Here is a 144,179-nt window from a genome sequence, read left to right as displayed (position 1 = left end):
GCCAAAATTAGGGGACATGCCTACTAAAGGGGCATGCATATTAAAAGGGAAATGCCTATATAAAAGGACATGCCTATATAAAGGGACATGCCTATATAAAAGGACATGCCTATATAAAGGGACATGCCTGTTTTAAGGGACATTATGTCAGAAGAACAAGCAAACACCTTCACATACTGTATCCATCCATCCACAGACTTCTCATTGTTGACTTCTCATAGTTGACTTCTCATAGTTGACTTCACATTGTTGACTTCTCATAGTTGACTTCTCATTGTTGATTTCTCATTGTTGACTTCTCATAGTTGACTTCTCATAGTTGACTTCTCATAGTTGACTTCTCATAGTTGACTTCTCATAACTGACTTCTCATAGTTGACTTCTCATAGTTGACTTCTCATAGTTGACTTCTCATTGTTGACTTCTCATAGTTGACTTCACATTGTTGACTTCTTATTGTTGACTTCTCATAGTTGACTTCACATTGTTGACTTCACATTGTTGAAATCTCATAGTTGACTTATCATAGTTGACTTATCATAGTTGACTTCTCATAGTTGACTTCTCATTGTTGACTTCACATAGTTGACTTCTCATAGTTGACTTCTCATAGTTGACTTCTCATAGTTGACTTCTCATAGTTAACTTCACATAGTTGACTTCACATAGTTGACTTCTCACAGTTGACTTCACATAGTTGACTTCTCATAGTTGACTTCTCATAGTTGTTTTCACATTGTTGACTTCACATAGTTGACTTCTCATAGTTGACTTCACATTGTTGACTTCTCATAGTTGACTTCTCATAGTTAACTTCTCATAGTTGACTTCACATTGTTGACTTCTCATAGTTGACTTATCATAGTTGACTTCTCATAGTTGACTTCTCATTGTTGACTTCACATAGTTGACTTCTCATAGTTGACTTCACATAGTTGACTTCACATTGTTGACTTCTCATAGTTGACTTCACATAGTTGACTTCTCATAGTTGACTTCACATTGTTGACTTCTCATTGTTGACTTCCCATAGTTGACTTCTCATTGTTGACTTCTCATAGTTGACTTCTCATAGTTGACTTCACATAGTTGACTTCTCATAGTTGACTTCTCATAGTTGACTTCACATAGTTGACTTCTCATAGTTGACTTCTCATAGTTGTCTTCACATTGTTGACTTCACATAGTTGACTTCTCATTGTTGACTTCACATAGTTGACTTCTCATTGTTGACTTCACATAGTTGACTTCTCATAGTTGTCTTCTCATTGTTGACTTCTCATAGTTGACTTCTCATCGTTGACTTCTCATAGTTGACTTCTCATAGTCGACTTCACATTGTTGACTTCACATTGTTGACTTCTCATAGTTGACTTCTCATAGTTGACTTCTCATAGTTGACTTCTCATTGTTGACTTCTCATTGTTGACTTCTCATAGTTGACTTCACATTGTTGACTTCTCATAGTTGACTTCTCATAGTTGACTTCTCATAGTTGACTTCTCATTGTTGACTTCACATAGTTGACTTCACATAGTTGTCAGTGGAAAGAAAGTAGAAAACAACCCAAACACAGTTCAGCCCAGTGTGAACACAAAAGAAAGTGATTCAGGTGCTAAAGGCTGAGTAGGGATACGGACTGTTTTCTGGATGAAGGGGTCAATATGTATTTTCTTTCCCAGAGAGAGAGAGAGAAAGCAACACAGCAGGTAGTTGTCTCTAGAGCATGGCCATGTACGGCTCTGGTTGTCTCTTTTACTCAGTCACATCCAAGGGCGGCTTTTGGAAGCTGTTTGAGGTGACTTTATCAGACAGGTTTCCCACATGACCCACTTCAACATACACAATGGAAAGTAATGTGATACGTTTGAATCAGGGGATGTTATTATTACTATGTAAACAAAGGAATCCGTAGTCTTCACATGTAGGTTATTCCAAGATGGCGTAGCAGTCAGGGGTCTTTGTCTTCGTCTTGTCGTGTGCCGTGTATATATATTTTTTCGTCGCATTTTCTTCACATATATATTTCAAATATATTTTTATGCCTTGAATCTATTCGTCTGTGCCCAGAAACCTGCTCCTTTTACTCTCTGTTCCGAACGCACTAGACAACCAGTTCTTATATCCTTTAGCCGTTCCCTTATCCTACTCCTCCTCTGTTCCTCTGGTGATGTAGAGGTTAATCCAGGCCCTGCAGTGCCTATCTCACTACAATTCCCCAGTCGCTCTCATTAGTTGACTTCTGTAAACGTAAAAGCCTTGGTTTCATGCATGTTATCATTAGAAGCCTCCTCCCCAAGTTTGTTTTATTCACTGCTTTAGCACACTCTGCCAACCCGGATGTCCTAGCCGTGTCTGAATACTGGCTTTGGAAGGACACCAAAACCGTGAAATTTCCGACAAGATAGAACTGGCAAAGGGGAAGGAGTTGCAATCTACTGCAGAGATACTGTCATACTGTCCAGGTCTGTGCCAAAACAATTTGAGCTTCTACTTTAAAAAATTCACCTTTCCAGAAACAAGTCTCCCACCGTTGCCGCTTGCTACAGACCACATTCTGCCCCCAGCTGTGCCCTGGACACCATATTTGAATTGATTGCCCCATCTATCATCAGAACTCGTACTGTTTGGTGACCTAAACGGGACACCCGTCCTACAATCTAAGATAGATGCCCTCAATCTCACACAAATTATCAATGAACCTACCAGGTACATTCCCAAATCCGTAAACATGGGCACCCTCATAGATATCATCCTAACCAACCTGCCCTCCAAATACACCTCTGCTGTCTTCAACAAGGATCTCTGCGATCACTGCCTCATTGCCTGCATCCGTAATGGGTCTGCGGTCAATCGACCACCCCTCATCACTGTCAAACGTTCCCTAAAACACTCAGCTAGCAGGCCTTCCTAGTCGACCTGGCCCAGGTATCCTGGAGGATATTGACTTCATCCCGTCAGTAGAGGATGCCTGGTTATTCTTTAAATGTGCTTTCCTCACCATCTTAAATAAGCATACTCAATAAAAAAAATGTAGAACCAGAAACAGATATAGCCCTTGGTTCGCTCCAGACCTGACTGCCCTTGACCGGCACAAAAACATCCTGTGGCTTACTGCATTAGCATCGAATAGTCCCCGCGATATGCAACTTTTCAAGGAAGTTAGGAACCAATATACACAGGCAGTTAGGAAAGCAAAGGCTACCTTTTTCAAACAGAAATTTGCATCCTGTAGCACAAATTCCAAAAAGTTCTGGGACACTGTAAAGTCCATAGAGAATAAGAGCACCTCCTCCCAGCTGCCCACTGCACTGAAGCTAGGAAACACTGTCACCACCGATAAATCCACGATAATTGAGAATTTCAATAAGCATTTTTCTACGGCTGGCCATGCCTTCCACCTGGCTACCCCTACCCCAGTCAACACCCCTGCACCCCCCTCAGTAACTTGCCAAAGCCTCCCCCATTTCTCCTTCACCCAAATCCAGATAGCCAATGCTCTGAAAGAGCTGCAAAATCTGGACCCCTACAAATCAGCAAGACAATCTTGACACTCTTTTTCTAAACATTTCTGACGTATTTTCTTGACACTCTTTTTTTTCTAAACATTTCTGCCGTATTTTCGTTTTTGGCTAAAAAACGTACCCATTTGAAACTGCCTATTTCTCAGCCCCCGAAACTAGAATATGCATATAATTGTCAGATTAGGATAGAAAACACTCTGAAGTTTCCAAAACTGTCAAAATTTTGTCTGTGAGTTAAACAGAACTGATATTGCAGGCTAAAACCTGAGGAAAATCCAATCAGGAAGTGCCCCTGTTTTTGAAACCTCTCTGTTCCTATGCATCCCTATTGCCCATTTAAAGGGATATCAACCAGACTCCTTTTTCTATGGCTTCCCTAAGGTTTCAACAGCCTTTAGACATAGTTTCAGGCTTTTATTTTGAAGAATGAGCTTGAACGACCACATTGCGTAAGTGGATAGGTGAGGGCTCTCAGAGTGAGTTGTGCGCAAAAGAGAAAGGCAGCCATTGTTACTCCCGGTCCTAGTGAGAAGCCAACTGTCCCGGTTGATATATTATCGAATAGGTATTTGAAAAACACCCTGAGGATGGATTATAAAAAACGTTTGTCATGTTTCTGTGGACATTATGGATATAATTTGGAATTTTTGTCTGCGTTGTCGTGACCGCTCTTTCCGGTGGATTCCTGGGCATAACGCACCAAACTAACGGAAGTATTTGGATATAAAAAATATCTTTATGGAACAAAAGGAACATTTGTTGTCTAACTGGGAGTCTCGTGAGTGAAAACATCCGAAGATCATCAAAGGTAAACTATTAATTTGATTGGTTTTCTGATTTTCGTGAGCAAGTTACCTGATGCTAAGTGTACTTATTGTTTTGTCGAGCGATCGATAAACTTACACAAACGCTTGTATTGCTTTCGCTGTAGGTGGATTAACAAAAGGCTAAGCTGTGTTTTGCAATATTGCACTTGTGATTTCATGAATATGAATATTTTCTAGTAATATTAATTACCTGTGGCGCTATGCTACGCTATGCTATTCAGCGTTGCTGATGACAATTATCCCGGATCCGGGATGGGTGGTTCAGGAAGGTTAATAGCTTGTTCAACCTCTCTTTCGTATCGTCTGAGATCCCCAAAGCCTTGAATCTGCCGCGGTCATCCCCCTCTTCAAAGCGGGAGACACTCTTGACCCAAACTGCTACAGACCTATATCTATCCTATCCTGCCTTTCTAAGGTCTTCGAAAGCCAAGTTAACAAACAGATCACCGACCATTTTGAATCCCACAGTACCTTCTCCGCTATGTAATCTGGTTTCCGAGCTGGTCACGGGTGCACCTCAGCCACGCTCAAGGTCCTAAACGATATCATAACCGCCATCGATAAGAGACAATACTGTGCAGCCGTATTCATAGACCTGGTCAAGGCTTTCGACTCTGTCAATCACCACATTCTTATCGGCAGACTTAACAGCCTTGGTTTCTCAAATGACTGCCTCGCCTGGTTCACCAACTACTTCTCAGACACAGTTCAGTGTATCAAATCGGAGGGCCTGTTGTCCAGACCTCTGGCAGTCTCTATGGGGGTGCCACAGGGTTCAATTCTCGGGCCGACTCTTTTCTCTGTATACATCAATGATGTCGCTCTTGCTGCTAGTGATTCTCTGATCCACCTCTACGCAGACTTCACCATTCTGTATACTTCTGTCCCTTCTTTGGACACTGTGTTAAGTAACCTCCAGACGAGCTTATATGCCATACAATTCTCCTTTCGTGGCCTCTAACTGCTCTTAAATGCAAGTACAACTAAATGCTTGCTCTTCAACCGATTGCTGCCCGCACCCACCCGCCCATCCAACATCACTACTCTGGACGGTTCTGACTTAGAGTATGTGGATAACTACAAATACCTAGGTGTCTGGTTAGATTGTAAACTCTCCTTCCAGACTCACATTAAGCATCTCCAATCCAAAATTAAATCTAGAATCGGCTTCCTATTTCGCAACAAAGTATCCTTCACTCATTTTGCCAAACATACCCTCGTAAAACTGACTATCCTACCGATCCTTGACTTCGGTGATGTCATTTACAAAATAGCCTCCAACACTCTACTCAGCAACCTGGATGCAGTCTATCACAGTGCCATCCGTTTTGTCACCAAAGCCCCATATACCACCGACCACTGCGACCTGTATGCTGTCGTTGGCTGGCCCTCGCTTCAAATGCGTCGGCAAACCCACTGGCTCCTGGTCATCTATATGTCTTTGCTAGGTAATCTCAGCTCACTTGTCACCATAGCAGCACCCACCCGTAGCATACGCTCCAGCAGGTATATTTCACTGATCACCCCAAAAGCCAATTCCTCATGTGGCCGCCTTTCCTTCCAGTTCTCTGCTGTCAATGACTGGTACGAATTGCAACAAAAAAAATCACTGAAGCTGGAGACTCATATCTCCCTCTCTAACTTTAGGCACCAACTTTCAGAGCAGCTCACAGATCACTGCACCTGTACATAGCCCATTTGTAAATAGCCCATCCAACTACCGCTTCCCCAAACTGTTATTTATTATTTTTGCTCCTTTGCACCCCAGTATCTTTACTTGCACATTCATCTTCTGCACATCTACCACTCCAGTGTTTAATTGCTAAATTGTAATTATTTCGCCACCATGACCTATTTATTGCCTACCTCCCTTATCTTACCTCATTTGCAGATATTGTATATAGATTTTAATTTTGTGTTACTGACATTATGTTTGTTTATTCCTGTCACGTTCCTGACCTGTTTTCTGTTGTTTTTGTATGTGTTAGTTGGTCAGGACGTGAGTTTGGGTGGGCAGTCTATGTTTTCTGTTTCTATGTTGGTGAATGGGTACCTGATATGGTTCTCAATTAGAGGCAGGTGGTTTCCATCTCCTCTGATTGAGAATCATATTAAGGTAGGTGGTGTCACAGTGTTTGTTGGTGGGTGGTTGTCTCCTGTGTCTGTGTTTGTTTGCACCATACGGGACTCGTTCGTTCGTTCGTTCGTTCGTTCGTTCGTTCGTTCGTCGTTTTTGTTTGTAGTAAGTACTTGTTCATTCGTTCTTCGTGTTTCATGTAAGTTCGTGGTCCAAGTCTGTCTACATCGTTTGTTGTTTTGTTTAGTTGTCAAGTATAGTTTGTTTTGTCTTGTTAAATAAATTCATTATGTCAAATCACAAAGCTGCATTTTGGTTCGATCCCTGCTCCACCTCTTCGGATGAAGAGGATGAACGCCGTTACAATTCCATGTGTAACTCTGTGTTGTTGTTTGTGTCGCACTGCTATGCTTTATCTTGGCCAGGTCGCAGTTGTAAATGAGAACTTGTTCTCAACTGGTCTACCTGGTTAAATAAGGTGAAATAAAAAGAAATACAAATTAAAAGGTAGAAAGATATTACACTGAGTGACAAAACATTGGGAACACCCGCTTGTTCCATGACAGACCGACCAGGTGAATCCAGGTGAAAGCTATGGCCCCTTATTTATGTTGCCTGTTAAATCCACTTCAATCAGTGTAGTTGAAGGGGAGGAGACACGTTAAATAAGGATCTTTAAAACAGGCAACAATTGAGACATAGATTGTGCATATGTGCCAATAAGAGGATGAATTGACAATACAAAAAGACTTCAGTGCCTTTGAAGTAGGTGCCAGGCACACCGGGTTGAGTGTATCAAGAACTGCAACGCTGTCAACAGTTTCCCGTGTGTAACACGAATGGTCCACCACCCTAAGGACATCCAGCCAACTTGATCCAACTGTGGGAAGAATTGGCGTCAACATGATCCAGTATCCCTGTGGAATGTTTTCAACACCTTGTAGAGTCCATGTCCAGACGAATTGAGGCTGTTCTGAGGGAAGAAGGGGATGCAACTCAGAAATAATATTCCTAATGTTTTGTACCCTCAGTGTATATTGGTAGAAAAGACATTGCAGGTGTCCGTCTACAGACTTCACATCACATGTACTTGTCTACATCTGGGTTAGTATTCTCCTATGTGTTCCTCAGTCGACGGCAGCAGCGAGATACATCAAGATGAGTTAGTGGGATGTCAACGGCAGCAGAGAGATATTTGAAGTTGAGGTAGTGGGATGTCGATGACAGCAGAGACAGATTTCAAGGTGAGGTAGTGGGAATGCCAGACTAACTACCATTCAGTGAAAGGATAGAGAGAAAAGAGACAAAGCAGCTCCTGAGCGTCTGTCCAAGTAAAGCCCTGGTTCAGCAACGCCTCTGTACCTACAGTATCTGGATTCCTCAGGGCAGTGCTCCGTACCTCTCTACCTACAGTATCTGGATTCCTCAGGGCAGTGCTCCGTACCACTCTACAAACAGTATCTGGATTCCTCAGGGCAGTGCTCCGTACCTCTCTACCTACAGTATCTGGATTCCTCAGGGCAGTGCTCCGTACCTCTCTACCTACAGTATCTGGATTCCTCAGGGCAGTGCTCCGTACCTCTCTACCTACAGTATCTGGATTCCTCAGGGCAGTGCTCCGTACCTCTCTACCTACAGTATCTGGATTCCTCAGGGCAGTGCTCCGTACCTCTCTACCTACAGTATCTGGATTCCTCAGGGCAGTGCTCCGTACCTCTCTACCTACAGTATCTGGATTCCTCAGGGCAGCGCTCCGTACCTCTCTACCTACAGTATCTGGATTCCTCAGGGCAGTGCTCCGTACCTCTCTACCTACAGTATCTGGATTCCTCAGGGCAGTGCTCCGTACCTCTCTACCTACAGTATCTGGATTCCTCAGGGCAGTGCTCCGTACCTCTCTACCTACAGTATCTGGATTCCTCAGGGCAGTGCTCCGTACCTCTCTACCTACAGTATCTGGATTCCTCAGGGCAGTGCTCCGTACCTCTCTACCTACAGTATCTGGATTCCTCAGGGCAGTGCTCCGTACCTCTCTACCTACAGTATCTGGATTCCTCAGGGCAGTGCTCCGTACCTCTCTACCTACAGTATCTGGATTCCTCAGGGCAGTGCTCCGTACCTCTCTACCTACAGTATCTGGATTCCTCAGGGCAGTGCTCCGTACCTCTCTACCTACAGCATCTGGATTCCTCAGGGCAGTGCTCCGTACCTCTCTACCTACAGTATCTGGATTCCTCAGGGCAGTGCTCCGTACCTCTGTACCTAGAGTATCTGGATTCCTCAGGGCAGTGCTCCGTACCTCTCTACCTACAGTATCTGGATTCCTCAGGGCAGTGCTCCGTACCTCTGTACCTAGAGTATCTGGATTCCTCAGGGCAGTGCTCCGTACCTCTGTACCTAGAGTATCTGGATTCCTCAGGGCAGTGCTCCGTACCTCTGTACCTAGAGTATCTGGATTCCTCAGGGCAGTGCTCCGTACCTCTGTACCTAGAGTATCTGGATTCCTCAGGGCAGTGCTCCGTACCTCTCTACCTACAGTATCTGGATTCCTCAGGGCAGTGCTCCGTACCTCTGTACCTACAGTATCTGGATTCCTCAGGGCAGTGCTCCGTACCTCTCTACCTACAGTATCTGGATTCCTCAGGGCAGTGCTCCGTACCTCTCTACCTACAGTATCTGGATTCCTCAGGGCAGTGCTCCGTACCTCTGTACCTACAGAATCTGGATTCCTCAGGGCAGTGCTCCGTACCTCTCTACCTACAGTATCTGGATTCCTCAGGGCAGTGCTCCGTTCCTCTCTACCTACAGTATCTGGATTCCTCAGGGCAGTGCTCCGTACCTCTCTACCTACAGTATCTGGATTCCTCAGGGCAGTGCTCCGTACCTCTCTACCTACAGTATCTGGATTCCTCAGGGCAGTGCTCCGTACCTCTGTACCTACAGTATCTGGATTCCTCAGGGCAGTGCTCCGTACCTCTCTACCTACAGTATCTGGATTCCTCAGGGCAGTGCTTCGTACCTCTCTACCTACAGTATCTGGATTCCTCAGGGCAGTGCTCCGTACCTCTCTACCTACAGTATCTGGATTCCTCAGGGCAGTGCTCCGTACCTCTCTACCTACAGTATCTGGATTCCTCAGGGCAGTGCTCCGTACCTCTCTACCTACAGTATCTGGATTTGTCAAACATGCTTATAGCTGTGTTTCATCTTGGCTTTAGAGATGAGTGCTGCTGACGTGTGTGTGTGTGTGTGTGTGTGTGTGTCAGCCAAGTTGACTTCATCCGTTTTGTTTTATTCTGTTGTCCTCTCCACTCTAGAGAGCAGTGAGTAATACCCTTTTTGACATGACACATAACAGCCAGAGGCTGTTTTCTATTGGTCTCTCCTGACACACTGAATTACACAGAGAAAGTGTGTGTTGATACTACTTATTAACTTCGTATCGAGCGTTAGCGTTACATTCTTCACTGGATAAACAAATAGTGGGTTGTCAAACTTAAAGCTACATTCTGTAATCTAAAATCAACAAAGTGGCAGCTGGCTTTACATCATTAATTAAAATGTCCCAACATTGATGTACCAATCGCAGACTGTATTTTTTTTTTTTTTTAAGTGACAAATTTTCTGTACAGTAAATACAAAACTAGCCTGGTTTCAGGAATCAGTCAACCATCAGATGTAAGTATTTACCAATAGTGTTATTCCAAAATGGTTCTGTAAGTAGACCCAAAACATTTATGTTTCATTTATGAAGTAGTTGTGATGAGACATTTAGTATTTTATTAAGATCCACATTAGCTGTTGTAAAAGCAGCAGCTACTCTTCCTGGGGTCCACATGAAACATTAAACATGAAACAGAACATTAATAGATACGAACAGCTCCAGGACAGAACCACATAGGTAAACGTGTTCCGGCCAAAACCCAATGGTGTCATTCATTGTCAACTCGATACATAAAACCTCTCCCAGCTCTCATTATGTCTAAGCACCAAATGGCACCTTATTCCCTATATAGTGCACTACTTTTGACCATTGCCCATAGGGAAACCCATAGAGCTCAAGTCAAAAGTAGTGCACTATTATAGCTGTCCATTTGGGACTTAGCCAATGTCAGCTTGGTCAGAATGTCACTGAATCTCTACTATAGTTGCCTTTGTTGCAGACAGCAGAGTAATCTCCTGTGAGTGATAGGCAATTGAACCAGTCCTTTTCTGAATCTTTACTCCTTAAATCTAAAAAAGGCTGAAAACTTTTCAGTGTTGAGCTCTCACTCGGATTTAACAATTCATTCTGTCTCTCTGTGCCTGCCTGCCGGCCTGCCTGAGCAAGTGTGTCCTTGTGTGCGTGCCTGCCAGTCTTGCCTGTCTGTGTGTGTGTGTCTGTATGTGTGTGTGTGTGTGTGTGTGTGTGTGTGTGTACTTGCACTAGTGTGAATGATTGACACCAGCTGATTACTCTACCCAGTGAAACAACACTGCCTCATACTTTAGCGCTACAGTAGCAACACCATTAAACATTAAAATTGACAGCCAGCACACACACACACACAAACACAGAGAGGTTACTGAGAGGCTAGTGAATTCACTCTCCCTCTGAGTCCCAAATGGCACCATATTGTATAGTGCACTACTTGTTGGGCTATGGGCCCTGGTCAAAAGTAGTACACTATGTAGGAACGAGGCTGCCGTTTGGGATGTAGACACCAACTTTTTTTTTTTCATCTGATAGTTGAAAGGCTGATATCTGTCACTGGGGGATGGCTGACAGGATGTTTCTCAGTACAGAGAGGAGGAGGAAGGGATTGTACATACCTGGTGGTCCCTTATTAGGAAGGGATTGTACATACCTGGTGGTCCCCTATTAGGAAGGGATTGTACATACCTGGTGGTCCCTTATTAGGAAGGAGTACTGGATCTTACCTGGTGGTCCCCTATTAGGAAGAAGTACTGGATCTTACCTGGTGGTCCCCTATTAGGAAGGAGTACTGGATCTTACCTGGTGGTCCCCTATTAGGAAGGAGTACTGGATCATACCTGGTGGTCCCCTATTAGGAAGGAGTACTGGATCTTACCTGGTGGTCCCCTATTAGGAAGGAGTACTGTAGGTTACCTGGTGGTCCCCTATTAGGAAGGAGTACTGGATCTTACCTGGTGGTCCCATATTAGGAAGGAGTACTGGATCTTACCTGGTGTTCCCTTATTAGGAAGGGGTACTGGATCTTACCTGGTGGTCCCCTATTAGGAAGGAGTACTGGATCTTACCTGGTAGTCCCCTATTAGGAAGGAGTACTGGATCATACCTGGTGTTCCCCTATTAGGAAGGAGTACTGGATCTTACCTGGTGGTCCCCTATTAGGAAGGAGTACTGTAGGTTACCTGGTGGTCCCCTATTAGGACGGAGTACTGGATCTTACCTGGTGGTCCACTATTAGGAAGGAGTACTGGATCATACCTGGTAGTCCCCTATTAGGAAGGAGTACTGGATCTTACCTGGTGGTCCCCTATTAGGAAGGAGTACTGTAGGTTACCTGGTGGTCCCCTATTAGGAAGGAGTACTGGATCTTACCTGGTGGTCCACTATTAGGAAGGAGTACTGGATCTTACCTGGTGGTCCCCTATTAGGAAGGAGTACTGCATCATACCTGGTAGTCCCCTATTAGGAAGTAGTACTGGATCATACCGGGTAGTCCCCTATTAGGAAGGGGTACTGGATCTTACCTGGTGTTCCCTTATTAGGAAGGAGTACTGGATCTTACCTGGTGGTCCCCTATTAGGAAGTAGTACTGGATCATACCTGGTAGTCCCCTATTAGGAAGGAGTACTGGATCATACCTGGTGTTCCCCTATTAGGAAGGAGTACTGGATCTTACCTGGTGGTCCCCTATTAGGAAGGAGTACTGTAGGTTACCTAGTGGTCCCCTATTAGGAAGGGGTACTGGATCATACCTGGTGTTCCCCTATTAGGAAGGAGTACTGGATCTTACCTGGTGGTCCCCTATTAGGAAGGAGTACTGGATCATACCTGGTGTTCCCCTATTAGGAAGGAGTACTGGATCATACCTGGTGGTCCCCTATTAGGAAGGAGTACTGGATCTTACCTGGTGGTCCCCTATTAGGAAGGAGTACTGGATCTTACCTGGTGGTCCCCTATTAGGAAGGAGTACTGGATCATACCTGGTGTTCCCCTATTAGGAAGGAGTACTGGATCATACCTGGTGTTCCCCTATTAGGAAGGAGTACTGGATCTTACCTGGTGGTCCCCTATTAGGAAGGAGTACTGGATCATACCTGGTGTTCCCCTATTAGGAAGGAGTACTGGATCATACCTGGTGTTCCCCTATTAGGAAGGGGTACTGGATCATACCTGGTGTTCCCCTATTAGGAAGGAGTACTGGATCTTACCTGGTAGTCCCCTATTAGGAAAGAGTACTGGATCATACCTGGTGTTCCCCTATTAGGAAGGAGTACTGGATCTTACCTGGTGGTCCCCTATTAGGAAGTAGTACTGGATCATACCTGGTAGTCCCCTATTAGGAAGGAGTACTGGATCATACCTGGTGTTCCCCTGTTAGGAAGGAGTACTGGATCTTACCTGGTGGTCCCCTATTAGGAAGGAGTACTGTAGGTTACCTAGTGGTCCCCTATTAGGAAGGGGTACTGGATCATACCTGGTGTTCCCCTATTAGGAAGGAGTACTGGATCTTACCTGGTGGTCCCCTATTAGGAAGGAGTACTGGATCATACCTGGTGTTCCCCTATTAGGAAGGAGTACTGGATCATACCTGGTGGTCCCCTATTAGGAAGGAGTACTGGATCTTACCTGGTGGTCCCCTATTAGGAAGGAGTACTGGATCTTACCTGGTGGTCCCCTATTAGGAAGGAGTACTGGATCATACCTGGTGTTCCCCTATTAGGAAGGAGTACTGGATCATACCTGGTGTTCCCCTATTAGGAAGGAGTACTGGATCTTACCTGGTGGTCCCCTATTAGGAAGGAGTACTGGATCATACCTGGTGTTCCCCTATTAGGAAGGAGTACTGGATCATACCTGGTGTTCCCCTATTAGGAAGGGGTACTGGATCATACCTGGTGTTCCCCTATTAGGAAGGAGTACTGGATCTTACCTGGTAGTCCCCTATTAGGAAAGAGTACTGGATCATACCTGGTGTTCCCCTATTAGGAAGGAGTACTGGATCTTACCTGGTGGTCCCCTATTAGGAAGGAGTACTGTAGGTTACCTGGTGGTCCCCTATTAGGAAGGAGTACTGGATCTTACCTGGTGGTCCACTATTAGGAAGGAGTACTGGATCATACCTGGTAGTCCCCTATTAGGAAGGAGTACTGGATCTTACCTGGTGGTCCCCTATTAGGAAGGAGTACTGTAGGTTACCTGGTGGTCCCCTATTAGGAAGGAGTACTGGATCTTACCTGGTGGTCCACTATTAGGAAGGAGTACTGCATCATACCTGGTAGTCCCCTATTAGGAAGTAGTACTGGATCATACCTGGTAGTCCCCTATTAGGAAGGGGTACTGGATCTTACCTGGTGTTCCCTTATTAGGAAGGAGTACTGGATCTTACCTGGTGTTCCCTTATTAGGAAGGGGTACTGGATCTTACCTGGTGGTCCCCTATTAGGAAGGAGTACTGGATCTTACCTGGTGGTCCCCTATTAGGAAGGAGTACTGGATCTTACCTGGTGGTCCCCTATTAGGAAGGAGTACTGGATCTTACCTGGTGGTCCCCTATTAGGAAGGAGTACTTGATCTTACCTGGTGGTCCCCTATTAGGAAGGAGTACTGGATCTTACCTGGTGGTCCCCTATTAGGAAGGAGTACTGGATCTTACCTGGTGTTCCCTTATTAGGAAGGAGTACTGGATCTTACCTGGTGTTCCCTTATTAGGAAGGGGTACTCGATCGTACCTGGTGGTCCCCTATTAGGAAGGGGTACTGGATCATACCTGGTGGTCCCCTATTAGGAAGGAGTACTGGATCTTACCTGGTGGTCCCCTATTAGGAAGGAGTACTGGATCTTACCTGGTGGTCCCCTATTAGGAAGGAGTACTGGATCTTACCTGGTGGTCCCCTATTAGGAAGGAGTACTGGATCTTACCTGGTTGTCCCCTATTAGGAAGGAGTACTGGATCTTACCTGGTGGTCCCCTATTAGGAAGGAGTACTGGATCTTACCTGGTGGTCCCCTATTAGGAAGGAGTACTGGATCTTACCTGGTGGTCCCCTATTAGGAAGGAGTACTCGATCGTACCTGGTGGTCCCCTATTAGGAAGGAGTACTGGATCTTACCTGGTGGTCCCCTATTAGGAAGGAGTACTGTAGGTTACCTGGTGGTCCCCTATTAGGAAGGAGTACTGGATCTTACCTGGTGGTCCCCTATTAGGAAGGAGTACTGGATCTTACCTGGTGGTCCCCTATTAGGAAGGAGTACTGGATCTTACCTGGTGGTCCCCTATTAGGAAGGAGTACTGGATCTTACCTGGTGGTCCCCTTTTAGGAAGGAGTACTGGATCTTACCTGGTGGTCCCCTATTAGGAAGGAGTACTGGATCTTACCTGGTGGTCCCCTATTAGGAAGGAGTACTGGATCTTACCTGGTGGTCCCCTATTAGGAAGGAGTACTGTAGGTTACCTGGTGGTCCCCTATTAGGAAGGAGTACTGGATCTTACCTGGTGGTCCCCTATTAGGAAGGAGTACTGGATCTTACCTGGTGGTCCCCTATTAGGAAGGAGTACTGGATCTTACCTGGTGGTCCCCTATTAGGAAGGAGTACTGGATCATACCTGGTGGTCCCCTATTAGGAAGGAGTACTGGATCTTACCTGGTGGTCCCCTATTAGGAAGGAGTACTGGATCTTACCTGGTGGTCCCCTATTAGGAAGGAGTACTGGATCTTACCTGGTGGTCCCCTATTAGGAAGGAGTACTGCATCATACCTGGTAGTCCCCTATTAGGAAGGAGTACTGGATCTTACCTGGTGGTCCCCTATTAGGAAGGAGTACTGGATCTTACCTGGTAGTCCCCTATTAGGAAGGAGTACTGCATCATACCTGGTGGTCCCCTATTAGGAAGGAGTACTGGATCATACCTGGTGGTCCCCTATTAGGAAGGAGTACTGGATCTTACCTGGTGGTCCCCTATTAGGAAGGAGTACTGGATCTTACCTGGTGGTCCCCTATTAGGAAGGAGTACTGTAGGTTACCTGGTGGTCCCCTATTAGGAAGGAGTACTGTAGGTTACCTGGTGGTCCCCTATTAGGAAGGAGTACTGTAGGTTACCTGTTGGTCCCCTATTAGGAAGGAGTACTGTAGGTTACCTGGTGGTCCCCTATTAGGAAGGAGTACTGTAGGTTACCTGGTGGTCCCCTATTAGGAAGGAGTACTGTAGGTTACCTGGTGGTCCCCTATTAGGAAGGAGTACTGGATCTTACCTGGTGGTCCCCTATTAGGAAGGAGTACTGTAGGTTACCTGGTGGTCCCCTACTAGGAAGGAGTACTGGATCTTACCTGGTGGTCCCCTGTTAGGAAGGAGTACTGTAGGTTACCTGGTGGTCCCCTACTAGGAAGGAGTACTGGATCTTACCTGGTGGTCCCCTATTAGGAAGGAGTACTGTAGGTTACCTGGTAGTCCCCTATTAGGAAGGAGTACTGTAGGTTACCTGGTGGTCCCCTATTAGGAAGGAGTACTGGATCATACCTGGTGTTCCCCTATAGGAAGGAGTACTGGATCATACCTGGTGGTCCCTTATTAGGAAGGAGTACTGGATCTTACCTGGTGGTCCCCTGTTAGGAAGGAGTACTGGATCTTACCTGGTGGTCCCCTATTAGGAAGGAGTACTGGATCTTACCTGGTGGTCCCGTATTAGGAAGGAGTACTCGATCGTACCTGGTGGTCCCCTATTAGGAAGGAGTACTGGATCTTACCTGGTGGTCCCCTATTAGGAAGGAGTACTGTAGGTTACCTGGTGGTCCCCTATTAGGAAGGAGTACTGGATCTTACCTGGTGGTCCCCTATTAGGAAGGAGTACTGGATCTTACCTGGTGGTCCCCTATTAGGAAGGAGTACTGGATCTTACCTGGTGGTCCCCTATTAGGAAGGAGTACTGGATCTTACCTGGTGGTCCCCTATTAGGAAGGAGTACTGGATCTTACCTGGTGGTCCCCTATTAGGAAGGAGTACTGGATCTTACCTGGTGGTCCCCTATTAGGAAGGAGTACTGGATCTTACCTGGTGGTCCCCTATTAGGAAGGAGTACTGTAGGTTACCTGGTGGTCCCCTATTAGGAAGGAGTACTGGATCTTACCTGGTGGTCCCCTATTAGGAAGGAGTACTGGATCTTACCTGGTGGTCCCCTATTAGGAAGGATTACTGGATCTTACCTGGTGGTCCCCTATTATGAAGGAGTACTGGATCATACCTGGTGGTCCCCTATTAGGAAGGAGTACTGGATCTTACCTGGTGGTCCCCTATTAGGAAGGAGTACTGGATCTTACCTGGTGGTCCCCTATTAGGAAGGAGTACTGGATCTTACCTGGTGGTCCCCTATTAGGAAGGAGTACTGGATCTTACCTGGTGGTCCCCTATTAGGAAGGAGTACTGGATCTTACCTGGTGGTCCCCTATTAGGAAGGAGTACTGGATCTTACCTGGTGGTCCCCTATTAGGAAGGAGTACTGTAGGTTACCTGGTGGTCCCCTATTAGGAAGGAGTACTGTAGGTTACCTGGTGGTCCCCTATTAGGAAGGAGTACTGGATCATACCTGGTGGTCCCCTATTAGGAAGGAGTACTGGATCTTACCTGGTGGTCCCCTATTAGGAAGGAGTACTGGATCTTACCTGGTGGTCCCCTATTAGGAAGGAGTACTGTAGGTTACCTGGTGGTCCCCTATTAGGAAGGAGTACTGTAGGTTACCTGGTGGTCCCCTATTAGGAAGGAGTACTGTAGGTTACCTGTTGGTCCCCTATTAGGAAGGAGTACTGGATCTTACCTGGTGGTCCCCTATTAGGAAGGAGTACTGTAGGTTACCTGGTGGTCCCCTACTAGGAAGGAGTACTGGATCTTACCTGGTGGTCCCCTATTAGGAAGGAGTACTGTAGGTTACCTGGTGGTCCCCTACTAGGAAGGAGTACTGGATCTTACCTGGTGGTCCCCTATTAGGAAGGAGTACTGTAGGTTACCTGGTAGTCCCCTATTAGGAAGGAGTACTGTAGGTTACCTGGTGGTCCCCTATTAGGAAGGAGTACTGGATCATACCTGGTGTTCCCCTACTAGGAAGGAGTACTGGATCATACCTGGTGGTCCCTTATTAGGAAGGAGTACTGGATCTTACCTGGTGGTCCCCTGTTAGGAAGGAGTACTGGATCTTACCTGGTGGTCCCCTATTAGGAAGGAGTACTGGATCTTACCTGGTGGTCCCGTATTAGGAAGGAGTACTCGATCGTACCTGGTGGTCCCCTATTAGGAAGGAGTACTGGATCTTACCTGGTGGTCCCCTATTAGGAAGGAGTACTGTAGGTTACCTGGTGGTCCCCTATTAGGAAGGAGTACTGGATCTTACCTGGTGGTCCCCTATTAGGAAGGAGTACTGGATCTTACCTGGTGGTCCCCTATTAGGAAGGAGTACTGGATCTTACCTGGTGGTCCCCTATTAGGAAGGAGTACTGGATCTTACCTGGTGGTCCCCTATTAGGAAGGAGTACTGGATCTTACCTGGTGGTCCCCTATTAGGAAGGAGTACTGGATCTTACCTGGTGGTCCCCTATTAGGAAGGAGTACTGGATCTTACCTGGTGGTCCCCTATTAGGAAGGAGTACTGTAGGTTACCTGGTGGTCCCCTATTAGGAAGGAGTACTGGATCTTACCTGGTGGTCCCCTATTAGGAAGGAGTACTGGATCTTACCTGGTGGTCCCCTATTAGGAAGGATTACTGGATCTTACCTGGTGGTCCCCTATTATGAAGGAGTACTGGATCATACCTGGTGGTCCCCTATTAGGAAGGAGTACTGGATCTTACCTGGTGGTCCCCTATTAGGAAGGAGTACTGGATCTTACCTGGTGGTCCCCTATTAGGAAGGAGTACTGGATCTTACCTGGTGGTCCCCTATTAGGAAGGAGTACTGGATCTTACCTGGTGGTCCCCTATTAGGAAGGAGTACTGGATCTTACCTGGTGGTCCCCTATTAGGAAGGAGTACTGGATCTTACCTGGTGGTCCCCTATTAGGAAGGAGTACTGTAGGTTACCTGGTGGTCCCCTATTAGGAAGGAGTACTGTAGGTTACCTGGTGGTCCCCTATTAGGAAGGAGTACTGGATCATACCTGGTGGTCCCCTATTAGGAAGGAGTACTGGATCTTACCTGGTGGTCCCCTATTAGGAAGGAGTACTGGATCTTACCTGGTGGTCCCCTATTAGGAAGGAGTACTGTAGGTTACCTGGTGGTCCCCTATTAGGAAGGAGTACTGTAGGTTACCTGGTGGTCCCCTATTAGGAAGGAGTACTGTAGGTTACCTGTTGGTCCCCTATTAGGAAGGAGTACTGGATCTTACCTGGTGGTCCCCTATTAGGAAGGAGTACTGTAGGTTACCTGGTGGTCCCCTACTAGGAAGGAGTACTGGATCTTACCTGGTGGTCCCCTATTAGGAAGGAGTACTGTAGGTTACCTGGTGGTCCCCTACTAGGAAGGAGTACTGGATCTTACCTGGTGGTCCCCTATTAGGAAGGAGTACTGTAGGTTACCTGGTAGTCCCCTATTAGGAAGGAGTACTGTAGGTTACCTGGTGGTCCCCTATTAGGAAGGAGTACTGGATCATACCTGGTGTTCCCCTACTAGGAAGGAGTACTGGATCATACCTGGTGGTCCCTTATTAGGAAGGAGTACTGGATCTTACCTGGTGGTCCCCTGTTAGGAAGGAGTACTGGATCTTACCTGGTGGTCCCCTATTAGGAAGGAGTACTGGATCTTACCTGGTGGTCCCCTATTAGGAAGGAGTACTCGATCGTACCTGGTGGTCCCTTATTAGGAAGGAGTACTGGATCTTACCTGGTGGTCCCCTATTAGGAAGGAGTACTGTAGGTTACCTGGTGGTCCCCTATTAGGAAGGAGTACTGGATCTTACCTGGTGGTCCCCTATTAGGAAGGAGTACTGGATCTTACCTGGTGGTCCCCTATTAGGAAGGAGTACTGGATCTTACCTGGTGGTCCCCTATTAGGAAGGAGTACTGGATCTTACCTGGTGGTCCCCTATTAGGAAGGAGTACTGGATCTTACCTGGTGGTCCCCTATTAGGAAGGAGTACTGGATCTTACCTGGTGGTCCCCTATTAGGAAGGAGTACTGGATCTTACCTGGTGGTCCCCTATTAGGAAGGAGTACTGTAGGTTACCTGGTGGTCCCCTATTAGGAAGGAGTACTGGATCTTACCTGGTGGTCCCCTATTAGGAAGGAGTACTGGATCTTACCTGGTGGTCCCCTATTAGGAAGGAATACTGGATCTTACCTGGTGGTCCCCTATTATGAAGGAGTACTGGATCATACCTGGTGGTCCCCTATTAGGAAGGAGTACTGGATCTTACCTGGTGGTCCCCTATTAGGAAGGAGTACTGGATCTTACCTGGTGGTCCCCTATTAGGAAGGAGTACTGGATCTTACCTGGTGGTCCCCTATTAGGAAGGAGTACTGGATCTTACCTGGTGGTCCCCTATTAGGAAGGAGTACTGCATCATACCTGGTAGTCCCCTATTAGGAAGGAGTACTGGATCTTACCTGGTGGTCCCCTATTAGGAAGGAGTACTGGATCTTACCTGGTAGTCCCCTATTAGGAAGGAGTACTGCATCATACCTGGTAGTCCCCTATTAGGAAGGAGTACTGGATCTTACCTGGTGGTCCCCTATTAGGAAGGAGGACTGGATCATACCTGGTAGTCCCCTATTAGGAAGGAGTACTGCATCATACCTGGTGGTCCCCTATTAGGAAGGAGTACTGGATCTTACCTGGTGGTCCCCTATTAGGAAGGAGTACTGGATCTTACCTGGTGGTCCCCTATTAGGAAGGAGTACTGTAGGTTACCTGGTGGTCCCCTATTAGGAAGGAGTACTGTAGGTTACCTGGTGGTCCCCTATTAGGAAGGAGTACTGGATCATACCTGGTGGTCCCCTATTAGGAAGGAGTACTGGATCTTACCTGGTGGTCCCCTATTAGGAAGGAGTACTGGATCTTACCTGGTGGTCCCCTATTAGGAAGGAGTACTGTAGGTTACCTGGTGGTCCCCTATTAGGAAGGAGTACTGTAGGTTACCTGGTGGTCCCCTATTAGGAAGGAGTACTGTAGGTTACCTGTTGGTCCCCTATTAGGAAGGAGTACTGTAGGTTACCTGGTGGTCCCCTATTAGGAAGGAGTACTGTAGGTTACCTGGTGGTCCCCTATTAGGAAGGAGTACTGGATCATACCTGGTGGTCCCCTATTAGGAAGGGGTACTGGATCTTACCTGGTGGTCCCCTATTAGGAAGGAGTACTGGATCTTACCTGGTGGTCCCCTATTAGGAAGGAGTACTGGATCTTACCTGGTGGTCTCCTATTAGGAAGGAGTACTGTAGGTTACCTGGTGGTCCCCTATTAGGAAGGAGTACTGGATCTTACCTGGTGGTCCCCTATTAGGAAGGAGTACTGGATCTTACCTGGTGTTCCCTTATTAGGACACTTTTGTTTTGTTCAGTATATTTATTGATTTTATTTCTCCTGGCAAGTCAGTTAAGAACAAATTCTTATTTCCAATGACGGCCTAGGAACAGTGGGTTAACTGTCTTGTTCAGGGGCAGAACAACATATTTTTACCTTGTCAGCTCATGGATTTGATATAGCAACCTTTCAGTTACTGGCCCAATGCTCTAACCACTAGGCTACCTGGACTCTGACGTTGCTCCTCCTAATATTTACATATTTCTTAGTTCCATTCGTTTACATTTTGATGTGTGTGTATTGTTGTGACTTGTTAGATATTACTGCACTGCCGGAGCTAGGAACACAAGCATTTCGCTACACCCGCAATAACATCTGATAAATATTAGCATATGACCAATAACATCTGATAAATAAGTGTGATACCAATAACATCTGTTAAATATGTGTATGTGACCAATAACATCTGATAAATACGTGAATGTGACCAATAACATCTGATAAATACGTGTATGTGACCAATAACATCTGATAAATATGTGTATGTGACCAATAACATCTGATAAATAAGTGTATGTGACCAATAACATCTGATAAATACGTGAATGTGACCAATAACATCTGATAAATACGTGTATGTGACCAATAACATCTGTTAAATACGTGTATGTGACCAATAACATCTGATAAATATGTGTATGGACCAATAACATCTGATAAATAAGTGAATGTGACCAATAACATCTGATAAATAAGTGTATGTGACCAATAACATCTGATAAATACGTGTATGTGACCAATAACATCTGATAAATAAGTGAATGTGACCAATAACATCTGATAATTAAGTGTATGGACCAATAACATCTGATAAATAAGTGAATGTGACCAATAACATCTGATAAATAAGTGTATGGACCAATAACATCTGTTAAATAAGTGAATGTGACCAATAACATCTGTTAAATAAGTGTATGTGACCAATAACATCTGATAAATATGTGTATGTGACCAATAACATCTGTTAAATAAGTGTATGTGACCAATAACATCTGATAAATAAGTGAATGTGACCAATAACATCTGTTAAATAAGTGTATGTGACCAATAACATCTGATAAATATGTGTATGTGACCAATAACATCTGATAAATATGTGTATGTGACCAATAACATCTGATAAATAAGTGTATGGACCAATAACATCTGATAAATATGTGTATGTGACCAATAACATCTGATAAATAAGTGTATGTGACCAATAACATCTGATAAATAAGTGTATGTGACCAATAACATCTGATAAATAAGTGTATGGACCAATAACATCTGATAAATAAGTGTATGGACCAATAACATCTGATAAATATGTGTATGGACCAATAACATCTGATAAATATGTGTATGGACCAATAAGATCTGATAAATATGTGTATGGACCAATAACATCTGATAAAGATGTGTATGGACCAATAACATCTGATAAATATGTGTATGGGACCAATAACATCTGATAAATATGTGTATGGACCAATAAGATCTGATAAATATGTGTATGGACCAATAACATCTGATAAAGATGTGTATGGACCAATAACATCTGATAAATATGTGTATGGACCAATAACATCTGATAAATATGTGTATGGACCAATAAGATCTGATAAATATGTGTATGGACCAATAACATCTGATAAAGATGTGTATGGACCAATAACATCTGATAAATATGTGTATGGACCAATAACATCTGATAAATATGTGTATGGACCAATAACACTTCATTTGATTTGTACCTTACTGGTCCCTGGTGGTCGTCTATGAGGAAGGAGCACTGTAGCTTACCGGTTCCCTGGCACAATTTATTTTTATTTTGAAACACTAAAAAGGGATTAAACGGACAGTTGGTCCGAGTTGTGCTCAGAAAATTAAGGAGTACTATTCGTGGGTTGATGTGCAGAGAAGCTTTAACACGACCGAGTGAATCTGCTACTGTAACTGTCAAAATCCAGAAGGATAAACACCCACAGTGCTTTTAGATTCCACGTTCCATAGATGTGAGGAGAGGGTGTCATCTGTTCGTTTGGTCTGCGACGATACAATACGCATCACCGTGCATTAGTGACGTGCAGTCAGGGAAGGCTGGGTAGGCAGTGCCTTACCCTGTGACAATCTAATAAAATAAATAAAAATACTTGTTAAGAAAAGCCAATCATCTAATGTTACCTAATGTCTTTTTCTCAATGATTCTGGGTTTTTTTATGCCTCAAATAAAAACATTTGATAAAACTGCATGAAAACCTCAGCTCCTGCCTTTTATCTCCTGTTCAAATGGTTGACGTGCGCAGTTGTTGCTGACGGCGTGCTCTGTTAACAGACAGGGGCAGCGTAGGCACGGCGTGCTCTGTTAACAGACAGGGGCAGCGTAGGCACGGCGTGCTCTGTTAACAGGCAGGGGCAGCGTAGGCACTGCGTGCTCTGTTAACAGACAGGGGCAGCGTAGGCACGGCGTGCTCTGTTAACAGACAGGGGCAGCGTAGGCACGGCGTGCTCTGTTAACAGACAGGGGCAGCGTAGGCACTGCGTGCTTTGTTAACAGACAGGGGCAGCGTAGGCACGGCGTGCTCTGTTAACAGACAGGGGCAGCGTAGGCACTGCGTGCTCTGTTAACAGACAGGGGCAGCGTAGGCACTGCGTGCTCTGTTAACAGACAGGGGCAGCGTAGGCACTGCGTGCTCTGTTAACAGACAGGGGCAGCGTAGGCACGGCGTGCTCTGTTAACAGACAGGGGCAACGTAGGCACTGCGTGCTCTGTTAACAGACAGGGGCAGCGTAGGCACTGCGTGCTCTGTTAACAGACAGGGGCAGCGTAGGCACTGCGTGCTCTGTTAACAGACAGGGGCAGCGTAGGCACTGCGTGCTCTGTTAACAGACAGGGGCAGCGTAGGCACTGCGTGCTCTGTTAACAGACAGGGGCAGCGTAGGCACTGCGTGCTCTGTTAACAGACAGGGGCAGCGTAGGCACGGCGTGCTCTGTTAACAAACAGGGGCAGCGTAGGCACGGCGTGCTCTGTTAACAGACAGGGGCAGCGTAGGCACTGCGTGCTCTGTTAACAGACAGGGGCAGCGTAGGCACGGCGTGCTCTGTTAACAGACAGGGGCAGCGTAGGCACTGCGTGCTCTGTTAACAGACAGGGGCAGCGTAGGCACGGCGTGCTCTGTTAACAGACAGGGGCAGCGTAGGCACTGCGTGCTCTGTTAACAGACAGGGGCAGCGTAGGCACTGCGTGCTCTGTTAACAGACAGGGGCAGCGTAGGCACTGCGTGCTCTGTTAACAGACAGGGGCAGCGTAGGCACTGCGTGCTCTGTTAACAGACAGGGGCAGCGTAGGCACTGCGTGCTCTGTTAACAGACAGGGGCAGCGTAGGCACTGCGTGCTCTGTTAACAGACAGGGGCAGCGTAGGCACTGCGTGCTCTGTTAACAGACAGGGGCAGCGTAGGCACGGCGTGCTCTGTTAACAGACAGGGGCAGCGTAGGCACGGCGTGCTCTGTTAACAGACAGGGGCAGCGTAGGCACTGCGTGCTCTGTTAACAGACAGGGGCAGCGTAGGCACTGCGTGCTCTGTTAACAGACAGGGGCAGCGTAGGCACGGCGTGCTCTGTTAACAGACAGGGGCAGCGTAGGCACGGCGTGCTCTGTTAACAGACAGGGGCAGCGTAGGCACGGCGTGCTCTGTTAACAGACAGGGGCAGCGTAGGCACGGCGTGCTCTGTTAACAGACAGGGGCAGCGTAGGCACGGCGTGCTCTGTTAACAGACAGGGGCAGCGTAGGCACTGCGTGCTCTGTTAACAGACAGGGGCAGCGTAGGCACTGCGTGCTCTGTTAACAGACAGGGGCAGCGTAGGCACGGCGTGCTCTGTTAACAGACAGGGGCAGCGTAGGCACGGCGTGCTCTGTTAACAGACAGGGGCAGCGTAGGCACGGCGTGCTCTGTTAACAGACAGGGGCAGCGTAGGCACGGCGTGCTCTGTTAACAGACAGGGGCAGCGTAGGCACGGCGTGCTCTGTTAACAGACAGGGGCAGCGTAGGCACGGCGTGCTCTGTTAACAGACAGGGGCAGCGTAGGCACTGCGTGCTCTGTTAACAGACAGGGGCAGCGTAGGCACGGCGTGCTCTGTTAACAGACAGGGGCAGCGTAGGCACGGCGTGCTCTGTTAACAGACAGGGGCAGCGTAGGCACGGCGTGCTCTGTTAACAGACAGGGGCAGCGTAGGCACGGCGTGCTCTGTTAACAGACAGGGGCAGCGTAGGCACTGCGTGCTCTGTTAACAGACAGGGGCAGCGTAGGCACGGCGTGCTCTGTTAACAGACAGGGGCAGCGTAGGCACTGCGTGCTCTGTTAACAGACAGGGGCAGCGTAGGCACGGCGTGCTCTGTTAACAGACAGGGGCAGCGTAGGCACTGCGTGCTCTGTTAACAGACAGGGGCAGCGTAGGCACGGCGTGCCCTGTTTACAGACAGGGGCAGCGTAGGCACTGCGTGCTCTGTTAACGGACAGGGGCAGCGTAGGCACTGTATGCTCTGTTAACAGACAGGGGCAGCATTGGCACTGCGTGCTCTGTTAACAGACAGGGGCAGCGTAGGCACTGCGTGCTCTGTTAACAGACAGGGGCAGCGTTAGGCACTGCTTCATTCGCTGCATTGAGACGATTTCATATTTAATATACATTTATAAAATAATATATAAATATCTTCCGTTTTTACTGTATTTTGTAACGTCTACTTCAAACTCACACTCTCAAACACATAGATCCCCTGAACGCAGCTCACTCTCCAGATCCCAATCACCTGAATTCTGAACACCTGTTCACACACCTGTATGTCATTATCACACACTATTTAGTTAAGTTATTTACACCCGTCATTGTGAGGTATTGTTTGTTTTGATACACATTCTATTCAGAGCGCTGTTTATTTCCATATTAGTTCTCCTGTGTATCGTAGTTTTTGGCCATCCTCACAAACAGAGCTTTTTTCTGTCTATTCCCTGCCTGTACTTTAGCCTATCAGATTTCCTGTCATCAACCTCATGCCTGATCTCCCAGACTACGTTACTAGCCTTTTCCCAGCCTGTACTGTTACGTTTTTGGACCCCTTGTGTATGACCTTCTGCCTGTCCCTGTACCCAGCTACCTGCCTCCTCCTGTGTATGACCTTCTGCCTGCCCCTGGACCCAGCTACCTGCCTCCTCCTGTGTATGACCTTCTGCCTGTCCCTGGACCCAGCTACCTGCCTCCTCCTGTGTATGACCTTTTGCCTGCCCCTGGACCCAGCTACCTGCCTACTCCTGTGTATGACCTTCTGCCTGTCCCTGTACCCAGCTACCTGCCTCCTCCTGTGTATTACCTTCTGCCTGTCCCTGTACCCAGCTACCTGCCTCCTCCTGTGTATGACTTTCTGCCTGTCCCTGTACCCAGCTACCTGCCTCCTCCTGTGTATGACCTTCTGCCTGTCCCTGGACCCAGCTACCTGCCTCCTCCTGTGTATGACCTTCTGCCTGTCCCTGGACCCAGCTACCTGCCTCCTCCTGTGTATGACCTTCTGCCTGCCCCTGGACCCAGCTACCTGCCTCCTCCTGTGTATGACCTTCTGCCTGCCCCTGGACCCAGCTACCTGCCTCCTCCTGTGTATGACCTTCTGCCTGCCCCTGGACCCAGCTACCTGCCTCCTCCTGTGTATGACCTTCTGCCTGCCCCTGAACCCAGCTACCTGCCTCCTCCTGTGTATGACCTTCTGCCTGCCCCTGGACCCAGCTACCTGCCTCCTCCTGTGTATGACCTTCTGCCTGCCCCTGGACCCAGCTACCTGCCTCCTCCTGTGTATGACCTTCTGCCTGCCCCTGGACCCAGCTACCTGCCTCCTCCTGTGTATGACCTTCTGCCTGCCCCTGGACCCAGCTACCTGCCTCCTCCTGTGTATGACCTTCTGCCTGCCCCTGGACCCAGCTACCTGCCTCCTCCTGTGTATGACCTTCTGCCTGCCCCTGGACCCAGCTACCTGCCTCCTCCTGTGTATGACCTTCTGCCTGCCCCTGGACCCAGCTACCTGCCTCCTCCTGTGTATGACCTTCTGCCTGCCCCTGGACCCAGCTACCTGCCTCCTCCTGTGTATGACCTTCTGCCTGCCCCTGGACCCAGCTACCTGCCTCCTCCTGTGTATGACCTTCTGCCTGCCCCTGGACCCAGCTACCTGCCTCCTCCTGTGTATGACCTTCTGCCTGCCCCTGGACCCAGCTACCTGCCTCCTCCTGTGGTCCTTTACTAATAAACACCTGCTGCGCCCTGCGCTTTAAACCAGCACTCTGTCTCCCATCGTACTCATTACAGCGTTACAAGCACCATGCTATACCAACTGAATGGACCACATTATTATATGTGTGTGTGTGTGTGTGTGTCGTGTATTGTAAGAGTTATAAATCCATTGTGAAAGGCTATGTAGTTTGCATTGCTAATTTTTCAGATGAAATGTGTCCATATATTGGTCAACCTATCAGTTGTAAATGGGGATGCTACATCGGTATATGGCTGAGTTGAGCAGTGTGTCATTTTGTCGGATGATATGAAATATGCCACCTTCTGAGGCTATTGCTTGTGTATCTTGACTACATTGGTATTTACATTTGGTGAAAATTGTTTGTCAATTTTGGTAAATAGCCTATGTCACAGCTATCCATGGTATGGTGAACTAGGCCTTCGTGAAGGTTTAGTTGAAAGCAAATCTGGCTTTGATAAAACCCCGTGCTTACCCAGCCACAGACCTCGCCGCACGTCACAACACTAAACACAACACAGTGAATCTGCTATACTGTAGCTGTCGTCCTAAAACCTGTCGTAGCATCCTCAGAGACTTTTAGCACTCGTAGATAGGACACATCATCTACCATATACCATGTCCACTCCTCTCCTGACTAGGTCATGATAGTGTGTGAGGTCTCTAAGGTCAATGCTATGTAAACTGTCAGATGTGTGATGAAGGGACTGAGGTAGCCACCTACAGGCTAACATAATTAAGCAATAAGGCCCAAGGGGGTTTGGTATATGGCCAACCTGGATTGGCCTGGATATAGTCCTTAGCCGTGGTATATTGGCCATACACCACAAACCCCAGAGGTGCCTTATTGCTATTATAAACTGGTTACCAACGTAATTAGAGCAGTAAAAATGTATGTTTTGTCACACCTGTGTATTATACGACCTGATATACCACAGCTGTCAGCCAATCAGCATTCAGGGCTCGAACCACCCAGTTTATAATAGACAATATAGACTGGGGCCCTGGTGAAAAGTAGTTAACTGCATAGGAAATAGGACAACGTTGGAGACGCAAACATTTCTGTCCCCAGGTTCCGGTGGTGGGGGGGCGTGTCATAATGAGAGAGCTCCAAATAACACACTGGGGTCGTCCACAGGTCAACCACCCCACACATCTTTCTGCTGAGGGAGCAGTAAATGAAAAGAAAACTGAGTCTCAAATAGCTACCTGTCCCATTTAATAGCCGGGCCAACGACACACATTTCAGCAAATTAAGTGCCTGTTTCAAATAAACGTTTACGAGGTTACCATGAATTGTTTACAAAGTTTAAGGTGGAGTCGTGCTTCAACGGCTCAGACACGAGACGTATGTGGCAGGGTCTACAGGAAATCGCGGACTTCAAAAAAGAAATCCAACCACGTTACGGACGCCGACGTCACACTTCCAGACAAACTCAGTGTTAACCCTGGCAAGGCTGCTGGCACAGACGGCATCCCTAGCCACACACTCAGAGCATGCGCAGACCAGCTGGCTGGTGTGTTTACGGACATATTCAAATCGCTCCCTATCAGAGTATATCATGCTTCAAGATGGTTACCATTGCTCCTGTACCAAAGAAGGAAAAGACAACTGAACTAAATGACTACTGCCCGTAGCACTCACTTCTGTCATCATGAAGTGCTTTGAGAGACTAGTCAAGGATCATATCACCTCCATCTTACCGGCCACCCCAAACCCACTTCAGTTTGCATACCACCCAAACAGGTCCACAGACGACGCAATCACCATCACACCGCACACTGCCCTATCCCATCTGGACAAGAGGAATACCTATCTAGGAATACTGTTCGTTGACTATAGCTCAGCATTCAACACCAGAGTACCCTCCAAGCTCATCATCAAGCTGGAGGCCCTGGGTCTGAACCCCGCCTTGTGCAACTACGTCCTGGACTTCCTGACAGGCCGCCCCCAGGTGGTGAAGGTAGGAAACAACATCTCCACTTCGCTGACCCTCAACACTGAGGCCCCACAAGGGTGCATGCTCAGCCACCTCCTGTACTCCCTGTTCACCCACGACTGTGTGGCCATGCACGCCTCCAACTCAATCATCAGACGACACAACAGTAATGGGCTTGATTACCATCAATGATGAGAAAAACCTACAGGGAGGAGGTGAGAGCACTCAGAGTGTGGTGGTAGGAAAACAACCTCTCCCTCAACGTCAACAAAACAAAGGAGATGAAAGTGCCGGGAAAGCGTTCCCAAAGTAAACTACTCAGGCCCAGAAGCTAGGATATGGATATAATTGGTAGATTTGGATAGAAAACACTCTAACGTTTCCAAAACTGTCAAAATAATGTATGTGAGTATAGCAGAACTGATATAGCAGAAGAAAACCTGAGGAAAATCCATCCAGGAAGTGCCATTATTTTGAAATGGGTGTTTTTCCATTGAAAGCCTATCCAGCATTTAAAGGGATAAGACCCCGATTCTGTTCCCTATGGCTTCCACTAGTTGTGAACAGTCTTTAGACATTGTTTCAGGCTTTTATTCTGAAAAATTTGGCAGAATTACCACTTTGAGTGAGTGGAGAGTCGCCAGAGCTGTTTTCTGCGCACGACCTAGAGCGCACCTTTCTTGTTTTTCTTTTATATTGACGACGCTATTGTCCGTTTGAAATATTATTGATTATTTAGACTGAAAACAACCTGATGATTGATTATAAACATCGTTTGACATGTTTCTACAAACTTTACTGGTACGATTTGGTTTTTCGTCTGCCTGTTGTGACCGCATTTGAGCCAATGGATTACTGAACAAAATGCGGCAACATAAACTGAGGTTTTTGGACATAAAGAGGGACTTTATCGAACAAAACAAACATTTATTGTGTAACATGGAGTCTTGTGAGTGCAACCATATGAAGATCATCAAAGGTAAGTGATTAATTTTATTGCTATTTCTGACTTTTGTGACTAATCTACATGGCTGGAAAATGTTTGTATGGTTTTGTGTGCTGGGCGCTGTCCTTGGATAATCGTATGGTTTGCCTTCGCCGTAAAGCCTTTTTTAAATCTGACACGGCGGCTGGATTAACTTCTCTGGGTAGGGGGCAGCATTCGGGATTTTGGATGAAATGCATGCCCAAATTAAACTGCCTGCTTCTCGGGCCCAGAAGATATGATATGCATATAACTGGTAGATTTGGATAGACAACACTCTAAAGTTTCCAAAACTGTTAAAATAGTGTCTGTGAGTATAACATAACTGATTTGGCAGGCGAAAACCTGAGAAAAATCCGTTCAGGAAGTAATTTTTGGGGGGTTTTGTAGGTTTCTATTCAACAACAACTTAACAACAAGTTAAGCTGTATTTTGATGTATTACACTTGTGATTTCATGAAAGTTAAATATTTATAGTAATTTAATTTGAATTTGGCGCTCTGCAATGTGATGCTGTCGAGGTGTCCCACTAGCGGCACGCCTTTTAAGCTCGAATCCCATTAGCAGGATAGATTTGACAACATCCAGTGAAATTGCAGAGCGCCAAATTCAAACTACAGAAGAAAAAAAAAATATCAACATTCACGAAAAAGAAAAGACAAAGAATAACACTACTTCTTCATTTCTGAAAAGAAAAACATCAAACAATGTCTAAAGACTGTTGACATCTAGTGGAAGCCATAGGAACTGCAATCTGGGCTCTAATAAATCAGATTTCCCATAGAAATGCATTGAAAAACACAATGACCTCAAAAAACATTTGCACGGTATGGTTGGTGCTCGGGGTTTCGCCTGCCAAATCAGTTCTGTTATACTCACAGACATTATTGTAACAGTTTTAGAAACTTCAGAGTGTTTTCTATCCAAATCTACTAAATATATGCACATCGTGGGCCTGAGTAACAGGCAGGTTACTTTGGGCACGCTGTTCATCCGACGTGAAAATACTGCCCCCTAACCCTAAGAAGTTTTAAACACTGATTCCCATGCTTGTTCAATGAACCATAAACAATTAACTTATTATGGCTGCAATCCCGATACCGGGATGATATGACAACAGCCAGTGACAGTGCAGGGCGCCAAATTCAAACAACAGAAATCTCATAATTAAAATTCCTCAGACATTCATGTGTCTTATATCATTTTAAAGGTAAACTTGTTGTTAACCTCTAATTCCTCCCAAACCCGGATCCGGGAGCACCCCCCACAGTAAAAAAGCTGACTAGCATAGCCTAGCATAGCGTCACAAGTAAATACTAGCATCTAAATATCATTAAATCCCAAGTCCAAGACACCAGATGAAAGATACACATCTTGTGAATCCAGCCATCATTTCTGATTTTTAAAATGTTTTACAGGGAAGACACAATATGTAAATCTATTAGCTAACCACGTTAGCAAAAGACACCACTTTTTTTACTCCACCAGTTTTTTACTCCATCAGTAGCCATCACTAATTCGACCAAAATAAAGATATAAATAGCCACTAACCAAGAAACAACTTCATAAGATGACAGTCTGATAACATATTTATTGTATAGCATATGTTTTTTTAGAAAAATTTGCATATTTCAGGTATAAATCACAGTTCTACATTGCAGCTGCAATCTGAAATAGTGCCGAAGCTGCCAGAATAATTACAGAGACCAACGTCAAATACCTAATTACTCATCTTAAAACATTTCTGAAAAATACACAGCGTACAGCAAATGAAAGCCCAACATCTTGTGAATCCAGCCAATATGTCAGATTTTTTAAGTGTTTTACAGCGAAAACACAATATAGCATTATATTAGCTTAGCACAATAGCCAGAAACATAAGCAATTTACCAGCAGCACAGGTTAGCGATCGTAACAATACAGCAAAAGATATATAATTTTTGACTAACCTTGATATACTTTGTCAGATGACAGTCCTGTAACATCATATTACACAATGCATATAGGTTTTGTTCGAAAATGTGCATATTTAGCAGCACAAATCGTGGTTATACAATGTGATGAGTGGCAACAGGTCATGCATTCTGTTCGGCGCCATCTTGGAAAGGCACCTAAGTTTACGATTATTTATCAATTAGATTGACAAAAAAATACAGGTTGGACAGCAAATGAAAGATGCATTAGTTATTAATGCAACCGCTGAGTTAGATTTTTAAAATTAACGTTACTAGACATACAGTGTGCGTTACAGCCAGTCTAGTGCCGCAATAATGGCGGACAAATGCGTTTACATTTTTCCACATAAATACGGAATAACAGCATAAATAGCTCTTACTTTTGGATGAGCTTCCATCAGAATCTTGGGCAAGGTGTCCTTTGTCCAAAAGAATCGTTGATTGGTTGTAAAACGTCGTCTTCAACTTCGGAATTAGCAGCTAACAATAGCTATGTGGCCACAACATGCCCAAATCCCCAAAACGCAATACTAAGGAAATTCCGAAAATAGCAATATACTCGCATAAACTGATATAACTCGGTTTAAAATAACTTCGTTATGATGTTTCTAACACCTATATCGAATTAAATTACAGACGGATATAGCTAATGCCGATAACTGAGCGTTTCAAAATGCCATCTTGAGGTCTTGCTTTGCGCAATGATGAACGACGAAAAGAAAGCTCACTTCGTTCCTTGGCCTTTTATAAGCTCTGAGAACTACGTAGACACTCCATTCCACTTCTCATTGGTTACTGACATCCAGGGGAAGGCGGGTGCAGTTCATGTCGACCCATAGGATACATACAGAGCTTTAAACTGATCTGAGAACAGAGCCTCGTTTTCAGACCTTCGCAGTTCCTGTCATGGATTTCGCTGCAGAAAGACTTCTGGTTCACCCACAGACATAATTCAAACAGTTTTAGAAACTAGAGATTGTTTTCTATCCAATAGTAATAATAATATGCATATTGTACGAGCAAGAATTGAGTACGAGGCAGTTTAATTTGGGAACGATAAATGTCCAAGTTGAAACAGCACCCCCTGTAGTGTCAAGAGGTTTTAATCCCACCAAAATGTACGATTTCAAATATGCTTTTCAGCGAAAGCACTACAAACGATTATGTTAGGTCACCACAAAACCACAATAAGCACAGACATTTTTCCAGCGAAAGATAGCTTCACAAAAAGCAGAAATAGAGATAAAATGAATCACTAACCTTGAATTATCTTCATCAGATGACACTCATAGGACTTCATGTTACACAATACATGCATGTTTTGTTTGATAAAGTTTATATTTATATCAAAAAATCTGAGTTTACATTGGCGCGTTACATTCACTAGTTCCAAAAACATCAAGTGATTTTGCATAGCCACATCGTTTCAACAGAAATACTCATCATAAATGTAGATGATAATACAAGTTATACACATGGAATTAAAGATATATCTCTCCTTAATGCAACCGCTGTGTCAGATTTCAAAAAAACTTTTTGGAAAAATAAACCATGCAATAATCTGAGACGGAGCTCAGAACAATAGCCAGATTAGCCGCCATGTTGGACTCAACAGAAACCAGAAAATACATGATAAATGTTTCCTTACCTTTGATGAACTTCGTCAGAATGCAGTCCTAGGAATCCCAGGTCCACAATAAATGCTTGATTTGTTCGATAATGTCCGTTATTTATGTCTAATTAGCAACTTTGGAATTTTTTACCAAACGCACTAACCAAAGTCACAAAGCGCGTCCACTATAACGTGACGAAATGTCCAAAAGTTCCGTAACAGTCAGTAGAAACATGTCAAACGATGTACTGAATCGATCTTTAGTATATTGTTAACATACATCTTGAATAACGTTCCAACCGGAGAATTACATTGACTTCAGTTGACCGATGGAACGGAGCTCCCTCTCACGTGAACGCGCCAGTTCAATGCGTGGTCACCTCATGGCAGTGATTACTCATTCCTGTCTCCTTCGGCCCCCCTTCACATTAGAGTTATCAGACAAAGTTCTATTGACTGTTGACATCTAGAGGAAGCCGTGGGAAGTGAAAACGCATCCATATCTCGCTGTACTTTCAATGAGAGCTTGGTTGAAAATCTGCCACCCCCAGAAAAAATCCAAACAGAAAGTGGAACTTCTCAGGTTTTTGCCTGCCATATGAGTTCTGTTATACTCACAGACATACTTCAAACAGTTTTAGAAACTTCATAGTGTTTTCTATCCAATACTAATAATAATATGCATATATTAGCAACTATGACATAGGAGCAGGCCGTTTACTCTGGGCACCTCTGTGCACCTTTCATCCATGCTACTCAATACTGCCCCCAGCCATAAGAAGTTGACCAGAACATTTCACCAACATTTATGATGAGTATTTCTGTAAATTGATGCTCTCTGCAAAATCACCGGATGTTTTTGGAACTACTGAACATAACGAGTCAATGTATACTGAGATTTTTTTATATAAATATGAACTTTATCGAACAAAACATACATTTATTGTGTTACATGAAGTCCTATGAGTGTCATCTGATGAAGATCATCAAAGGTTTGTGATTAATTCTATCTCTATTTCTGATTTTTGTGACTCCTCTCTTTGGCTGGAAAAAATGGCTGTGTTTTTCTGTGACTTGGCACTCACCAAACATAATAGTTTGTGGTGCTTTCATCGTAAAGCCTATTTGAAATCGGACACTGTGGTGGGATTAACAAGAAGTGTATCTTTAAAATGGAAATGGTGTGAAATACTTGTATGTTTGAAGAATTTTAATTATGGGATTTCTGTTGATTTGAATTTGGCGCCCTGCACTTTCACTGGCTGTTGTCATATCGATCCCGTTAACGGGATCTCAGCCCTAAGAAGCTTGAACCTGCTGTTATAGTGGACAAGCTATCCAATACTATTTTTACATTAGGCGCAGGCATTAGGTCTTTGTCTCAGGCTAGGCTAGATTTACGCAATTAACTGGTTTTATTCAAACTTTTATTCAATGCCTTTACTTCTGACTATGCACACCTTGTGGAAGAAATTACGCACGCAGGGATGAGACGCTGTACACCTCGTCCAATTCTCCCTTGTGCCCACAGGGTGAACTGGCGATAAACTGCCAGCCTGTAAGCTCTGCAAACAAAATCATAAGATAAAGTTAGTCTGATACCGAAACTAAATCCCCATGTATTTATATGTCCTTTTATTGGTTAGAATGAGATGTCATCACGATACCGTCTGCCATTACAACGCCGGTCGTCTAATCGAAAGGTAAATGTGTTATCAACGCGCCAAACAGAGCTGATGATGAACATTGTTATATGATACTGATTATATTATATATTGAGCACCGACCTACTACTGATATTAACTTTAAACAATTTATAATTTCACCAATTATTTAACTGGCATATTGGCTGCTGACTGGTCGAGTAACCTCTTCTGCAGGAAGTCGTTCATAAGGATGAGTTACACATACACATATATACAGTCACCATCCAGACAGACTGACAGGAACCTCTGACGATGTAATACAGTCACCATCCAGACAGACTGACAGGAACCTCTGACTGGATGTAATACAGTCACCATCCAGACAGACTGACAGGAACCTCTGACCTGGATGTAATACATCACCATCCAGACAGACTGACAGGAACCTCTGACTGGATGTAATACATCACCATCCAGACAGACTGACAGGAACCTCTGACCTGGATGTAATACATCACCATCCAGACAGACTGACAGGAACCTCTGACCTGGATGTAATACATCACCATCCAGACAGACTGACAGGAACCTCTGACCTGGATGTAATACATCACCATCCAGACAGACTGACAGGAACCTCTGACCTGGATGTAATACATCACCATCCAGACAGACTGACAGGAACCTCTGACCTGGATGTAATACATCACCATCCAGACAGACTGACAGGAACCTCTGACCTGGATGTAATACATCACCATCCAGACAGACTGACAGGAACCTCTGACTGGATGTAATACATCACCATCCAGACAGACTGACAGGAACCTCTGACTGGATGTAATACATCACCATCCAGACAGACTGACAGGAACCTCTGACCTGGATGTAATACATCACCATCCAGACAGACTGACAGGAACCTCTGACCTGGATGTAATACATCACCATCCAGACAGACTGACAGGAACCTCTGACTGGATGTAATACATCACCATCCAGACAGACTGACAGGAACCTCTGACCTGGATGTAATACAGCCACCATCCAGACAGACTGACAGGAACCTCTGACCTGGATGTAATACATCACCATCCAGACAGACTGACAGGAACCTCTGACCTGGATGTAATACATCACCATCCAGACAGACTGACAGGAACCTCTGACCTGGATGTAATACAGTCACCATCCAGACAGACTGACAGGAACCTCTGACTGGATGTAATACATCACCATCCAGACAGACTGACAGGAACCTCTGACTGGATGTAATACATCACCATCCAGACAGACTGACAGGAACCTCTGACCTGGATGTAATACATCACCATCCAGACAGACTGACAGGAACCTCTGACTGGATGTAATACATCACCATCCAGACAGACTGACAGGAACCTCTGACTGGATGTAATACATCACCATCCAGACAGACTGACAGGAACCTCTGACCTGGATGTAATACATCACCATCCAGACAGACTGACAGGAACCTCTGACCTGGATGTAATACAGCCACCATCCAGACAGACTGACAGGAACCTCTGACCTGGATGTAATACATCACCATCCAGACAGACTGACAGGAACCTCTGACCTGGATGTAATACATCACCATCCAGACAGACTGACAGGAACCTCTGACCTGGATGTAATACATCACCATCCAGACAGACTGACAGGAACCTCTGACTGGATGTAATACATCACCATCCAGACAGACTGACAGGAACCTCTGACCTGGATGTAATACATCACCATCCAGACAGACTGACAGGAACCTCTGACCTGGATGTAATACATCACCATCCAGACAGACTGACAGGAACCTCTGACTGGATGTAATACATCACCATCCAGACAGACTGACAGGAACCTCTGACCTGGATGTAATACATCACCATCCAGACAGACTGACAGGAACCTCTGACCTGGATGTAATACATCACCATCCAGACAGACTGACAGGAACCTCTGACTGGATGTAATACATCACCATCCAGACAGACTGACAGGAACCTCTGACCTGGATGTAATACATCACCATCCAGACAGACTGACAGGAACCTCTGACCTGGATGTAATACATCACCATCCAGACAGACTGACAGGAACCTCTGACCTGGATGTAATACAGTCACCATCCAGACAGACTGACAGGAACCTCTGACCTGGATGTAATACATCACCATCCAGACAGACTGACAGGAACCTCTGACCTGGATGTAATACATCACCATCCAGACAGACTGACAGGAACCTCTGACCTGGATGTAATACATCACCATCCAGACAGACTGACAGGAACCTCTGACTGGATGTAATACATCACCATCCAGACAGACTGACAGGAACCTCTGACCTGGATGTAATACATCACCATCCAGACAGACTGACAGGAACCTCTGACCTGGATGTAATACATCACCATCCAGACAGACTGACAGGAACCTCTGGATGTAATACATCACCATCCAGACAGACTGACAGGAACCTCTGACCTGGATGTAATACATCACCATCCAGACAGACTGACAGGAACCTCTGACCTGGATGTAATACATCACCATCCAGACAGACTGACAGGAACCTCTGACTGGATGTAATACATCACCATCCAGACAGACTGACAGGAACCTCTGACCTGGATGTAATACATCACCATCCAGACAGACTGACAGGAACCTCTGACTGGATGTAATACATCACCATCCAGACAGACTGACAGGAACCTCTGACCTGGATGTAATACATCACCATCCAGACAGACTGACAGGAACCTCTGACCTGGATGTAATACATCACCATCCAGACAGACTGACAGGAACCTCTGACCTGGATGTAATACATCACCATCCAGACAGACTGACAGGAACCTCTGACCTGGATGTAATACATCACCATCCAGACAGACTGACAGGAACCTCTGACCTGGATGTAATACATCACCATCCAGACAGACTGACAGGAACCTCTGACTGGATGTAATACATCACCATCCAGACAGACTGACAGGAACCTCTGACCTGGATGTAATACATCACCATCCAGACAGACTGACAGGAACCTCTGACCTGGATGTAATACATCACCATCCAGACAGACTGACAGGAACCTCTGACTGGATGTAATACATCACCATCCAGACAGACTGACAGGAACCTCTGACCTGGATGTAATACATCACCATCCAGACAGACTGACAGGAACCTCTGACCTGGATGTAATACATCACCATCCAGACAGACTGACAGGAACCTCTGACCTGGATGTAATACATCACCATCCAGACAGACTGACAGGAACCTCTGACTGGATGTAATACATCACCATCCAGACAGACTGACAGGAACCTCTGACCTGGATGTAATACAGTCACCATCCAGACAGACTGACAGGAACCTCTGACCTGGATGTAATACATCACCATCCAGACAGACTGACAGGAACCTCTGACTGGATGTAATACATCACCATCCAGACAGACTGACAGGAACCTCTGACCTGGATGTAATACATCACCATCCAGACAGACTGACAGGAACCTCTGACCTGGATGTAATACATCACCATCCAGACAGACTGACAGGAACCTCTGACTGGATGTAATACATCACCATCCAGACAGACTGACAGGAACCTCTGACCTGGATGTAATACATCACCATCCAGACAGACTGACAGGAACCTCTGACTGGATGTAATACATCACCATCCAGACAGACTGACAGGAACCTCTGACCTGGATGTAATACATCACCATCCAGACAGACTGACAGGAACCTCTGACCTGGATGTAATACATCACCATCCAGACAGACTGACAGGAACCTCTGACCTGGATGTAATACATCACCATCCAGACAGACTGACAGGAACCTCTGACTGGATGTAATACATCACCATCCAGACAGACTGACAGGAACCTCTGACCTGGATGTAATACATCACCATCCAGACAGACTGACAGGAACCTCTGGATGTAATACATCACCATCCAGACAGACTGACAGGAACCTCTGACTGGATGTAATACATCACCATCCAGACAGACTGACAGGAACCTCTGACCTGGATGTAATACATCACCATCCAGACAGACTGACAGGAACCTCTGACCTGGATGTAATACATCACCATCCAGACAGACTGACAGGAACCTCTGACCTGGATGTAATACATCACCATCCAGACAGACTGACAGGAACCTCTGACTGGATGTAATACATCACCATCCAGACAGACTGACAGGAACCTCTGACCTGGATGTAATACAGTCACCATCCAGACAGACTGACAGGAACCTCTGACCTGGATGTAATACATCACCATCCAGACAGACTGACAGGAACCTCTGACTGGATGTAATACATCACCATCCAGACAGACTGACAGGAACCTCTGACCTGGATGTAATACATCACCATCCAGACAGACTGACAGGAACCTCTGACCTGGATGTAATACATCACCATCCAGACAGACTGACAGGAACCTCTGACCTGGATGTAATACATCACCATCCAGACAGACTGACAGGAACCTCTGACTGGATGTAATACATCACCATCCAGACAGACTGACAGGAACCTCTGACTGGATGTAATACATCACCATCCAGACAGACTGACAGGAACCTCTGACCTGGATGTAATACATCACCATCCAGACAGACTGACAGGAACCTCTGACTGGATGTAATACATCACCATCCAGACAGACTGACAGGAACCTCTGACCTGGATGTAATACATCACCATCCAGACAGACTGACAGGAACCTCTGACCTGGATGTAATACATCACCATCCAGACAGACTGACAGGAACCTCTGACCTGGATGTAATACATCACCATCCAGACAGACTGACAGGAACCTCTGACCTGGATGTAATACATCACCATCCAGACAGACTGACAGGAACCTCTGACTGGATGTAATACATCACCATCCAGACAGACTGACAGGAACCTCTGACCTGGATGTAATACAGTCACCATCCAGACAGACTGACAGGAACCTCTGACCTGGATGTAATACATCACCATCCAGACAGACTGACAGGAACCTCTGACTGGATGTAATACATCACCATCCAGACAGACTGACAGGAACCTCTGACCTGGATGTAATACAGTCACCATCCAGACAGACTGACAGGAACCTCTGACTGGATGTAATACATCACCATCCAGACAGACTGACAGGAACCTCTGACCTGGATGTAATACATCACCATCCAGACAGACTGACAGGAACCTCTGACCTGGATGTAATACATCACCATCCAGACAGACTGACAGGAACCTCTGACTGGATGTAATACATCACCATCCAGACAGACTGACAGGAACCTCTGACCTGGATGTAATACATCACCATCCAGACAGACTGACAGGAACCTCTGACCTGGATGTAATACATCACCATCCAGACAGACTGACAGGAACCTCTGACCTGGATGTAATACATCACCATCCAGACAGACTGACAGGAACCTCTGACCTGGATGTAATACAGTCACCATCCAGACAGACTGACAGGAACCTCTGACCTGGATGTAATACATCACCATCCAGACAGACTGACAGGAACCTCTGACTGGATGTAATACATCACCATCCAGACAGACTGACAGGAACCTCTGACCTGGATGTAATACATCACCATCCAGACAGACTGACAGGAACCTCTGACTGGATGTAATACATCACCATCCAGACAGACTGACAGGAACCTCTGACCTGGATGTAATACATCACCATCCAGACAGACTGACAGGAACCTCTGACCTGGATGTAATACATCACCATCCAGACAGACTGACAGGAACCTCTGACTGGATGTAATACATCACCATCCAGACAGACTGACAGGAACCTCTGACCTGGATGTAATACATCACCATCCAGACAGACTGACAGGAACCTCTGACCTGGATGTAATACATCACCATCCAGACAGACTGACAGGAACCTCTGACTGGATGTAATACATCACCATCCAGACAGACTGACAGGAACCTCTGACCTGGATGTAATACATCACCATCCAGACAGACTGACAGGAACCTCTGACCTGGATGTAATACATCACCATCCAGACAGACTGACAGGAACCTCTGACCTGGATGTAATACATCACCATCCAGACAGACTGACAGGAACCTCTGACTGGATGTAATACATCACCATCCAGACAGACTGACAGGAACCTCTGACCTGGATGTAATACATCACCATCCAGACAGACTGACAGGAACCTCTGACTGGATGTAATACATCACCATCCAGACAGACTGACAGGAACCTCTGACCTGGATGTAATACATCACCATCCAGACAGACTGACAGGAACCTCTGACCTGGATGTAATACATCACCATCCAGACAGACTGACAGGAACCTCTGACTGGATGTAATACATCACCATCCAGACAGACTGACAGGAACCTCTGACCTGGATGTAATACATCACCATCCAGACAGACTGACAGGAACCTCTGACCTGGATGTAATACATCACCATCCAGACAGACTGACAGGAACCTCTGACTGGATGTAATACATCACCATCCAGACAGACTGACAGGAACCTCTGACCTGGATGTAATACATCACCATCCAGACAGACTGACAGGAACCTCTGACCTGGATGTAATACATCACCATCCAGACAGACTGACAGGAACCTCTGACCTGGATGTAATACATCACCATCCAGACAGACTGACAGGAACCTCTGACTGGATGTAATACATCACCATCCAGACAGACTGACAGGAACCTCTGACCTGGATGTAATACATCACCATCCAGACAGACTGACAGGAACCTCTGACTGGATGTAATACATCACCATCCAGACAGACTGACAGGAACCTCTGACCTGGATGTAATACATCACCATCCAGACAGACTGACAGGAACCTCTGACCTGGATGTAATACATCACCATCCAGACAGACTGACAGGAACCTCTGACTGGATGTAATACATCACCATCCAGACAGACTGACAGGAACCTCTGACCTGGATGTAATACATCACCATCCAGACAGACTGACAGGAACCTCTGACCTGGATGTAATACATCACCATCCAGACAGACTGACAGGAACCTCTGACTGGATGTAATACAGTCACCATCCAGACAGACTGACAGGAACCTCTGACCTGGATGTAATACATCACCATCCAGACAGACTGACAGGAACCTCTGACTGGATGTAATACATCACCATCCAGACAGACTGACAGGAACCTCTGACCTGGATGTAATACAGTCACCATCCAGACAGACTGACAGGAACCTCTGACCTGGATGTAATACATCACCATCCAGACAGACTGACAGGAACCTCTGACCTGGATGTAATACAGTCACCATCCAGACAGACTGACAGGAACCTCTGACCTGGATGTAATACATCACCATCCAGACAGACTGACAGGAACCTCTGACCTGGATGTAATACATCACCATCCAGACAGACTGACAGGAACCTCTGACCTGGATGTAATACATCACCATCCAGACAGACTGACAGGAACCTCTGACCTGGATGTAATACATCACCATCCAGACAGACTGACAGGAACCTCTGACCTGGATGTAATACATCACCATCCAGACAGACTGACAGGAACCTCTGACCTGGATGTAATACATCACCATCCAGACAGACTGACAGGAACCTCTGGATGTAATACATCACCATCCAGACAGACTGACAGGAACCTCTGACCTGGATGTAATACATCACCATCCAGACAGACTGACAGGAACCTCTGACCTGGATGTAATACATCACCATCCAGACAGACTGACAGGAACCTGGATGTAATACATCACCATCCAGACAGACTGACAGGAACCTCTGACCTGGATGTAATACATCACCATCCAGACAGACTGACAGGAACCTCTGACCTGGATGTAATACATCACCATCCAGACAGACTGACAGGAACCTCTGACCTGGATGTAATACATCACCATCCAGACAGACTGACAGGAACCTCTGACCTGGATGTAATACATCACCATCCAGACAGACTGACAGGAACCTCTGACCTGGATGTAATACATCACCATCCAGACAGACTGACAGGAACCTCTGACCTGGATGTAATACATCACCATCCAGACAGACTGACAGGAACCTCTGACCTGGATGTAATACATCACCATCCAGACAGACTGACAGGAACCTCTGACCTGGATGTAATACATCACCATCCAGACAGACTGACAGGAACCTCTGACCGGATGTAATACATCACCATCCAGACAGACTGACAGGAACCTCTGACCTGGATGTAATACATCACCATCCAGACAGACTGACAGGAACCTCTGACCTGGATGTAATACATCACCATCCAGACAGACTGACAGGAACCTCTGACTGGATGTAATACATCACCATCCAGACAGACTGACAGGAACCTCTGACCTGGATGTAATACATCACCATCCAGACAGACTGACAGGAACCTCTGACCTGGATGTAATACATCACCATCCAGACAGACTGACAGGAACCTCTGACCTGGATGTAATACATCACCATCCAGACAGACTGACAGGAACCTCTGACCTGGATGTAATACATCACCATCCAGACAGACTGACAGGAACCTCTGACCTGGATGTAATACATCACCATCCAGACAGACTGACAGGAACCTCTGACCTGGATGTAATACATCACCATCCAGACAGACTGACAGGAACCTCTGACCTGGATGTAATACATCACCATCCAGACAGACTGACAGGAACCTCTGACTGGATGTAATACATCACCATCCAGACAGACTGACAGGAACCTCGCTGGATGTAATACATCACCATCCAGACAGACTGACAGGAACCTCTGACCTGGATGTAATACATCACCATCCAGACAGACTGACAGGAACCTCTGACCTGGATGTAATACATCACCATCCAGACAGACTGACAGGAACCTCTGACCTGGATGTAATACATCACCATCCAGACAGACTGACAGGAACCTCTGACCTGGATGTAATACATCACCATCCAGACAGACTGACAGGAACCTCTGACTGGATGTAATACATCACCATCCAGACAGACTGACAGGAACCTCTGACCTGGATGTAATACAGTCACCATCCAGACAGACTGACAGGAACCTCTGACCTGGATGTAATACATCACCATCCAGACAGACTGACAGGAACCTCTGACTGGATGTAATACATCACCATCCAGACAGACTGACAGGAACCTCTGACCTGGATGTAATACATCACCATCCAGACAGACTGACAGGAACCTCTGACCTGGATGTAATACATCACCATCCAGACAGACTGACAGGAACCTCTGACCTGGATGTAATACATCACCATCCAGACAGACTGACAGGAACCTCTGACTGGATGTAATACATCACCATCCAGACAGACTGACAGGAACCTCTGACCTGGATGTAATACATCACCATCCAGACAGACTGACAGGAACCTCTGACCTGGATGTAATACATCACCATCCAGACAGACTGACAGGAACCTCTGACTGGATGTAATACATCACCATCCAGACAGACTGACAGGAACCTCTGACTGGATGTAATACATCACCATCCAGACAGACTGACAGGAACCTCTGACCTGGATGTAATACATCACCATCCAGACAGACTGACAGGAACCTCTGACTGGATGTAATACATCACCATCCAGACAGACTGACAGGAACCTCTGACCTGGATGTAATACATCACCATCCAGACAGACTGACAGGAACCTCTGACTGGATGTAATACATCACCATCCAGACAGACTGACAGGAACCTCTGACCTGGATGTAATACATCACCATCCAGACAGACTGACAGGAACCTCTGACCTGGATGTAATACATCACCATCCAGACAGACTGACAGGAACCTCTGACCTGGATGTAATACATCACCATCCAGACAGACTGACAGGAACCTCTGACCTGGATGTAATACATCACCATCCAGACAGACTGACAGGAACCTCTGACTGGATGTAATACATCACCATCCAGACAGACTGACAGGAACCTCTGACCTGGATGTAATACATCACCATCCAGACAGACTGACAGGAACCTCTGACCTGGATGTAATACATCACCATCCAGACAGACTGACAGGAACCTCTGACCTGGATGTAATACATCACCATCCAGACAGACTGACAGGAACCTCTGACCTGGATGTAATACATCACCATCCAGACAGACTGACAGGAACCTCTGACCTGGATGTAATACATCACCATCCAGACAGACTGACAGGAACCTCTGACTGGATGTAATACATCACCATCCAGACAGACTGACAGGAACCTCTGACCTGGATGTAATACAGTCACCATCCAGACAGACTGACAGGAACCTCTGACCTGGATGTAATACATCACCATCCAGACAGACTGACAGGAACCTCTGACTGGATGTAATACATCACCATCCAGACAGACTGACAGGAACCTCTGACCTGGATGTAATACATCACCATCCAGACAGACTGACAGGAACCTCTGACCTGGATGTAATACATCACCATCCAGACAGACTGACAGGAACCTCTGACCTGGATGTAATACATCACCATCCAGACAGACTGACAGGAACCTCTGACCTGGATGTAATACATCACCATCCAGACAGACTGACAGGAACCTCTGACTGGATGTAATACATCACCACCCAGACAAACTGACAGGAACCTCTGACCTGGATGTAATACATCACCATCCAGACAGACTGACAGGAACCTCTGACCTGGATGTAATACATCACCATCCAGACAGACTGACAGGAACCTCTGACTGGATGTAATACAGCCACCATCCAGACAGACTGACAGGAACCTCTGACCTGGATGTAATACAGTCACCATCCAGACAGACTGACAGGAACCTCTGACCTGGATGTAATACATCACCATCCAGACAGACTGACAGGAACCTCTGACTGGATGTAATACATCACCATCCAGACAGACTGACAGGAACCTCTGGATGTAATACATCACCATCCAGACAGACTGACAGGAACCTCTGACCTGGATGTAATACAGTCACCATCCAGACAGACTGACAGGAACCTCTGACCTGGATGTAATACAGTCACCATCCAGACAGACTGACAGGAACCTCTGACCTGGATGTAATACATCACCATCCAGACAGACTGACAGGAACCTCTGACCTGGATGTAATACAGTCACCATCCAGACAGACTGACAGGAACCTCTGACCTGGATGTAATACATCACCATCCAGACAGACTGACAGGAACCTCTGACCTGGATGTAATACATCACCATCCAGACAGACTGACAGAACCTCTGACCTGGATGTAATACATCACCATCCAGACAGACTGACAGGAACCTCTGACCTGGATGTAATACATCACCATCCAGACAGACTGACAGGAACCTCTGACCTGGATGTAATACATCACCATCCAGACAGACTGACAGGAACCTCTGACCTGGATGTAATACATCACCATCCAGACAGACTGACAGGAACCTCTGACCTGGATGTAATACATCACCATCCAGACAGACTGACAGGAACCTCTGACCTGGATGTAATACAGTCACCATCCAGACAGACTGACAGGAACCTCTGACCTGGATGTAATACATCACCATCCAGACAGACTGACAGGAACCTCTGACTGGATGTAATACATCACCATCCAGACAGACTGACAGGAACCTCTGACCTGGATGTAATACATCACCATCCAGACAGACTGACAGGAACCTCTGACCTGGATGTAATACATCACCATCCAGACAGACTGACAGGAACCTCTGACTGGATGTAATACAGTCACCATCCAGACAGACTGACAGGAACCTCTGACCTGGATGTAATACATCACCATCCAGACAGACTGACAGGAACCTCTGACTGGATGTAATACATCACCATCCAGACAGACTGACAGGAACCTCTGACCTGGATGTAATACATCACCATCCAGACAGACTGACAGGAACCTCTGACCTGGATGTAATACATCACCATCCAGACAGACTGACAGGAACCTCTGACTGGATGTAATACATCACCATCCAGACAGACTGACAGGAACCTCTGACCTGGATGTAATACATCACCATCCAGACAGACTGACAGGAACCTCTGACCTGGATGTAATACATCACCATCCAGACAGACTGACAGGAACCTCTGACCTGGATGTAATACAGTCACCATCCAGACAGACTGACAGGAACCTCTGACCTGGATGTAATACATCACCATCCAGACAGACTGACAGGAACCTCTGACCTGGATGTAATACATCACCATCCAGACAGACTGACAGGAACCTCTGACTGGATGTAATACATCACCATCCAGACAGACTGACAGGAACCTCTGACCTGGATGTAATACATCACCATCCAGACAGACTGACAGGAACCTCTGACCTGGATGTAATACATCACCATCCAGACAGACTGACAGGAACCTCTGGATGTAATACATCACCATCCAGACAGACTGACAGGAACCTCTGACCTGGATGTAATACATCACCATCCAGACAGACTGACAGGAACCTCTGACCTGGATGTAATACATCACCATCCAGACAGACTGACAGGAACCTCTGACTGGATGTAATACATCACCATCCAGACAGACTGACAGGAACCTCTGACCTGGATGTAATACATCACCATCCAGACAGACTGACAGGAACCTCTGACCTGGATGTAATACATCACCATCCAGACAGACTGACAGGAACCTCTGACCTGGATGTAATACATCACCATCCAGACAGACTGACAGGAACCTCTGACTGGATGTAATACATCACCATCCAGACAGACTGACAGGAACCTCTGACCTGGATGTAATACATCACCATCCAGACAGACTGACAGGAACCTCTGACCTGGATGTAATACATCACCATCCAGACAGACTGACAGGAACCTCTGACCTGGATGTAATACATCACCATCCAGACAGACTGACAGGAACCTCTGACCTGGATGTAATACATCACCATCCAGACAGACTGACAGGAACCTCTGACTGGATGTAATACATCACCATCCAGACAGACTGACAGGAACCTCTGACCTGGATGTAATACATCACCATCCAGACAGACTGACAGGAACCTCTGACTGGATGTAATACATCACCATCCAGACAGACTGACAGGAACCTCTGACCTGGATGTAATACAGTCACCATCCAGACAGACTGACAGGAACCTCTGACCTGGATGTAATACATCACCATCCAGACAGACTGACAGGAACCTCTGACCTGGATGTAATACATCACCATCCAGACAGACTGACAGGAACCTCTGACCTGGATGTAATACAGTCACCATCCAGACAGACTGACAGGAACCTCTGACTGGATGTAATACATCACCATCCAGACAGACTGACAGGAACCTCTGACCTGGATGTAATACATCACCATCCAGACAGACTGACAGGAACCTCTGACCTGGATGTAATACATCACCATCCAGACAGACTGACAGGAACCTCTGACCTGGATGTAATACAGTCACCATCCAGACAGACTGACAGGAACCTCTGACCTGGATGTAATACATCACCATCCAGACAGACTGACAGGAACCTCTGACCTGGATGTAATACATCACCATCCAGACAGACTGACAGGAACCTCTGACTGGATGTAATACATCACCATCCAGACAGACTGACAGGAACCTCTGACCTGGATGTAATACATCACCATCCAGACAGACTGACAGGAACCTCTGACCTGGATGTAATACATCACCATCCAGACAGACTGACAGGAACCTCTGGATGTAATACATCACCATCCAGACAGACTGACAGGAACCTCTGACCTGGATGTAATACATCACCATCCAGACAGACTGACAGGAACCTCTGACCTGGATGTAATACATCACCATCCAGACAGACTGACAGGAACCTCTGACTGGATGTAATACATCACCATCCAGACAGACTGACAGGAACCTCTGACCTGGATGTAATACATCACCATCCAGACAGACTGACAGGAACCTCTGACCTGGATGTAATACATCACCATCCAGACAGACTGACAGGAACCTCTGACCTGGATGTAATACATCACCATCCAGACAGACTGACAGGAACCTCTGACCTGGATGTAATACAGTCACCATCCAGACAGACTGACAGGAACCTCTGACCTGGATGTAATACATCACCATCCAGACAGACTGACAGGAACCTCTGACCTGGATGTAATACATCACCATCCAGACAGACTGACAGGAACCTCTGACCTGGATGTAATACATCACCATCCAGACAGACTGACAGGAACCTCTGACCTGGATGTAATACATCACCATCCAGACAGACTGACAGGAACCTCTGACCTGGATGTAATACATCACCATCCAGACAGACTGACAGGAACCTCTGACCTGGATGTAATACAGTCACCATCCAGACAGACTGACAGGAACCTCTGACCTGGATGTAATACATCACCATCCAGACAGACTGACAGGAACCTCTGACCTGGATGTAATACAGTCACCATCCAGACAGACTGACAGGAACCTCTGACCTGGATGTAATACATCACCATCCAGACAGACTGACAGGAACCTCTGACCTGGATGTAATACATCACCATCCAGACAGACTGACAGGAACCTCTGACCTGGATGTAATACATCACCATCCAGACAGACTGACAGGAACCTCTGACTGGATGTAATACATCACCATCCAGACAGACTGACAGGAACCTCTGACCTGGATGTAATACATCACCATCCAGACAGACTGACAGGAACCTCTGACTGGATGTAATACATCACCATCCAGACAGACTGACAGGAACCTCTGACCTGGATGTAATACATCACCATCCAGACAGACTGACAGGAACCTCTGACCTGGATGTAATACATCACCATCCAGACAGACTGACAGGAACCTCTGACCTGGATGTAATACATCACCATCCAGACAGACTGACAGGAACCTCTGACCTGGATGTAATACATCACCATCCAGACAGACTGACAGGAACCTCTGACCTGGATGTAATACATCACCATCCAGACAGACTGACAGGAACCTCTGACCTGGATGTAATACAGTCACCATCCAGACAGACTGACAGGAACCTCTGACTGGATGTAATACATCACCATCCAGACAGACTGACAGGAACCTCTGACCTGGATGTAATACATCACCATCCAGACAGACTGACAGGAACCTCTGACTGGATGTAATACATCACCATCCAGACAGACTGACAGGAACCTCTGACCTGGATGTAATACATCACCATCCAGACAGACTGACAGGAACCTCTGACCTGGATGTAATACATCACCATCCAGACAGACTGACAGGAACCTCTGACCTGGATGTAATACATCACCATCCAGACAGACTGACAGGAACCTCTGACTGGATGTAATACATCACCATCCAGACAGACTGACAGGAACCTCTGACCTGGATGTAATACATCACCATCCAGACAGACTGACAGGAACCTCTGACTGGATGTAATACATCACCATCCAGACAGACTGACAGGAACCTCTGACCTGGATGTAATACATCACCATCCAGACAGACTGACAGGAACCTCTGACCTGGATGTAATACATCACCATCCAGACAGACTGACAGGAACCTCTGACCTGGATGTAATACATCACCATCCAGACAGACTGACAGGAACCTCTGACCTGGATGTAATACATCACCATCCAGACAGACTGACAGGAACCTCTGACCTGGATGTAATACATCACCATCCAGACAGACTGACAGGAACCTCTGACTGGATGTAATACATCACCATCCAGACAGACTGACAGGAACCTCTGACCTGGATGTAATACATCACCATCCAGACAGACTGACAGGAACCTCTGACTGGATGTAATACATCACCATCCAGACAGACTGACAGGAACCTCTGGATGTAATACATCACCATCCAGACAGACTGACAGGAACCTCTGACTGGATGTAATACATCACCATCCAGACAGACTGACAGGAACCTCTGACCTGGATGTAATACATCACCATCCAGACAGACTGACAGGAACCTCTGACTGGATGTAATACATCACCATCCAGACAGACTGACAGGAACCTCTGACCTGGATGTAATACATCACCATCCAGACAGACTGACAGGAACCTCTGACCTGGATGTAATACATCACCATCCAGACAGACTGACAGGAACCTCTGACTGGATGTAATACATCACCATCCAGACAGACTGACAGGAACCTCTGACCTGGATGTAATACATCACCATCCAGACAGACTGACAGGAACCTCTGACCTGGATGTAATACATCACCATCCAGACAGACTGACAGGAACCTCTGACCTGGATGTAATACATCACCATCCAGACAGACTGACAGGAACCTCTGACCTGGATGTAATACATCACCATCCAGACAGACTGACAGGAACCTCTGACCTGGATGTAATACATCACCATCCAGACAGACTGACAGGAACCTCTGACTGGATGTAATACATCACCATCCAGACAGACTGACAGGAACCTCTGACCTGGATGTAATACATCACCATCCAGACAGACTGACAGGAACCTCTGACCTGGATGTAATACATCACCATCCAGACAGACTGACAGGAACCTCTGGATGTAATACATCACCATCCAGACAGACTGACAGGAACCTCTGACCTGGATGTAATACAGTCACCATCCAGACAGACTGACAGGAACCTCTGACCTGGATGTAATACATCACCATCCAGACAGACTGACAGGAACCTCTGACCTGGATGTAGTACAGTCACCAGACAGACTGACAGGAACCTCTGACCTGGATGTAATACATCACCATCCAGACAGACTGACAGGAACCTCTGACCTGGATGTAATACATCACCATCCAGACAGACTGACAGGAACCTCTGACCTGGATGTAATACATCACCATCCAGACAGACTGACAGGAACCTCTGACTGGATGTAATACATCACCATCCAGACAGACTGACAGGAACCTCTGACCTGGATGTAATACATCACCATCCAGACAGACTGACAGGAACCTCTGACTGGATGTAATACATCACCATCCAGACAGACTGACAGGAACCTCTGACCTGGATGTAATACATCACCATCCAGACAGACTGACAGGAACCTCTGACCTGGATGTAATACATCACCATCCAGACAGACTGACAGGAACCTCTGACCTGGATGTAAGACATCACCATCCAGACAGACTGACAGGAACCTCTGACCTGGATGTAATACATCACCATCCAGACAGACTGACAGGAACCTCTGACCTGGATGTAATACATCACCATCCAGACAGACTGACAGGAACCTCTGACCTGGATGTAATACATCACCATCCAGACAGACTGACAGGAACCTCTGACCTGGATGTAATACAGTCACCATCCAGACAGACTGACAGGAACCTCTGACTGGATGTAATACATCACCATCCAGACAGACTGACAGGAACCTCTGACCTGGATGTAATACATCACCATCCAGACAGACTGACAGGAACCTCTGACCTGGATGTAATACATCACCATCCAGACAGACTGACAGGAACCTCTGACTGGATGTAATACATCACCATCCAGACAGACTGACAGGAACCTCTGACCTGGATGTAATACATCACCATCCAGACAGACTGACAGGAACCTCTGACCTGGATGTAATACATCACCATCCAGACAGACTGACAGGAACCTCTGACCTGGATGTAATACATCACCATCCAGACAGACTGACAGGAACCTCTGACCTGGATGTAATACATCACCATCCAGACAGACTGACAGGAACCTCTGACCTGGATGTAATACATCACCATCCAGACAGACTGACAGGAACCTCTGACCTGGATGTAATACATCACCATCCAGACAGACTGACAGGAACCTCTGACCTGGATGTAATACATCACCATCCAGACAGACTGACAGGAACCTCTGACTGGATGTAATACATCACCATCCAGACAGACTGACAGGAACCTCTGACCTGGATGTAATACATCACCATCCAGACAGACTGACAGGAACCTCTGACTGGATGTAATACATCACCATCCAGACAGACTGACAGGAACCTCTGACCTGGATGTAATACATCACCATCCAGACAGACTGACAGGAACCTCTGACCTGGATGTAATACATCACCATCCAGACAGACTGACAGGAACCTCTGGATGTAATACATCACCATCCAGACAGACTGACAGGAACCTCTGACCTGGATGTAATACAGTCACCATCCAGACAGACTGACAGGAACCTCTGACCTGGATGTAATACATCACCATCCAGACAGACTGACAGGAACCTCTGACCTGGATGTAATACAGTCACCATCCAGACAGACTGACAGGAACCTCTGACCTGGATGTAATACATCACCATCCAGACAGACTGACAGGAACCTCTGACTGGATGTAATACATCACCATCCAGACAGACTGACAGGAACCTCTGACCTGGATGTAATACATCACCATCCAGACAGACTGACAGGAACCTCTGACCTGGATGTAATACATCACCATCCAGACAGACTGACAGGAACCTCTGACTGGATGTAATACATCACCATCCAGACAGACTGACAGGAACCTCTGACCTGGATGTAATACATCACCATCCAGACAGACTGACAGGAACCTCTGACCTGGATGTAATACATCACCATCCAGACAGACTGACAGGAACCTCTGACCTGGATGTAATACATCACCATCCAGACAGACTGACAGGAACCTCTGACCTGGATGTAATACATCACCATCCAGACAGACTGACAGGAACCTCTGACCTGGATGTAATACATCACCATCCAGACAGACTGACAGGAACCTCTGACCTGGATGTAATACATCACCATCCAGACAGACTGACAGGAACCTCTGACTGGATGTAATACATCACCATCCAGACAGACTGACAGGAACCTCTGACCTGGATGTAATACATCACCATCCAGACAGACTGACAGGAACCTCTGACTGGATGTAATACATCACCATCCAGACAGACTGACAGGAACCTCTGACCTGGATGTAATACATCACCATCCAGACAGACTGACAGGAACCTCTGACCTGGATGTAATACATCACCATCCAGACAGACTGACAGGAACCTCTGACCTGGATGTAATACATCACCATCCAGACAGACTGACAGGAACCTCTGACCTGGATGTAATACAGCCACCATCCAGACAGACTGACAGGAACCTCTGACCTGGATGTAATACATCACCATCCAGACAGACTGACAGGAACCTCTGACCTGGATGTAATACAGTCACCATCCAGACAGACTGACAGGAACCTCTGACCTGGATGTAATACATCACCATCCAGACAGACTGACAGGAACCTCTGACTGGATGTAATACATCACCATCCAGACAGACTGACAGGAACCTCTGACCTGGATGTAATACATCACCATCCAGACAGACTGACAGGAACCTCTGACCTGGATGTAATACATCACCATCCAGACAGACTGACAGGAACCTCTGGATGTAATACATCACCATCCAGACAGACTGACAGGAACCTCTGACCTGGATGTAATACATCACCATCCAGACAGACTGACAGGAACCTCTGACCTGGATGTAATACATCACCATCCAGACAGACTGACAGGAACCTCTGACTGGATGTAATACATCACCATCCAGACAGACTGACAGGAACCTCTGACCTGGATGTAATACATCACCATCCAGACAGACTGACAGGAACCTCTGACCTGGATGTAATACATCACCATCCAGACAGACTGACAGGAACCTCTGACCTGGATGTAATACATCACCATCCAGACAGACTGACAGGAACCTCTGACCTGGATGTAATACATCACCATCCAGACAGACTGACAGGAACCTCTGACCTGGATGTAATACATCACCATCCAGACAGACTGACAGGAACCTCTGACTGGATGTAATACATCACCATCCAGACAGACTGACAGGAACCTCTGACCTGGATGTAATACATCACCATCCAGACAGACTGACAGGAACCTCTGACCTGGATGTAATACATCACCATCCAGACAGACTGACAGGAACCTCTGGATGTAATACATCACCATCCAGACAGACTGACAGGAACCTCTGACTGGATGTAATACAGTCACCATCCAGACAGACTGACAGGAACCTCTGACCTGGATGTAATACATCACCATCCAGACAGACTGACAGGAACCTCTGACTGGATGTAATACATCACCATCCAGACAGACTGACAGGAACCTCTGACCTGGATGTAATACATCACCATCCAGACAGACTGACAGGAACCTCTGACCTGGATGTAATACATCACCATCCAGACAGACTGACAGGAACCTCTGACTGGATGTAATACAGCCACCATCCAGACAGACTGACAGGAACCTCTGACCTGGATGTAATACATCACCATCCAGACAGACTGACAGGAACCTCTGACCTGGATGTAATACATCACCATCCAGACAGACTGACAGGAACCTCTGACCTGGATGTAATACAGTCACCATCCAGACAGACTGACAGGAACCTCTGGCTGGATGTAATACATCACCATCCAGACAGACTGACAGGAACCTCTGACCTGGATGTAATACATCACCATCCAGACAGACTGACAGGAACCTCTGACCTGGATGTAATACATCACCATCCAGACAGACTGACAGGAACCTCTGACCTGGATGTAATACATCACCATCCAGACAGACTGACAGGAACCTCTGACCTGGATGTAATACAGTCACCATCCAGACAGACTGACAGGAACCTCTGACCTGGATGTAATACATCACCATCCAGACAGACTGACAGGAACCTCTGACCTGGATGTAATACATCACCATCCAGACAGACTGACAGGAACCTCTGACCTGGATGTAATACATCACCATCCAGACAGACTGACAGGAACCTCTGACCTGGATGTAATACATCACCATCCAGACAGACTGACAGGAACCTCTGACCTGGATGTAATACATCACCATCCAGACAGACTGACAGGAACCTCTGACTGGATGTAATACATCACCATCCAGACAGACTGACAGGAACCTCTGACCTGGATGTAATACATCACCATCCAGACAGACTGACAGGAACCTCTGACCTGGATGTAATACATCACCATCCAGACAGACTGACAGGAACCTCTGACTGGATGTAATACATCACCATCCAGACAGACTGACAGGAACCTCTGACCTGGATGTAATACATCACCATCCAGACAGACTGACAGGAACCTCTGACCTGGATGTAATACATCACCATCCAGACAGACTGACAGGAACCTCTGACCTGGATGTAATACATCACCATCCAGACAGACTGACAGGAACCTCTGACTGGATGTAATACATCACCATCCAGACAGACTGACAGGAACCTCTGACCTGGATGTAATACATCACCATCCAGACAGACTGACAGGAACCTCTGACTGGATGTAATACATCACCATCCAGACAGACTGACAGGAACCTCTGACCTGGATGTAATACATCACCATCCAGACAGACTGACAGGAACCTCTGACCTGGATGTAATACATCACCATCCAGACAGACTGACAGGAACCTCTGACTGGATGTAATACATCACCATCCAGACAGACTGACAGGAACCTCTGACCTGGATGTAATACATCACCATCCAGACAGACTGACAGGAACCTCTGACCTGGATGTAATACATCACCATCCAGACAGACTGACAGGAACCTCTGGATGTAATACATCACCATCCAGACAGACCGACAGGAACCTCTGACTGGATGTAATACATCACCATCCAGACAGACTGACAGGAACCTCTGACCTGGATGTAATACATCACCTTCCAGACAGACTGACAGGAACCTCTGACCTGGATGTAATACATCACCATCCAGACAGACTGACAGGAACCTCTGGATGTAATACATCACCATCCAGACAGACTGACAGGAACCTCTGACCTGGATGTAGTACAGTCACCATCCAGACAGACTGACAGGAACCTCTGACTGGATGTAATACATCACCATCCAGACAGACTGACAGGAACCTCTGACTGGATGTAATACATCACCATCCAGACAGACTGACAGGAACCTCTGACCTGGATGTAATACATCACCATCCAGACAGACTGACAGGAACCTCTGGATGTAATACATCACCATCCAGACAGACCGACAGGAACCTCTGACTGGATGTAATACATCACCATCCAGACAGACTGACAGGAACCTCTGACCTGGATGTAATACATCACCATCCAGACAGACTGACAGGAACCTCTGACCTGGATGTAATACATCACCATCCAGACAGACTGACAGGAACCTCTGACTGGATGTAATACATCACCATCCAGACAGACTGACAGGAACCTCTGACCTGGATGTAATACATCACCATCCAGACAGACTGACAGGAACCTCTGACCTGGATGTAATACATCACCATCCAGACAGACTGACAGGAACCTCTGACCTGGATGTAATACATCACCATCCAGACAGACTGACAGGAACCTCTGACCTGGATGTAATACATCACCATCCAGACAGACTGACAGGAACCTCTGACCTGGATGTAATACATCACCATCCAGACAGACTGACAGGAACCTCTGACTGGATGTCATACATCACCATCCAGACAGACTGACAGGAACCTCTGACCTGGATGTAATACATCACCATCCAGACAGACTGACAGGAACCTCTGACCTGGATGTAATACACCACCATCCAGACAGACTGACAGGAACCTCTGACCTGGATGTAGTACAGTCACCATCCAGACAGACTGACAGGAACCTCTGACTGGATGTAATACATCACCATCCAGACAGACTGACAGGAACCTCTGACCTGGATGTAATACATCACCATCCAGACAGACTGACAGGAACCTCTGACCTGGATGTAATACATCACCATCCAGACAGACTGACAGGAACCTCTGACCTGGATGTAATACATCACCATCCAGACAGACTGACAGGAACCTCTGACTGGATGTAATACATCACCATCCAGACAGACTGACAGGAACCTCTGACCTGGATGTAATACATCACCATCCAGACAGACTGACAGGAACCTCTGACCTGGATGTAATACATCACCATCCAGACAGACTGACAGGAACCTCTGACTGGATGTAATACATCACCATCCAGACAGACTGACAGGAACCTCTGACCTGGATGTAATACATCACCATCCAGACAGACTGACAGGAACATCTGACCTGGATGTAATATATCACCATCCAGACAGACTGACAGGAACCTCTGACCTGGATGTAATACATCACCATCCAGACAGACTGACAGGAACCTCTGACTGGATGTAATACATCACCATCCAGACAGACTGACAGGAACCTCTGACCTGGATGTAATACATCACCATCCAGACAGACTGACAGGAACCTCTGACTGGATGTAATACATCACCATCCAGACAGACTGACAGGAACCTCTGACCTGGATGTAATACATCACCTTCCAGACAGACTGACAGGAACCTCTGACCTGGATGTAATACATCACCATCCAGACAGACTGACAGGAACCTCTGACCTGGATGTAATACATCACCATCCAGACAGACTGACAGGAACCTCTGACTGGATGTAATACAGCCACCATCCAGACAGACTGACAGGAACCTCTGACCTGGATGTAATACATCACCATCCAGACAGACTGACAGGAACCTCTGACCTGGATGTAGTACAGTCACCATCCAGACAGACTGACAGGAACCTCTGACTGGATGTAATACAGCCACCATACGCTGAATTGTTGTGCTGTATCGCTACCATCTCTTTACAACACACATACTCATACTCTAGCCATTACCTGGCAGCATCACACCAGTTTGTGTTTGCCTACGCCGACCCTCTAGCTGAGGTGTTTCAGGCAGCAAATCTGTGTTGTTACTGCTACGAGCACAAACTCTTTGATCTGGGCTCAAACACGAACGGCTTCAGTAGGTTTATTGGCTCACTAACTAACATCATTTCATTCTCTGTAATAAACTCATTCTCAGACTCAGAGGTACTCGGTAAATTCAGACATTTTGGGGAATTCCAAAATGTTACAAACTCCTGCCATTGATGCAACGTTGCCAATATGGCGATTTACAGTTACAGTTAGCTGGCGTTCTAAATCATAGTGTTTCCAATGCCCTTTACGCTTCAGCCCCACCCATCTTCTTTCGCTCTCGATGCACACACTTTACGCTCTGGCCAACGATTTGTTTTCCTCTGGATAACATGAAAACAGCCTAACCAGCTCTGCTGGCAACAATTTCATTACGCTTTTTTTGCAGATGTTTACTGACACCGACCATATTCAATGGGTGTTGTACACACATCACATAATGTTAGCTAATGAGCCTGCCAGCCAACTTTAGCTAGTTAAACAACAACGAACAGTGTCAACAATGCTGGGAGCTAACCAAACGTTTGCAATGTTAGCTAGCTAATATTAGGCTCAAACTAGAACAGCAAACGGCTCTGGAATACGAATAGTAACGTCAGCTAGGGAGCCAGCCAGCTAACATTAGCTAGCTAGCTAACAGTACACTTTAGCTTAAGACATATAGCTAGCTAGCTAACAGTACACTTTAACTTGAAATGAAACCACTTTCTGTCAAAATAAGAAAACGTGTAATATCTGAAAATGTAACTAGCTAACATGCTGACCAATAACAAAATATGTAAAATAAATTTAAACATACAGGTTATTCAATTATTGCACCCACACAGCTCGCGCACGCCAACGAGCGTCTGCGTTGCCAACCGCTAAAATAAAAGTCAGTTCTATTTGTGACGCTGAACGCAGTGGAAGTCCTGCCTATCCCATCTCCTCCTTGGTTTATAGGAGCAGATACCCACGTGCCGTCTCCTCATTGATTATACCCACAGGGTGATTGAAAGATGAACTGAGTTTAGCCGGTCGTCATGGTAACTAGGAAAGTTAGATGCCAATCGCCATATAAAGTCCAAAGAAGAAAAAGCCTTGAAGGAAGAGAGATGGCTAGAAATGATTCGGTTGACCGTTTTATGTGTGGATACATTTTTGGAGTAGAGGACTTTGTGCATTTCAGGTAAAATAACATCCCAATGTTTATATCCCAGGACAAATTAGCTAGCAACAGCAAGCTAGCTAGATATGACAAATTAGCTAGCAACTGCAAGCTAGCTAGACAAATTGCCATGAATAAATTGCCAAAACCCTCCTATTGATTTAAAATAAAGCATTCCTCTGTGGAAATGGGAGAAACTTCTAGAAGAACTACCATCTCTGCAGCACTCCACCAAGCAGACCTTTATGGTAGAGTGGCCAGACGGCAGCCACTCCTCAGTAAAAATGCACATGACAGCCCTCTTGGAGTTGGCCAAAAGTCACCTAAAGACTCTCAGACCATGGAGAAACAAGATTCTCTAATAATAATTAGGGTGAATCTTACATTTGTTTTGTTTCACACATGTACAAGTGTGTATTATTTGTGAAATGTGGAAATGTGTTTTTTTTATGAAAGAAATAAAAGCTGAAATAAACATGTATTTATATATATATAGAAATGCAATAAATCATTACAGTAATATAATATCTGTATGTAAAATATTTACATTTTAGTAATTTAGCAGATGCTCTTATCCAGAGCGACTTACCATCTTATTGTCTACACATGAAGGTATCCATAAACAATCATTTCTAATGAAAAAACACCTTTGTTTTTACCATGTTACACTATTGATTTAAAATAAAATTACCTTCATGATACAGCTAGCATTTAACACTCGATTACCCAAATTACCAGGTCGCAGCATTCTCTCTCTCTCTCTGCCCTCTCCGTCTCCTCTCTGTTGCCACAATTTCCACAAAACAAAATAACAGACATGCACTGAATAATAGTCGCACTGCGTGTTCGTCTATCATCAGAGGATTGATCTAAATGCTGGAGTTATTACTGTTGACAGCGTGTATTAGAGGGAGTATGGAGGGCTCGTCTTGCCCACTGGGCATTCAGTCAGCTGGTTGTAGAGAGGAGAGATGGAGAGGAGATTAGTGATTCACGCACCACTCCTCTGCTGCGGTGGCTGAGAGTAGAGTAGTCTCTAATGAAGTGTTCTCCGGCTGTTGGTTGTATAATATGCCCTAATTCCTAGAGACACCTACTGACTGTAGCTAGGGGGATAGAATGCAAAGAGAGAGCACTTGCTCATACACCGATATTGATGAAGCATTTGGACAAATGACAGATATTGATTTAAGGTATGCTTACAACTGCGGTAGCCTGGTCCCAGATCTGCTTGTGCTGTCTTGTCAACTCCTATGGCCATTGTGACATTGTTGTAGAGACAGATGTGGGACCAGGCTATGACAGTGATACTGAACCTAGTGAAAACAAGGCCTAGGGACGCCTGTGACATTTTAACTTCTTCTGGCACATTGTTTACAGTCCAACAGCTACAAACTGTATCCAACAAGGGGTTGACATTTATCACACTTTTCTCAATTGTAGAAAAAAATAATAATAATTGGGAAAAAGTCAAGGGGTCAGAATAGTTTCCGAAGTTGCTGTATCATGGCTTGACTCCTACTGTGAACTGATTGTTACACCGGAAATGTTTTTCACCAAAGAGTCACTCAGATATAATTTGAACACACATAAGACATAGCAAAATGTGTAGAATTGTAGGATTTGACCAAATACTTATTTTCCACCATAATTTGCAAATAAATTCATTAAAAATCTTGCAATGTGATTTTCTGGATTTTCTTTTCTCATTTTGTCTGTCATAGTTGAAGTGTACCTATGATGAAAATGACAGGCCTCTCTCATCTTTTTAAGTGGGAGAACTTGCACAATTGGTGGCTGACTAAATACTTTTTTGCCCCACTGTATATATTTACCAGACTTGGTTAACTGTGTGATCACACCACCAGGTATATTTACCAGACTTGGTTAACTATGTGATCACACCACCAGGTATATTAACCAGACTTGGTTCACTGTGTAATCACACAACCAGGTATATTTACCAGACTTGGTTAACTGTGTGGTCTCATCTTTAAATAAAAACTCTACCCAAAAAACTATATTTTTGTATTTGTTTCTTTAGTCCATTGTTGACATAGTCACAAAATGTTTTGCTTGTCAGCAATCAAGTTTGCAATATATGCATCTTTCAAAATACATAAATCAATGCAAAACGAAATTATTTCTGTATTTTGAAAGTTACATATATTCAAAACTTGATTGGGAGAGTTTTGACTGGTCTCGTTAGTGGTAACACTTGGGAGAGTTTTGACTGGTCTGGTTAGTGGTAACACTTGGGAGAGTTTTGACTGGTCTCGTTAGTGGTAACACTAGGGAGAGTTTTGACTGGTCTCGTTAGTGGTAACACTAGGGAGAGTTTTGACTGGTCTCGTTAGTGGTAACACTTGGGAGAGTTTTGACTGGTCTCGTTAGTGGTAACACTTTGGAGAGTTTTGACTGGTCTCGTTAGTGGTAACACTTGGGAGAGTTTTGACTGGTCTCGTTAGTGGTAACACTTGGGAGAGTTTTGACTGGTCTCGTTAGTGGTAACACTTGGTAGAGTTTTGACTGGTCTCGTTAGTGGTAACACTTGGGAGAGTTTTGACTGGTCTCGTTAGTGGTAACACCTGGGAGAGTTTTGACTGGTCTCGTTAGTGGTAACACTTGGTAGAGTTTTGACTGGTCTCGTTAGTGGTAACACTTGGTAGAGTTTTGACTGGTCTCGTTAGTGGTAACACCTGGGAGAGTTTTGACTGGTCTCGTTAGTGGTAACACTTTGGAGAGTTTTGACTGGTCTCGTTAGTGGTAACACTTGGGAGAGTTTTGACTGGTGTCGTTAGTGGTAACACTTGGGAGAGTTTTGACTGGTCTCGTTAGTGGTAACACTTGGGAGAGTTTTGACTGGTCTCGTTAGTGGTAACACTTGTGAGAATTTGACTGGTCTCGTTAGTGGTAACACTTTGGAGAGTTTTGACTGGTCTCGTTAGTGGTTACACCAGGGAGAGTTTTGACTGGTCTCGTTAGTGGTATAACTTGGGAGAGTTTTGACTGGTCTCGTTAGTGGTAACACTTGGGAGAGTTTTGACTGGTCTCGTTAGTGGTTACACCAGGGAGAGTTTTGACTGGTCTCGTTAGTGGTATAACTTGGGAGAGTTTTGACTGGTCTCGTTAGTGGTAACACCAGGGAGAGTTTTGACTGGTCTCGTTAGTGGTAACACTTGGGAGAGTTTTGACTGGTCTCGTTAGTGGTAACATTTGGGAGAGTTTTGACTGGTCTCGTTAGTGGTCACACCTTGGAGAGTTTTGACTGGTCTCGTTAGTGGTAACATTTGGGAGAGTTTTGACTGGTCTCGTTAGTGGTAATACCTGGGAGAGTTTTGACTGGTCTCGTTAGTGGCTACACTTGGGAGAGTTTGACTGGTCTCGTTAGTGGTAACACTTGGGAGAGTTTTGACTGGTCTCGTTAGTGGTAACACCAGGGAGAGTTTTGACTGGTCTCGTTAGTGGTAACACTTTGGGGAGTTTTGACTGGTCTCGTTAGTGGTAACACCTGGGAGAGTTTTGACTGGTCTCGTTAGTGGTAACACTTGGGTGACGTTTTGACTGGTGTCGTTAGTGGTAACACTTGGGAGAGTTTTGACTGGTCTCGTTAGTGGTAACACCTGGGAGAGTTTTGACTGGTCTCGTTAGTGGTAACACTTGGGAGAGTTTTGACTGGTCTCGTTAGTGGTAACACTTGGGAGAGTTTTGACTGGTCTCGTTAGTGGTAACACCTGGGAGAGTTTTGACTGGTCTCATTAGTGGTAACACCTGGGAGGGTTTTGACTGGTCTCGTTAGTGGTAACACCTGGGAGAGTTTTGACTGGTCTCGTTAGTGGTAACACTTGGGTGACGTTTGACTGGTCTCGTTAGTGGTAACACTTTGGGGAGTTTTGACTGGTCTCGTTAGTGGTAACACTTGGGAGAGTTTTGACTGGTCTCGTTAGTGGTAACACTTTGGGGAGTTTTGACTGGTCTCGTTAGTGGTAACACTTGGTAGAGTTTTGACTGGTCTCGTTAGTGGTAACACCTGGGAGAGTTTTGACTGGTCTCGTTAGTGGTAACACCTGGGAGAGTTTTGACTGGTCTCGTTAGTGGTAACACTTGGGAGAGTTTTGACTGGTCTCGTTAGTGGTAACACCTGGGAGAGTTTTGACTGGTCTTGTTAGTGGTAACACCTGGGAGAGTTTTGACTGGTCTCGTTAGTGGTAACACCAGGGAGAGTTTTCACTGGTCTCGTTAGTGGTAACACTTTGGAGAGTTTTGACTGGTCTCGTTAGTGGTAACACCTGGGAGAGTTTTGACTGGTCTTGTTAGTGGTAACACTTGGGTGACGTTTGACTGGTCTCGTTAGTGGTAACACCAGGGAGAGTTTTGACTGGTCTCGTTAGTGGTAACACCTGGGAGAGTTTTGACTGGTCTCGTTAGTGGTAACACCTGGGAGAGTTTTGACTGGTCTCGTTAGTGGTAACACTTGGGAGAGTTTTGACTGGTCTCGTTAGTGGTAACACCTGGGAGAGTTTTGACTGGTCTCGTTAGTGGTAACACTTGGGAGAGTTTTGACTGGTCTCGTTAGTGGTAACACTTGGTAGAGTTTTGACTGGTCTCGTTAGTGGTAACACTTGGGAGAGTTTTGACTGGTCTCGTTAGTGGTTACACCTGGGAGAGTTTTGACTGGTCTCGTTAGTGGTAACACTTGGGAGAGTTTTGACTGGTCTCGTTAGTGGTAACACTTGGTAGAGTTTTGACTGGTCTCGTTAGTGGTAACACTTGGGAGAGTTTTGACTGGTCTCGTTAGTGGTAACACCTGGGAGAGTTTGACTGGTCTCGTTAGTGTTAACACTTGGTAGAGTTTTGACTGGTCTCGTTAGTGGTAACACTTTGGAGAGTTTGACTGGTCTCGTTAGTGGTAACACCTGGGAGAGTTTTGACTGGTCTCGTTAGTGGTAACACCAGGGAGAGTTTTCTCTGGTCTCGTTAGTGGTAACACTTTGGAGAGTTTTGACTGGTCTCGTTAGTGGTAACACCTGGGAGAGTTTTGACTGGTCTTGTTAGTGGTAACACTTGGGTGACGTTTGACTGGTCTCGTTAGTGGTAACACCAGGGAGAGTTTTGACTGGTCTCGTTAGTGGTAACACCTGGGAGAGTTTTGACTGGTCTCGTTAGTGGTAACACCTGGGAGAGTTTTGACTGGTCTCGTTAGTGGTAACACCAGGGAGAGTTTTCACTGGTCTCGTTAGTGGTAACACCTGGGAGAGTTTTGACTGGTCTCGTTAGTGGTAACACTTGGTAGAGTTTTGACTGGTCTCGTTAGTGGTTACACCTGGGAGAGTTTTGACTGGTCTCGTTAGTGGTAACACTTGGGAGAGTTTTGACTGGTCTCGTTAGTGGTAACACTTGGTAGAGTTTTGACTGGTCTCGTTAGTGGTAACACTTGGGAGAGTTTTGACTGGTCTCGTTAGTGGTTACACCTGGGAGAGTTTTGACTGGTCTCGTTAGTGGTAACACTTGGGAGAGTTTTGACTGGTCTCGTTAGTGGTAACACTTGGTAGAGTTTTGACTGGTCTCGTTAGTGGTAACACTTGGGAGAGTTTTGACTGGTCTCGTTAGTGGTAACACCTGGGAGAGTTTGACTGGTCTCGTTAGTGTTAACACTTGGTAGAGTTTTGACTGGTCTCGTTAGTGGTAACACTTTGGAGAGTTTGACTGGTCTCGTTAGTGGTAACACTTTGGAGAGTTTTGACTGGTCTCGTTAGTGGTAACACTTGGTAGAGTTTTGACTGGTCTCGTTAGTGGTAACACTTTGGAGAGTTTGACTGGTCTCGTTAGTGGTAACACTTTGGAGAGTTTTGACTGGTCTCGTTAGTGGTAACACTTGGGATAGTTTTGACTGGTCTCGTTAGTGGTAACACTTTGGAGAGTTTGACTGGTCTCGTTAGTGGTAACACTTTGGAGAGTTTTGACTGGTCTCGTTAGTGGTAACACTTGGGAGAGTTTTGACTGGTCTCGTTAGTGGTAACACCTGGGAGAGTTTTGACTGGTCTCGTTAGTGGTAACACCTGGGAGAGTTTTGACTGGTCTCGTTAGTGGTAACACCTGGGAGAGTTTTGACTGGTCTCGTTAGTGGTAACACCTGGGAGAGTTTTGACTGGTCTCGTTAGTGGTAACACTTGGGAGAGTTTTGACTGGTCTCGTTAGTGGTAACACTTGGGAGGGTTTTGACTGGTCTCGTTAGTGGTAACACCTGGGAGAGTTTTGACTGGTCTCATTAGTGGTAACACTTGGGAGAGTTTTGACTGGTCTCGTTAGTGGCTAGACTTGGGAGAGTTTTGACTGGTCTCGTTAGTGGTAACACTTGGGTGACGTTTGACTGGTCTCTTTAGTGGTAACACTTGGGTGACGTTTGAATGGTCTCGTTAGTGGTAATACCTGGGAGAGTTTTGACTGGTCTCGTTAGTGGTAATACCTGGGAGAGTTTTGACTGGTCTCGTTAGTGGTAACACCAGGGAGAGTTTTGACTGGTCTCGTTAGTGGTAACACCTGGGAGAGTTTTCACTGGTCTCGTTAGTGGTAACACCTGGGAGAGTTTTGACTGGTCTCGTTAGTGGTAACACTTGGGAGAGTTTTGACTGGTCTCGTTAGTGGTAACACTTGGGAGAGTTTGACTGGTCTCGTTAGTGGTAACACTTGGGAGAGTTTTGACTGGTCTCGTTAGTGGTAACACTTTGGGGAGTTTTGACTGGTCTCGTTAGTGGTAACACCTGGGAGAGTTTTGACTGGTCTCGTTAGTGGTAACACCAGGGAGAAATTTGACTGGTCTCGTTAGTGGTAACACTTTGGGGAGTTTTGACTGGTCTCGTTAGTGGTAACACCTGGGAGAGTTTTGACTGGTCTCGTTAGTGGTAACACTTGGGAAAGTTTTGACTGATCTCGTTAGTGGTAACACTAGGGAGAGTTTTGACTGGTCTCGTTAGTGGTAACACTTGGGAGAATTTTGACTGGTCTCGTTAGTGGTAACACTTTGGGGAGTTTTGACTGGTCTCGTTAGTGGTAACACCTGGGAGAGTTTTGACTGGTCTCGTTAGTGGTAACACCTGGGAGAGTTTTGACTGGTCTCGTTAGTGGCTACACTTGGGAGAGTTTTGACTGGTCTCGTTAGTGGTAACACTTGGGTGACGTTTGACTGGTCTCGTTAGTGGTAACACTTGGGTGACGTTTGACTGGTCTCGTTAGTGGTAATACCTGGGAGAGTTTTGACTGGTCTCGTTAGTGGTATAACTTGGGAGAGTTTTGACTGGTCTCGTTAGTGGTTACACCTGGGAGAGTTTTGACTGGTCTCGTTAGTGGTAACACTTGGGAGAGTTTTGACTGGTCTTGTTAGTGGTAACAATTGGGAGAATTTTGACTGGTCTCGTTAGTGGTAACACCTTGGAGAGTTTTGACTGGTCTCTTTAGTGGTAACACCTGGGAGAGTTTTGACTGGTCTCGTTAGTGGTAACACTTGGGAGAGTTTTGACTGGTCTCGTTAGTGGTAACACTTTGGAGAGTATGACTGGTCTCGTTAGTGGTAACACTTGGGAGAATTTTGACTGGTCTCGTTAGTTGTAACACTTTGGGGAGTTTTGACTGGTCTCGTTAGTGGTAACACCTGGGAGAGTTTTGACTGGTCTCGTTAGTGGTAACACCTGGGAGAGTTTTGACTGGTCTCGTTAGTGGCTACACTTGGGAGAGTTTTGACTGGTCTCGTTAGTGGTAACACTTGGGTGACGTTTGACTGGTCTCGTTAGTGGTAACACTTGGGTGACGTATGACTGGTCTCGTTAGTGGTAATATCTGGGAGAGTTTTGACTGGTCTCGCTAGTGGTAACACTTGGGAGAGTTTGACTGGTCTCGTTAGTGGTAACACTTGGGAGAGTTTTGACTGGTCTCGTTAGTGGTAACACTTTGGGGAGTTTTGACTGGTCTCGTTAGTGGTAACACCTGGGAGAGTTTTGACTGGTCTCGTTAGTGGTAACACCTGGGAGAGTTTTGACTGGTCTCGTTAGTGGCTAGACTTGGGAGAGTTTTGACTGGTCTCGTTAGTGGTAACACTTGGGTGACGTTTGACTGGTCTCGTTAGTGGTAACACTTGGGTGACGTTTGAATGGTCTCGTTAGTGGTAATACCTGGGAGAGTTTTGACTGGTCTCGTTAGTGGTAACACCAGGGAGAGTTTTGACTGGTCTCGTTAGTGGTAACACTTGGTAGAGTTTTGACTGGTCTCGTTAGTGGTAATACCTGGGAGAGTTTTGACTGGTCTCGTTAGTGGTAACACCAGGGAGAGTTTTGACTGGTCTCGTTAGTGGTAACACCTGGGAGAGTTTTGACTGGTCTCGTTAGTGGTAACACCTGGGAGAGTTTTGACTGGTCTCGTTAGTGGTAACACTTGGGAGAGTTTTGACTGGTCTCGTTAGTGGTAACACTTGGGAGAGTTTGACTGGTCTCGTTAGTGGTAACACTTGGGAGAGTTTTGACTGGTCTCGTTAGTGGTAACACTTTGGGGAGTTTTGACTGGTCTCGTTAGTGGTAACACCTGGGAGAGTTTTGACTGGTCTCGTTAGTGGTAACACCAGGGAGAGTTTTGACTGGTCTCGTTAGTGGTAACATTTGGGAGAGTTTTGACTGGTCTCGTTAGTGGTAACACCTTGGAGAGTTTTGACTGGTCTCGTTAGTGGTAACACCTGGGAGAGTTTTGACTGGTCTCGTTAGTGGTAACACTTGGGAGAGTTTTGACTGGTCTCGTTAGTGGTAACACTTGGGAGAGTTTTGACTGGTCTCGTTAGTGGTAACACTTGGGAGAATTTTGACTGGTCTCGTTAGTGGTAACACTTTGGGGAGTTTTGACTGGTCTCGTTAGTGGTAACACCTGGGAGAGTTTTGACTGGTCTCGTTAGTGGTAACACCTGGGAGAGTTTTGACTGGTCTCGTTAGTCCAAGGGCTGCATTCCAGTTCACTTGTCTTAAATGTAAATGTAAATAGGGCTGCATTCCAGTTCATGCAATTGTTGATTGATGTGTTGATTTTTCAGTTTAACAAAATCCAAGATGGCAGCATGTCAAGTCGTTTGTTTGTGACTAGTACATTTTAACCTACTAATAATCTATTTATTTATGGTTGCGTAACTTCGTTGTTGCGTAGTGCAAACTATTTTATTTTTGCTGGTGTAAAGATCACGGGTCCTCCTCAACTCGGAACTTCATTACTTGAAGTTTACCAAAGTAACCCTATCTCTGGCTGGCCTGAGTTTCTCCTTCGTCCGCGGAGTGTCTTGTCCAAGCTGCTCCTTTTTGCTCTTCGCCTGGCTGTCAGTGGCAGCTCAACCCGTTCTCTCTATCGCCCTCAACACCCAATCTACTCACACGCGCAAACACTCACATTGATTCACATACACGCTGTCCCTCTCTCCACTTACCTTCGTTGGCCTCTTGTTTTTTGGTCAGAGAAAATGACAATTTACGTGGTATTGCTTTGCGCACTGACTTTACTGAACTCTGGAGAAAACGAACATTGTCGCAGGGTGAGTACATCTGACAATGTACTCTCGCGTCCATTAGACATTTTGTCTGCAGGAACTCGCTCTTTTTCACTCGGTCCACTCGTCCAAGTGCCGATGCATTTGTGGCATGATGTGAACAGTACGAATTTGTGTCACTACCAAAGTCTAATGGTTTTAAATGACTGTTTTGTATTGTCTGGAAACTCACTTGTAGAATTCGCTTGCAGTAGGTCTCTTAAAAAAGAGAAGCCGTGCAAGGTTATTAAACAGAGGTGCTTAGTTATTCTTCTGTTGTTGATATCAGGTAACGTGCAACCTAACCCTGGCCCTGATATGCAATGTCTCCAAACCCCCTCTGATTTTAAATCAAGATCTGGTTTTGGTATTTTTCATTTAAATGTACGCAGCCTGTTGTCAAAAATTGATGGGGTTAGGATTTGGGCTAAATCAACTGATGCTGATGTAATTGTGTTTTCTGAAACCTGGCTCAGCAAGTCTATTTTTGATAAGGATATTTGTATAAGTGGTTACAATGTTTATCGCACAGATCGGGTTAAGAAAGGTGGGGGTGTGGCTATATATGTAAAATCTAAATTCCATGTAAGTGTGGCAAAGTCTGAAACTATTTGTAAACAGTTGGAATTTCTTGCTTTAAATATTGAGGTTTCAAAGGGCCTCTCTATAACTGTGATTGGCTGTTATAGACCCCCCTCTGCTCTCTCTAACTGTGATTGGCTGTTATAGACCCCCCTCTGCTCTCTATAACTGTGATTGGCTGTTATAGACCCCCCTCTGCTCTTGGTGATGCATTTTCTTCTTTGACGCACCTTATGTCTAAACTTCTTTACAGTGAAATGATCTTGATTGGTGATCTCAACTGGTGTTGGTTAAAGCCGGTGTCTGATGATTTAAAAATGTTTTGTAATTCTATGAATCTTACCCAGTTGATTAATTCACCCACTCGCCCAAATCTTAAATGCCCAGATAAATCTACCCTGATTGATTTGATATTGACAAATGTTCCACATAAATATTCTGCGGCTGGTGTTTTTTGTAATGATTTAAGTGACCATTGTGCTGTTGTTGCTGTTAGAAATACTAAGGTTCCAAAGACAAATCCACGTTTTATTCGTAAGAGAAATTTGAAGTGTTTTAATGAGCAGGCTTTCTTTCATGATTTGTTTTATTTTGACTGGAGCAAGATTGAGCTTATCCCTGATGTGGAAACTGCCTGGAAATTCTTTCATGATGGGTTTTTCCAAATAGTAAACAAACATGCACCATTCCGCAGGTTCAGGGTTAAAGGGCGGGATAATCCATGGTTTTCTTCTGAGCTGTCTTGTATTATTCACGACCGTAATCTAGCCTGGGCTAAAGCAAGGAAATCTTGTTCTGATGCTGATTGGCTTATTTTTAGGCAGTTAAGAAACAAGTGTTCTTTCTTCTCAGGAAGGTCAAGTCTGAATATTTTATGTCTGTTACCACTGATAACCTGAATGACCCTAGAAAGTTTTGGAATGCTATTAAGTCTATGTCTGGTAACAGTAATGTTAATGAATTACCGTCATGTGTTTTGAAGGACTCTGTTGCTATATATGACAAAACTGAAATGCTGAATTGTTTCAATGAGCACTTTGTATCATCTGGTAGGCTGTTTGATTCAGTGCCCTCTGTCTCTGTACAACCCTGTGTGGATGAACCAGTGTCCTCTGTCTCTGTACAACCCTGTGTGGATGAACCAGTGAGAGCTGGTCAAACTTTTAGCTTTCTGCCATTCTCAGTGCAGGTGGTACATAAAGCCCTGAAATCCTTAGATCAAAGAAAGCCTGCAGGTCCTGATGTTTTGGATCCCTGCTTTTTAAATCTGGCAGCTGATTTCATAGCTGAACCACTTACATATCTGTTCAATCTAACCCTGGAATGTAATGAAATTCCAAAGATCTGGAAATCAGCATTTGTCCTACCACTTTTAAAAGGGGGAGATCCAACTCTTTTAAATAATTATAGGCCAATCTCAAAGCTGTCACCCCTGGTGAAAATACTTGAAACCCTTGTAAGTGAACAGCTAAAAGAGTTTTTATTTACTAACTCTATTTTATCAATGTACCAATCGGGCTTCAGGAAGAAGCATAGCACAATTACAGCAGCCATGAAGGTTTTAAATGATATCACTGAAGCCCTTGACAAAAAACAGCACTGTGTCTCACTTTTTATTGATCTCTCTAAGGCTTTTGATACAGTTGATCATGCTATACTGAGGCAGAGATTGTTGAGTGTAGGTCTTTCGGAGCATGCAGTTGCATGGTTTGCTAACTATCTGTCTGATAGAACTCAGTGCACTCAATTTGATGGGCTTATGTCTGTTAAATTGTCTGTCCTGAATGGTGTGCCCCAGGGCTCTGTACTTGGTCCTCTCTTATTCACTATTTATATAAATGATTTAGACAGAAATGTCCAAAATGCACAACTTCATTTTTATGCTGATGATACTGTTATTTACTGTTGTGCCTCATCTCTTACAAAAGCTTTCCAGAACTTGCAAACTGCTTTTTATACTGTTCAACATACCTTGTGTCAATTGAAGCTTATCCTCAATACTGACAAAACTAAACTAATGGTGTTTTCTAATGCAAGAAATAGACCTCTGAACCTTTCACCTGTTACTACCTGTCAGGGCAAGGAGATTGAGGTTGTAACCTCATACAAATATCTTGGAATTCTAATTGATGACGGCCTCTCTTTTAAATTGCATATTCAACAACTTACAAAAAAATTGAAGCTGAAATTGGGATTTTATTTTAGGAATAAGGCCTGTTTTTCTTTTGAAGCCAGAAGGAGGCTAGTATCAGCTACATTTATGCCTTTACTAGACTATGGGGATATTTTATATATGAATGCTTCCGCTCAGTGTTTGAGATCAATTGACACTCTTTACCATGGCACTTTGAGATTTATTTTAAACTGCAAAACCCTTACGCACCACTGCACTTTGTATACCAGGGTTGGCTGGCCTTCTCTAGTCACTCGTAGGCTCAGTCACTGGTATACTTTTATTTACAAAGCCATTTTGGGTTTACTACCTTTTTATTTGGGCATTTTTATTGTTCAGAAATGTGGTGGGTACTCTCTTCGTTCACTGGACTTTATCCTGCTAACTGTTCCAAATGTCCGAACTGAATTTGGTAAAAGGTCTTTTATGTACTCTGCGCCATCGTCTTGGAACACCTTACAAAATAATTTTAAACTGGAAGAACTTGACCCGATTGGTGTTTTTAAATCACTGATGAAGGATTTTGAGGCTGATTCCCTGACCTGTCAATGTTTTTAATTTGCTGTTTTTGATATTGTTATACTCTTGTGAATTCATGAATGGTTTTTACTAGATTACTTGTAGTTTTTCATGTTGTCTGTCTGTAATTTTTTGTAATGACTTGGTGCTGCCTATCTTGGCCAGGACGCTCTTGAAAAAGAGATTTTAAATCTCAATGAGCCCTTCCTGGTTAAATAAAGGTTAAATAAAATAAAATAAAGTTAGTGGCTACACTTGGGAGAGTTTTGACTGGTCTCGTTAGTGGTAACACTTGGGTGACGTTTGACTGGTCTCGTTAGTGGTAACACTTGGGTGACGTTTGACTGGTCTCGTTAGTGGTAATACCTGGGAGAGTTTTGACTGGTCTCGTTAGTGGTAATACCTGGGAGAGTTTTGACTGGTCTCGTTAGTGGTAACACCAGGGAGAGTTTTGACTGGTCTCGTTAGTGGTAACACCTGGGAGAGTTTTGACTGGTCTCGTTAGTGGTAACACTTGGGAGAGTTTTGACTGGTCTCGTTAGTGGTAACACTTTGGAGAGTTTCGACTGGTCTCGTAAGTGGTAACACTTGTGAGAATTTGACTGGTCTCGTTAGTGGTAACACTTTGGAGAGTTTTGACTGGTCTCGTTAGTGGTAACACTTGTGAGAATTTGACTGGTCTCGTTAGTGGTAACACTTTGGAGAGTTTTGACTGGTTTCGTTAGTGGTAATACCTGGGAGAGTTTTGACTGGTCTCGTTAGTGGTAACACCAGGGAGAGTTTTGACTGGTCTCGTTAGTGGTAACACCTGGGAGAGTTTTGACTGGTCTCGTTAGTGGTAACACTTGGGAGAGTTTTGACTGGTCTCGTTAGTGGTAACACTTGGGAGAGTTTTGACTGGTCTCGTTAGTGGTAACACTTGGGAGAGTTTTGACTGGTCTCGTTAGTGGTAACACTTGTGAGAATTTGACTGGTCTCGTTAGTGGTAACACTTTGGAGAGTTTTGACTGGTCTCGTTAGTGGTAATACCTGGGAGAGTTTTGACTGGTCTCGTTAGTGGTAACACCAGGGAGAGTTTTGACTGGTCTCGTTAGTGGTAACACCTGGGAGAGTTTTGACTGGTCTCGTTAGTGGTAACACTTGGGAGAGTTTTGACTGGTCTCGTTAGTGGTAACACTTTGGAGAGTTTCGACTGGTCTCGTAAGTGGTAACACCTGGGAGAGTTTTGACTGGTCTCGTTAGTGGTAACACTTGTGAGAATTTGACTGGTCTCGTTAGTGGTAACACTTTGGAGAGTTTTGACTGGTCTCGTTAGTGGTAATACTTTGGAGAGTTTTGACTGGTCTCGTTAGTGGTAACACTTGTGAGAATTTGACTGGTCTCGTTAGTGGTAACACTTTGGAGAGTTTCGACTGGTCTCGTTAGTGGTAACACTTGTGAGAATTTGACTGGTCTCGTTAGTGGTAACACTTTGGAGAGTTTTTACTGGTCTCGTTAGTGGTAATACTTGTGAGAATTTGACTGGTCTCGTTAGTGGTAACACTTTGGAGAGTTTTGACTGGTCTCGTTAGTGGTAATACTTTGGAGAGTTTTGACTGGTCTCGTTAATGGTAACACTTGTGAGAATTTGACTGGTCTCGTTAGTGGTAACACTTTGGAGAGTTTTGACTGGTCTCGTTAGTGGTAATACTTGTGAGAATTTGACTGGTCTCGTTAGTGGTAACACTTTGGAGAGTTTTGACTGGTCTCGTTAGTGGTAACACTTTGGAGAGTTTTGACTGGTCTCTCGATGGTAACACCTGGGAGAGTTTTGACTGGTCTCGTTAGTGGTAACACTTGTGAGAATTTGACTGGTCTCGTTAGTGGTAACACTTTGGAGAGTTTTGACTGGTCTCGTTAGTGGTAATACTTTGGAGAGTTTTGACTGGTCTCGTTAATGGTAATATTTTGGAGAGTTTTGACTGGTCTCGTTAGTGGTAACACTTTGGAGGGTTTTGACTGGTCTCGTTAGTGGTAACACCTGGGAGAGTTTTGACTGGTCTCATTAGTGGTAACACTTGGGAGAGTTTTGACTGGTCTCGTTAGTGGCTAGACTTGGGAGAGTTTTGACTGGTCTCGTTAGTGGTAACACTTGGGTGACGTTTGACTGGTCTCGTTAGTGGTAACACTTGGGTGACGTTTGAATGGTCTCGTTAGTGGTAATACCTGGGAGAGTTTTGACTGGTCTCGTTAGTGGTAATACCTGGGAGAGTTTTGACTGGTCTCGTTAGTGGTAACACCAGGGAGAGTTTTGACTGGTCTCGTTAGTGGTAACACCTGGGAGAGTTTTGACTGGTCTCGTTAGTGGTAACACCTGGGAGAGTTTTGACTGGTCTCGTTAGTGGTAACACTTGGGAGAGTTTTGACTGGTCTCGTTAGTGGTAACACTTGGGAGAGTTTGACTGGTCTCGTTAGTGGTAACACTTGGGAGAGTTTTGACTGGTCTCGTTAGTGGTAACACTTTGGGGAGTTTTGACTGGTCTCGTTAGTGGTAACACCTGGGAGAGTTTTGACTGGTCTCGTTAGTGGTAACACCAGGGAGAGTTTTGACTGGTCTCGTTAGTGGTAACATTTGGGAGAGTTTTGACTGGTCTCGTTAGTGTTAACACCTTGGAGAGTTTTGACTGGTCTCGTTAGTGGTAACACCTGGGAGAGTTTTGACTGGTCTCGTTAGTGGTAACACTTGGGAGAGTTTTGACTGGTCTCGTTAGTGGTAACACTTGGGAGAGTTTGACTGGTCTCGTTAGTGGTAACACTTGGGAGAATTTTGACTGGTCTCGTTAGTGGTAACACTTTGGGGAGTTTTGACTGGTCTCGTTAGTGGTAACACCTGGGAGAGTTTTGACTGGTCTCGTTAGTGGTAACACTTGGGTGATGTTTGACTGGTCTCGTTAGTGGTAATACCTGGGAGAGTTTTGACTGGTCTCGTTAGTGGTAATACCTGGGAGAGTTTTGACTGGTCTCGTTAGTGGTAATACCTGGGAGAGTTTTGACTGGTCTCGTTAGTGGTAACACTTGGGAGAGTTTTGACTGGTCTCGTTAGTGGTAACACTTGGGAGAGTTTCGACTGGTCTCGTTAGTGGTAACACCTGGGAGAGTTTTGACTGGTCTCGTTAGTGGTAACACCTGGGAGAGTTTTGACTGGTCTCGTTAGTGGTAACACTTTGGAGGGTTTTGACTGGTCTCGTTAGTGGTAACACCTGGGAGAGTTTTGAATGGTCTCATTAGTGGTAACACTTGGGAGAGTTTTGACTGGTCTCGTTAGTGGTAACACCTGGGAGAGTTTTGACTGGTCTCGTTAGTGGTAACACTTGGGAGAGTTTTGACTGGTCTCGTTAGTGGTAACACTTTGGGGAGTTTTGACTGGTCTCGTTAGTGGTAACACCTGGGAGAGTTTTGACTGGTCTCGTTAGTGGTAACACCTGGGAGAGTTTTGACTGGTCTCGTTAGTGGTAACACTTTGGAGAGTTTTGACTGGTCTCGTTAGTGGTAACACTTGGGAGAGTTTTGACTGGTCTCGTTAGTGGTTACACTTGGGTGACGTTTGACTGGTCTCGTTAGTGGTAATACCTGGGAGAGTTTTGACTTGTCTCGTTAGTGGTAATACTTTGGAGAGTTTTGACTGGTCTCGTTAGTGGTAACACTTTGGAGAGTTTTGACTGGTCTCGTTAGTGGTAACACCTGGGAGAGTTTTGACTGGTCTCGTTAGTGGTAACACTTTGGAGAGTTTTGACACCTGGGAGAGTTTTGACTGTTCTCATTAATATAAATAAGGAAGAAAGGCAAGTGTGTGTGTGTGTGTGTGTGTGTGTGTGTGTGTGTGTGTGTGTGTGTGTGTGTGTGTGTGTGTGTGTGTGTTGTTCAATGTGGGTGGGAGAGTGAATGAATGTGACCACCTCAGGGTACACAGTGATGCAGCAATATGGTGAGGATCACTGATGGTCAGGAGGAGAGGAGTGGATGAGGAGAGGAGAGCGGACATCACAGCCACAGTTCCCAGCGGTGGTCTGGAGTAAGGCAGTGCGAGGGGAGACGAGGGGAGAGGACTCTGCCACACCGAGGAAGCGTCAACTCTGCCACACCGATGGAAGCATCAATTCAACCTCACTCAGCTATCTACTGTCTCATTATTCAGCTAGTCTCACACACACACACACACACACACACACAAGGATGGGACAGAGGGAGGGAGAGGTGAGACCACTATCAGAAGCAGTATTTGTTAGTTTTTCGAGCCATCGTTTATCAGACAACAGATGAACCTAGACTGTGTTTATCAGACAACAGATGAACCTAGACTGTGTTTATCAGACAACAGATGAACCTAGACTGTGTTTATCAGACAACAGATGAACCTAGACTGTGTTTATCAGACAACAGATGAACCTAGACTGTGTTTATCAGACAACAGATGAACCTAGACTGTGTTTATCAGACAACAGATGAACCTAGACTGTGTTTATCAGACAACAGATGAACCTAGACTGTGTTTATCAGACAACAGATGAACCTAGACTGTGTTTATCAGACAACAGATGAACCTAGACTGTGTTTATCAGACAACAGATGAACCTAGACTGTGTTTATCAGACAACAGATGAACCTAGACTGTGTTTATCAGACAACAGATGAACCTAGACTGTGTTTATCAGACAACAGATGAACCTAGACTGTGTTTATCAGACAACAGATGAACCTAGACTGTGTTTATCAGACAACAGATGAACCTAGACTGTGTTTATCAGACAACAGATGAACCTAGACTGTGTTTATCAGACAACAGATGAACCTAGACTGTGTTTATCAGACAACAGATGAACCTAGACTGTGTTTATCAGACAACAGATGAACCTAGACTGTGTTTATCAGACAACAGATGAACCTAGACTGTGTTTATCAGACAACAGATGAACCTAGACTGTGTTTATCAGACAACAGATGAACCTAGACTGTGTTTATCAGACAACAGATGAACCTAGACTGTGTTTATCAGACAACAGATGAACCTAGACTGTGTTTATCAGACAACAGATGAACCTAGACTGTGTTTATCAGACAAACAGATGAACCTAGACTGTGTTTATCAGACAACAGATGAACCTAGACTGTGTTTATCAGACAACAGATGAACCTAGACTGTGTTTATCAGACAACAGATGAACCTAGACTGTGTTTATCAGACAACAGATGAACCTAGACTGTGTTTATCAGACAACAGATGAACCTAGACTGTGTTTATCAGACAACAGATGAACCTAGACTGTGTTTATCAGACAACAGATGAACCTAGACTGTGTTTATCAGACAACAGATGAACCTAGACTGTGTTTATCAGACAACAGATGAACCTAGACTGTGTTTATCAGACAACAGATGAACCTAGACTGTGTTTATCAGACAACAGATGAACCTAGACTGTGTTTATCAGACAACAGATGAACCTAGACTGTGTTTATCAGACAACAGATGAACCTAGACTGTGTTTATCAGACAACAGATGAACCTAGACTGTGTTTATCAGACAACAGATGAACCTAGACTGTGTTTATCAGACAACAGATGAACCTAGACTGTGTTTATCAGACAACAGATGAACCTAGACTGTGTTTATCAGACAACAGATGAACCTAGACTGTGTTTATCAGACAACAGGATGAACCTAGACTGTGTTTATCAGACAACAGATGAACCTAGACTGTGTTTATCAGACAACAGATGAACCTAGACTGTGTTTATCAGACAACAGATGAACCTAGACTGTGTTTATCAGACAACAGATGAACCTAGACTGTGTTTATCAGACAACAGATGAACCTAGACTGTGTTTATCAGACAACAGATGAACCTAGACTGTGTTTATCAGACAACAGATGAACCTAGACTGTGTTTATCAGACAACAGATGAACCTAGACTGTGTTTATCAGACAACAGATGAACCTAGACTGTGTTTATCAGACAACAGATGAACCTAGACTGTGTTTATCAGACAACAGATGAACCTAGACTGTGTTTATCAGACAACAGATGAACCTAGACTGTGTTTATCAGACAACAGATGAACCTAGACTGTGTTTATCAGACAACAGATGAACCTAGACTGTGTTTATCAGACAACAGATGAACCTAGACTGTGTTTATCAGACAACAGATGAACCTAGACTGTGTTTATCAGACAACAGATGAACCTAGACTGTGTTTATCAGACAACAGATGAACCTAGACTGTGTTTATCAGACAACAGATGAACCTAGACTGTGTTTATCAGACAACAGATGAACCTAGACTGTGTTTATCAGACAACAGATGAACCTAGACTGTGTTTATCAGACAACAGATGAACCTAGACTGTGTTTATCAGACAACAGATGAACCTAGACTGTGTTTATCAGACAACAGATGAACCTAGACTGTGTTTATCAGACAACAGATGAACCTAGACTGTGTTTAAAGATGTAAACAATGGAATGAAGGTGCTCAGGCCAAGTCCTTTCAAATTCACGAATTCCTACATCTACAGTCAAATAGAAAGAAAACTGTACCAGTGGAGGCTGGTGGGAGGGCTTATAGGAGGACGGGCTCATTGTAATGGCTGGAATGGAATAAATGGGACTGTATCAAACACATCAAACATATAGACTCCGTTCCATTTATTCCATTTCAGCCGTTACCGTGAGCCCTTCCTCCTAAAGCCCCTGCCAACAGCCTCCTCTGAACCAGACTGTGTGTCTGAACAGTAACATTGCACCATGTCTCTCCCACGGAGAGATTAAGAATTTGCTCTTAACTGACTTGCCTAGTTAAATGAAGGTAAAAAACAGAGCCATATAGATCGAGTATATATACATGTGTACAGTATGTACTGTAGTGTGTCTGGAAAGTATTCAGACCTCTTGACTTTTTTCCAATTTTTTTATGTTACAGCCTTATTCTAAAACTGATTAAAATGTTTTTTCCTTATAAATCTACACACAAAACCCCATAATGACAACAACTTAATGCTAATCTCTCACAAAGAAAAAACTATCACATTTACATAAGTATTCAGACACTTTATTCAGTACCTTGTTGAATAAAGTTTGGCAGCGATTACAGCCTCAAGTCTTTTTGCGTATGACACTACAAGCTTGGTACACCTTTATTTGAGGAGTTTCTCCCAGGTTGGATAGGGAGCGTCGCCACACAGCTATTTTCAGGTCTCTCCAGAGATGTTAGATCAGGTTCAAGCCCGGACTCTGGCTGGGCCACTCAAGGACATTTAGAGACTTGTCCTGAAGCGACTCCTTCGCTGTCTTAGCTCTGTGCCTAGGGCCGTTGTCCTGTTGGAAGGTGAACTTTCGCCCCAGTCTGAGGTCCTGAGCGCTCTGGAGCCGGTTATCATCAAGGATCTCTCTGTACTTTGCTCTGTTCATCTTTCCCTCAATCCTGACTAGTCTCCCAGTCCCTCCTGCTGAAAAACATCCCAGCAGCATGATGCTGCCACCATCATGCTTCACCGTAGGGATGGTGCCAGGTTTCCTCCAGATGTGACGCTTGGCATTCAGGCCAAAGAATTCCTTCTTGTTTTCATCAGACCAGAGAATCTTGTTTCTCATGGTCTGAGAGGCTTTAGGTGCCTTTTGGCAAACTCCAAGCGGGCTGTCATGTGCCTTTTCCTGAGGAGTGGCTTCCATCTGGCCACTCTACCATAAAGGCCTGATTGGTGGAGTGCTGCAGAGATGGTTGTCCTTCTGGATGGTTCTCCCATCTCCACAGAGGAACTCTGGAGCTCTGTCATAGTGACCATCGGGTTCTTGGTCACCTGTCTGACTGACCAAGGCCCTTCTCCTCCGATTGCTCAGTTTGGCCGGGCGGCCATTTCTAAGAAGAGTCCAATCTTCCTCCAATTAAGAATGATGGAGGTCACTGTGTTCTTGGAGACCTTCAATGCTGCAGACATTTCTTGGTACCCTTCCCCAGATCTGTGCCTCGACACAATCCTGTCTCAGAGCTCTACGGACAATTCCTTCGACCTGAAGGCTTGGTTTTTGCTCTGACATGAACCGTCAACTGTGGGACGTTATATAAACAGGTGTGTGCCTTTCCAAATCATGTCCAATCAATTTAATTTACCACAGAAGGACTCCAATCAAGTTGTAGAAATATCTCAAGGATGATCAATGGAAACAGGATGCACCTGAGCTCAATTTCAAGCCTCATAGCAAAGGTTCTGAATACTTATGTAAATAAGGTATTTCTGTTCTATAATTTTCATAAATTTTTCAAACATTTCTAAAAACCTGTTTTCGCTTTGTCATTATTATGTAGATTGAGGAGAAAAAACATGTAAATTCAGTTTTGAGTTAGGCTGTAACGTAACAAAATGTCGAAAATACTTTTGCAAATACCATATGTCTCTGGATTAAATCAATCTGATGACTATCAGCTGACGGTGAATCTGCATTATTGTAGTAGCATTGTCTGTCTCTCTGTAGTCAGTTATCATGCAGCATTGCACAGCTAAGGCAAGACTAGGAAAGAGAGCTTCTTCCACCAGTCAAGCACAACACTACCATCTGGTGTCTGTCACAGTCAGCATCACTGGAACAGAACAGAACAAAGCAGAACAGACGTCAGAGAAGAGGGTTTGTTAGTATGACTCACTCTCTCTCTGTCTCTCTCTCCCTATCTCACGCTCTATCTTCCTCTGGCTCAATTCAATTAAAAAAGGGCTTTATTGGCATAGGAAACATGTGTTAACATTACCAAAGCAAGTGAAATAAACAATAAACAAAAGTGACAAAACACAAAAAACACAAAAAAAATATGAGAATTTAACAGTAAATATTACACTCAAAACATTTAAAAAAGCAATGTTTTCTCCCTCTCTATCTCTTTTTCTGTTCAAAGGGCATTTGTTTACATTGTTGTTTACATATGTTTACATTGTCAAAGCAAGTGAAATAGATCAAATCAACCCCAAAAAATATTTGTCACATACACATGGTTAGCAGATGTTAATGCGAGTGTAGCGAAATGCTTGTGATTCTAGTGCCGACCATGCAGTAATATCTAACAAGTATTCTAACCTAACAATTCCACAACTACTACCTTATACAAACAAGTGTAAAGGGATGAAGAATATGTACATAAAAATATATGGATGAGTGATGGCCGAACGGCAGTAGATGCAGTAGATGGTATAGAGTGCAGTATAGACATATGATTAATGTAGGGTATGTAAACATTTTATAAAGTGGCATTGTTTAAAGTGGCTTGTGATACATTTATTACATACATTTTTCATTATTAAAGTGGCTAGAGATGAGTCAGTATGTTGGCAGCAGCCACTCAATGTTAGTGATGGCTGTTTAACAGTCTGATGGCCTTGAGATAGAAGCTGTTTTTCAGTTTCTCGGTCCCTGCTTTGATACACCTGTACTGACCTCGCCTTCTGGATGATAGCGGGGTGAACAGGCAGTGGCTCGGGTGGTTGATGTCCTTGATGATCTTTTTGGCCTTCCTGTGACATCGGGTGGAGAAGGTGTCCTGGAGGGCAGGTAAATTAGCCCCGGTGATGCGTTTTGCAGACCTCACTACCCTCTGGAGAGCCTTACGGTTGTGGGCGGAGCAGTTGCCGTACCAGGCGGTGATACAGCCCGACAGGATGCTCTCGATTGTGCATCTGTAAAATTTTGTGAGTGTTTTTGGTGACAAGCCAAATTTCTTCAGCTTCCTGAGTTTGAAGAGGCGCTGTCTGTGAGAAATAAACAATCAAAATGAACAGTATACTTTCCACTGATATAGAATATAGACATTTCAAATGTTATATTATTGGCAATGTTGTAGGAATGCGCAAATAGTTGAAGTACAAATAGGAAAATAAATAAACAGATATAGGTTGTATTTACAATGCTGTTTGTTCTTCCACTGGTTGCCCTTTTCTTCTGGCAACAGATCAGAAATATTTTTGCTGTGGTGACACACTGTGGTATTTCACCTAATACTATAGATATGTTAGTTACTGAGATTGGTTTTGTTTTCAAATTCTTTGTGCGTCTGTGTAATCTGAGGGAAATATGTGTCTCTAACATGGTCATACATTTGGCAGGAGGTTTGGAAGCGCAGTTCAGTTTCCACCCCATTTTGTGGGCAGTGTGCACATAGCCTGTCTTCTCTTGAGAGCCAGGTCTGCCTACGGCGGCCTCTCAATAGCAAGGCTTTGCTCACTGAGTCGGTACTAGTCTTAACTTTCCTTAAGTTTGGGTCAGTCACAGTGGTCAAGGATCCTGCTGTTGTGTACTCTCTGTTTAGGGCCAAATAGCATTCTAGTTTTCTCAGTTTCTTTGTTGATTCTTTCAAATGTGTCAAGTATTTGTCCTTGTTTTCTCATCATTTTGCTGGGTCTAATTGTGTTGCTGTCCTGGGGCTCTGTGGGGTCTGTTTGTGTTTGTGAACAGAGCACCAGCTGGCAGAGGGGACTCTTCTCCAGGTGAGGGCTTTGTTATGGAAGGTTTGAGAATCACTTATTTTTAGGTGGTTGTAGAGTTTAATTGCTCTTTCCTGGATTTTGATAATTAGTGGTAAACGACCAAATTCTTCTCTGCATGCATTATTTGGTGTTTCTCTCTCTCTCTCTCTCTCTCTCTCTCTCTCTCTCTCTCTCTCTCTCTCTCTCTCTCTCTCTCTCTCTCTCTCTCTCTCTCTCTCTCTCTCTCTCTCTCTCTCTCTCTCTCTCTCTCTCTCTCTCTCTCCCTCTCTCTCTCTCTCTCAATTCAATTAAATTCAAGGGGCTTTATTGGCATGGGAAACATGTGTTAACATTGCCAAAGCAAGTGAGGTAGATAATATACAAAAGTGAAATAAACAATAAAATGAACAGTAAACATTACACTCATAGAAGTTCAGAAAAAATATTGTGTCTATGTACAGTGTTGTAACGATGTGCAAATGGTTAAAGTACAAAAGGGAAAATAAATAAGCATAAATATGGGTTGTATTTACAATGGTTGACCTTTTCTTGTGGCAACGAGGCTTGCTATATGAAACTCCAGTACTGTAAAACCTGTAAGCCATTCTGATGTATTGAATATCTATATGACACCTCAGTACTGTGAAGACTGTAAGCCATTCTGAGACTTTGGCTAGCTATATATTTCACACCTCAGTACTGTGAAGACTGTAAGCCATTCTGAGACGTTGGCTAGCTATATATTTCACACCTCAGTACTGTGAAGACTGTAAGCCATTCTGATACATTGGCTAGCTATAGATTTCACACCTCAGTACTGTGAAGACTGTAAGCCATTCTGATACATTGGCTAGCTATAGATTTCACACCTCAGTACTGTGAAGACTGTAAGCCATTCTGAGACGTTGGCTAGCTATAGATTTCACACCTCCGTACTGTGAAGACTGTAAGCCATTCTGAGACGTTGGCTAGCTATATATTTCACACCTCCGTACTGTGAAGACTGTAAGCCATTCTGAGACATTGGCTAGCTATAGATTTCACACCTCAGTACTGTGAAGACTGTAAGCCATTCTGAGACATTGGCTAGCTATAGATTTGACACCTCAGTACTGTGAAGACTGTAAGCCATTCTGAGACATTGGCTAGCTATAGATTTCACACCTCAGTACTGTGAAGACTGTAAGCCATTCTGAGACGTTGGCTAGCTATAGATTTCACACCTCAGTACTGTGAAGACTGTAAGCCATTCTGAGACATTGGCTAGCTATAGATTTCACACCTCAGTACTGTGAAGACTGTAAGCCATTCTGAGACGTTGGCTAGCTATAGATTTCACACCTCAGTACTGTGAAGACTGTAAGCCATTCTGAGACGTTGGCTGGCTATAGATTTCACACCTCAGTACTGTGAAGACTGTAAGCCATTCTGAGACATTGGCTGGCTATAGATTTCACACCTCAGTACTGTGAAGACTGTAAGCCATTCTGAGACATTGGCTAGCTATAGATTTCACACCTCAGTACTGTGAAGACTGTAAGCCATTCTGAGACGTTGGCTAGCTATAGATTTCACACCTCAGTACTGTGAAGACTGTAAGCCATTCTGAGACATTGGCTAGCTATAGATTTCACACCTCAGTACTGTGAAGACTGTAAGCCATTCTGAGACATTGGCTAGCTATAGATTTCACACCTCCGTACTGTGAAGACTGTAAGCCATTCTGAGACATTGGCTAGCTATAGATTTCACACCTCAGTACTGTGAAGACTGTAAGCCATTCTGAGACATTGGCTAGCTATAGATTTCACACCTCAGTACTGTGAAGACTGTAAGCCATTCTGAGACGTTGGCTAGCTATAGATTTCACACCTCAGTACTGTGAAGACTGTAAGCCATTCTGAGACATTGGCTAGCTATAGATTTCACACCTCAGTACTGTGACGACTGTAAGCCATTCTGAGACATTGGCTAGCTATAGATTTCACACCTCAGTACTGTGAAGACTGTAAGCCATTCTGATACATTGGCTAGCTATAGATTTCACACCTCAGTACTGTGAAGACTGTAAGCCCTTCTGAGACATTGGCCAGCTATAGATTTCACACCTCAGTACTGTGAAGACTGTAAGCCATTCTGATACATTGGCTAGCTATAGATTTCACACCTCAGTACTGTGAAGACTGTAAGCCATTCTGAGACGTTGGCTAGCTATAGATTTGACACCTCAGTACTGTGAAGACTGTAAGCCATTCTGAGACGTTGGCTAGCTATAGATTTCACACCTCAGTACTGTGAAGACTGTAAGCCATTCTGAGACATTGGCTAGCTATAGATTTCACACCTCAGTACTGTGAAGACTGTAAGCCATTCTGAGACGTTGGCTAGCTATAGATTTCACACCTCAGTAATGTGAAGACTGTAAGCCATTCTGAGACGTTGGCTGGCTATAGATTTCACACCTCAGTACTGTGAAGACTGTAAGCCATTCTGAGACATTGGCTGGCTATAGATTTCACACCTCAGTACTGTGAAGACTGTAAGCCATTCTGAGACATTGGCTAGCTATAGATTTCACACCTCCGTACTGTGAAGACTGTAAGCCATTCTGAGACGTTGGCTAGCTATATATTTCACACCTCCGTACTGTGAAGACTGTAAGCCATTCTGAGACATTGGCTAGCTATAGATTTCACACCTCCGTACTGTGAAGACTGTAAGCCATTCTGAGACATTGGCTAGCTATAGATTTCACACCTCAGTACTGTGAAGACTGTAAGCCATTCTGAGACATTGGCTAGCTATAGATTTGACACCTCAGTACTGTGACGACTGTAAGCCATTCTGAGACATTGGCTAGCTATAGATTTCACACCTCAGTACTGTGAAGACTGTAAGCCATTCTGATACATTGGCTAGCTATAGATTTCACACCTCAGTACTGTGAAGACTGTAAGCCCTTCTGAGACATTGGCCAGCTATAGATTTCACACCTCAGTACTGTGAAGACTGTAAGCCATTCTGATACATTGGCTAGCTATAGATTTCACACCTCAGTACTGTGAAGACTGTAAGCCATTCTGAGACGTTGGCTAGCTATAGATTTGACACCTCAGTACTGTGAAGACTGTAAGCCATTCTGAGACGTTGGCTAGCTATAGATTTCACACCTCAGTACTGTGAAGACTGTAAGCCATTCTGAGACTTTGGCTGGCTATAGATTTCACACCTCAGTACTGTGAAGACTGTAAGCCATTCTGAGACATTGGCTGGCTATAGATTTGACACCTCAGTACTGTGAAGACTGTAAGCCATTCTGAGACGTTGGCTAGCTATAGATTTCACACCTCAGTACTGTGAAGACTGTAAGCCATTCTGAGACTTTGGCTGGCTATAGATTTCACACCTCAGTACTGTGAAGACTGTAAGCCATTCTGAGACATTGGCTGGCTATAGATTTCACACCTCAGAACTGTGAAGACTGTAAGCCATTCTGAGACGTTGGCTAGCTATAGATTTCACACCTCAGTACTGTGAAGACTGTAAGCCATTCTAAGACTTTGGCTGGCTATAGATTTCACACCTCAGTACTGTGAAGACTGTAAGCCATTCTGAGACATTGGCTGGCTATAGATTTCACACCTCAGAACTGTGAAGACTGTAAGCCATTCTGAGACATTGGCTGGCTATAGATTTCACACCTCAGAACTGTGAAGACTGTAAGCCATTCTGAGACATTGGCTAGCTATAGATTTCACACCTCAGTACTGTGACGACTGTAAGCCATTCTGAGACATTGGCTAGCTATAGATTTCACACCTCAGTACTGTGAAGACTGTAAGCCATTCTGAGACATTGGCTAGCTATAGATTTCACACCTCAGTACTGTGAAGACTGTAAGCCATTCTGAGACGTTGGCTAGCTATAGATTTCACACCTCAGTACTGTGAAGACTGTAAGCCATTCTGAGACATTGGCTAGCTATAGATTTCACACCTCAGTACTGTGACGACTGTAAGCCATTCTGAGACATTGGCTAGCTATAGATTTCACACCTCAGTACTGTGAAGACTGTAAGCCATTCTGATACATTGGCTAGCTATAGATTTCACACCTCAGTACTGTGAAGACTGTAAGCCCTTCTGAGACATTGGCCAGCTATAGATTTCACACCTCAGTACTGTGAAGACTGTAAGCCATTCTGATACATTGGCTAGCTATAGATTTCACACCTCAGTACTGTGAAGACTGTAAGCCATTCTGAGACGTTGGCTAGCTATAGATTTGACACCTCAGTACTGTGAAGACTGTAAGCCATTCTGAGACGTTGGCTAGCTATAGATTTCACACCTCAGTACTGTGAAGACTGTAAGCCATTCTGAGACATTGGCTAGCTATAGATTTCACACCTCAGTACTGTGAAGACTGTAAGCCATTCTGAGACGTTGGCTAGCTATAGATTTCACACCTCAGTAATGTGAAGACTGTAAGCCATTCTGAGACGTTGGCTGGCTATAGATTTCACACCTCAGTACTGTGAAGACTGTAAGCCATTCTGAGACATTGGCTGGCTATAGATTTCACACCTCAGTACTGTGAAGACTGTAAGCCATTCTGAGACATTGGCTAGCTATAGATTTCACACCTCCGTACTGTGAAGACTGTAAGCCATTCTGAGACGTTGGCTAGCTATATATTTCACACCTCCGTACTGTGAAGACTGTAAGCCATTCTGAGACGTTGGCTAGCTATAGATTTCACACCTCCGTACTGTGAAGACTGTAAGCCATTCTGAGACATTGGCTAGCTATAGATTTCACACCTCAGTACTGTGAAGACTGTAAGCCATTCTGAGACATTGGCTAGCTATAGATTTGACACCTCAGTACTGTGAAGACTGTAAGCCATTCTGAGACATTGGCTAGCTATAGATTTCACACCTCAGTACTGTGATGACTGTAAGCCATTCTGAGACGTTGGCTAGCTATAGATTTCACACCTCAGTACTGTGAAGACTGTAAGCCATTCTGAGACATTGGCTAGCTATAGATTTCACACCTCAGTACTGTGAAGACTGTAAGCCATTCTGAGACGTTGGCTAGCTATAGATTTCAGACCTCAGTACTGTGAAGACTGTAAGCCATTCTGAGACGTTGGCTAGCTATAGATTTCACACCTCAGTACTGTGAAGACTGTAAGCCATTCTGAGACGTTGGCTAGCTATAGATTTCACACCTCAGTACTGTGAAGACTGTAAGCCATTCTGAGACATTGGCTAGCTATAGATTTCACACCTCAGTACTGTGAAGACTGTAAGCCATTCTGAGACATTGGCTAGCTATAGATTTCACACCTCCGTACTGTGAAGACTGTAAGCCATTCTGAGACATTGGCTAGCTATAGATTTCAGACCTCAGTACTGTGAAGACTGTAAGCCATTCTGAGACGTTGGCTAGCTATAGATTTCACACCTCAGTACTGTGAAGACTGTAAGCCATTCTGAGACGTTGGCTAGCTATAGATTTCACACCTCAGTACTGTGAAGACTGTAAGCCATTCTGAGACATTGGCTAGCTATAGATTTCACACCTCAGTACTGTGAAGACTGTAAGCCATTCTGAGACATTGGCTAGCTATAGATTTCACACCTCCGTACTGTGAAGACTGTAAGCCATTCTGAGACATTGGCTAGCTATAGATTTCACACCTCAGTACTGTGAAGACTGTAAGCCATTCTGAGACATTGGCTAGCTATAGATTTCACACCTCCGTACTGTGAAGACTGTAAGCCATTCTGATACATTGGCTAGCTATAGATTTCACACCTCAGTACTGTGAAGACTGTAAGCCCTTCTGAGACATTGGCCAGCTATAGATTTCACACCTCAGTACTGTGAAGACTTAAGCCATTCTGATACATTGGCTAGCTATAGATTTCACACCTCAGTACTGTGAAGACTGTAAGACATTCTGAGACGTTGGCTAGCTATAGATTTGACACCTCAGTACTGTGAAGACTGTAAGCCATTCTGAGACGTTGGCTAGCTATAGATTTCACACCTCAGTACTGTGAAGACTGTAAGCCATTCTGAGACATTGGCTAGCTATAGATTTCACACCTCAGTACTGTGAAGACTGTAAGCCATTCTGAGACGTTGGCTAGCTATAGATTTCACACCTCAGTACTGTGAAGACTGTAAGCCATTCTGAGACTTTGGCTGGCTATAGATTTCACACCTCAGTACTGTGAAGACTGTAAGCCATTCTGAGACATTGGCTGGCTATAGATTTCACACCTCAGAACTGTGAAGACTGTAAGCCATTCTGAGACGTTGGCTAGCTATAGATTTCACACCTCAGTACTGTGAAGACTGTAAGCCATTCTGAGACTTTAGCTAGCTATAGATTTCACACCTCAGTACTGTGAAGACTGTAAGCCATTCTGAGACATTGGCTGGCTATAGATTTCACACCTCAGAACTGTGAAGACTGTAAGCCATTCTGAGACATTGGCTAGCTATAGATTTCACACCTCAGTACTGTGACGACTGTAAGCCATTCTGAGACATTGGCTAGCTATAGATTTCACACCTCAGTACTGTGAAGACTGTAAGCCATTCTGAGACATTGGCTAGCTATAGATTTCACACCTCAGTACTGTGAAGACTGTAAGCCATTCTGAGACGTTGGCTAGCTATAGATTTCACACCTCAGTACTGTGAAGACTGTAAGCCATTCTGAGACATTGGCTAGCTATAGATTTCACACCTCAGTACTGTGACGACTGTAAGCCATTCTGAGACATTGGCTAGCTATAGATTTCACACCTCAGTACTGTGAAGACTGTAAGCCATTCTGATACATTGGCTAGCTATAGATTTCACACCTCAGTACTGTGAAGACTGTAAGCCCTTCTGAGACATTGGCCAGCTATAGATTTCACACCTCAGTACTGTGAAGACTGTAAGCCATTCTGATACATTGGCTAGCTATAGATTTCACACCTCAGTACTGTGAAGACTGTAAGCCATTCTGAGACGTTGGCTAGCTATAGATTTGACACCTCAGTACTGTGAAGACTGTAAGCCATTCTGAGACGTTGGCTAGCTATAGATTTCACACCTCAGTACTGTGAAGACTGTAAGCCATTCTGAGACATTGGCTAGCTATAGATTTCACACCTCAGTACTGTGAAGACTGTAAGCCATTCTGAGACGTTGGCTAGCTATAGATTTCACACCTCAGTAATGTGAAGACTGTAAGCCATTCTGAGACGTTGGCTGGCTATAGATTTCACACCTCAGTACTGTGAAGACTGTAAGCCATTCTGAGACATTGGCTGGCTATAGATTTCACACCTCAGTACTGTGAAGACTGTAAGCCATTCTGAGACATTGGCTAGCTATAGATTTCACACCTCCGTACTGTGAAGACTGTAAGCCATTCTGAGACGTTGGCTAGCTATATATTTCACACCTCCGTACTGTGAAGACTGTAAGCCATTCTGAGACATTGGCTAGCTATAGATTTCACACCTCCGTACTGTGAAGACTGTAAGCCATTCTGAGACATTGGCTAGCTATAGATTTCACACCTCAGTACTGTGAAGACTGTAAGCCATTCTGAGACATTGGCTAGCTATAGATTTGACACCTCAGTACTGTGAAGACTGTAAGCCATTCTGAGACATTGGCTAGCTATAGATTTCACACCTCAGTACTGTGATGACTGTAAGCCATTCTGAGACGTTGGCTAGCTATAGATTTCACACCTCAGTACTGTGAAGACTGTAAGCCATTCTGAGACATTGGCTAGCTATAGATTTCACACCTCAGTACTGTGAAGACTGTAAGCCATTCTGAGACGTTGGCTAGCTATAGATTTCAGACCTCAGTACTGTGAAGACTGTAAGCCATTCTGAGACGTTGGCTAGCTATAGATTTCACACCTCAGTACTGTGAAGACTGTAAGCCATTCTGAGACGTTGGCTAGCTATAGATTTCACACCTCAGTACTGTGAAGACTGTAAGCCATTCTGAGACATTGGCTAGCTATAGATTTCACACCTCAGTACTGTGAAGACTGTAAGCCATTCTGAGACATTGGCTAGCTATAGATTTCACACCTCCGTACTGTGAAGACTGTAAGCCATTCTGAGACATTGGCTAGCTATAGATTTCACACCTCAGTACTGTGAAGACTGTAAGCCATTCTGAGACATTGGCTAGCTATAGATTTCACACCTCCGTACTGTGAAGACTGTAAGCCATTCTGAGACATTGGCTAGCTATAGATTTCACACCTCAGTACTGTGAAGACTGTAAGCCATTCTGAGACATTGGCTAGCTATAGATTTCACACCTCAGTACTGTGAAGACTGTAAGCCATTCTGAGACGTTGGCTAGCTATAGATTTCACACCTCAGTACTGTGAAGACTGTAAGCCATTCTGAGACATTGGCTAGCTATAGATTTCACACCTCAGTACTGTGACGACTGTAAGCCATTCTGAGACATTGGCTAGCTATAGATTTCACACCTCAGTACTGTGAAGACTGTAAGCCATTCTGATACATTGGCTAGCTATAGATTTCACACCTCAGTACTGTGAAGACTGTAAGCCCTTCTGAGACATTGGCCAGCTATAGATTTCACACCTCAGTACTGTGAAGACTGTAAGCCATTCTGATACATTGGCTAGCTATAGATTTCACACCTCAGTACTGTGAAGACTGTAAGCCATTCTGAGACGTTGGCTAGCTATAGATTTGACACCTCAGTACTGTGAAGACTGTAAGCCATTCTGAGACGTTGGCTAGCTATAGATTTCACACCTCAGTACTGTGAAGACTGTAAGCCATTCTGAGACATTGGCTAGCTATAGATTTCACACCTCAGTACTGTGAAGACTGTAAGCCATTCTGAGACGTTGGCTAGCTATAGATTTCACACCTCAGTACTGTGAAGACTGTAAGCCATTCTGAGACTTTGGCTGGCTATAGATTTCACACCTCAGTACTGTGAAGACTGTAAGCCATTCTGAGACATTGGCTGGCTATAGATTTCACACCTCAGAACTGTGAAGACTGTAAGCCATTCTGAGACGTTGGCTAGCTATAGATTTCACACCTCAGTACTGTGAAGACTGTAAGCCATTCTAAGACTTTGGCTGGCTATAGATTTCACACCTCAGTACTGTGAAGACTGTAAGCCATTCTGAGACATTGGCTGGCTATAGATTTCACACCTCAGAACTGTGAAGACTGTAAGCCATTCTGAGACATTGGCTAGCTATAGATTTCACACCTCAGTACTGTGACGACTGTAAGCCATTCTGAGACATTGGCTAGCTATAGATTTCACACCTCAGTACTGTGAAGACTGTAAGCCATTCTGATACATTGGCTAGCTATAGATTTCACACCTCAGTACTGTGAAGACTGTAAGCCCTTCTGAGACATTGGCCAGCTATAGATTTCACACCTCAGTACTGTGAAGACTGTAAGCCATTCTGATACATTGGCTAGCTATAGATTTCACACCTCAGTACTGTGAAGACTGTAAGCCATTCTGAGACGTTGGCTAGCTATAGATTTGACACCTCAGTACTGTGAAGACTGTAAGCCATTCTGATACATTGGCTAGCTATAGATTTGACACCTCAGTACTGTGAAGACTGTAAGCCATTCTGAGACATTGGCTAGCTATAGATTTCACACCTCAGTACTTCATCCAAACATACTAAAACACCAGTAAAGGGGACATAGTGAGGGGTCAGTCGGAGTGTGCTGCTGAATATTGCTGTGTTATTGCAGTGTGTGTGTGTGTGTGTGTGTGTGTGTGTGTGTGTGTGTGTGTGTGTGTGTGTGTGTGTGTGTGTGTGTGTGTGTGTGTGTGTGTGTGTGTGTGTGTGTGTGTGTGTGTGTGTGTGTGTGTGTGTGTGTGTGTGTGTGTGTGTGTGTGTGTGTGTGTGTGTGTGTGTGTGTGTGTGTGTCAGCTGCTCCGTGTGTCAGCTTCACTAAACCACTAAACCAGGTTCAGAAATAAAACACCACATGTAAGTTCTCACTGCCAGAGCCAAGCGTCACAGAGATGATACTATAACTAAAGGCTGTGAGCTCAAAATGCTACTGTATATAAATCAGCAGAACCACAGCCAGATGATTAACTAACTGTACGGCAGGATGCGTCGTTTAAGAGCTCTAAATAGACCAGCGAAGGTCATTCTACCATAGATGACTGACTACTAGCCAATGTGTGAATAATAAATACAGTACGCATAGCATGAGCAAAGGCAGCCGTATGACTATTTCACATGCAACGCCAGGTACCCTGGTTATCTTGGAACATGGGAATGAAACCAACCACCTGCAAAATAGATGTACCTCCGGGTGCCGGCCACTCATCTGAGCTAATAGTGTTATATACTGTATCAGATGTGATGCAGAACAGAAACAACTTACTTACTGGACCATAGGGATGATGCAATCCTGATCATACTAGTAATTACTGAACCGTAGTGTGGACACAATCCTGATCATACTAGTAATTACTGAACCGTAGTGTGGACACAATCCTGATCATACTAGTAATTACTGAACCGTAGTGATGACACAATCATGATCATACTAGTAATTACTGAACTGTAGTGATGACACGATCATGATCATACTAGTAATTACTGAACCGTAGTGATGACACGATCATGATCATACTAGTAATTACTGAACCGTAGTGATGACACAATCATGATCATACTAGTAATTACTGAACCGTAGTGATGACACGATCATGATCATACTAGTAATTACTGACCCGTAGTGATGACACAGTCATGATCATACTAGTAATTACTGAACCGTAGTGATGACACAGTCATGATCATACTAGTAATTACTGACCCGTAGTGATGACACAGTCATGATCATACTAGTAATTACTGAACCGTAGTGATGACACAGTCATGATCATACTAGTAATTACTGAACCGTAGTGTGGACACAGTCATGATCATACTAGTAATTTCTGCAGGAACTCATGTAGGCTTTACCCTCTGAGTGACACATTGTAGGCAGTAGAAGATTACGGCCCATAATCTTGAGGGTCAAGCCGTGACCGATGAGAAGATTATGGCCCTTAATCTTGAGGGTCACGCCGTGACCGATGACAAGCAGGGCTGATACATGAGTGGGCAGCCCATAGATCTGCGCTGGCCCCCAGCACTGACAAAGGAACTAGAGTCATGAAGAGTTATAGGATGTTGTCATTGGTAGCCGCCTGTGCTCAGCATGCAGGTAGCGTAACATGAGAGGACAAGGCATTGTTAGTTATTTTTATTATGACTGTTGTTCCATTGCTAAATCTTCATTTCATATACTGTACTCTATACCATCTACTGCATCTTACCTATGCCGTTTGGCCATCGCTTATCCACATATTCTTATTCATTCCTTTACACTTGTGTGTGTATAAGGTAGTTGTTGTGAAATTGTTACATCACTTGTTAGATATTACTGCACGGTCGGAACTAGAAGCACAAGTGTTTCGCTACACTCGTATTAAAACCTCTTATGGATCCCTTCACGCGACAATCCCTTTAGCGGGATTGATTTGACAACATCCAGTGAAATGGCAGCGCGCCAAGGTTTCTCATAAATAGGGCTTTGAATAGGAAACACAATAACCTCAACAACAAAAAAATTCCCTGGATGGATTGTGCTCGGGGTTTCGCCTGCCAAATCAGTTATGTTATACTCACAGACATTATTCTAACAGTTTTAGAAACTTCATAGTGTTTTCTATCCAAATCTACCAATTATATGCATATCCTAGCTTCTGGTCCTGAGTAGCGGGCAGTTTACTTTGGGCACGCGTTTCATCCGGACGTCAAAATACTGCCCCCTAGCCTTAAGAAGTTTTAACATCTTCTAACCATGTGTATGTGACCAATACAATTTGATTTGATTTGAAACGATTGCTGAATGTACAAGTACTGTTAACATGTAAGTGTCCTTAAAACAACAGGATTTTATGTATCATGCCAGATTAAAGGGATGGAACATTATAGACTGAAGGACCTATAAAAGCCATCAAACAGACCGCCTCTAGCAAAGGGTTAATGTAACCCAACACCATCGCCTTATGTGAACTCAAACTTGTGCTACTGAGAGAAGAGAGACACTCCTGATATGCGTGTTGGTTGCTTTTCCCGTAAAAACCATGAAAATTAGGCAACAGATGGATTCCTGAGCGAACTACACGCCGAAGGGTCCTGACAGCCGAGATGAACTGAACCCCTAATATCGGGACCGAGATAAGAAAGGCTGCCTTTGCCTGACTGAAATTACGAGTAGAATGGTTATAAAATAGAAGACATCGTACAGAGATAAGAGCAGACAATGACTACTGCAGAGCGCACAGCTCTGCCATGACACACCATCACATCACAGACTATACCAACAACCCCTTCAAAACCACAACTACAACAGTAGCAACATGCAGTGGTGTAAAGTACTTAAGTAAAAATACTTTTAAGTACTACTTAATTAAGTCCTTTTTTTAGGATATCTGTACTTTACTTTACTATTTCTATTTTTGCCAACTTTTACTTTTACTTCACTACATTCCTAAAGAAAATGTACTTTTTACTCCTTACATTTTCACTGACTCCCAAAAGTACTCGTTACATTTCGAATGCTTAGCAAGACATTAAAAGGGTCTAATTCACACATTTATCAACAGAACATCCCTGGTCATCCCTACTGCATCTGATCTAGAGGACTCACTAAACACAAATGCTTAAAAGTAAATTGTGTCGGAGTGTTGGAGTGTGCCCCTGGCTATCCGTAAATTTAAAATAAATTTAAAAAAAAGTTAATCGTGTAATCTGGTTTACTTAAAATAAGACATTTTAAATTATTCAGTTTAGTGTTGATACTTAAGTACATTTAAAACCAAATACTTTTAGACTTTTACTCAAGTAGTATTTTACTGGGTGACTTTTACTTGAGTCATTTTCTATTAAGGTATCTTTACTTTTACTCAAGTATGACAATTGGGTAGTTTTTCTACAACTGGCTACCTGTAACTACCTGTAACTACCTGTAACTACCTGTACTACTGATACTGCTCAGCAGTGGCTGGACATATGCAACATGCCCAGCATGCATAGCGTGCCTGAGAGAGAGGGCCATGATAATCTAAAACCTAGACCTACAATATAGTCTACCAGAGCTGAAGGCTATGTCTAATGGTATATGCTGGTAAGCCATAAGAGAAGATACATCGATTACTAGAATAAGCCTGTATGTAGCATGTCTGAAATAAGCTCTCTTATATGAATTTTCCCATAGAGCAATTAACGCTTAATCGCAAACAATGGATTGCCATTGTGGGTGTTTGGCAAGCCAACGCATGCTAGGTATAGCTACTGTAGCATCGCCAGCCAATCCAAAGCATGCTAGGTAAAGCTGCTGTAGCATCGCCAGCCAATCCAACGCACGCTAGGTAAAGCTACTGTAGCATCACCAGCCAATCCAGCGCACGCTAGGTAAAGCTACTGTAGCATCGCCAGCCAATCCAGCGCACGCTAGGTATAGCTACTGTAGCATCACCAGCCAATCCAACGCACGCTAGGTAAAGCTACTGTAGCATCACCAGCCAATCCAACGTGACTGCAAGCTATAAAAAGCCTTGATTGGACATTGCATAGAGATACAGCGCTAGCTCCCCCACTAAGGTGCAAGGTGAAATCTGAGGGGGGAAAAATAGTTAGGGTTAGCAGTAGTAATCAAATAATATATATGCTTACTGATGGAAAGACTAAGTAATGTTGAGTCTGAGACAGACTGATACCATACCAGTTGCACAAGATATCTCACTGTCCAACTGCTGGATAGAGCATATTATGGCCCCTGACCGTTTGGCTCATCAAAATGGTGGTAGTCACGCTCAGCTAAAATGACTGTAGTAGAGTGAGCCGCGTCAGGATAAAAAAATACATGGGATGTACACTATGTTCAAGCACGCATAATAACATACGTACGTACCTAGTATCCCCTCTTTCCCTTTCCTACTATCCTAATGTTGTATACTACTAAAATATCCCTAACCTGATGCTTCATGATCGCTATGGTGAGAATGAAAGATGACAAACTAATTCATAACTGTTAGTTTACCCAGTAAGGGGCAATCTGCCGAGACGACAATCCTAGCAGGGGAGCAGCCAGAGAAGTGACCACTTAGTGTAAAAGTCAGCTACGGATGACAGTAACCTGAGAACCATGCAATAAGATCAGATAGTACTATAAATCCCACGGGGGAAAATTGATTGCACCAGCCAAAAATACATCACGATAGATACTCAATAAAACACCAGACACACTGACACTAAAGCAACAGATTTTCATGAATATAAAGCCTCATTGCATGTGGGTAAGGAACATTCTGTTTGCACCTGGGTAAAATAATCTGTCTGCCATCGTACTGCAATTCTCCGGCAGATGCTATGGAAGGGGTGGCTTCTATGTCACCACGAGCTCGCCGTGCTTTTGGCAATAGAAGTAATGCTGCCATGTCGTGACGATGAGCAGATGATACAAGACATACAAGCCCATGCATGAATTAACACGTGCATCACCTTGACAATGTGATGAATAAAGAGCCTAAACATGCATGTGTTCACGTAAAAACAATCCCGGCAGCCGTGGTACAATACTGTGAGGAGGCCATGATGTAATACTGTGAGGAGGCCGTGATGTAATACTGTGAGGAGGCCGTGATGTAATACTGTGAGGAGGCCATGATGTAATACTCTGAGGAGGCCGTGATGTAATACTGTGTGGAGGCCGTGATGTAATACTGTGAGGAGGCCGTGATGTAATTACTGTGAGGAGGCCGTGATGTAATACTGTGTGGAGGCCGTGATGTAATACTGTGAGGAGGCCGTGATGTAATACTGTGAGGAGGCCATGATGTAATACTCTGAGGAGGCCGTGATGTAATACTGTGTGGAGGCCGTGATGTAATACTGTGAGGAGGCCGTGATGTAATTACTGTGAGGAGGCCGTGATGTAATACTGTGTGGAGGCCGTGATGTAATACTGTGAGGAGGCCGTGATGTAATACTCTGAGGAGGCCGTGATGTAATACTGTGTGGAGGCCGTGATGTAGCTCCTTTCCTGAGGACGGCTCACCTCTCACAGTTCTGGGCGACTTTAACCTCCCCACGTCTACCTTTGACTCATTCCTCTCTGCCTCCTTCTTTCCACTCCTCTCCTCTTTTGACCTCACCCTCTCACCTTCCCCCCCTACTCACAAGGCAGGCAATACGCTCGACCTCATCTTTACTAGATGCTGTTCTTCCACTAACCTCATTGCAACTCCCCTCCAAGTCTCCGACCACTACCTTGTATCCTTTTCCCTCTCGCTCTCATCCAACACTTCCCACACTGCCCCTACTCGGATGGTATCGCGCCGTCCCAACCTTCGCTCTCTCTCCCCCGCTACCCTCTCCTCTTCCATCCTATCATCTCTTCCCTCTGCTCAAACCTTCTCCAACCTATCTCCTGATTCTGCCTCCTCAACCCTCCTCTCCTCCCTTTCTGCATCCTTTGACTCTCTATGTCCCCTATCCTCCAGGCCGGCTCGGTCCTCCCCTCCCGCTCCGTGGCTCGACGACTCATTGCGAGCTCACAGAACAGGGCTCCGGGCAGCCGAGCGGAAATGTAGGAAAACTCGCCTCCCTGCGGACCTGGCATCCTTTCACTCCCTCCTCTCTACATTTTCCTCTTCTGTCTCTGCTGCTAAAGCCACTTTCTACCACTCTAAATTCCAAGCATCTGCCTCTAACCCCAGGAAGCTCTTTGCCACCTTCTCCTCCCTCCTGAATCCTCCTCCCCCTCCCCCCCCCTCCTCCCTCTCTGCAGATGACTTCGTCAACCATTTTGAAAAGAAGGTCGACGACATCCGATCCTCGTTTGCTAAGTCAAACGACACCGCTGGTTCTGCTCACACTGCCCCACCCTGTGCTCTGACCTCTTTCTCCCCTCTCTCTCCAGATGAAATCTCGCGTCTTGTGACGGCCGGCCGCCCAACAACCTGCCCGCTTGACCCTATCCCCTCCTCTCTTCTCCAGACCATTTCCGGAGACCTTCTCCCTTACCTCACCTCGCTCATCAACTCATCCCTGACCGCTGGCTACGTCCCTTCCGTCTTCAAGAGAGCGAGAGTTGCACCCCTTCTGAAAAAACCTACACTCGATCCCTCCGATGTCAACAACTACAGACCAGTATCCCTTCTTTCTTTTCTCTCCAAAACTCTTGAACGTGCCGTCCTTGGCCAGCTCTCCCGCTATCTCTCTCAGAATGACCTTCTTGATCCAAATCAGTCAGGTTTCAAGACTAGTCATTCAACTGAGACTGCTCTTCTCTGTATCACGGAGGCGCTCCGCACTGCTAAAGCTAACTCTCTCTCCTCTGCTCTCATCCTTCTAGACCTATCGGCTGCCTTCGATACTGTGAACCATCAGATCCTCCTCTCCACCCTCTCCGAGTTGGGCATCTCCGGCGCGGCCCACGCTTGGATTGCGTCCTACCTGATGGGTCGCTCCTACCAGGTGGCGTGGCGAGAATCTGTCTCCTCACCACGTGCTCTCACCACTGGTGTCCCCCAGGGCTCTGTTCTAGGCCCTCTCCTATTCTCGCTATACACCAAGTCACTTGGCTCTGTCATAACCTCACATGGTCTCTCCTATCATTGCTATGCAGACGACACACAACTAATCTTCTCCTTTCCCCCTTCTGATGACCAGGTGGCGAATCGCATCTCTGCATGTCTGGCAGACATATCAGTGTGGATGACGGATCACCACCTCAAGCTGAACCTCGGCAAGACGGAGCTGCTCTTCCTCCCGGGGAAGGACTGCCCGTTCCATGATCTCGCCATCACGGTTGACAACTCCATTGTGTCCTCCTCCCAGAGCGCTAAGAACCTTGGCGTGATCCTGGACAACACCCTGTCGTTCTCAACCAACATCAAGGCGGTGGCCCGTTCCTGTAGGTTCATGCTCTACAACATCCGCAGAGTACGACCCTGCCTCACACAGGAAGCGGCGCAGGTCCTAATCCAGGCACTTGTCATCTCCCGTCTGGATTACTGCAACTCGCTGTTGGCTGGGCTCCCTGCCTGTGCCATTAAACCCCTACAACTCATCCAGAACGCCGCAGCCCGTCTGGTGTTCAACCTTCCCAAGTTCTCTCACGTCACCCCGCTCCTCCGCTCTCTCCACTGGCTTCCAGTTGAAGCTCGCATCCGCTACAAGACCATGGTGCTTGCCTACGGAGCTGTGAGGGGAACGGCACCTCAGTACCTCCAGGCTCTGATCAGGCCCTACACCCAAACAAGGGCACTGCGTTCATCCACCTCTGGCCTGCTCGCCTCCCTACCACTGAGGAAGTACAGTTCCCGCTCAGCCCAGTCAAAACTGTTCGCTGCTCTGGCCCCCCAATGGTGGAACAAACTCCCTCACGACGCCAGGACAGCGGAGTCAATCACCACCTTCCGGAGACACCTGAAACCCCACCTCTTTAAGGAATACCTAGGATAGGATAAAGTAATCCTTCTCACTCCCCCCCCCCTTAAAAGATTTAGATGCACTATTGTAAAGTGGCCGTTCCACTGGATGTCATAAGGTGAATGCACCAATTTGTAAGTCGCTCTGGATAAGAGCGTCTGCTAAATGACTTAAATGTAAATGTAAATGTAATGTAATACTGTGAGGAGGCCATGATGTAATACTCTGAGGAGGCCGTGATGTAATACTGTGTGGAGGCCGTGATGCAATACTGTGAGGAGGCCGTGATGTAATACTGTGAGGAGGCCGTGATGTAATACTGTGAGGAGGCCGTGATGTAATACTGTGAGGAGGCCGTGATGTAATACGCCTCCTCACAGTATTACATCATGGCCTCCTCACAGTATTACATCATACCGCCCATTTGGAAAAGGAAAATGCAATAAATATTTACTCTGAGCTGCGCTTCAATAGGTTGGTGGTAGATGGAAGGCCGTGTTGCCCAACAGAGTCCTTAGTCCTTTGAAGAATGTCTCTGGTGGTGAACGGGAAACGCTGTAGTGTCGTCGTTGTGTGGTAGACGGGATACTCTGTCCGTCCTTTCCTATCCCACGTTTACAGCGGCCGCTGCTAACTCAACGGCTAGGAGGTATCACTTCTGTAGCGAATAAGAGTTCAAAGTTCATACCATTCGCAACCAAAGCTCACGCTGAGGTTGGCTTCGTTCTGTAGTTATTATCTGAATCCTTCTGACATCGGACCGTCATCCTAATGTACCCGGAACCGGAGGTTACATTTTCGGCAATGGCTTATATAGTGGAGAGAGAAGGGTGTGTTTCATAGTTTATAACCCATGTCTCTTCACAGGGGCGGGCCACTGATTGAGCAGAGCCCTAACCTTATGAAAACCCAAATCTCTCATTTGGAAGCTAAAATTACATTTAATCTTTTCACAAATAATTTAATATTTAAACATTTGAATTGCACAACAATTCCATGTGAATCTGATAACTATAATGTGTAGACTTTCCCAGATACAGTTTATGTCGTCCTGTCATCAGGCATAATGTCTCAGATGACAACCGAACTGACATCATATTCATTAAGTACCCACGCATATTTTCAACTGGTTCTATTACCAAAATATGGTTCCTTTCCCTCCACTTGTTCGATGTTCCCAGACTCTCTATGTTTAACAAAGGCTATTCAAGAGGCCCTCTTTAGAGTCAAGAGAGAGGGAAGGGAGAAAGGTATTTATGGGGGGGGTCATAAACCTTACCCACAGGCCAACGTCATGACATGGCTCAAATAGCCAACCAATAAGCCTGTTACCAACCCTTAGTAAACTTTTGGAAAACATTGGTGTTTGACCAGATACAATGCTATTTTACAGTAAACAAACTGACATCAGACAATCAGCACGCTTATAGGGAAGGATGTTCAACAAGCACAGCACATACACAAATGACTGATGATTGGCTGAGATAATTTGATGATACAATGATTGTGGGGGCTGTTTTGTTAGACTTCAGTGCTTCTTTTGACATTATCAATCATAGTCTGCTGCAAGAGAAATGTGTTATGGCTTTACACCCCCTGCTATAATGTGAATAAAGAGTTACCTGTTTAACAGAACACCGAGGGTGTTCTTTAATGGAAGCCTCTCCAACATAATCCAGGTAGAATCAGGAATTCCCCAGGGCAGCTGTCTAAGCCCCCTACTTTTTTCAATTTTTACTAACGACATGCCACTGGTTTTGAGTAAAGTATATTTCAAAAACTAAAAGCATTGTATTTGGGACAAATCATTCACTAAATCCTAAACCTCAACTAAATATTCAGTGGTGTAATTTACTTAGGTAAAAATATTTGAAAGTACTACATTTTTTAGGTATCTTGACTTTACTTTACTATTTCTATTTTTGACAACTTTTACTTTTACTTCCCCACTTTCCTAAAGAAAACAGGGAGGGACTACCTATGTCAAGTATTATTATTATTATTTTTTGTACCTTTATTTGACTAAGCAAGTCAGTTTACAATCCAGGGTTACTGAGATGCAGTGCCTTAGACGATTGCGTACTTGGGAGCCCAAGAACATGACCTATGATAGAAAAATGGCTAATAATCAGCCTAACTTACTGCTGCAGATAATGAGAAAGTAAATATAACTACATGACTAAATAATACCGTAAAATGTACAATTCCGTTCAAAAGTTTGGGGGTCACTTAAAAATGTCCTTTTATTTGAAAATAAAGCAAAGTTTTTGTCCATTAAAATCACATCGCAAATAGGTCAGCATCCCGGAGTCGACTCTTCACTGTTAACGTCGAGACTGGTGTTTTACAGGTACTATTTAATGAAGCTGCCAGTTGAGGACTTGTGAGGTGTCTCAATCTAGACACTCTAATGTACTTGTCCACTTGCTCAGTTGTACACCGCGGCCTCCCACTCCTCTCTCCATTCTGGTTAGAGACAGTTTGCGCTGATCTGTGAAGGGAGTAGTACACAGTGTTGTACGAGATCTTCAGTTTCATGGCATTTTCTCACATGGAATAGCCTTCATTTCTCAGAACGAGAATAGACTGCCGACTTTCAGAAGAAAGTCTTTGTTTCTGGCCATTTTGAGCCTGTAATCGAACCCACAAATGCTGATGCTCCAGATACTCAACTAGTCAAAAGAAGACCAGTTGTATTGTTTTTTTAAACAGAACACAGTTTTCAGATGTGCTAACATAAATGCAAATCAGTTCTCTAATGATCAATAAGCCTTTTAAAATGAAAAAACTTGGATTAGCTAACACAACGTGCCATTGGAACACAGGAGTGATGTTTGCTGATAATGGGCCTCTGTACGCCTATGTCGATATTCCATTAAATATCAGACGTTTCCAGCTAGAATAGTCATTTACAACATTAATTAACAACATCTACACTGTATTTCTGATTAATTTGATGTTATTTTAACGGACAAAAAATGTGCTTTTCTTTAAAAAACAAGGACATTTCTCAGTGACCCCACACTTTTGTATGGTAGTGTATGTCAGTAGGGTGACTCATTGCAACAGTATTCACTAATGAGATAGCAGATACTCTGGTAGCTCAGACCAGCACACTCACCCAGACAGGTCAGTTAGTGAATGTCACACAGACAGGTCAGTTAGTGAATGTGTTTACAGACAGGTCAGTTAGTGAATGTCATCCAGACAGGTCAGTTAGTGAATGTCCTACAGACAGGTCAGTTAGTGAATGTGTTTCCAGACAGGTCAGTTAGTGAATGTCACCCAGACAGGTCAGTTAGTGAATGTGTTTCCAGACAGGTCAGTTAGTGAATGTGTTTCCAGACAGGTCAGTTAGTGAAAATCACCCAGACAGGTCAGTTAGTGAATGTCATCCAGACAGGTCAGTTAGTGAATGTGTTTCCAGACAGGTCAGTTAGTGAATGTGTTTCCAGACAGATCAGTTAGTGAATGTCCCCCAGACAGGTCAGTTAGTGAATGTCCCCCAGACAGGTCAGTTAGTGAATGTCATCCAGACAGGTCAGTTAGTGAATGTCATCCAGACAGGTCAGTTAGTGAATGTCACCCAGACAGGTCAGTTAGTGAATGTGTTTCCAGACGGGTCAGTTAGTGAATGTCACCCAGAAAGGTCAGTTAGTGATTGTCATCCAGACAGGTCAGTTAGTGAATGTGTTTCCAGACGGGTCAGTTAGTGAATGTGTTTCCAGACAGATCAGTTAGTGAATGTCACCCAGACAGGTCAGTTAGTGAATGTCACACAGACAGGTCAGTTAGTGAATGTGTTTCCAGACAGGTCAGTTAGTGAATGTCATCCAGACAGGTCAGTTAGTGAATGTCATCCAGACAGGTCAGTTAGTGAATGTGTTTCCAGACGGGTCAGTTAGTGAATGTGTTTCCAGACAGGTCAGTTAGTGAATGTCACCCAGACAGGTCAGTTAGTGAATGTCACCCAGACAGGTCAGTTAGTGAATGTGTTTCCAGACAGATCAGTTAGTGAATGTGTTTCCAGACAGGTCAGTTAGTGAATGTCACCCAGACAGGTCAGTTAGTGAATGTGTTTCCAGAAAGATCAGTTAGTGAATGTGTTTCCAGACAGGTCAGTTAGTGAATGTCACCCAGACAGGTCAGTTAGTGAATGTCACCCAGACAGGTCAATTAGTGAATGTCACCCAGACAGGTCAGTTAGTGAATGTCATCCAGACAGGTCAGTTAGTGAATGTCACCCAGACAGGTCAGTTAGTGAATGTGTTTCCAGACAGGTCAGTTAGTGAATGTCATCCAGACAGATCAGTTAGTGAATGTGTTTCCAGACAGGTCAGTTAGTGAATGTGTTTCCAGACGGGTCAGTTAGTGAATGTGTTTCCAGACAGGTCAGTTAGTGAATGTCATCCAGACAGGTCAGTTAGTTTATGTGTTTCCAGACAGGTCAGTTAGTGAATGTCACCCAGACAGGTCAGTTTGTGAATGTGTTTCCAGACAGGTCAGTTAGTGAATGTGTTTCCAGACAGATCAGTTAGTGAATGTCACCCAGACAGGTCAGTTAGTGAATGTCATCCAGACAGGTCAGTTAGTGAATGTGTTTCCAGACAGGTCAGTTAGTGAATGTCACCCAGACCGGTCAGTTAGTGAATGTCATCCAGACAGGTCAGTTAGTGAATGTCACCCAGACAGGTCAGTTAGTGAATGTCACCCAGACAGGTCAGTTAGTGAATGTCACCCAGACAGGTCAGTTAGTGAATGTGTTTCCAGACAGGTCAGTTAGTGAATGTGTTTCCAGACAGGTCAGTTAGTGAATGTGTTTCCAGACAGGTCAGTTATTGAATGTGTTTCCAGACAGGTCAGTTAGTGAATGTCACCCAGACAGGTCAGTTAGTGAATGTGTTTCCAGACAGGTCAGTTAGTGAATGTGTTTCCAGCTAAACTGTTTAACAGGGTTCCAGACACTAACCATAAGTCAGATCATTTGTACAAAATGTAAAGTATGAATGCCGCCGCAAGTCACACTAAGTAATGTGACTCAGACGTAAATTGTCTCGCTGATAGTGTGCCTTTCTTGTCTTGTGAGCAGTAAAAACCGGCCGCATAGAGACCGAAACATGTCATAGAGAAAACATTACTACTCACTGTATATCAACGTATAGTCTGAATCGCTAAGCCTAGCATCGGCTGCTTCTTCCTTGAATGATGAGGGATGGTTCTCCTTGAGGGTTGGAGTTCATATCAGAAACAGCAAGCTTAGGGTGTGTTGGATTCTGGCTTGAAATATACTGATTCCTGACACCTTATTAGACTTTATTGATTGTTATAAAATGTAAAATAAAAGTATATATTAAAAATCAATAAAGAGTGAATAGGAACCCTGAGTGAGACAAAGGGCAAGAGCAGAAACTGAATATTCTATTCAAACATGTTGATGCTGAATACTAATATTCCTACGGAAGGAGGTAGAGAGTAACAGTCTAGTTCCAATTCCTGATCAGGCAGGCCAGCTGCTGTAAAACTAGGACCAGGAGGGGTGTGGAACTCGAGGTCAACGGTAGAAGAGAGGTCAACAGTAGAAGAGAGGTCAACAGTAGAAGAGAGGTCAACAGTAGAAGAGAGGTCAACAGTAGAAGAGAGGTCAACAGTAGAAGAGAGGTCAACAGTAGAAGAGAGGTCAACAGTTGAAGAGAGGTCAACAGTAGAAGAGAGGTCAACAGTAGAAGAGAGGTCAACGGTAGAAGAGAGGTCAACGGTAGAATAGAGGTCAACAGTTGAAGAGAGGTCAACAGTTGAAGAGAGGTCAACAGTAGAAGAGAGGTCAACAGTAGAAGAGAGGTCAACAGTAGAAGAGAGGTCAACAGTTGAAGAGAGGTCAACAGTAGAAGAGAGGTCAACAGTAGAAGAGAGGTCAACGGTAGAAGAGAGGTCAACGGTAGAATAGAGGTCAACAGTTGAAGAGAGGTCAACAGTTGAAGAGAGGTCAACAGTAGAAGAGAGGTCAACAGTAGAAGAGAGGTCAACAGTAGAAGAGAGGTCAACAGTTGAAGAGAGGTCAACAGTAGAAGAGAGGTCAACAGTAGAAGAGAGGTCAACAGTAGAAGAGAGGTCAACAGTAGAAGAGAGGTCAACAGTAGAAGAGAGGTCAATAGTAGAAGAGAGGTCAACAGTAGAAGAGAGGTCAACAGTAGAAGAGAGGTCAACAGTTGAAGAGAGGTCAACAGTAGAAGAGAGGTCAACAGTAGAAGAGAGGTCAACGGTAGAAGAGAGGTCAACGGTAGAAGAGAGGTCAACAGTAGAAGAGAGGTCAACAGTTGAAGAGAGGTCAACAGTAGAAGAGAGGTCAACAGTAGAAGAGAGGTCAACAGTAGAAGAGAGGTCAACAGTAGAAGAGAGGTCAACAGTAGAAGAGAGGTCAACAGTAGAAGAGAGGTCAACAGTAGAAGAGAGGTCAACAGTAGAAGAGAGGTCAACAGTAGAAGAGAGGTCAACAGTAGAATAGAGGTCAACAGTAGAATAGAGGTCAACAGTAGAATAGAGGTCAACAGTAGAAGAGAGGTCAACAGTAGAAGAGAGGTCAATAGTAGAAGAGAGGTCAACAGTAGAAGAGAGGTCAACAGTAGAAGAGAGGTCAACAGTAGAATAGAGGTCAACAGTAGAAGAGAGGTCAACAGTAGAAGAGAGGTCAACAGTAGAAGAGAGGTCAACAGTAGAAGAGAGGTCAACAGTAGAAGAGAGGTCAACAGTAGAAGAGAGGTCAACAGGTGAAGAGAGGTCAACAGTAGAAGAGAGGTCAACAGTAGAAGAGAGGTCAACAGTAGAATAGAGGTCAACAGTAGAAGAGAGAAGAAGCCTCTGGGAAGGGGGGCCATAGGGGCCCACCCCAAAGACCATCTAACTAAAGTCCAGTCTCAAGTACAGTACAGTACAGTACACAAACTTCCACGCCCATAAGGGCTCTAGACTTAGGCAGGGCCATGACAATACCAGTAAGAGGAACATACTGAATTTCTTCCTAGAAACAGAAAATTATATTTTTTATTTTCGCAGCTAAAGCATTCAGTGGGTTGAATAAACTTGGTTTGGAGCTTTTTTTTGTGTGTGTGTGTCGTCCATTTTGAGTTTTTTACTCTGTTGGTTCAGACCATAACAAGTGTAACTGCTAGTTACAGTGACACGGAAGCGAGAGACACCAGAGCATACGAGCCACGTGACATTCAGGAAGCGAGAGACACCAGAGCATACGAGCCACGTGACATTCAGGAAGCGAGAGACACCAGAGCATACGAGCCACGTGACATTCAGGAAGCGAGAGACACCAGAGCATACGGCCACGTGACATTCAGGAAGCGAGAGACACCAGAGCATACGAGCACGTGACATTCAGGAAGCGAGAGACACCAGAGCATACGGCCACGTGACATTCAGGAAGCAAGAGACACCAGAGCATACGGCCACGTGACATTCAGGAAGCGAGAGACACCAGAGCATACGAGCCACGTGACATTCAGGAAGCGAGAGACACCAGAGCATACGGCCACGTGACATTCAGGAAGCGAGAGACACCAGAGCATACGAGCCACGTGACATTCAGGAAGCGAGAGACACCAGAGCATACGGCCACGTGACATTCAGGAAGCAAAAGACACCAGAGCATACGAGCCACGTGACATTCAGGAAGCGAGAGACACCAGAGCATACGGCCACGTGACATTCAGGAAGCGAGAGACACCAGAGCATACGAGCCACGTGACATTCAGGAAGCGAGAGACACCAGAACATACGAGCCACGTGACATTCAGGAAGCGAGAGACACCAGAGCATACGGCCACGTGACATTCAGGAAGCGAGAGACACCAGAGCATACGAGCCACGTGACATTCAGGAAGCGAGAGACACCAGAGCATACGAGCACGTGACATTCAGGAAGCGACAGACACCAGAGCATACGAGCCACGTGACATTCAGGAAGCGAGAGACACCAGAGCATACGGGCACGTGACATTCAGGAAGCGAGAGACACCAGAGCATACGGCCACGTGACATTCAGGAAGCGAGAGACACCAGAGCATACGGCCACGTGACATTCAGGAAGCGAGAGACACCAGAGCATACGGCCACGTGACATTCAGGAAGCGAGAGACACCAGAGCATACGGCCACGTGACATTCAGGAAGCGAGAGACACCAGAGCATACGGCCACGTGACATTCAGGAAGCGAGAGAAACCAGAGCATACGGCCACGTGACATTCAGGAAGCGAGAGACACCAGAGCATACGGCCACGTGACATTCAGGAAGCGAGAGACACCAGAGCATACGAGCACGTGACATTCAGGAAGCGAGAGACACCAGAGCATACGGCCACGTGACATTCAGGAAGCGAGAGACACCAGAGCATACGAGCACGTGACATTCAGGAAGCGAGAGACACCAGAGCATACGGCCACGTGACATTCAGGAAGCGAGAGACACCAGAGCATACGGCCACGTGACATTCAGGAAGCGAGAGACACCAGAGCATACGAGCCACGTGACATTCAGGAAGCGAGAGACACCAGAGCATACGGCCACGTGACATTCAGGAAGCGAGAGACACCAGAGCATACGAGCCACGTGACATTCAGGAAGCGAGAGACACCAGAGCATACGAGCCACGTGACATTCAGGAAGCGAGAGACACCAGAGCATACGGCCACGTGACATTCAGGAAGCGAGAGACACCAGAGCATACGAGCCACGTGACATTCAGGAAGCGAGAGACACCAGAGCATACGGCCACGTGACATTCAGGAAGCGAGAGACACCAGAGCATACGAGCCACGTGACATTCAGGAAGCGAGAGACACCAGAGCATACGAGCCACGTGACATTCAGGAAGCGAGAGACACCAGAGCATACGGCCACGTGACATTCAGGAAGCGAGAGACACCAGAGCATACGAGCCACGTGACATTCAGGAAGCGAGAGACACCAGAGCATACGAGCCACGTGACATTCAGGAAGCGAGAGACACCAGAGCATACGAGCCACGTGACATTCAGGAAGCGAGAGACACCAGAGCATACGGTCACGTGACATTCAGGAAGCGAGAGACACCAGAGCATACGGGCACGTGACATTCAGGAAGCGAGAGACACCAGAGCATACGAGCCACGTGACATTCAGGAAGCGAGAGACACCAGAGCATACGAGCCACGTGACATTCAGGAAGCGACAGACACCAGAGCATACGAGCCACGTGACATTCAGGAAGCGAGAGACACCAGAGCATACGGGCACGTGACATTCAGGAAGCGAGAGACACCAGAGCATACGGCCACGTGACATTCAGGAAGCGAGAGACACCAGAGCATACGGGCCACGTGACATTCAGGAAGCGAGAGACACCAGAGCATACGGCCACGTGACATTCAGGAAGCGAGAGACACCAGAGCATACGGCCACGTGACATTCAGGAAGCGAGAGACACCAGAGCATACGGCCACGTGACATTCAGGAAGCGAGAGACACCAGAGCATACGAGCCACGTGACATTCAGGAAGCGAGAGACACCAGAGCATACGGCCACGTGACATTCAGGAAGCGAGAGACACCAGAGCATACGGCCACGTGACATTCAGGAAGCGAGAGACACCAGAGCATACGGCCACGTGACATTCAGGAAGCGAGAGACACCAGAGCATACGAGCCACGTGACATTCAGGAAGCGAGAGACACCAGAGCATACGAGCACGTGACATTCAGGAAGCGAGAGACACCAGAGCATACGGCCACGTGACATTCAGGAAGCGAGAGACACCAGAGCATACGGCCACGTGACATTCAGGAAGCGAGAGACACCAGAGCATACGAGCCACGTGACATTCAGGAAGCGAGAGACACCAGAGCATACGGCCACGTGACATTCAGGAAGCGAGAGACACCAGAGCATACGGCCACGTGACATTCAGGAAGCGAGAGACACCAGAGCATACGGCCACGTGACATTCAGGAAGCGAGAGACACCAGAGCATACGGCCACGTGACATTCAGGAAGCGAGAGACACCAGAGCATACGGCCACGTGACATTCAGGAAGCGAGAGACACCAGAGCATACGGCCACGTGACATTCAGGAAGCGAGAGACACCAGAGCATACGAGCCACGTGACATTCAGGAAGCGAGAGACACCAGAGCATACGGCCACGTGACATTCAGGAAGCGAGAGACACCAGAGCATACGAGCCACGTGACATTCAGGAAGCGAGAGACACCAGAGCATACGAGCCACGTGACATTCAGGAAGCGAGAGACACCAGAGCATACGGCCACGTGACATTCAGGAAGCGAGAGACACCAGAGCATACGGCCACGTGACATTCAGGAAGCGAGAGACACCAGAGCATACGGCCACGTGACATTCAGGAAGCGAGAGACACCAGAGCATACGGCCACGTGACATTCAGGAAGCGAGAGACACCAGAGCATACGGGCACGTGACATTCAGGAAGCGAGAGACACCAGAGCATACGGGCCACGTGACATTCAGGAAGCGAGAGACACCAGAGCATACGAGCCACGTGACATTCAGGAAGCGAGAGACACCAGAGCATACGGCCACGTGACATTCAGGAAGCGAGAGACACCAGAGCATACGGCCACGTGACATTCAGGAAGCGAGAGACACCAGAGCATACGAGCCACGTGACATTCAGGAAGCGAGAGACACCAGAGCATACGGCCACGTGACATTCAGGAAGCAAGAGACACCAGAGCATACGGCCACGTGACATTCAGGAAGCGAGAGACACCAGAGCATACGACCACGTGACATTCAGGAAGCGAGAGACACCAGAGCATACGGCCACGTGACATTCAGGAAGCGAGAGACACCAGAGCATACGGCCACGTGACATTCAGGAAGCGAGAGACACCAGAGCATACGGCCACGTGACATTCAGGAAGCGAGAGACACCAGAGCATACGGCCACGTGACATTCAGGAAGCGAGAGACACCAGAGCATACGGCCACGTGACATTCAGGAAGCGAGAGACACCAGAGCATACGGCCACGTGACATTCAGGAAGCGAGAGACACCAGAGCATACGGGCACGTGACATTCAGGAAGCGAGAGACACCAGAGCATACGGCCACGTGACATTCAGGAAGCGAGAGACACCAGAGCATACGAGCCACGTGACATTCAGGAAGCAAGAGACACCAGAGCATACGGCCACGTGACATTCAGGAAGCGAGAGACACCAGAGCATACGGCCACGTGACATTCAGGAAGCGAGAGACACCAGAGCATACGAGCCACGTGACATTCAGGAAGCGAGAGACACCAGAGCATACGGCCACGTGACATTCAGGAAGCGAGAGACACCAGAGCATACGAGCCACGTGACATTCAGGAAGCGAGAGACACCAGAGCATACGGCCACGTGACATTCAGGAAGCGAGAGACACCAGAGCATACGAGCCACGTGACATTCAGGAAGCGAGAGACACCAGAGCATACGGCCACGTGACATTCAGGAAGCGAGAGACACCAGAGCATACGAGCCACGTGACATTCAGGAAGCGAGAGACACCAGAGCATACGAGCCACGTGACATTCAGGAAGCGAGAGACACCAGAGCATACGGCCACGTGACATTCAGGAAGCGAGAGACACCAGAGCATACGGCCACGTGACATTCAGGAAGCGAGAGACACCAGAGCATACGAGCCACGTGACATTCAGGAAGCGAGAGACACCAGAGCATACGGCCACGTGACATTCAGGAAGCGAGAGACACCAGAGCATACGGCCACGTGACATTCAGGAAGCGAGAGACACCAGAGCATACGGCCACGTGACATTCAGGAAGCGAGAGACACCAGAGCATACGGCCAAGTGACATTCAGGAAGCGAGAGACACCAGAGCATACGAGCCACGTGACATTCAGGAAGCGAGAGACACCAGAGCATACGGCCACGTGACATTCAGGAAGCGAGAGACACCAGAGCATACGGCCACGTGACATTCAGGAAGCGAGAGACACCAGAGCATACGGCCAGGTGACATTCAGGAAGCGAGAGACACCAGAGCATACGGCCACGTGACATTCAGGAAGCGAGAGACACCAGAGCATACGGCCACGTGACATTCAGGAAGCGAGAGACACCAGAGCATACGGCCACGTGACATTCAGGAAGCGAGAGACGCCAGAGCATACGGGCACGTGACATTCAGGAAGCGAGAGACACCAGAGCATACGGCCACGTGACATTCAGGAAGCGAGAGACACCAGAGCATACGAGCCACGTGACATTCAGGAAGCGAGAGACACCAGAGCATACGGCCACGTGACATTCAGGAAGCGAGAGACACCAGAGCATACGAGCCACGTGACATTCAGGAAGCGAGAGACACCAGAGCATACGAGCCACGTGACATTCAGGAAGCGAGAGACACCAGAGCATACGGCCACGTGACATTCAGGAAGCGAGAGACACCAGAGCATACGAGCCACGTGACATTCAGGAAGCGAGAGACACCAGAGCATACGAGCCACGTGACATTCAGGAAGCGAGAGACACCAGAGCATACGGCCACGTGACATTCAGGAAGCGAGAGACACCAGAGCATACGGCCACGTGACATTCAGGAAGCGAGAGACACCAGAGCATACGAGCCACGTGACATTCAGGAAGCGAGAGACACCAGAGCATACGGCCACGTGACATTCAGGAAGCGAGAGACACCAGAGCATACGGCCACGTGACATTCAGGAAGCGAGAGACACCAGAGCATACGGCCACGTGACATTCAGGAAGCGAGAGACACCAGAGCATACGGCCACGTGACATTCAGGAAGCGAGAGACACCAGAGCATACGAGCCACGTGACATTCAGGAAGCGAGAGACACCAGAGCATACGAGCCACGTGACATTCAGGAAGCGAGAGACACCAGAGCATACGGCCACGTGACATTCAGGAAGCGAGAGACACCAGAGCATACGAGCCACGTGACATTCAGGAAGCGAGAGACACCAGAGCATACGAGCCACGTGACATTCAGGAAGCGAGAGACACCAGAGCATACGGCCACGTGACATTCAGGAAGCGAGAGACACCAGAGCATACGGCCACGTGACATTCAGGAAGCGAGAGACACCAGAGCATACGGCCACGTGACATTCAGGAAGCGAGAGACACCAGAGCATACGGCCACGTGACATTCAGGAAGCGAGAGACACCAGAGCATACGAGCCACGTGACATTCAAGAAGCGAGAGACACCAGAGCATACCGGCCACGTGACATTCAGGAAGCGAGAGACACCAGAGCATACGAGCCACGTGACATTCAGGAAGCGAGAGACACCAGAGCATACGAGCCACGTGACATTCAGGAAGCGAGAGACACCAGAGCATACGGGCCACGTGACATTCAGGAAGCGAGAGACACCAGAGCATACGGCCACGTGACATTCAGGAAGCGAGAGACACCAGAGCATACGAGCCACGTGACATTCAGGAAGCGAGAGACACCAGAGCATACGGCCACGTGACATTCAGGAAGCGAGAGACACCAGAGCATACGGCCACGTGACATTCAGGAAGCGAGAGACACCAGAGCATACGAGCCACGTGACATTCAGGAAGCGAGAGACACCAGAGCATACGGCCACGTGACATTCAGGAAGCGAGAGACACCAGAGCATACGAGCACGTGACATTCAGGAAGCGAGAGACACCAGAGCATACGAGCACGTGACATTCAGGAAGCGAGAGACACCAGAGCATACGGCCACGTGACATTCAGGAAGCGAGAGACACCAGAGCATACGAGCCACGTGACATTCAGGAAGCGAGAGACACCAGAGCATACGGCCACGTGACATTCAGGAAGCGAGAGACACCAGAGCATACGGCCACGTGACATTCAGGAAGCGAGAGACACCAGAGCATACGGGCCACGTGACATTCAGGAAGCGAGAGACACCAGAGCATACGGCCACGTGACATTCAGGAAGCGAGAGACACCAGAGCATACGAGCCACGTGACATTCAGGAAGCGAGAGACACCAGAGCATACGGCCACGTGACATTCAGGAAGCGAGAGACACCAGAGCATACGGCCACGTGACATTCAGGAAGCGAGAGACACCAGAGCATACGAGCCACGTGACATTCAGGAAGCGAGAGACACCAGAGCATACGGCCACGTGACATTCAGGAAGCGAGAGACACCAGAGCATACGAGCACGTGACATTCAGGAAGCGAGAGACACCAGAGCATACGAGCACGTGACATTCAGGAAGCGAGAGACACCAGAGCATACGAGCCACGTGACATTCAGGAAGCGAGAGACACCAGAGCATACGAGCACGTGACATTCAGGAAGCGAGAGACACCAGAGCATACGGTGGGGGGGGGGCAGAAGTCTGCCTCATATGAATAACGTGACAGCAGGACAGAGTTCTCAATAAACGGTAGAAACATAGTTTGAACGGAGATCAACATAAGATCAACAGCGATTCGTATCCACAGTAAAGATGTCCTACGAGCTACAGCAAACAAAGACAAGTAGGAGAGGTGACATTCAGGAAGCGAGAGACACCAGAGCATACGGCCACGTGACATTCAGGAAGCGAGAGACACCAGAGCATACGGCCACGTGACATTCAGGAAGCGAGAGACACCAGAGCATACGAGCCACGTGACATTCAGGAAGCGAGAGACACCAGAGCATACGAGCACGTGACATTCAGGAAGCGAGAGACACCAGAGCATACGGCCACGTGACATTCAGGAAGCGAGAGACACCAGAGCATACGGCCACGTGACATTCAGGAAGCGAGAGACACCAGAGCATACGGCCACGTGACATTCAGGAAGCAAGAGACACCAGAGCATACGGCCACGTGACATTCAGGAAGCGAGAGACACCAGCGTGGAAACATTTTCCTGTAGGAGTTGGATCAGCGTGGAAACATTTTCCTGTAGGAGTTGGACCAGCGTAGGAACATTTTCCTGTAGGAGTTGGATCAGCCTTGAAACATTTTCCTGTAGGAGTTGGATCAGCCTTGAAACATTTTCCTGTAGGAGTTGGATCAGTGTAGAAGCATTTTCCTGTAGGAGTTGGATCAGTGTAGAAGCATTTTCCTGTAGGAGTTGGATCAGCGTAGAAACATGTTCCTGTAGGAGTTGGATCAGCGTGGAAACATTTTCCTGTAGGAGTTGGATCAGCGTGGAAACATTTTCCTGTAGGAGTTGGACCAGCGTAGGAACATTTTCCTGTAGGAGTTGGATCAGCGTAGAAACATGTTCCTGTAGGAGTTGGATCAGCGTGGAAACATTTTCCTGTAGGAGTTGGATCAGCGTGGAAACATTTTCCTGTAGGAGTTGGATCAGCGTAGAAACATTTTCCTGTAGGTGTTGGATCAGCGTAGGAACATTTTCCTGTAGGAGTTGGATCAGCGTAGAAACATTTTCCTGTAGGTGTTGGATCAGCGTAGGAACATTTTCCTGTAGGAGTTGGATCAGCGTAGGAACATTTTCCTGTAGGAGTTGGACCAGCGTAGGAACATTTTCCTGTAGGAGTTGGATCAGCGTAGAAACATGTTCCTGTAGGAGTTGGATCAGCGTGGAAACATTTTCCTGTAGGAGTTGGATCAGCGTGGAAACATTTTCCTGTAGGAGTTGGATCAGCGTAGAAACATTTTCCTGTAGGAGTTGGATCAGCGTAGAAACATTTTCCTGTAGGTGTTGGATCAGCGTAGGAACATTTTCCTGTAGGAGTTGGATCAGCGTAGAAACATTTTCCTGTAGGAGTTGGATCAGCGTAGAAACATGTTCCTGTAGGAGTTGGATCAGCCTGAAAAACATTCTTCTTTACTACAGCTGAGTAATGAAAGTAAGTTCAAGACAATCTATTATTTTGTCATCACTCCCAAGGTCTATTAGCATTTTACACTACTGGGCCCAAACCTAAAGCTTAGATTTACCCACTAATGCCAGATAGGTTTTATTTGATTATTTAGCCTAATAAAAATGTTTTTTAATAACGCAGCAGGAGAGTAACCCAGGGTGTCCAAAACAGATAGAAATGTGAAGGATTGAGCAATTGGTCAAACCGTGATTGTTGGAGAAAGCTACCAGACTAAAACAAAGTCTGGCTGGCTGAGCCAGGTCGGTAGGTCTTCCTTTCACTCTGCAACTAGGAGTAGGTAGACGTGTATACCCCCTAACAGCTGACCCAGGGTCAGATATATTCTCATCCCATTATGGTTGAGGTTAATGATTTGTGGAGGGAAAGGTAATCTGATTCTATCTGATTCTAGATCTGTGGTTAAGGACAACTCAAGAACATGTATTCCTGAATTTGTTCCTGTCAAAAATACTCAGTAGTGAGCTGATCATAGTCTTTTAATTTCATGGGAATAGTAAACTAGCCTGAAATCCAGAACCCGTTTTGTGTTAACATTCCACTCCTTGTGCTATTTTGTCATGACAAAGAGTGGCAAAATAGTGGAATGTTAGCACAAACAGACTGGATTTCTCAAGTGTAATAAAATTATATTTCCCTCATTAAATTAATTTATAATGTCCTTCTAATGTATTTTATTATTAGCTAAGTCTATGCAATTTACCATAACATCTCAGGGCATACTGTAGCATTTTACCATCTCAAGCTGCACCACATCAGTTTCACCACTAGGTGGTGGAGCTTGATCATGAGATGTTTGTCCAACAATGTCGGGGAGAATCTCAAGTTTTGAACTTTTTTGATTCCTCGCTTTCTCTCTCCTCGCCTCCTTCTGAAAACACGTTGAATGAGAAGGTACGAAGGGAGTGACCACTTCTTCGGTCATTTTATTATAGAGCTTGCTACATTTGACCAATAGGTGGTGTTCTCTTATCTCCCTACATCCCAGTAATCTGTTTGTTCTGTCAAAGTGTTCTCCTCCACACACATTTAAACATCATTGGATTGGTTTAACGGAGCAAGAGGGAGTTCACCATATTTCTCATACCAAAGTGCAGTCCTTTTCTTTTAGACCAATGAAGGGAAGTAAACAAGTTCACACTGGAAAACATTTTTGGATTTATTTATTTAACCTTATTTAACCAGGAAAAGCCTATTGAGACCCAAAGTCTATTTTTTCAAGGGAGACCTGGCCAAGAAGGCATCAACAATCAATACATTACAGAACTAAAACATAGACCAATACAATTCAACAACATGAACCAGCATAAAATATATATAGGGTGCCATTTGGGACAGAGCCGAGGAGTGTTGTCTGCAGATTGTGTTCTTCTGAATGTAGTTACATTAAAATCACAACAAAAGGCATTCTGTACAAAAAACTGTTTTAATCACAAGCTGCTAAAATGGACATGACAGATCCCATTCAAAACATCACAATGCACTCACAATAACAGCAAGAAACAGCACCAATACTGGGGCATAGTAAACTGACTAAGAAAATAAATAAAGTTGAATTGAATTGGTGGTTATACATATTCCATAATCAAAGTCCACTTGGTGGTCAGCCCGATCCCGATCAGTCAGCCCGATCCTTGAAATTGTCTTGGAAGTAGACTATTTGATTTAATTCATTAGGATCCCCGTTAGTCGACGCCAAGTCTTCCTGGGGTCCGACACTCAACCAAAAAATACATTGCAGACAAAAGACTTTACAATTTGTATACATTTAAAAAACAGTAACATGTAGTGTGTGTGTATCAATCCGTTCCACATACATGTCAGTACATACACACAACAAGTAGGTCACATGTCAGTACGTACACACAACCAGTAGGTCACATGTCAGTACGTACACACAAGTAGGTCACATGTCAGTACATACACACAACAAGTAGGTCACATGTCAGTACGTACACACAACCAGTAGGTCACATGTCAGTACATACACACAAGTAGGTCACATGTCAGTACATACACACAACAAGTAGGTCACATGTCAGTACATACACACAACAAGTAGGTAACATGTCAGTACGTACACACAACCAGTAGGTCACATGTCAGTACGTACACACAACCAGTAGGTCACATGTCAGTACATACACACAACAAGTAGGTCACATGTCAGTACATACACACAACAAGTAGGTCACATGTCAGTACGTACACACAACCAGTAGGTCACATGTCAGTACATACACACAAGTAGGTCACATGTCAGTACATACACACAACAAGTAGGTCACATGTCAGTACATACACACAACAAGTAGGTCACATGTCAGTACATACACACAACAAGTAGGTCACATGTCAGTACATACACACAACAAGTAGGTCACATGTCAGTACATACACACAACAAGTAGGTCACATGTCAGTACGTACACACAAGTAGGTCACATGTCAGTACATACACACAACAAGTAGGTCACATGTCAGTACATACACACAACAAGTAGGTCACATGTCAGTACATACACACAACCAGTAGGTCACATGTCAGTACATACACACAACCAGTAGGTCACATGTCAGTACATACACACAACAAGTAGGTCACATGTCAGTACGTACACACAACCAGTAGGTCACATGTCAGTACATACACACAACAAGTAGGTCACATGTCAGTACATACACACAACCAGTAGGTCACATGTCAGTACGTACATACAAGTAGGTCACATGTCAGTACATACACACAACAAGTAGGTCACATGTCAGTACATACACACAACAAGTAGGTCACATGTCAGTACATACACACAACAAGTAGGTCACATGTCAGTACATACACACAACAAGTAGGTCACATGTCAGTACGTACACACAAGTAGGTCACATGTCAGTACATACACACAACAAGTAGGTCACATGTCAGTACATACACACAACAAGTAGGTCACATGTCAGTACATACACACAACAAGTAGGTCACATGTCAGTACATACACACAACCAGTAGGTCACATGTCAGTACATACACACAACCAGTAGGTCACATGTCAGTACGTACACACAACCAGTACAACAAGTAGGTCACATGTCAGTACATACACACAACCAGTAGGTCACATGTCAGTACGTACATACAAGTAGGTCACATGTCAGTACATACACACAACAAGTAGGTCACATGTCAGTACATACACACAACAAGTAGGTCACATGTCAGTACGTACACACAACCAGTAGGTCACATGTCAGTACATACACACAACCAGTAGGTCACATGGGTAAGAGGCATTGTGCCGTGAGGTGTTGCTTTATTTGTCTTTTGTAAACCAGGTTTGCTGTTCACTATAAGATGGAAGGGAGTTCCATGCACTCATGGATCTGTATAATACTGTACGTTTCCTTGAATTTTTTCTGGACATGGGGACTGTGAAAAGCCCCTGGTGGTATGTTTCTTATGAAAAATAACTCTTATCCACGAAAGACTGGCATACATAGTATTAATATTAGCCCTCTTGTCACGTTCTGACCATAGTTCTTTTGTGTTTTCCTTGTTTTAGTGTTGGTCAGGACGTGAGCTGGGTGGGCATTCTATGTTTTGTGTTTCTATGTTGGGTTTGTTGTTTGGCCTGATATGGTTCTCAATCAGAGGCAGGTGTTTGTCATTGTCTCTGATTGGGAACCATGTTAAGGTAGCCTGTTTTGTGTTGGGATTTGTGGGTGGTTGTTTCCTGTCTTTGTGTTCATTGCACCAGAGAGGACTGTTTCGGTTTTGCCACGTTTGTTATTTTGTGTAGTGTTCACGTTATCGTCTTTTTATTAAACATGTTGAACACGAACTACGCTGCGTCTTGGTCCGATCCCTGCTACACCTCCTCTTCAGACGAAGAGGAGGAAGGCTGACGTTACACCTCTGATTACAATGAAGAGCAAGACGTGCCGCTCTGTTCTGGGCCAGCTGCAACTTAACTAGGTCTTTCTTTGCAGCACTTGACCATATGACTGGACAATAATCAAGATCAGACAAATCTATAAAACTGCAGCTATAATGCTTTATAACGTTTTTATAAGTATGACCTTTTATACTAAGCTACTCCAACCGTGTTTTTGGAGAGCTACCCTCCTGTACGTTTTCGCTCCAACCCTAATCTAGCAAACCCGATACTAATAACCCTAACCCTAACCCCAACCCCAACCCTAACCCTAACTCCAACCCTAACCCTAACTCCAACCCTAACCCTAACCCCAACCCTAACCCTAACCCCAACCCTAATCTAGCAAACCCGATTCTAATAATCCACTTGTTGATCACTTAAATTAGGTTATTTTCAACTGGGGTTGAAGCGAAAAGGGCAGCTCCCCAGGAAAAGGGGTTAAGAGCCCCCTGGGGTTGAAGCGAAAAGGGCAGCTCCCCAGGAAAAGGGGTTAAGAGCCCCCTGGGGTTGAGGCGAAAAGGGCAGCTCCCCAGGAAAAGGGGTTAAGAGCCCCCTGGGGTTGAGGCGAAAAGGGCAGCTCCCCAGGAAAAGGGGTTAAGAGCCCCCTGGGGTTGAAGCGAAAATGGCAGCTCCCCAGGAAAAGGGGTTAAGAGCCCCCTGGGGTTGGAGCGAAAAGGGCAGCTCCCCAGGAAAAGGGGTTAAGAGCCCCCTGGGGTTTGAGCGAAAAGGGCAGCTCCCCAGGAAAAGGGGTTAAGAGCCCCCTGGGGTTGGAGCGAAAAGGAGAGTCCTGTTGTTTAGTAACGTGTAAAGGGAAAAGGAGAGCCCTGTTTAGTAACGTGTAAAGGGAAAAGGAGAGTCCTGTTTAGTAACGTGTAAAGGGAAAAGGAGAGTCCTGTTTAGTAACGTGTAAAGGGAAAAGGAGAGTCCTGTTTAGTAACGTGTAAAGGGAAAAGGAGAGTCCTGTTTAGTAACGTGTAAAGGGAAAAGGAGAGTCCTGTTTAGTAACGTGTAAAGGGAAAAGGAGAGTCCTGTATAGTAACGTGTAAAGGGAAAAGGAGAGTCCTGTTTAGTAACGTGTAAAGGGAAAAGGAGAGTCCTGTTGTATAGTAACATGTAAAGGGAAAAGGAGAGTCCTGTTTAGTAACGTGTAAAGGGAAAAGGAGAGTCTGTTGTATAGTAACGTGTAAAGAGAAAAGGAGAGTCTGTTGTATAGTAACGTGTAAAGGGAAAAGGAGAGTCTGTTGTATAGTAACGTGTAAAGGGAAAAGGAGAGTCTGTTGTATAGTAACGTGTAAAGGGAAAAGGAGAGTCTGTTGTATAGTAACGTGTAAAGGGAAAAGGAGAGTCTGTTGTATAGTAACGTGTAAAGGGAAAAGGAGAGTCTGTTGTATAGTAACGTGTAAAGGGAAAAGGAGAGTCTGTTGTATAGTAACGTGTAAAGGGAAAAGGAGAGTCCTGTTTAGTAACGTGTAAAGGGAAAAGGAGAGTCTGTTGTATAGTAACCTGTAAAGGGAAAAGGAGAGTCTGTTGTATAGTAACATGTAAAGGGAAAAGGAGAGTCTGTTGTATAGTAACGTGTAAAGGGAAAAGGAGAGTCCTGTTTAGTAACGTTTAAAGGGAAAAGGAGAGTCTGTTGTATAGTAACCTGTAAAGGGAAAAGGAGAGTCTGTTGTATAGTAACATGTAAAGGGAAAAGGAGAGTCTGTTGTATAGTAACCTGTAAAGGGCTTCCAATAATACAGTCTTCTAACCTTCACTTGGTCTTCACCATGCTCCCGATCCATGAAATTGTCCTGGATGGTCCTTCTTGATTTTGTCTCTGCGTCTCTGAGGTTTAGTGTTTTCCCTGGTCCTCCTTGATATTGTCTCTGTGTCTCTGAGGTAGTGTACTGCCTGGGGGGTTGGTACAGGATTAGCTGTTTCCTGCTTCCTGCCTGGTGTCTGGTGTGGACAGGTCATGTCAAGATCTGTTCCTGCTGATCTATCTATTGGCCTGCTCAGGCCGGGTGGCTCAAGTTCCCCTATAAATACACACAGGCTGCTGTTGGGAAGAGGAGAGAGGGAGGATGGATGGAGGGAGGGACTCAGGTCACTCTCGTAGCCCTCGCTACCCTATAGGTGGAGCTCCTTGTTCCCCCTATAAATACACACAGGCTGCTGTCGGGAAGAGGAGAGAGGGAGGATGGATGGAGGGAGGGACTCAGGTCACTCTCGTAGCCCTCGCTACCCTATAGGTGGAGCTCCTTGTTCCCCCTATAAATACACACAGGCTGCTGTCGGGAAGAGGAGAGAGGGAGGATGGATGGAGGGAGGGACTCAGGTCACTCTCGTAGCCCTCGCTACCCTATAGGGGGAGCTCCTTGTTCCCCCTATAAATATACACCAGCATAGCCCTCGCTAGGTAGGAAGGAAGGATGAGGAGAAGACGAGATTGGAGGGAGGGGAGAATTATGTTTCTTCATGGGAGTTGTGTGTGTTGATATGATCAGTAAATGTTTGCACTAATTCCTGGGATCTTTAGTGACCACAGAGAGTCAGGACACCCGTTTAACATCCCATCCAAAAGACAGTACCCTACACAGGGCAATGTCCCCAATCACTGCCCTGGGGTATTGGGATATTTTTTTTTAGAACAGAGGAATGAGTGCCTCCTACTGGCTCTCCAAAACCACTTCCAGCAGCATCTGGTCTCCCATCCAGGGACTGACCAGGACCAACCCTACTTAGCTTCAGAAGCAAGCCAGCAGTGGGATGCAAGGGGGTATGCTGCTGGCTGCAGGGTGGTATGCTGCAGGGTGGTATGCTGCTGGCTGCTGGGTGGTATGCTGCAGGGTGGTATGCTGCAGGGTGGTATGCTGCTGGCTGCAGGGTGGTATGCTGCTGGCTGCAGGGTGGTATGCTGCAGGGTGGTATGCTGCAGGGTGGTATGCTGCAGGGTGGTATGCTGCAGGGTGGTATGCTGCAGGGTGGTATGCTGCTGGCTGCAGGGTGGTATGCTGCAGGGTGGTATGCTGCAGGGTGGTATGCTGCTGGCTGCAGGGTGGTATGCTGCTGGCTGCAGGGTGGTATGCTGCAGGGTGGTATACTGCAGGGTGGTATGCTGCAGGGTGGTATGCTGCAGGGTGGTATGCTGCTGGCTGCAGGGTGGTATGCTGCAGGGTGGTATGCTGCTGGCTGCAGGGTGGTATGCTGCAGGGTGGTATGCTGCAGGGTGGTATGCTGCTGGCTGCAGGGTGGTATGCTGCTGGCTGCAGGGTGGTATGCTGCAGGGTGGTATACTGCAGGGTGGTATGCTGCAGGGTGGTATGATGCAGGGTGGTATGCTGCAGGGTGGTATGCTGCAGGGTGGTATGCTCCAGGGTGGTATGCTGCAGGGTGGTATACTGCAGGGTGGTATGCTGCTGGCTGCAGGGTGGTATGCTGCAGGGTGGTATACTGCAGGGTGGTATGCTGCAGGGTGGTATGCTGCAGGGTGGTATGCTGCAGGGTGGTATACTGCAGGGTGGTATGCTGCTGGGTGTATGCTGCAGGGTGGTATGCTGCAGGGTGGTATGCTGCAGGGTGGTATGCTGCAGGGTGGTATGCTGCTGGGTGCAGGGTGGTATGCTGCAGGGTGGTATGCTGCAGGGTGGTATGCTGCAGGGTGGTATGCTGCAGGGTGGTATGCTGCAGGGTGGTATACTGCAGGGTGGTATGCTGCAGGGTGGTATGCTGCTGGGTGGTATGCTGCAGGGTGGTATGCTGCAGGGTGGTATGCAGCAGGGTGGTATGTTGCTGGGTGGTATGCTGCAGGGTGGTATGCAGCTGGGTGGTATACTGCAGGGTGGTATGCTGCAGGGTGGTATACTGCAGGGTGGTATGCTGCTGGGTGGTATGCTGCAGGGTGGTATGCTGCTGGGTGGTATGCTGCAGGGTGGTATGCTGCAGGGTGGTATGCAGCAGGGTGGTATGTTGCTGGGTGGTATGCTGCAGGGTGGTATGCTGCAGGGTGGTATGCTGCAGAGTGGTATGCAGCAGGGTGGTATGCTGCAGGGTGGTATGTTGCTGGGTGGTATGCTGCAGGGTGGTATGCTGCAGGGTTGTATGCTGCAGGGTGGTATGCTGCTGGGTGGTATGCTGCAGGGTGGTATACTGCTGGGGGGTATGCTGCTGGGTGGTATGCTGCTGGGTGGTATGCTGCTGGGTGGTATGCTGCAGGGTGGTATGCTGCTGGGGGGTATGCTGCTGGGTGGTATGCTGCAGGGTGGTATGCTGCTGGCTGCAGGTTGGTATACTGCAGGGTGGTATACTGCAGGGTGGTATGCAGCAGGGTGGTATGCTGCAGGGTGGTATGTTGCAGGTTGGTATACTGCAGGGTGGTATGCTGCTGGGTGGTATGCTGCTGGGTGGTATGCTGCTGGGTGTATGCTGCAGGGTGGTATGCTGCAGGGTGGTATGCTGCAGGGTGGTATGCTGCAGGGTGGTATGCTGCTGGGTGGTATGCTGCAGGGTGGTATGCTGCTGGGTGGTATGCTGCAGGGTGGTATGCTGCTGGGTGATATGCTGCAGGGTGGTATGCTGCAGGGTGGAGAGAGAGAGAGAGAGAGAGAGAGAGAGAGAGAGAGAGAGAGAGAGAGAGAGAGAGAGAGAGAGAGAGAGAGAGATACCCCCCCAGCACAGACTATTGCAGCAAAGATACTGGAGACTGAGACATGGGGGGTCGTGGGACACTTTAGGACAAGGCTGAGTATAGCCCACGAACATCTACCCCACCGCCCGAGCCCGACGGGGTGCAAAACCAGACAGGAAGATCACGTCAGACTCAACCCACTCAAAGTCGAGAATAGCAACAACAACAAAAAAGCCTGGCATGACGTGACGCGCCCCTCCTAGGGACGTTATGGGACAGCACTCCCCATAATAGGGTCAAAGGCAGAGAATCCTAGTGAAGTATTGGAGTTGTGCCATCATCATGGGAGTTGTGTGTGTTGAGATCATCAAGTTCTAAGTAAAATGATTGAACTAATTCCTGTCTCCAATCTCTTTATTATTGAATTGCTCTAAAGATGTGGTTATGAAACCCACCAGACGTAAAACTCTCCTCTTTTCCACCCCTAAACACAGGCCGCTATCACTATTTTATTTTGGAGAGGAGGAGGAGGAGGGTAGTACAGGTATTGCGCTCTTCCTCTCCTCCCTTCCTTCCCCTTTGTCCCTCTCTCCTTTCTCCTGGGTGGCTATTTCTGCAGTGGATCTATGAAGACCTGTCCACTATAAACAGGATATGGTTTCAGTGGATCGGCAAACCTTGAGCCCTCTAAACAGGATTTGATTTCAGCGGATCTATGAAGACCTGTCCACTCTAAACAGGATTTGGTTTCAGTGGATCTATAAAACCTGAGCTCTCTAAACAAGGTTTGGTTTTCTGACAAGGTCAATGGCGAGAGAATAAAGAACATATTTACCTTTTAGCAGAGAACAAGGAGGTTGGTTGGTGCTGCTGTTAGACAGTTTTACAGAACGCTGTGTGTTACGGCTACGCCGTCTGGGATAACAGGTTTGATGCTGCACAGGGCTGCCTGTTTGGGCTACACCGCCTGGGATAACAGATTTGATGCTGCACAGGGCTGCCTGTTTGGACTACACCGCCTGGGATAACAGGTTTGATGCTGCACAGGGCTGCCTGTTTGAGCTACGCCGTCTGGGATAACAGGTTTGATGCTGCACAGTGCTGCCTGTTTGGGCTACACCGCCTGGGATAACAGGTTTGATGCTGCACAGGGCTGCCTGTTTGAGCTACACCGCCTGGGATAACAGGTTTGGTGCTGCACAGGGCTGCCTGTTTGTGCTACACCGCCTGGGATAACAGGTTTGATGCTGCACAGGGCTGCCTGTTTGGGCTACACCGCCTGGGATAACAGGTTTGGTGCTGCACAGGGCTGCCTGTTTGGGCTACACCGCCTGGGATAACAGATTTGATGCTGCACAGGGCTGCCTGTTTGGACTACACCGCCTGGGATAACAGGTTTGATGCTGCACAGGGCTGCCTGTTTGAGCTACGCCGTCTGGGATAACAGGTTTGATGCTGCACAGTGCTGCCTGTTTGGGCTACACCGCCTGGGATAACAGATTTGATGCTGCACAGGGCTGCCTGTTTGAGCTACACCGCCTGGGATAACAGGTTTGGTGCTGCACAGGGCTGCCTGTTTGTGCTACACCGCCTGGGATAACAGGTTTGATGCTGCACAGGGCTGCCTGTTTGGGCTACACCGCCTGGGATAACAGGTTTGGTGCTGCACAGTGCTGCCTGTTTGGACTACACCACCTGGGATAACAGGTTTGGTGCTGCACAGGGCTGCCTGTTTGGGCTACGCCGCCTGGGATAACAGGTTTGATGCTGCACAGTGCTGCCTGTTTGAGCTACGCCGCCTGGGATAACAGGTTTGGTGCTGCACAGGGCTGCCTGTTTGAGCTACGCCGCCTGGGATAACAGGTTTGGTGCTGCACAGGGCTGCCTGTTTGGGCTACACCTTCTGGGATAACAGGTTTGGTGCTGCACAGTGCTGCCTGTTTGAGCTACGCTAGTGCATCTGGTCAATGGAGAGACAACAGAGAACGAGGGGTTTGTGTGGTGCTGCTTTACTTCACATAGCCGTGTGTGTTTGTGCTATCCTAGGCCAGGGGACTCAGATGACAGAAAGAGGACTCTACTGTTGGGGAGAAGATAGGCTGAGAAAAAAGAAGAAACCAGAACACTCTCGAATGGGGTTGCAGTCGAGGGGAAATAAGCAAGTGTTGCCAATATAACAAATCAAATCATATTTGTCACATGTGCCAAATACAACAGGTGTAGGTAGACCTTACAGTGAAATGCTTACTTACAAGCCCATAACCAACAATGTACTGTAGGTTTAAGAAAATACCTAAAAGAAAGAGATAAGAATAACAAATAATTAAAGAGCAGCAGTAAATAACAATTGCGGGGCTATATACAGGGGGTACCGGTACAATGTGCATTTCATAAGTATTCTAGTAAAGTGTGTACATTAAACGTATTAAACACGTCTGTAAAACCACAATGAGGACGTCGACCTATCAAGTGAGTGTTCATAAATCATTGGGTAACTGCAAGACAAAAACGTCAGAGTAGCGGTGGCATTAGTTCATGTTCACATTTCTAAAATGGCCATTTCATCATTAAGACCTTTTGGCAATAACGTCTGGTGGGTGAAAATCCCAAAACATTATCTTTTGCTCAGAGTATTGTTTATATCACCTCCCCTGTCTGATATCTTGACTTCCTGCTCCCACTCCCCCTCCCTGGCGCCAGGTTCCCCAGCACTCCTGCCACCATCAGAACGCACACCTGTTCCCCTCGTTACTCGCGTCAGCGATTCGTTGCACTCACCTGGACTCACCTGTGTTTATTTCCTCCCGTATATCTGTCTGTTTCCCAAGCTATGTTCTCCGCTTCAGGATGAATTGCTGTTTGTCATTTTGTTAGCTGGTTCTGACGCTGTTCCTGTCCTGTTCGTTGTCTGTTCTACATTAAACGTTCAACTCCCCGTACCTGCTTCTCTTCTCCAGCGTCGTTCACTACACTTTCTCTCTGCCACAAAATCTCAAAGGTAGAAATGTCCTGTTTTTGGTCATTAAAATGTACAGCGACTGGATAATCCCTGTCAGTCTTTCTTGATTGAACTTTTATGTTGACTGATTCTCTGTTTGAGAGAACGAGAGGTGTTTACCTACATAGCACAGCCCAGATGAACATGTAAAAATGTAAATAACATGGGTGGTGGAACACGTAATAATGTCATTCCAAAGAGGCTACCATTCCAAAGAGGGCGTAAAAAGAGCCTGGCTCATTTTATTTTGTGGCTGGCAGCTGTCATGGACCAGTTTTTCGCATATATTGCGACCTCTCCTATATACAATAAGTGGTGGGTTCTTAAATTCAGCCGGCAAAGCTGGGTCCGATGATTAAAATATGCCAGTGTTTATTGACAGCATCTCCCACTTTGCGTGAGTTCAAAGTATATGTGGTTGTGAACATTACGGAGTGTTCTGTAGCTTTAGCGGGTCTTTTATGTAGCAGTTCGTCTCGTGTTTTTCCCAAATTAAGAGCTTCATCCACACATTGTGACGAATAGCATCTTCTTATAAACCTCATGCGCACCTCCGCTGCTTTTTCTAGATAATCCTCTGTGGAGAGTGGCATATACGGCGCAGTCTGAAAAACTGTCTTCTTGGAAGTCCTCTTTTTAATGGCTCAGGATGGAAGCTGTCCCCCTGTAATAGAGTATTTCTGTCCGTTTCTTTTCTATACAGAGTTGTAAACAAGGTTCCATTTGATTTCTCAATCCACATATCGAGGTAATGAACACGTTGAGTGTCACGTTCAATAGTGAATTTGAGATTGGGGTCAATGTCGTTGAGTAGTGCCATAAAATCTGACAGCTCTTTTTCCGTTCCTCTCCAGGACGTCAATGTATTCGATACCACTTCAGGATTTTAATCAAAAATGTATTTTCGGGTTTCATTGTTATTAACAAAATGTTTTTCAAAATGACCCACATAAAGGTTAGCATAGCTTGGAGCGAATGTGGAGCCCATCGATGTTCCATTCATTCATATGTGACCAAATTACAGTCTTCTGTTAAACCCGTTATTGGTGAGATCTTGTTTATGAAGTTTACAGAGTCTTTCACATATGATGGCAATGCTTGCACATGAGATTTAATAAAAGTCTACACATTTTTTTGACAATGGCTCTAGCCTATTCCTGCAAACACTGATCTGCCTGAATAATTGCCTTGTTGTGTTTTAGGTCTGTGTAATTTCGGCTAAATGTACAAGGCATGGACGAATGGCACATTTGCAGCAGCGGTATTTATATTCGGGTTTTGAGATACGGTTGTTTAATAGAGCTTGTTCACAGATTAGAGCACATCCCTTTTGAAACATACAGATGTGGGATCAACACTCAGTTTTCTATAGAAACTGTTCATTACCGTGTTGTCTCTGAATCTCTTCTTTGTATTTGTCATAGTCTAAAACAACCACAGCACCCCCCTTTATCTGCAAGTTGAATAACCAAAGATGGATCTTTCATTAGTTCATTGAGTGTCTGTTCTTCTTTCCTGGTTATTTTGAATATGTTTTTTTCCTCTCCTATGTACAGACTAACCTATAATAGGTATTAATCGAAGACCTGTTAACCATACGTTCGAATTTGCTTTTGGGGGGGCTTAAAATGGGTAACATGGGGCCTATCCTAGGCCTGGTAGAGAGAGGACTGTGGGGGAGGAGACAGACAACATGGGTCCTATCCTAGGCCTGGTAGAGAGAGGACTGTGGGGGAGGGGACAGACAACATGGGTCCTATCCTAGGCCTGGTAGAGGACTGTGGGGGAGGAGACAGACAACATGGGGCCTATCCAAGGCCTGGTAGAGGACTGTGGGGGAGGAGACAGACAACATGGGGCCTATCCTAGGCCTGGTAGAGGACTGTGGGGGAGGAGACAGACAACATGGGGCCTATCCTAGGCCTGGTAGAGTACTGTGGGGGGGGGAGACAGACAACATGGGGCCTTTCCTAGACCTGGTACAGAGAGAACAGAGAGGGGTTTGGTTGGTGCTGTGTTGCACACTGTTTCTATTGTGTAATATGTAATGCTTCAGCGATCCAGATTGATTACAGACCTACATTTAGATCAGACTATCTGTAAAGTAGTCAGATTGAACACAGACCTACATTTAGATCAGACTATCTGTAAAGTAGTCGGATTGAACACAGACCTACATTTAGATCAGACTATCTGTCAAGTAGTCAGATTGAACACAGACCTACATTTAGATTGAACTAGCTGTAAAGGATTTAACGTCAGAGATCCAGATTGAATTGATGAGTCCCTAGTCTGACCTTCTTTTGTTCTTGGTCCTACTTGGATCATCTCATGAGCTGCGAGAGGCTGATGGAAAGAGACACCGCAACGTTTAGGAACAAACAAACACATTACTGAGGGAATAGCAGAATGCCATTGAAGCTGTTGAAATGTGACACGTCAAAATGTTGTTTAACTGTTACTATCAACTGCCAATGATAAACCTTCAGTATGTTAGAAGCACATAAGAAGCAAAACAAAAACTGTATGATTTATGCAGAAAACCATTTGAGAAGTGTTTTCTCTGGACTCATTGAATGGAATTGATTTGGGTAAAATATTACGCAACAGTATGTACATATTCCGCTGAGTTTTATTGAGCAAACAGCAAAATGCCATTGAAGTGGCACCATCCATTGGCACCACCCTGGCTCATATGGTCCCAGATCCATGAATTATCCTTCAAAACAACATATACCACATCTCCCTCCTCCAGCTGCAGTATGATACCATTAGATCCGTTGTAGGAGCCATCCTTGTTCATAGCAGAAATAAATGCGATTTGTTCTTTGTTCTTGTACAGCATGGAGTCTGAGCGGCGACCTTGTCCTGAATGGTGATAGACGCTAAAGTGATAGACTCCTGCCACTGGCGCTGTGAAGATGCCTGGATGAAAAGAGCACACTATTTAATGTGGGAAGATGTTGATCATAAATTAAGAAGGAGAAGAAGAAGGAGAAAGAGAAGAAGGCATAATAGTTTAATATAAGCACGATGACTTAACCTGTTGCCGGGTTGTAAGTGTTGCCAAGGTTGGTGTAGACCGTTTCATAGACAAGCGTTTTGTCAACATTGAAAGGTCCATAGTATCCAGTACCCCCAAATCCAGCTGAGAACGCCACCTTCGTTTCTGTCAGACACAAAATGAGTTACAACTATAGGACTCGGCAGTTGATTAATTCAGTAAGCCCATGTTAAAACAGTGAAGAAAGTATCCACCTGCTTTAGCATTCAGTGTCTCCACCTGGCGCTCAGCAGCTGCAAGCCGGTTCTCCAGGACTTCAATCTTGCTCAGCGTGTCGCACATGACAGACGGGCAGTTTTTGTCTTCGTTTTCTGGGGTTGTAATCATAGCCGCAGTCAGACCGCCGCACAGCAACACCAGCAAAGCTACAGCACCCTTCATTCTATACCTGGACTCCCAACGTCTTCAGTTTATCAGTTGCTTACCACTTAGGTGTGGAATTAGGTTTGTGAAAAAAGGGACCTGTGCTAGGGCACTTAAATTAGAATGTTTGGTTAATATTTACCAAATTATATCATTACTGGATGTTCTATTTACTCTCTATTTACCGGATAGACTTATCTAACAAAGTCATTGACCTACGTTTCGTGTTGGCGTAGGCAGACATTTACTTTTTGGCCTTGGGGGTACACAGCACAGAAAATAACTACAATTATTATAGTGTTAACAAGTCACAAACAATGAAACAGGCTTTACGGTCATAATACCGTAGGAAGAAGTCAGACAGAGGAAATGATCACCTATAGCTTGCCATGAAACACAGAGGATGAAGAACAGAATCACACAGCCATAAGAAAGAGCAGAAGACCACTCTCTTTCTTTCCTTTCATTATTTTATTTATTTTTAGGACATTGTAATTACAGTCCGCTCTCCACCGTTCCTTTCTTCTTTCCAATATATCTCTGGTCTGGTTTGATCTGGTGTGGTTTGGCACCGTCAATGAACTGAGAAGAGAGACAACAGAGAGCAGAGAGAGGGGGTTTATTTGCTATGTACTGTGTTATGTGTTTTGAGTCGTACTGACTGAGACAACATGTTCGGTGCTGTTGCTCCGTGTTGTCTGTTCGGGCTGTACTATACAATGCAGAGAAAACCGAGAGCAGAGAGCATAGCACGGAACGTGTATTGGGGGTTGCTATATTGCACAGTGCTGTGTGTTTGGGCTGTACAATCACACTTGCAGAACCAGGAGCTGGATGAGATGACAGCAGAGAGAGAGAGGAGAGAGACTAACCTGCAGGTTGACAAGTCTATCAAGTGACTAACCTGCAGGTTGACAAGTCTATCAAGCGATTAACCTGCAGGTTGACAAGTCTATCAAGAGACTAACTTGCAGGTTGACAAGTCTATCAAGTGACTAACCTGCAGGTTGACAAGTCCGTCAAGAGACTAACATGCAGGTAGACTAGTCTGTCAAGAGACTAACCTGCAGGTAGACTAGTCTGTCAAGAGACTAACCTACAGGTTGACTAGTCTATCAAGAGACTAACCTGCAGGTAGTTTAGTCTGTCAAGAGACTGACCTACAGGTCGACTAGTCTATCAAGAGACTAACCTACAGGTCGACTAGTCTATCAACATCTACTTCCGGCGCCGACAGAGATGGCCGCCTCGCTTCGCGTTCCTAGGAAACTATGCAGTGTTTTGTTTTTTTACGTGTTATTTCTTACATTGTTACCCCAGGTAATCTTAGGTTTCATTACATACAGTCGGGAGGAACTACTGAATATAAGAGCAACGCCAACTCACCATCATTACGACCAGGAATATGACTCTCCCGAAGTGGATCCTGTGTTTTGCCTTCCACCCAGTACAATGGATCGGATCCCAGCCGGCGACCCTAAACAACAACGCCGTAAAAGGGGCAAACGAAGCGGTCTTCTGGTCAGGCTCCGGAGACGGGCACATCGCGCTCCACTCCCTAGCATACTACTCTCCAATGTCCAGTCTCTTGACAACAAGGTTGATGAAATCCGAGCAAGGGTAGCATTCCAGAGACACATCAGAGACTGTAACGTTCTTTGCTTCACGGAAACATGGCTCACTAAGAACAGGGGCGGGGGGGTATGCCTTATGATTAACGAGACGTGGTGTGATCATAACAACATACAGGAAATCAAGTCATTCTGTTCACCTGACTTAAAATTCCTCACAATCAAATGTCGGCCGCATTATCTATCAAGGGAATTCTCTTCGATTATAATCACAGCCGTATATATTCGCCCCCAAGCAGACACATCGATGGCCCTGAACAAAATTTATCTGACTCTATGTAAACTGGAAACCACACATCCTGAGGCTGCATTCATTGTAGCAGGGGATTTTAACAAGGCTAATCTGAAAACAAAACTCCCTAAATTCTATCAGCATAACGATTGTGCTACCAGGGCTGGTAAAACCCTGGATCATTGTTATTCTAACTTCCGCGACGCATATAAGGCCCTCCCCCGCCCTCCTTTCGGAAAAGCTGACCACGACTCCATTTTGTTGCTTCCAGCCTACAAACAGAAACTAAACAAGAAGCTCCCGCGCTCAGGTCTGTTCAACGCTGGTCCGACCAATCTGATTCCACGCTTCAAGACTGCTTCGATCACGTGGATTGGGATATGTTCCGCATTTCATCCAACAACAACATTGACGAATACGCTGATTCGGTGAGCGAGTTCATTAGAAAGTGCATCGACAACGTTATACCCACAGCAACGATTAAAACATTCCCAGACCAGAAACCGTGGATTGATGGCAGCATTCGCGCAAAACTGAAAGCGCGGACCAAAAGCACTCACAAACTTCTACAGATGCACAATCGAGAGCATCCTGTCGGGCTGTATCACCGACTGGTACGGCAACTGCTCCGCCCACAACCGTAAGGCTCTCCAGAGGGTAGTGAGGTCTGCACAACGCATCACCGGGGGCAAACTACCTGCCCTCCAGGACACCTACACCACCCGATGTCACAGGAAGGCCATAAAGATCATCAAGGACAACAACCACCCGAGCCACTGCCTGTTCACCCCGCTATCATCCAGAAGGCGAGGTCAGTACAGGTGAATCAAAGCAGGGACCGAGAGACTGAAAAACAGCTTCTATCTCAAGGCCATCAGACTGTTAAACAGCCACCACTAACATTTAGTGGCTGCTGCCAACATACTGACTCAACTCCAGCCACTTTAATAATGGGAATTGATGGAAATGTATGTAAAAATGTATCACTAGCCCCTTTAAACAATGCCACTTAATATAATGTTTACATACCATACATTACACATCTCATATGTATGTGTATATACTGTACTCTATATCATCTACTGCATCTTGCCATCTTTAAACTATGCCACTTTATGTTTATATACCCTACATTACTCATCTCATATGTATATACTGTACTCTATACCATCTACTGCATCTTGCCTATGCCCGTTCTGTACCATCGCTCATTCATATATCTTTATGTACATATTCTTTATCCCTTTACACTTGTGTGTATAAGGTAGTAGTTGTGGAATTGTTAGGTTAGATTACTCATTGGTTATTACTTTGGTTATTACTGCATTGTCGGAACTAGAAGCACAAGCATTTCACTACACTCAATTTCATTTGATTTGATCAAGAGACCAACCTACAGGTATTTTGTATTTGGTGTTCATCAGGATCCCCATTAGCCAAAATCAGCAAAAGCAGCAACTACTCTTCCTGGGGTCCACATGAAACATGACATAATTGTCCCACCCTGATCTGTTTCACCTGTCTTTGTGCTTGTCTCCACCCTCATCCAGGTCTCGCACATTTTCCCCATTATCCCCTGTGTATTTATACCTGTGTTCCCTGTTTGTCTGTTGCCAGTTTGTCTTGTCAAGCCTTCCAGTGGTTTTTTTCCCCATGCTCCTGTTTTTTCTATTCTCTGTGTTCTAGCCCTCCCGGTTCCGATCTGTTCAGCCTGCCCTGACCTCGAGCCTCAAATAACCGGTGCCCCCACACATTGACTCTGAATCAGTACCCCCTTGTATATAGTCTCGCTATTGTTATTTCACTGCTGCTCTTTAATTATTTGTTACTTTTATCTCTTATTCTTATCTGTATTTTTTTGAAACTGCATTGTTGGTTAGGGGCTCGTAAGTAAACATTTCGCTGTAAGGTCTACACCTGTTGTACTCGGCACAAGTGACTAATACAATTTAATTTGATTTAATACAGCGCAGATTACAATACAATATATTTAAAATAGCTGTGTCTCTTCTCAGTCCCCGTAATGCAGTAAGGTGTACTTTGGTCTGGTTTTTGAAACAGTTTTCTATTGCTAGCTTGAGTTACTTGGGGTTTCTGAGAGTTCTATTTAATTCTGTGTTTTTCCAAGCCTCTGTTCTGGACCTCGGGGACTGTGAAGAGACCTCTGGTTATATGTCTTGTGTTGTACTGATGAGTGTCTGAACTGTGTGTCAACTGCTTGAACAGTTTGGTTCCTTCAACACATCGATACCTCACACAAAGACCAATAATGATGACTGTCAATCTCTCCTCAACCTTGAGCCAGGAGAGACTTACATGCATTAATACTGACACTTTTCCTCCGTATGCATCTAAGTGTGATACGTGCTGCTTTGTTTTGGACCAACTGCAATTTACCAATGTCCCTCTTTGTCACACATGACCACACAGCCCTGCAATAGTCCAGGTGTGACAAAACTAGGACCTGAAGGATCTGTCTAGTCGACTGAGATGTCAAGAAGGTAGAGCGACAGCCGTATCATGGACATACCTCTTCACATTTTAGCAACCATTGAAGTCTATATGTTTTAGCAACCATTGAGTCTATATGTTTTGACCATACAAGCTTTCTATCTAGAGTCTCTACAATAATAGAGTTGAGCGAGGGATTTGTCCCCAAAAAATTATGCTTTTTGTTTTTTGAGATATTTAGCTCCAGCCTATTGCTAGTTACACATTCTAAAACTGACTGGAGCTGTATGTTAAGGGAGTCAGTTAGTTATTTTACTGTTGCAGCCAACGTGTATACGGTGGAGTCTTCAGTGTACACAGACACACAGGCTTTAAGGTAAGCTGAAGGTCATTAATAAAAAGAGAAAACAATGGCCCAAGGCAGCTGCCTTGCGGGACACAACGTAACTGAATTTGATTGAGAGGTTTCCATTAAAGAAAACCTTATGTTTTCTGTTAGATAGGTAACTCCCAATAAACCCTCTGTGTTCTATTATATAGGTAATTGTCAATAAACCCTCTGTGTTATATTAGATAGGTAACTGTCAATAAACCCTCTGTGTTCTATTAGATAGGTAACTGTCAATAAACCCTCTGTGTTATATTAGATAGGTAACTGTCAATAAACGCTCTGTCTTATATTAGATAGGTAACTGTCAATAAACCCTCTGACTTATATTACATTTACATTTACATTTTTACATTTACATTTAAGTCATTTAGCAGACGCTCTTATCCAGAGCGACCTACAAATTGGTGCATTCACCTTATGATATCCAGTGGAACAACCACTTTACAATAGTGCATCTAACTCTTTTAAGGGGGGGGGGGGTTAGAAGGATTACTATATCCTATCCTAGGTATTCCTTAAAGAGGTGGGGTTTCAGGTGTCTCCGGAAGGTGGTGATTGACTCCGCTGACCTGGCGTCGTGAGGGAGTTTGTTCCACCATTGGGGTGCCAGAGCAGCGAACAGTTTTGACTGGGCTGAGCGGGAACTGTACTTCCTCAGAGGTAGGGAGGCGAGCAGGCCAGAGGTGGATGAACGCAGTGCCCTGGTTTGGGTGTAGGGCCTGATCAGAGCCTGAAGGTACGGAGGTGCCGTTCCCCTCACAGCTCCGTAGGCAAGCACCATGGTCTTGTAGCGGATGCGAGCTTCAACTGGAAGCCAGTGGAGAGAGCGGAGGAGCGGGGTGACGTGAGAGAACTTGGGAAGGTTGAACACCAGACGGGCTGCGGCGTTCTGGATGAGTTGTAGGGGTTTAATAGCACAGGCAGGGAGCCCAGCCAACAGCGAGTTGCAGTAATCCAGACGGGAGATGACAAGTGCCTGGATTAGGACCTGCGCCGCTTCCTGTGTGAGGCAGGGTCGTACTCTGCGAATGTTGTAGAGCATGAACCTACAGGAACGGGTCACCGCCTTGATGTGGGTTGAGAACGACAGGGTGTTGTCCAGGATCACGCCAAGGTTCTTAGCACTCTGGGAGGAGGACACAATGGAGTTGTCAACCGTGATGGCGAGATCATGGAACGGGCAGTCCTTCCCCGGGAGGAAGAGCAGCTCCGTCTTGCCGAGGTTCAGCTTGAGGTGGTGATCCGTCATCCACACTGATATGTCTGCCAGACATGCAGAGATGCGATTCGCCACCTGGTTATCAGAGGGGGGAAAGGAGAAGATTAATTGTGTGTCGTCTGCAAAGCAATGATAGGAGAGACCATGTGAGGATATGACAGAGCCAAGTGAGTTGGTGTATAGCGAGAATAGGAGAGGGCCTAGAACAGAGCCCTGGGGGACACCAGTGGTGAGAGCACGTGGTGCGGAGACAGATTCTCGCCACGCCACCTGGTAGGAGCGACCTGTCAGGTAGGACGCAATCCAAGCGTGGGCCGCGCCGGAGATGCCCAGCTCGGAGAGGGTGGAGAGGAGGATCTGATGGTTCACAGTATCAAAGGCAGCCGATAGGTCTAGAAGGATGAGAGCAGAGGAGAGAGAGTTAGCTTTAGCAGTGCGGAGCGCCTCCGTGACACAGAGAAGAGCAGTCTCAGTTGAATGACTAGTCTTGAAACCTGACTGATTTGGATCAAGAAGGTCATTCTGAGAGAGATAGCAGGAGAGCTGGCCAAGGACGGCACGTTCAAGAGTTTTGGAGAGAAAAGAAAGAAGGGATACTGGTCTGTAGTTGTTGACATCGGAGGGATCGAGTGTAGGTTTTTTCAGAAGCGGTGCAACTCTCGCTCTCTTGAAGACGGAAGGGACGTAGCCAGCGGTCAAGGATGAGTTGATGAGCGAGGTGAGGTAAGGGAGAAGGTCTCCGGAAATGGTCTGGAGAAGAGAGGAGGGGATAGGGTCAAGCGGGCAGGTTGTTGGGCGGCCGGCCGTCACAAGACGCGAGATTTCATCTGTAGAGAGGGGAGAAAGAGGTCAAAGCACAGGGTAGGGCAGTGTGAGCAGAACCAGCGGTGTCGTTTGACTTAGCAAACGAGGATCGGATGTCGTCGACCTTCTTTTCAAAATGGTTGACGAAGTCATCCGCAGAGAGGGAGGAGGGGGAGGAGGATTCAGGAGGGAGGAGAAGGTGGCAAAGAGCTTCCTAGGGTTAGAGGCAGATGCTTGGAATTTAGAGTGGTAGAAAGTGGCTTTAGCAGCAGAGACAGAAGAGGAGAATGTAGAGAGGAGGGAGTGAAAGGATGCCAGGTCCGCAGGGAGGCGAGTTTTCCTCCATTTCCGCTCGGCTGCCCGGAGCCCTGTTCTGTGAGCTCGCAATGAGTCGTCGAGCCACGGAGCAGGAGGGGAGGACCGAGCCGGCCTGGAGGATAGGGGACATAGAGAGTCAAAGGATGCAGAAAGGGAGGAGAGGAGGGTTGAGGAGGCAGAATCAGGAGATAGGTTGGAGAAGGTTTGAGCAGAGGGAAGAGATGATAGGATGGAAGAGGAGAGAGTAGCGGGGGAGAGAGAGCGAAGGTTGGGACGGTGCGATACCATCCGGGTAGGGGCAGTGTGGGAAGTGTTGGATGAGAGCGAGAGGGAAAAGGATACAAGGTAGTGGTCGGAGACTTGGAGGGGAGTTGCAATGAGATTAGTGGAAGAACAGCATCTAGTAAAGATGAGGTCAAGCGTATTGCCTGCCTTGTGAGTAGGGGGGAAGGTGAGAGGGTGAGGTCAAAAGAGGAGAGGAGTGGAAAGAAGGAGGCAGAGAGGAATGAGTCAAAGGTAGACGTGGGGAGGTTAAAGTCACACAGAACTGTGAGAGGTGAGCCATCCTCAGGAAAGGAACTTATCAGGGCGTCAAGCTCATTGATGAACTCTCCAAGGGAACCTGGAGGGCGATAAATGATAAGGATGTTAAGCTTGAAAGGGCTGGTAACTGTGACAGCATGGAATTCAAAGGAGGCGATAGACAGATGGGTCAGGGGAGAAAGAGAGAATGTCCACTTGGGAGAGATGAGGATCCCAGTGCCACCACCCCGCTGACCAGAAGCTCTCGGGGTGTGCGAGAACACGTGGGCAGACGAGGAGAGAGCAGTAGGAGTAGCAGTGTTATCAGTGGTAATCCATGTTTCCGTCAGTGCCAAGAAGTCGAGGGACTGGAGGGAAGCATAGGCTGAGATGAACTCTGCCTTGTTGGCCGCAGATCGGCAGTTCCAGAGGCTGCCGGAGACCTGGAACTCCACGTGGGTCGTGCGCGCTGGGACCACCAGGTTAGAGTAGCAGTGGCCACGCGGTGTGAATCGTTTGACAGTTACCTATATTAGATAGGTAACTGTCAATAAACCCTCTGTGTTATATTAGATAGGTAATTCGCAATCCATAATAAGGCAGAGGATGCAGTGTCATAACACCGACATTTTTTCAACAATACGTTATGATCAATGACACCAAAATCTGCACTGAAGTCTAACAGAACAGCTCCCACAGTCTCCTTACTATCAATTTCTTTCAGCCGTTGAGTACCCTTCCCTATAAGCATGCTGATGGTCTGTTGTTAATTTGTTTTGTAGGCCGTCATTGTAAATAAGAGTTTGTTCTTAACTGACTTGCCTAGTTAATTAAAGGGAAAAAAATATATACAGTGGGGAGAACAAGTAGTTGATACACTGCCGATTTTGCAGGTTTTCCTACTTACAAAGCGTGTAGAGGTCTGTAATTTGTATCATAGGTACACTTCAACTGTGAGAGACGGAATCTAAAACAAAAATCCAGAAAATCACATTGTATGATTTTTAAGTAATTAATTTGCATTAGTGCTAAGCACTTGTAACAGGCTGATTGGTCGGCTGTTTGAACCATTAAAGGGTGCTCTGCTATTCTTGGGTAGTGGAATGACCTTTGACCCCCTTCATGTCTGAGAGCACACACCGTCTTCTAGGCTTATATTGAAGATGTGGCAAACAGGAGTGACAATGTATTCCGCTACCAACCTCAGCAATTTACCATCCAGGTGGTCAGTACCATGTGCTTTGTCCTTATTTATACTGTAGATAGAAAACTAATAACACCTCATCCACACCCACTTTGTGGACCTCCAACACTACATTATTTGGTCAGTTATGCATGACTATGACGGCTCAGCATGAGCTGTTTTCATTTCATGCCCCAGTTTGCTAAACTTGTCAACAAAAAAAGTTATTAAAGTGGTTGGCAATATCAAAAAGGTTTTGTTATGAACAAGCCCTCTGTCTCAATGAAGGATGGAGCCGAGTTTATTTATTTTTTAGCCTTGAATTTCATTTAAAGTACTCCAGAGCTTTTTACAATCATTCTTTATAGAATTTCTCTTTGTTTCATAGTCTAGTTTCTTATTCTTTTTGTTTAGTTTAGTTACGTGATTTCTCAATTAGCTGTATGTTTGCCAGTTTGCTGTGTTGTCAGACTTATTTGCTATTCTCTTTGCCTCATCCCTCTCAGCCATACAGTTTTTTTCAATTCACCATCTATCCAATGTGGATTTGGCGTTTCTAACAGTCCGTTTCTTGGTGGGTACATGTCTATCAGTAACCAGAAGAAGCAGTTTCTTCAATGTTTCCAGTGCTGCATCAGGATGTTCCTCATTACACACTTCAGACCAACAAATGTTTTTTACATCTTCGACATAGGAATCATTGCAAAATCTCTTGTATGATCATTTGTACACCATTTTAAGTCCAGTTTTTTAAAACAGTTTTTTTTCCGGATATGGCTGTTATATTATGATCACTACATCTGACGGGTGCCGATACTGCTTTAGAGGAGATTTCTACACCATTAGATGTGGTCAATACACGTGGATGATTTTAGTTCCTGTTTCCTGTTTGTAAATATACCCTGGTAGGGTGACTGAATAACTTGAACCAGTTTTCTGTCTGTCAGTGACGTCCGCCAGTAGCAATGGATCGAACCTTCGCACCGATGCCCACTCACTGACATAATCTCCCTTCGCTTCTAAACCAACATTGGCCAGTTTCTGGACTGTCGTGGTCCTGACGCTGTGATTTGTGTATGTAGTTGTTCCCGCTGCCCTGCAGTTCACACCCGTAGGCTCTGACGTGTACCAGACCGCATCTCCGATACACTTTCCTCTCCTTGGGTGGAGATAAAATGCAAGGAAGTTCTCCGGGCATTTCGATAGATATTTCTCCAGTGATGCCACCGGGCATAGTGGGTTCCCTGGTTGCTCAAACATGAATCGCCTATTGGACTCGCTGCCCCTCTCCCTTGGGTCGAGAGGATTCTTTGTGGCCTCGTTATATGCGAGAGTGGCCTATCTAAGAAAGAGAGAATGCATTGTTATATAAAATTGTTTTCCAGTAGCCTAATTACGAGTGCAACTTAGAAATAACACAAGCAGGCTATGAACAACATGCCTTTAGACTGTCTGTTTTTACTAAGGATGAGTTGGGCTTTTGTCTGTTCCCCTCTTTTCCTCTTCGACCCAGATGTAACTGGAGGTCGAACCACACTTTCTGGACCAGATCACTTGGTGTACCGAGATTCAGAACCTGGGAGATTTGGACCTGGGCCATGTCCTTATCGGTGGCTGTTTGTGATATATTTTCCTTGCCTTCTTAGCTGTTTGATATTGCCCAGAAATACATGATTCGAGAGAGTAAGTTTATTGTCCTTCATAAGGCACCAGATGTGACCAATGTGTGTTTAGCTACTTATACCGTACTGCTCCCCCTTCCTATTTCGTACATTTCCATAAAACTGTCAGAGAAGTATGTTAAACTCTTCCTTAGTGACAGTTTTGAAGTCAACAACTGTTTTACATTTATTTAACTAGGCAAGTCAGTTAAGAACAAATTCTTATTTCCAATGATGGCTAAGGAACAGTGGGTTAACTGCCTTGTTCAGGTGCAGAACGACAGATTTGTACCTTGTCAGCTCTGGGATTTGAACTTGCAACCTTTTGGTTACTAGTCCAACGCTCTAACCACTAGGCTACGCTGCCAACCCAGGCTCTGCCAGCCAGCCCTCGAAGCAACGCACAGCCCAGTTTGTATTCTTAACTGTGTTTCTTCACAGCTTTTCTCTAGGTCATTCAATGCAGTATCCTCCAAATCTGCATGCCTGGGTATTTTTGCCATATCTTTTTCCCATTCATCCATAGTCATGTCGCACGAAAATATATATTTTTAAATTACACTCATCCATTTTAGTTTTGGCAACACTGTATCGATTTAGCTAGTCAACTGAAAAAAAAAGGTGCGGTATGTTGCTATGACAACCAGCTCAGTTTGCTGTGTGTCTCGTTCGGACCCATTCATTTCATATGGAACGATGGAGATGATGATGGAGATCACAATTCAATATTGAAACAATCTGCTAACCATGTGTATGTGACCAATATAATTTGATTTGATTTGATAAATTATGTCTCCGTAACCTAGTGGGTAGGATGGTCATCTGAATCAGGGTTACTTTGGCAGCGGGGTTGAAGGAGGAGCGATTACGATAGAGGAAACAAAGTCTAGATTTAACCTCAGCCTGCAGCTTTGATATGTGCTGAGAGGACAGTGTACCGTCTAGCCATACTCCCAAGTACTTGTATGAGGTGACTACCTCAAGCTCTAAACCCTCAGAGGTAGTAATCACACCTGTGGGGAGAGGGGCATTCTTCTTACCAAACCACATGTCCTTTGTTTTGGAGGTGTTCAGAACAGAGAAATCTTGTTGGATACTAAGAAAGCTTTGTTGTAGAGCGTTTAACACAAAATCCGGTGGAGGGGCCAGCTGAGTATAAGACTGTGTCATCTGC

The 144,179-nt window shown here is 45.6% G+C and overlaps 1 protein-coding gene across 1 annotated transcript; it reads right to left on the bottom strand.

Moving 5' to 3' along the window:
• Positions 1-131,780: 131,780 nt before the first annotated feature.
• LOC139553193 (complement C1q-like protein 2) lies at positions 131,781-132,835 on the bottom strand. Its single transcript, XM_071365242.1, has 3 exons — positions 132,425-132,835; positions 132,210-132,335; positions 131,781-132,091 (listed from the first exon to the last, which is right to left on the bottom strand). The coding sequence occupies exons 1-3, from the start codon at positions 132,609-132,611 to the stop codon at positions 131,799-131,801; spliced, it is 606 nt and encodes a 201-aa protein (XP_071221343.1). The 5' UTR covers positions 132,612-132,835; the 3' UTR covers positions 131,781-131,798.
• Positions 132,836-144,179: the final 11,344 nt, after the last annotated feature.

This window comes from Salvelinus alpinus, chromosome 2, assembly GCF_045679555.1.
Source record: "Salvelinus alpinus chromosome 2, SLU_Salpinus.1, whole genome shotgun sequence".
NCBI classification, from domain to species: domain Eukaryota; kingdom Metazoa; phylum Chordata; class Actinopteri; order Salmoniformes; family Salmonidae; genus Salvelinus; species Salvelinus alpinus.
This window is presented reverse-complemented; position numbering and strand designations above follow the sequence as displayed.

What these genes read in the sequence shown, in the direction of transcription:
- LOC139553193 (XM_071365242.1), bottom strand. Translation starts at nt 132,611, where the DNA reads ATGAAGGGTGCTGTAGCTTTGCTGGTGTTGCTGTGCGGCGGTCTGACT. An exon ending in GACACTGAATGCTAAAGCAG is followed by an intron (nt 132,336 to 132,424) that starts GTGGATACTTTC and finishes TGTGTCTGACAG; the next exon opens with AAACGAAGGTGGCGTTCTCA. An exon ending in CACTTACAACCCGGCAACAG is followed by an intron (nt 132,092 to 132,209) that starts GTTAAGTCATCG and finishes CTTTTCATCCAG; the next exon opens with GCATCTTCACAGCGCCAGTG.